General features: G+C 36.2%; 1 protein-coding gene across 1 annotated transcript; it reads right to left on the reverse strand.

The window, feature by feature from the left end:
* Positions 1-10,372: 10,372 nt before the first annotated feature.
* Positions 10,373-51,342, reverse strand: EMB (embigin). The gene is made up of 9 exons (XM_012740418.3): positions 50,982-51,342; positions 40,393-40,482; positions 25,516-25,702; positions 25,187-25,275; positions 17,755-17,882; positions 15,259-15,535; positions 14,396-14,429; positions 11,783-11,837; positions 10,373-11,213 (listed from the first exon to the last, which is right to left on the reverse strand). Exons 1-9 carry the CDS (start codon positions 51,091-51,093, stop codon positions 11,196-11,198), a joined length of 990 nt encoding a protein of 329 aa, XP_012595872.2. The 5' UTR covers positions 51,094-51,342; the 3' UTR covers positions 10,373-11,195.
* Positions 51,343-144,179: the final 92,837 nt, after the last annotated feature.

Below are 144,179 nucleotides of genomic sequence, written 5' to 3' on the forward strand. Positions count from 1 at the left end.
GGAAAGTATGGAAGTTCCTCAAAAGAATTAAAAATAGAACCACCATATGACCCATCAATCCTATTTTGGACTATATAGCTAAAAGAATTGAATCATGATCTCAAAGCAATTTCTGCACATCCATGTTCATTTTTCACAATATCCAAGATTTGGAAACAACCTGAATGCCCACCAATAGATGAATTGATAAAGAAAATGTGGTCTATACATACAATGAAATATTATTTAGCTTTACAAAAGAAAAAAATCATACCATATGTAAGAACATGGATGAGCATGAAGAATATTATGCTAAGTCAGATATCCAGACACGGGAAGATACATACTGTATGATTATGATTCTATTTATATGATGTATCTGACCTCACATAATAGTCAATCTCAGGAAGTAGAATGGTGGTTTCTAGGAGTTAGGGGGAGGGGGAAATGGGAGGTCACTATTCAAAAAGTATAAAGTTTCAGTTCTGTGAGATGAATTAGTCGTAGAGACCTGCTGTACAATATTTTGTCTGTACTTAGCAATCCTGTATTGTGCACTTTAAATTTTCTTAAGAAGGTAGATGTCAAGTTAAGTGTTCCTACTACAATAAAAAATAAATATTAAAACTAAATAAACCTTGGTTTTTCTTTAGATAAACATACTTATTTCTATGTTTTAAACTGCCATTTTAATATGTAGGCTGAAGGTTTTTGTTCACCCCAATTCGGGAAACTTTGGAGCACAACTAAAGTAGAATTAGAGTATACTTTAATCATTGTTTGAGGAATATCAGGAGGTTTTAAAATCATTAAAAAAAATTGTATTGCCTATAAGTTTAATGCTTTCTCTACTACCCTGTCTTAGAAGAACAATCAGGCTGGTTCATGGTGTCATCAGGCAGGTGTCTGTCTCACTCACAAACATGTGCTGCTGAATGCTATCTCCAGCCATAAACTGTCTCCTGTCACTGCAATTATTGTGAACCCTGAATAATCACTCTTATCTCCTGCTCCACATTGTAGCTAATATAATGGCTCCAGAACACCTATTCAAAGAAACAAATACATGAATAAATATAGTTATAATAGGGAGGTAACATGAATATAAATATTTACTCTGGTGTTTTGTATGTACAAATATATCTGTTTAAGTATGCAAGGTTTTAATTAAAATTTTATTATTTATTTCCAAAATAAAATAACTATATTTTCAGTATAAAATGGCTATTGTAGCTATGACTAGGTACAATGAGAGATTTAATATACTTAATATTCCTCTCCTAGGTAGCTGTAATAATACAGAATAAAAATTCTTACCCTCAGAGGATCTTAATCAACTTTATACATAAATATTTTCAATCATTCAATGATGAGGAATTTTAAAACATGTATATCACTTAAAAAGAAATAAGAAACATATATTTATTTTTTCTTTTTTGGGAAGGACTATCTATCTGGTAAAACATTATAATCTGAGCACATGGGCTTGTCACTGATCCTATACTTTGCTTTTTTACCAATGATTTTAGCTGATCTTTTAAGTTGATTTTCTCCTTGAACTAATAATAAAAAATCACCACCATATTCTTTTATAACACTAATCATTTAATGCTTAGACTACTCAACTGATTCAAACTTTCTTAAACATTTTGTTTTGAAAAAATTACAGATTAATAGAAAGTTACAAAGAGAGTACAGAAAAGTCTCATTTATCTGTAATTCAGCTTGTCCCAATGATTACATCTTAAATATTAATAATTATAGCATAATATCAAAAGAAGGAAATTGACATTGGTGTAATGTGTGTATGTAGTTCTTTTATCACACCTGTAGAGTCACATAACCTAAGATATGATCCCAACCCATCATCACAAAGGTTTCCTCTCTCCAGTCACATCCATTCCTGCTTCCCTCAGCATTCCTGACCCCGGACAACCATAAGTTTGTTCTCCATCTCCGTAATGTTATCATTTCAATAATGTCATATAAATGGAGTCATCTCCATCTTTGAGATGAGTCATATCTTTTACACTTTGCATAAGGTTCTTGAAATTCTTCCAAATTGTTGCAAATTTCAATAATTTGTTCCTTTTACTGCTGAGTAATATTCCATAGTATGGATATATCACAGTTTGCTTAAACATTCTAAGACATTTTGTTTGCTTCCAGGTTTGAACTTTTAAAATTAAAGCTGAGGCCGGGCGCGGTGGCTCACGCCTGTAATCCTAGCACTCTGGGAGGCCAAGGCGGGCGGATTGCTCAAGGTCAGGAGTTCAAAACCAGCCTGAGCGAGACCCCGTCTCTACCATAAAAATAGAAAGAAATCAATTGGCCAACTAATATATATAATATAAAAATCAGCCGGGCATGGTGGCTCGTGCCTGTAGTCCCAGCTACTCGGGAGGCTGAGGCAGGAGGATTGCTTGAGCCCAGGAGTTTGAGGTTGCTGTGAGCTAGGCTGACGCCACGGCACTCACTCTAGCCTAGGCAAGAAAGCGAGACTCTGTCTCAAAAAAAAAAAAAAAAAAAAAATTAAAGCTGAAAGGAACAATCACACATAGTTTTTGTGTAGACATAAGCTTTCCTTCCTCTGAAATAAATGCCAAGGAGTAAGATTGCTTGTATCATAAGTGTATGTTTATTATTTTAAGAAACTACTAAACTTGTCACAGTTCTACAGGCTAAAAAAAAAGAAAAATAACTGCTATCCTACCTTTCAGATGGTCTGTACATTTCCACAAGCAATGTGAGAAATATAAGTTCTGTGCATCCTTGCCAGTATTTAGTATTGTATTTTTTTTTAGCTATTCTCATTGTGATATCTCATTGAGATCTTAATTTGCATTTCTTAATGGCTAGTGATGATGTTAAACATCTTTGTGTGTTTTTATTTGCTATCCATATATGCTCTTTGGGAAAATGTCTCTTCATGTCTTTTGCTCATTTTCTAATTGGATTCTTTATTTTGCTGTTCCTGTTCACTTTCAGAGTTCTTTATATATTCTAAATGAGTGCTTTGTGAGATATGTGGATTGCAAATATTTTCTCCCAGTGCATGCTTTGTCTTTTCATCCTCTCAACAAGGTCCTTCACAAAGTAAAAGTTTTAAATATTGATGAAGTATAATTTATTAATTTTATTTTTATGGATTGTTCTTTTGATGTCATGTCTATGCACTTTTTATCAAGCTCTAAGTCTTAAACAGTTTTTCTTCTGAAAGATTTATAGGGTTTTTTAAATCACTTTTTGAATTGTGATTTAAAAAACATAAAACTACCATTTTAACTATTTCTAAGTGTACAGTTCAGTAGTGTTAAGTATATTCACATTGTTGTGAAATGGATATTCAGAACATTTTCATCTTGCAGAACTGAAATTCTATATTCATTAAACAATTCCCTTTGTCCCTCCCCCAGTCCCTGGTAACTATCATTCTACTTTATATTTCCATGAATTTGACTAGTTTAGATACCTCGTATAAGTGAAATCATGTAGTATTTTGGGGGATTTTTTTGTGACTAACATTTCACTTAGCACAGTGTCCTTCAGGTTCATCTACATTGTATCATGTGACAGGATTTCTTTCTTTTTAAAGGATAATGTTCCTTTATATGAATTACACCAGATTTTGTTTATCTATTTATCACTTTGAATACATTTTTAGCCCTACCCTTTGCCCTCTCCTTCTGGAACACCTATGATACAAATGTTGTATCATTTGCTATAGTCCCACAAGGCCCTGAGGGTCTATTTTTTTCAGTCTATATTATCTCTGCTGCTCAAACTAGATAATCTTTATTATTTTGTTTTAATTTCACTGATTTGTTCTTCCACCATCTCCATTCTGCTGTTGAGCTTATTTATTCAGTTTTTCTAAAATTTCAGTTGTTTTTTTCAGTTCTAAAATTTCTACTTGGTTCTTCCTTATGCCTTCTAATTATTTTCTGATATTTGTATTTATTTGCTGAGGTTTTCAATTTTTCATTTGTTGGTAATTGTTCATTGAAGCACTTTGATGTAACATTTGTTTCACCTTGGGGTTGGCATCTTTTTTTTTTTTTTCCTCAATCAAGTTGAGAATTTTATGATTCTTTGTATGATGTGATTTTTGTATTGAAACCTGATATTGTAGGCATTATGAGATTCTAGATCTTATATAAATCTTCCACTTAGCAGGCCTTCTCTGACTCTACTTTGGTGGAAAACAAAAGGTACTTCACCTCATTACTGTCAGGTACAATTAGAAATACAAGTTCCTTACTCTGCCTCCATTGACAGTCCAGGGAAGGAGAGATACTCAGTTCTTCCAGAGCAGGAGTGGGAGTTCAGGCTTCCCACTGGGAATGGCAGGGCTCCTTGTTAACACCAGTTCAGGTAAGGGTCTTGGCTCATGGCTCCCAGTTCCCCACTCAGTCTTTGATGGTGGGGGTGGAGGTGGAGCCACAGTAGCAATATTTGGCTAAAGTCAGACTCTTTTCCTGCTTGTTTTATAAGGCCTAATGTTGGTAGCTGTACTTACCAGGAAAAAGAAGAAAGTATATCCACTCCATCTATTCAGATTTTGACCCCCAACCATTGTTTTCTAATCCAGTCACGGAAAATACTTACTCACTTCGAAACTTTGAAATATTTTGTAACCATGTTTGTTGAATCAATCTAAAATGATGCTGCAAAATTTTTAAAAAATTTACTCAGAACAAACAAATATGTTCTATGCATCAATTTCATTTTAAATGTCCGTTTTTGTCAAGGTCATAGTGCCTTTTAATTTTCCAAATACATTTTGGTACATTTTGAAAATTCCTTTCTGAATGACTTCTGATTCGATGTGTCAAAATGGAGTCCCAGCTCTAGATACACTTTTTTGTTGGGCGTGAGAAGGATCAATTGTTTAACAAAATTTACACAAAGAAATTAATGATTTCTATTATCAAGTGTCTTTATATTCACTTTTAAAACAGTATTAAAAATTAAAAATTTGAAAATGTTTTCCAATACATAATATTTTAATTCACAAGTACATTTTATTGAATTTAATTGCATATTAGATATATCTTTTAAGTTGCATGCAACAGAAAAGATTTTTAAAACACTCCTATACAGACATTTTCTGTGCTGCATACATGTTATGGAAAGGCACTGGTGAGAATTTAGGCACATATGCTAAAAAAGGAAAACATTACAATTATTGGGAAATATGTCATAATAAATCCATGATCCTTGATTTAAATTTAAAAGGTTATGGTCACATTTCTATCTTAAAAAGTATAAAAGCAGTTAATATATTTTGTGCTATTCTTTTTGCAGTATTAAATAGCATTACAGTTAATTATATATATAATTACTCTAATATTTCATTTATCAAATAAACTTTAGAAAAATAAGAATTCATGCTAAATTATTTTCTGAAGTAAATTAAAAATTAAATAGCAAAATCAATTTTAGGAACAAAGTTTTTAAACATAACAGATAACATACCAAAATAAAATATAGATTTTAACCAATTCCCTGAACAGGATTACCTAGCATTTTCCTATTGGGGTAAGGATAGAGTAAGAAATTTTGATGTTCAGCCTAAATATAGATTGAAAGTAATTTTGACAATGTTATTCATGAATGATATTCACTGATTTCATAAGCAAATTTTATTGTATAATCAAGCATGCCTGATTGAGAATCACACACACATTATTATGACATATTAATCAGAAGATATAAAAGACCAAGGAATTGTCCAGTTTATTCCACAGGCCATCAAAAACATGACTTTCTTTGCCATCTTTTCTTATAATTTGTGAATCATACTTTTGAATACCAATAAATCTTAGTTATGTTAGATACTTTGGGTGATAGAGTAATAAAACTTTAGGCTTACTAAGTTGTCTCATTATAGATACTTCTCTATAATGAGAGTCACCTGACATTTACTATAAATTTGCTGTTTTCCTGCATTTACTAAAAATGGCTATTTCCCTGCAAGTTTATTTCTGTTTATCATTCCACCTGGCTGCAGATGTCACTGCAGTGTCTGGGGTAGACCACCTATAAAGTACTTAGTTCTTCCCTGCAGGCTAAAAGTATGAGCACAGGGCCTATTTTTTCTGCCTTATGTCCTGGGGAAATCCTAAAAAAGCACTCTCTTTCATTTTCGGTGTTTAGATGATATACTTTATCATCACCCTCACAATTGGTAAATAAAATTAGGAAAAAAAGAAAAAAACGAAAGAGCCCTAAAATAAATGTGTGTTGATTCCCCAGCACCATGGCAGGGACACAAGAATGCCAAAGCATGCATCCAATAAAGCTTGAGAATAAGATTATGGAACTATAACTGACCAGCTACAGGAATAAATTTATATAAAAATAGTTGATAATAGCCTTAATTTTTAAGAAGTGTGCAACTAGCAGGGCAAAGCTGTTCAACATGGTGGTCAGGCTTAGGCTCCGGAGGCAGACTCCTTAGATTTCAATCCCAACTCTGAAAACTTACAGGCAGGGTGATTTTAGACAGTTTACTTAATCTCTCTAAATTTGAGTTTCCTCATCTATAAAAAAGTAGATTATAACTCTTTTTAGCATAGGATGATGTCAGGGTTAAATAAGATAAAATATTTCAAAGCATTTTGCACAGTGGTGGTCAGATGTTTTACCCCCAATATGTCAGTCATTACTACTTAACAACATGACATATCCTTAATGAAGAACTCAATTGGTAAATAGGTCATGTAACTGACTTTCTAGATACAGTGCAAATATATTCCTAAATATCATATGAAAGAATAGCACTTAGTTCCAGTTTTTTTCTCAATACTAGAATAAGATAAATTTATGGTTAATTAATCAAAATCAAAGCAGATATCGTACACATATATATTACTTAAGATTCTAAAATAAGGAAGTCATTCCTTTACTTTTCATTCATTCATTATTTACTCAGAGCATGGAACAAGTAGGTTCCATTGTGCCTTTTAATTAATACTGGAATACATACTTGAACTTATTCCCACCTAAACATAAACAACGCCAATGGAAGTCTCCGATTCTTTATATAGATTTATTCATTTAGAGAAGATTCATTTTTCTATTAGCTGTTGATATTCAGTAAATCATGTTGCATGAACCTACTTAAATGCCTCTAGATGAAGATCCAGGGAGCAAGTAAACAGAAATGACAATTTTTTATTTTGATGAATTTGACAAAAGATATGCTTCCAGTGATCAAAACTAATCAATGAAACTTTTTTAAAAAATTGTTTCTTTTAAGATTAAATTTTGAATTAGATTCTGAGATACTCCAAAGTATCATAAGGTACTGCCAGGAGGAAGTGGAATGAGAAGGTTAGCAGAATGGGCACAAATATCAACTCTCCATGATACCATTCAAAGGAATACAACTACTAAAGTTCTTTATGTTTAAAGTCAGTGCATTATCTTGTTAAAATACAGGATAAAAATAGAATTTATACTTGTACATTGTCCATGGAACATGAAGAACAAAAAGAATTTAAATAAGTTGAAGGCAACATTCTCTATATAATAGTTTAGGAATAGAACTCCCCTTGTTCACAAGACATTAATACATTATTTAAGAAAATCTGATGGGAACTTTTATTCTATCATTATATGTGTTTCAAAGTAATAGAAGCACATACTGAAGTTATACAAAGCCTGTTTTCCTCTGTTAAAGTATTTTTCAATTCTGATTTGTCACAAGATAGTTTTTCTCAAAATAAGTCCACATTTATGAAATTTAATTTTTATTTGTGCATTCATCCCTTCAATGCACATTTCAAGACATCTCTAATGTACCCTCTCTGCAGTAGGTATAGAGCACAGAAATAAAAGGCAAAATCCAGAAGAGAGACCAACAAATGTACAATTTACAATACAGGGTAATAAACACAAAGAAACGTGGAGTTATTTGAGCACATAAGATGGTGTATGACCCACTGAGTATGAAGGCTCCTCCAAGAAAGAACATCAGATTAAAGTCTTGAAAGCTAACCTTGAGTTAGTCAAGCAGAGAGAAGCATATGTAGAGCATTCTGGGCCAAGTCTCTATGTGCCAAGGCTAGTTCAAGACACTGGAGACAGATGAGCAATTTGAAGGACTGCAATATTAAGAAATGGCAAAGGTCAGCCGGCAGATACTTGATGTGTCATATTAAGTTGCATAGTAAAATTTGTGTTTTAGAAAGAAGATTCGGAACACCACGCAAAAGATGGATTGATAGAACCGTAGATTAAGGTAGGAAAATCAAGGCATTAGCTGTTGCAGCTGGTAAGGGTAGGGAGGAGGTAACAATGAAGTGGATTCATGAACCATTAAAAAGGTCAAAAGAAGAAGAATCCATAACCAATAAGTATTAGTTAACAAAGGAGAAGGAAATATCACAATGAATTGTAGATTTGAGCCTGAGTAACTAGATGCTGGGGAAAAGCAAAAGATTGCAAAGGAAGAAGATTTACACATTAGGATAAACTGAATATGAAAGTATCTGGGAATTTTATGACATCATTAAATCTACTTATTATGCTAAAAAACTCTGTTAGCTGGAAAGATTAAGAGAACAATTTGCCAAGGTGCCTGATATATAAACTTGGAGTAATTTTCCTACTTCAGCTTTTCTGCTCCTTAGTATTTGTAGTCAATTTATAATTGGTCATTATTCATTAATCCATTTATCAGCTCCATGAGGTTAGTTAATGGAAGCAGTCCATTTTTAATCTAACAGTTGTAATTTTCCAGAAATCCTTCAGAGAATCTCTGAAAAGTCAAAAATCAACATTAATTTTTGAGTATTTTTTCTGCTTAAAGTTGCTGAAATAAATTGTCTTTGCTAGAAAACAATAAATGCAACAATTGCCACTTAAAAATTCAATTTACTACATAAATATTTCAGATTATTTTACCTTTGGGCAGCAATTTTTCCTACTTGAAAACTATTTTAGCCAAAATGTGGTGGCAAAATGGAAGGATGCATACTGGAATGAGCTGCATTTGGGGGGGGGGGGATTCCTATATACCCATTTACAAATATACAACTTTGAATTAGACTTTGTCAAATAGCAGATCTGACTATTGTTTCATCACATTCAACTTGTGTAGATTAACTAAGATAACTGATCGGTTATATAGCTAACACCCAAGATAATGTTATCAAAGTAATAATGAATTAAACCAAAATAAATGCATAGCTGTGAGACAGAATAAAATGAATTCTGGCATTATTTAAGGGATGTATTCCAGTTCAACAAACTTATATGTGTAGTTAACTAACAGGCTTTACAACAAAATACTGCATTTTGTCACAGCAACAAAATAATGAGCAGCTTCCAAATCACTATGTATATTATTCATACTAGCAATATTGGTAAACATTAGTTAGGATGTAATATAATTTTCACTATCAAAATATTATTAGAATTTTCTTAGCCAGTACATGGTATACATTTCTGTAAAGTATTTTTCTTGAAATTTTTGAACTCCTCTTCCCCAAGCTTTAATCCCCTAGTCACCAAGCATTGTGGGTTCCTTGTCACCATCTCAAGCTCTTTCTTCTTTGCTTCTATTTTAACTGCTGCCCCACAGCAGTGGGACATTGGACCCACCAGCACCAAGGACACCCAGCAGGTTTCACATCATGGTCTTTGACCTCATCCAGTATCCTGTGGCATGAATTTAATTTCATTCAAAGCCACCAATAATTTTCCATGTCTATTCAGATTTTATTTCATTTGATTATAGTGAATTTATAACATATTTCAGTTATGTATGCAATTATCTTGTTTTTGAAGATAAGTCTAAGGCATTCAGAACAACATAAAGTTCTTTAGTACTTCTGGATTTCAGTCAAAGCAGTTATTATTGTAAAGCATTAATATGTTTTTAGATAGTTAAACAGCCATGGATACCAGGAAATCAGGTATCAAATCAAAGATAGTGGAAAACCATAAACCACAAAAGCAACAACGTAGCAGTGATACATTATGACTATGTGGGCCTACGCCCTGAAACATCAATACCAGAGTCCCTTAAGAAGTCCAAAACCCATGGCTAAAAAAAACTGCTCTGTTTTAAGACTAAGAGGCACTTTGGTCTTGTGTGGGAAAGCAGTGGTTATAAGTGAAATAAACACTGGAAATTTTGCTTTTGTAGTGACAGAGCCTTGAGGCAAGCCTATGGTTTTGTTTTCTTGCCTTCTGCAAATATTAATATTTCTGAATAAACACTTTGTTTTGCTGTGGAGACTGTACAGTAACCATCATAAGCAAAGGCAGAAAGTATTCATTCCCTAGTGAAGACATTGTTTTTCAATATCACAGAAGAATACACTTTACATGATTATGAATACTTCTATACATAGTAAGCATGAGTGGAAAAAAAACAAACTTTTAAGACAAATGGTAAAAGCTTTCTCTTTAATGAATTCTTTGGTTATAAATGGTCTTGAGTGACTTTTGTTCCATGAACTATTAAGTGATTTTGCTGGTATCTGTTCCGTGTGTTCTTTGAAGACCAGAATAAAATTAATCATCCTATAATAATTAGCTCATAGAACCTGGTTCTATGAGGTTATAGCTCATAGAATATATTTACTACAATTTACCCTGCTTTAATATCAAACGATGGCAGAATAAAAATATATCTTTAGATATGAGATAGCATATATTATTTATGAAGCTACTGCTAAGCATGTTACACAAAGTTTTCACCCTTTTAAAAATAAAAACTCACGTATAGGGTATGTGCACCAGGAAGGATTATTAATGTCCATTTGCTCCAAGTCTATATCAGGCCTACTAACAATGCAGAAGCATTATACTTTGAATGTACCTACCTCCCTGCCATTTAAAAATAATAAAATCTGAAATAAGGATCTTGAATCAAACATCAGATTGTCACAAAAAGCAGAAGAATAGCCAGAAGTTGGTTAATGGATATAAAACTACAGCTAAATGGGAGGAATAAGTTCTAGTGTTCTATAGCACTATAGGGTGACTCTAATTAATAACGATTTATTGTATATTTTGAGTGGATTCTGATTTTGAGTGTTTCCAACACAAGGAAATAAATGTTTTATGTGATGGATATGCTAAAAATATAAAATGAAATCAAAATAAAAACTCAGATACTCTTAACGGGCAGGATAAACAAAGCTGAAATATAAATTCTTCGTACATCTTCCCATGATCTTTGACATGATGTTTTGCATTCACTGGCCCGCAGGTTCCTGAGTTAAATAAAGCATAATAAAACATAATTAGATTTCTGGATATTCTATAATTACTATTTGAGCAAAGCAAAAAGTATTGGGAAGTAAAGGATCTAACCTACTGCCAAAACTAAGAGCTCCTACTCTAATGTTGATGAACTAAGAAACTTTAAATCTAATCAGTAGAGGAAATTAGCTAATGCAGATTAGTTTATAATACCAAATAAAATAACAGAAAAATCCAGAAAATTTGAGAGGAAAACAAAACAAATCTACATGAAAAATTATAAAAGAAACTACTTCATGGTGATAAAAAATATATATACAGACAGTACAATAGACTTACTTTTAGATTGGTTGCCACATGTTCTCTGGTAGAAAAGGATACTATTTATCTTTGTATAACTACACTGAATATTCTCTTCTATAATAGTGTAAACAAGCATATTCAAGTACAGAGTAAATGACTAGGTCTTTTAAAAAAAAGACCTAGGTGACTAGGTCTTTTAAAGAAAAGGTAACTAGATTAACAACCTGTGCATATTGAACTTTACCTTTATTTAGAATATCATTCAGAAATAACTTACAGTTTTTCTGAGCCTTGGGGCATTATTTTCTATACCATTGCTATCATCTGATTTCCTGTATAGGAAACAAAAAGAAAAACCCTTAGATGTTTACATTGCATAAAATTAAGTCAGTATACCATTTATGTCATGGCTATTAGGTTACAATGTAAGATGTCAATACGGACAGAATTCATTCTTCCTAAAAATGTTTTACTCATAATATTGATTTTATTTTTATGCCACTGCTTGGAGAAGAGCCATTGCCACAGATTTGATTGTGAGAAAGATTTGTTTATTTTAAGCACAGTAAAAACTGCTTCTTCCCAAGTGGAGGCTTGGGCATTATGACCATAACTTACATGTTGTTTTGAAACATGCAAGGTAGTAGCCACTTAGGAGCTTAGCCAATATGTGTAATTCAGATGCAATAAGTTGATATGTTTATTACATTGAATTAGAGGTTAAACATAGTTCCTTGTCCACCTCATGTCCATTAGAACAAGGTTAAAAATGTGGACCTCAGATTCTTAAGAATGACTAAAACGACTGCCCGTAATGAATGCCCTTATGGGCAACTTAGGCTCATTAAGCCATTACCACCAGATAATAAATTCAACTACCCCATCAACTATGTCAAAATTGGGTTAGGAGGGTGTGGGTGCTGGGCTTTTAGGTGGGATTATGTGGTTTAAACAATTGAGTTGGTCAGATGATGAGGGAGCTCCTCATTGAACTACCTTGAAGCGACCAGCTTCTTTTGACATTATATGCTTAGTACTATTTTTTTAATTCATTTTCACCAAGAAACTCATATGAACAGTGATATCCAAATGCCACATATATAAACATTACATATATTTTATATTTAACATGCTAAAATATTTTCTGCCAAAAAAAATTATCTCCTAACTAAAAATTCTAAATGGAGCATTCATAAAGGGTTGCCCTGCATGAATTCAAGTACACTTGATATTTGCATTAAATCCAAAGATATTGAAACAACCTAAAGATGAAAAAAATGAAACACTTTCAGTGATCTCTGTGGTTCAATAAAGGATGGGGGAAATGATGTACAAAGAAAAGACAGAAAGTTCATTTTTATACTATAGATTGAATCAGTTTGATATTGTTCCTAAGACAGTCGAGAAAAAAATATTAAAGAATAGGGCTCATAAATGAAAATTAAATTTTTCAGAAGTGACAGCACACTCCACCCAGTTCTGGCATCATCCTTTCAGAGTGTGTCTTAAACAAACCAGGATGCAACCTCCAACTGTGACCTCACAGGAATGGTGAGAGACAGTGGGGAGGTTGAGCTGGGAGAACAGAAGAATCCGGGCAAGATTCTGTCTTCAAATATGTGAATGGCTGTCATGTTGTTTATATGATTCTAAGAGTAATAAAGTAATAGAGTAATAGAGTAATTCCCAATACATGGGAATCAGAAAGATTAAAAGTTCAAATCAATATAAGTAAGATGGCCATGTTCTCCAAGAAGAGAACTTGGGAGAGGTATAATTTCCTTCCAACTATAAGAGTCTATGATTCTAAACTAGGGTTATGGGACACCTGATGTAATTACTTTGTGCCCTTAATTTGGAAGCTCATGTCTTGTTGGTTTATTTTACTTGTTGTATGTGAACTCAGTAAACATGACTATTTGAATAATGTCCACAAATATGTGAATGACAACTCTCTGCCCCATTCCTGCCATCCATGGCTATAGTATTCACACCTCAGATCTCAGACTGGCTGATAAAGATAAACTCCAAGTGTGTTAGTAACAGTTGCTCAGACCTTCATTTCTTCAGTTTCTTTCAGCAACTTTAATCTGGTCTCATTTGCCTGGTCTCCAGCCCTTAGCTATGTTGCTCAGACTCTAATCCTAGTCTTAGGCACCTCCCTCACTAACTAACTTCTTCCTCTCCAAACTAACTTCTGTGGTTTGGAAGAACTGGGAACTCCCACCATCACCAAAACAAATGATATCTCTTGTGATTTTATTCCCAGCCCTCCTCAAGCTTAACTCTAAACAAATGGGTCTATAAGAGAACTTATGGCACAATCTGTGTTCTCTCAAAAATAACAACTAATAGAATTCTAGGCCAATGATTTTCAACATGACGGAGAATCAGAACCACTGGTAGATGTTTCTAAGAAATACAGATGCCCTGGCCCCAATCCCAGAGGTTCTGATCTAGGATATCCAGCAAGGTTTGAGCAACCATATTTTTAAAGGGCCTCTTAAGTTGAGGATCATTTCTTTAAACAAATAATACTTCCTTATAGTTATTGCACACCTTCTGAGCATCAAAGCCTGTGCTAAGCATTTACACACACAATATTCATTTACTCCAACAGCCTTATGTGGTAAGTGCAATTATTAAATCCATTTTGTAGAGGAGAAAACAAAAGCACAGAGACATGCAGGTAATAAGCGATGGAAATGGATTCCAAGGTGAGTAGGCAGACACAGGATACCACTCTTCACCATATGGACATGTACAAAAAATAACAAACACATAATATATTCCTGTGATTTTTCTTTCCTAATTATAAACATTTCATTCAGCATCATATTTATTTGTATTGTACTTAAGTGAAAATTTATCTGTAAAAAATAATACTTACAGCTGTTCAATTTGTTCAAATTCTTTCTCGGTGCCTGTGTAACAAAAGAAGAATATGACTATTAAGTTTGGTTTTATTTTTTATGGAACATACATGTTCAATTAAACCTCTGCCCTAAGTAAGATGGCATTGTACTGTCTTTTCTCCTTAGAATGAAGGTGAGATGTGCTATCCTAGATGGGGACACTTCCTCACACCTTCTTCTTGATCTGCACTCCAGACCTTACCTGCATTTGTGATCAAGCATATTTAGTGCTCTTGTACTTTCAAAAGTATGACTGATTATTTGTTTTGTCATTATTTAAGTTATTAAAAATTTAGTACACAATCAGGAAAAAAATAGAGGATGTATAATCAATTTTCTCAAGGAAACACTGCTTGCTCAACCCATAACCCATCAAGCACAGGCTACAAAAATAGAAAACTGACAGTTTCTCATAAAAATTTTTCTTTTATAAGAACTCCAGAATGTTTGATAAAATATTTTTAAAAATGAATTATCTAAGTGAAAGAATAATTGCCTTTGAGACCTTTGATATTAAGCTATCATAGATCTAATAGTTCAGTGCTAAAACACATATCACCTAATTGGTACTTAAGTACCAGTAAGCACCAAAACAAAAGGGGAAAAGTGGTATTTTTTAATACTAAATTTTTTTTTAAGGAATTGAAACAGGAAGACCATTGATTTAGGTTCCTAGCTCATTGTTACCATCATTATTAACATAAATACTCCTTCAAATAAGAACAATTAGATTTTTCTCAAAAACCCTAAAGTCATTGATGTACTGAGGAGTAGTTTTTAATACTTATCATAATTAAGTGACACTTATCATAATTAATATTATCTTAAAAAATCCTACCTGAGTCCAGCTGTTTCTTCTGGGTGTACTTTTCACAAAGCAGAATAATGGTCACTAAAAGAACCACCTCACCGACTATTGCAAGAAATGGTTTGAGGGGCACCAAAAAGCTCAGCACAACAAGTTCAATGTGGTCTTCACTCTCCCCTAATTGGAATAATGCACGGCACCAGTAAGATCCCCCGTCTCCTTCCAAAAGCTCTGTTATCTTGAGACTTGTTTCATTAGCATATGTTCCATTCTTCACATACATATTCTTTTGAATACCAACAGGAACCTAATATAAGGAGACATTAAAATCCATTTCTATCATAGTGCATAAAAGATACATGTTCTATATGATCTAGTTTTGAGTGAAAGCTAGAAGATAGTGCCAAGAAAATTGTCTACTAGAAAAATGCATATTAAAATTTGTGGGAAATCATATATATAACAGAGCTTAAGTCTTATCAGGGTTTAATCTCCCAGGTAGCAAAGGAGAAAGTTTACTTTGCTATAAGGATTTTGCATTGAATGTTTAAAACTACCAATGAGTAGGCCATCATGGGTAAATATTATGTGAGAATTAAACCCAGAAAAATTCCAGCCATCTGGGTTTCACATTCTAATCCCTGACTAGCTCTTCAGTCAAAGTACTTCCTCCTCCACATGCACAGGCATACACCAAAACAACTACCACCCCTGAAGCTACTATTTCTGATCATTCCTATAAAGGAAGATCTCTCACTCCAACCATGGAGTTCCCCAGGCTGGAATTGAAGATGAAATTTTCAGGCCTTTGGAAATGATATAGAAGGAAAAATAGGACCTCCTGTGGGCCTGGGATCTGAGGTAGACTGCCCTGCTTCTGTCCTTTCATATATGAATTTTTCTCTCTCAGGCAAGTGGGCATCTGTGATTTGCTGGATTTTCCCCAGGCCTCTAAGTGTCATTCTAAGCTATTCGGAAACTGTTTTATTTAATCTATTTAAATTAAATTTTAATCTGAGGCCGTCTGATGCCTTCTCTGCTTTATTACTCAACTGTGCTGTGCAATAAATGCTAATCTGCATACAAGTATTCTCAGGGGTTGTCTGAGGAAGAACGGTCTATGAGTTTATTATTTGTCAAAAAACTATAGCAACCTGGCTCCATGTGCACAGCACTGCCTGGGATGCTTATTACAAATGCACCCTCTCTAAATCACAGCTGATAAATCAAAGTGTTGCATTTTTAATAAGTACCCAGCTGATTCTGATGTATGTGGTTGGTCTACATTTTGAAAAAGAAACACTTGATCTAAAGTTTTGACCTGTCCCCTGAACTTTTCTTGTACTCTAATATGACTTGGGCTTAGGGCCAAATTAAGAGGGTAATGATTAGAATAGCAAATGGAAAGAAGCATAGGCACATGTAAAATAATATTCTCAAAGTTTAATATAATTACATTTAGGCTATTGTTTTTCACATATTGTTGTATCACATGCATAAATAAATTAAGCTGTATTTCGAATACCACAAAATATAGCTGATATTTATTTTTTAAAACTTATATGCTTTTAAAAAATATTTACATATACACGATTGCTTCTCCTAATCATCAATGAGAGTGGAAGTATTAATGGTTTAAGTATACAACCATGTGATTTGGTTAGAGCTATTTTGTTGAAAAATTAAACCTGTGTTACCACAGAATAAGTTACACTCGCTTCTAAGTTCCTCATCTGTTGTCTTTCAATAGTTTATGATAGCAACAATTTCATCTAAGAAGAAATTTAACATTTCATTGTAAGATTTACACTGGCTCATATGTTCTTTCTAGAATTATAGCTTGACTTTAATGAGGCTTTAATTTCAATGCTCATTAGCACCCAGGCAAGAGAAAGGTATCCCCTAAAGAACAACATCCTAAATTTCCCTGGCTATTTTGGAAGAAGAAAGGAAGCCAGAAATGTTTTTCTTAATATCAGCCCTTTAAATAGCCATTTCCCTTAGAAAAATAGGAACTAAAAGTATTTGACTTTCCTTAGGTACCTGGAGGACCAAAAAAAGGCCAATGGCACTTGCTGATAGAACTCAGGATTAACCAAATTTTCATTTTTTTCTCAAATAATATTCTTAATGTTTTAAGAGAGAGAAGTAAGAAAAGGTGGCTGGCTTTTTTTTTTTTAGTTACTTTCAAGGAATAAGAAAACAAAATATTTTTTGATGGGATTATTTCTAAACTGGTCAACTAAAAGTGAATTTTAACTTCCTTTCAAAGAATTTTAAGAAATTGTTAAATCTATAAAACAAAGTACCAGCTAAGGAAACATTAAGAGTATTTTCAGAAATATAATGTAATATGCCAAAATATCAAATGACAACTCCATTTATCACTGTTCTTTATGAATATATACTGACAAACAAGATAAAAAAAAGTATAAATCATCCTAGGAATTTTGAATGTCTTATAATCTTATTTATGAAATAAATTAGTTTTTTTGTTTCCTTCAAATCAAAGAAATACGCTCTTACCTGTACACTCCCATTACTACTGTACCAGGTCCAATTTAAAGGAAAACAACCTTCACATTTACATGTCAAGACAGTAGAATCCCCCACATAGGAGATCAATGGTTTGTTTCTTCCATGAACTTTGGGGACTAAGAAAAATTTAGAGAAATGTTACTGAAATAGTTAAACAAAGGCATAGTATGTATTAAATTTGAAGAAATTTTCTCTTTTAATTTTTTAAAAAAATACATTTTTTAAAAAATACATTTTTTTAAAAAATACATAAAATACATGATTTTATGTAGTTTTAGTTATATATACAATGAAACTAATTTATAGTAGTTAGGGTGTAGTTAGTAGTAGCATTAATAGTAGTGGTTAGATAGCTCCAATATAATTGTCTCTAATGTAGAAATGGAAGAAAAGCCTTCTATTATTAAGCCTAATAACAATTAAAAGTATTATAATAAATCATTACATGTTTTAGATAAGAAAGAAGCTTCATGTTTACCAGTCTATTCTTTCTTCTCACCTACTAAGTTACCTTACAGCAATTACTTCCTTCAAAGTTTTAGACATAGATAACCTTTGAGTGACAAGACAAAATTTCCAGAGTAAGAAATCTTCAGATGACACAGATTTATGAAAAGCCAGCAAAGAGTTAAGAGAAGGTAGGAACATGAGAAAGGAACAAAGGAAAATTAACAGAAAGAGAAATGTCAGAAAGAAAATCAAATTAAAAAACACTTTTATGTGATTTTATAAAAAAAACAAACTAATATTCATTATGATAAATTTCTTAGTCATGAAAGTTTGAAGCAAATGCCAACAGTAACAGAATACAAATGAGCACTGAATTTAGAGAAATGAAGTTTTAGGTATACAAATAACTTGGTAAAAAAAATTAAAACATAACATAAGCAATGTAAGAAAAGCTAATTAAAAGCCTACATGGTGAAATCAGTTCCTTCTGATTGATCTTGAAGGATATATTATAGAAAGTACATTTACATTGAAGATGTAAAAAGATAAACAGATTACTTTTGTTGATTTTTTTTTACTAATTTTAAAAAGCTTTTTTTTTTTTACTTTAGTTTGCTAGTTAGTAAAGGATGGATGAAATTATAATGTCTAAATTTTAAATACTGTTGTTGACAAATTTTATAGATTTATTTAATATTCACTTGTTATTCTATTTTTAGGTTTTATATTTGGGATGGTCAGTGTTAGGAATAAAAACATCAATTTTAATTGCTAAAGTTGGGCTTCTAGATTAAATAACATTTTCTAAGTGCTCCTGAGTTTCTACTACCCAAAGATAAGTGGGCATTTGCTGGATATATGAACTGTAAAGATGAGGAAGTGAAAAATAATTTGCTAATAACTGTAAATAAAGTCTAATTTGTATAGCCACCAGAGAAGGGGTAAAATCAGAGCTGGAGAACAGGATTTCTTTATGGATTCTGTCCTTAGTTGATTAATATTACTATGGTGAGTGAGATAAGTTTTCCTTTTTTCCTTATAGTTTAAAATGGGCCTAAATTATTGGATCCAATATAATTCATATATCTCTCTCCCCTTCGTCGGCAGTGCTAACCAGCACAGTGATGAATGAGGTACTACTAACAAGAAAGAAATGTAAATAAGAGGACGGTATGTCACCTGTGAAGGCATAAACGGTGCAAGAAAACATAAGAGGTGACAGAGCAATCTGTAAGTCACTGGTTTCCATGCTTTTCATAACCAAGAAAGCATGCTTTGATAAAATTGAATGATCTATAATTTTACATGCACCAAAGATGTGAACTACCAATCAGAATGTATAATCCCCCCACTACTAGTTTATGAACACCTAGAAAGGAACTACCAGGAGGCTTCTGAGGGAGGTGACAGGTGAGGTGAGTACATGTGACTGATTTACGTCATACTGCTTTTCTTAAACTTTCTTACAATTTGTAATGCCCATGGTCTTTCTGCACAGTGATCATTAGCCAGCTTAATAGGATGGATTATCTTCATGTGGAAGAATGATTTCTAGACCAGCTGGCCATGTGGCACAGAAAATAAATAAGACCTAGAAAAAAAGGGGAACTGGAAATTCATCTGAAAACTTCTCATAACCACGGGTCTGTGTGCAAACCCCTGAGAATGAGGAAAGGCTCTAAATTCAGTCCTTTATGGACTGCCCAGTCCATCTGAAAAAAGATATTAAAAGAGTAAAATGATGAAAAACCAGAGATGAATTTACAAGAGACAAGGCCCACGAGAAGAAGGAAGAAACAGTAGCTTTGAGATGCAGGTGATGGTACCAATCCACCCTTGAATACCACGTGGTAAACAACTTTTCAGTGAAGCTCTAAAACAAATTCTACAGTTTTAACCACATACTCAAATGCTTGGCTAAAGCTGTAAAATAAGAGTATGTTTGTATAAGCATGCTAATTTAAGTATAAATTCGAATAATTTAAATCAGGGTACCTAATTACTGCCTCTTACCAATAACAAGAAATGAAATTGGTTTAAAAAGCTAAAAAGAAAACCTCATTCCCACACCTATGTAGTATATGAAGCAGAAAGAATATATGAAATGACTTTACATATTATTATAAAACCCAAGGATAAAAAGGAAATATCTCATTCACAACATAGTGGTTTTATAGGCAGAATAAAGCAAATTATACTTTGATGCAACAACCATGAGCTAAATTTTTAAATTAAAAGGCAACTGCAATCCCTCTTATTTATACAAATTCCTCTTAGTAGAGGGGAAAAAAAATTCCTCTTAGTAATAAAAAAACAAAAGTTAAATAAAGAGAATGTTTCTCACAGAGGTGTTCTGCCCTATTAGGTCAAGCTACCTTTGCTAGTTTGGTTCAATTTGCTTAGTCTACCACGGCTCCCTCAGAGCTTATCTGTACACCCAGCTAGCACTGTGATTGAGAAAAATAACTAATGTAAGAAAATTGGCACCAACTCTTGGATCCATGATACTGGCCAACCATCTGTCCTAATATTAACAAGTATATTTTAAATTCTTGAGAAACAAGAAACTGTTTAAATGACAATATGTTGAAGGCTCAATTAAGTTGAACTACAAAACATTTCATTCTGTATTGTTTTTCTCACAGTAGAGCCAGTTTCTTCAATAGATAGTGGAGACTGTGGCAATAATGGATATTGGTCTGTGGACCGAGGTCCCTGTTAACCTGTGTATAAATTCCTTTCTCTCATTCAACCTTCTTGTTTTCTAGCCCCACAGAGGAAGATGTTCCTGGATTGTTCATATTCCATGGTATTGATTGGAACTTTTTTCCTAAAATTGGGAATTTGGAGGCATAAATAACCCAGCCCCATGCTCAGCATAATTTTTTTTTTCTAGTTGAAGAGGGTGTGTCTTTTCTCTAGAGTAGTAAGTACCAAACTGAGTTTGAGTTATGAAGGAATAGGCTGGTCTGCTTTGGTTTAAGGCAAGACCTAGCTGAGGAAAAGGATGCCAGCCATCCATGTGGTCAAGCCTTCCAAGGATATCTACAGCAAGGTTTGCTCCAAGACTGGCTAACAGCAAAGTGTTTCAGTTTCCCATTTGTGTGCTTATTTCCGTATCTGAGGTTTTGTTCTGAGAGGGAGTGACTAAACCAAGTGAGAATTAAATTATTCTTGGATATTCTGACAAAGCTCTATTGATCTACCAGCTCAATATACTTTCTAAACATACTTATTTCCAAAATACCCAACAACTGGTACAGTTTTATTAATTGGTGAAGTATGAGAACATAAAGACATATGAGGGATACAATCCTACTTGGAAAGATCAACCATGTTTTAGAAGTGTCAACTAAAGACCTGCCAATCAAGCAGGGATTGGACCTTGGCTAAACTAGTGATTCTTTACTAGAGCTCCACCCTTCCTTCCAAACCTCAGGTAGAGTCGAGCCATATTTCCTGAGTTCCTTGTGGACAGGCATAAGCCATACTAGTGCAGCTCTAGAACAGTACAATGAGCTAAAGCCAGGCTAGGCTCACCTTCAAACAAACAATGCTTTGTAGTGCAGACTTTGTGTTGGGCACTAGTGAAGGGCATAGTTTCTGCTTTCCCAGGTTGTTTATCCCCAGATATCCTATTTCTCAATCTCAGTATGCTTTTTACTGGTGATTATGTCATGCTTTAACAGGAAAATACGTGTTGAAATAGAATCAAAATATTGAAATTTACTCATAGGCTAAGAAAAAAAGGTGGAAGAAAGGTAATGCTTGGGAAATAAATGCACAAGATATGCTATTTTTCAAAAAGTCTCTATGAGATTCACATTTGGGAAGCATACTATGGCAGCTGAAAGGGGCTTTTCAACAAAATCTTACGTATTCTATGAGATTTGGGTGAGAAACACATGGTTACACTACTAAACCACCCAATTAAATATTAAGATCAGACTGTCAACTGCAGATAACTGACAATGACTAAGGGATGACCTGGAGAAGCTGAGACCAAAATTGTTTCCATCTCCTCTGATTTCTTGTCAGACCCCTAAACTCATGCCCAAAGTAACATAAAGCCTTCTTCTGTGCTGCTATATATGGCTGATAACCATATTGGCAAAGACTGCTAACTGGATTTCAAATATGAGATCCAGGACTGAAGTCCCAGCTGATTCTACTATGCTACTTTTACATACTTTTGACTTTCTGGAGTCTTCCAGGGAAGGACAGATAGCTAAGCCATGACAGGTTTCACAGCATTTGGTGCCATCAGATCTCACCATGACTTACAAAAACTTCTTGTTCTTTGCCAATTAAACGTCTGCATACTTTCTACTAAGACAGTTTAACATCGATGAATATATGCAAATATTCTGAGTAGTTTTTAGTAACTATTCAGAATGTTTGACCCATTACTGAAAAACATTCACTCATCATTCTCAGGTGAAAAGTTATCACAAACATGTTAGCAGTTACAAGCATCCAGTGCCATCTCCTCTGTCCTGGTGTCAACAGCTAAACACACAAAGTCAGAGAGATTTTTTTGCATCATAGTAATAAGTGATGTTGAGACCCTTTTACAATCTTGTAGTCATCCATCAATCAGCTCCCATAAAGACAGAAGCAGGGACTTTGCTGAGGAATCATTCTGAAGGTTCAGGCTCATGCACTATAGATGACACATGTAGAAAAAATTTGGGGCTCAGTGTAAAATAGAGAATAAAACAGGCTTTTCATCCACATTCAATTATAATACTGCTAAGAAAAGATAATTATTCTTCTTAGCAAAAACCATAAGCAAACCAGGTGGGAAAAGAGTATAATAGACATTTACAAAAATATTCACTATTCTATAAGCCTTACAGACCTAATTAAATAGCTATAACATGAATTTTTCTGTAGATGCCTTTAAATTCTATAGATATAAAATTATTTCTCCAAGCAATATTCAATTCAAATGAATTACAGACAATTGTTTTACCAAGGAAGATCCAGAAGGATCCACCTTATGAATTTTATAAATATCTTTAGGATATGGTATATACTTAAAAATCATATTAATGTTAAATGGGCATTTAAAATGAATTAACCTAACCTGCTTCAAGCAAACTAGAAAAAAAAGTAAATAGCCAATGACTCTTTGCCTTCTGTAAAGAACTGATTTAAAACGTAGGTCTTGTGTCATGTTCCTGGCCCCAGCTAGCATCATCTAAGTTATCTCAAAATTACTAAGGAATCAAGAAGCCTTCCCTAAGAATACTTGGCATTAAATGTATCGGTATGTTGAAAAGTAAAACGCTTCTGTTAATCTTCACATTAGAGGCAAGAATAATCACTTCCATGTAATAATTTAAGTAACTTATTACAACAGGGCTAATAGAAAAATATAATATACTTAATATTTAAACTTTAAGCAGGCATGACTAGTACATATTTACAGAGAATAATGCTATTTCAAAAAAAAACAAAAACAAATCAGCGTTTAAAACTAAATCACCTGGGAGCACTTGGCGAGCATTTCCTCAGGACTCATAGGTTTTCTTGACATATTTTTAAAAGACTCAATAAAATATGTTTATGGAGGTTTTGAGTGTGGGGGTTTTTAATATTCTTTTTTGCTCATTGGGAAGGAAGAGAGAAAGAAAGAAAAAAGAAAGAGAAAGAAAGGAGAGAAAGAGGAAAGGAAAGATGGATAGAGGGAGGGAAAGAAGGAAAAAGAGGAAAAAAGACAAGGAAAGGAGAGAGTAGGGGAATAGGAGGGGAAAGGAGGGCAGAGAAAAAAGAAAAGGGAATGAAATGGGGAAGGAAAAGGAAACAGAGATGAAATATATATGGTATATGTATTCCTTTACTGAGTTGAATTAGGCAAACAGAGGAAGGAAAGTTAAGAAAGAATATATATGATGAATATAATCAAAGAATGCTACTAGTTATCTGCCTTTGGGGAGACCAAAGTGTATAAATTCAAGGATTTATTATATTTACCAAGTTGGAGCAACTACAAAACCAAGCAAAGGAAATGTGTCTGTGAAGGCAGAGGAGCCTCAGTGAAGGATACAGGAGTGAGGCACCTTAGAGCATGGCAGTAATGAAGCAGGCCATCCTGCTATGGGTGGGGCCTTGGAGATCACATCCACACTTGGTCAGAGCAGCTAGTCAGACATCAGAACTTTTAGGAAAACAAAACTTTTAGAGAACAATTTTCATGTTCCCTGGGAAATTAATGCAAAGTAGAGCCCAAAGTAGATAATATGGTGACAAGTTGCATTTCCCAAATACCCACATGGATACTGTAGTTCACTAATCTACTATAAACTATTGGGTTTTTCATGAAGATAATTATCCAGCTCAAACGACTAGCCCTTATTATGAGACTCAGACCTTCTAAAATTTTGGTTTAATGATGAAAATAATAAAATACTTTGATATGTTTCTTCCCATGGGAGACAGCTGTGAATGATATGCTGAGGTTTGTATATATTTTTAAATGTCCTTACTTGGTGAGATAAAAAGTGGGTAACCCATTGTGCATCTCCATGTTATTTCTAAATTTTATGAATCCCTAAAATTCCACATCCTGGCACCACTGATATAAAACATCAAATCATATTCTCACAGGCAGGAAATACAATAACTTAGAAATCTGGAGGACTATTTTAAAAGCTATTTCAGATTTTAGAGACCAAATAAATAAATAAATTCAAGAGACTGATATGATTTACAAATAACCTGGTGGGTGGCTTTTTGAACTAATACCTATGCTTTAAATTGGGGAGTGGAAGGAAGCAGGAGTGAAGTGGATTGGGAGATTTAAGACCATTTTCAAAGTTTCTTCTTATGATTCAGTAGAAAGCATTTTTCTTTCAGCTATATTATGTTTATTATGGTAATGATCATTTAAAAATAGGGGGAGACTTAGAAATCTCAGAACATAAAGCCAAAGTTATTAATTAATCTTCAAGTTATTAATACTGACCTCTGAAATTGAATGTTCCCCTTTGTTCCTTTTCTTCTTGAAAGAAACAAGAATAACTTCCCATTTGTTTGCTATTAGTGATGGTGAACCTAAAGATAATTCAAGATATTAATATAGGCTTAGTTCTCAAAAACCTTCCTAATGAAAATGAAAAGACTTAGCCATTAATCAAAATTTTAAAATAGAGATAGTTCTGTAAATATGCAAATTAGAACATTAGCATAACATTCAAGTGACTGCAAAGGAAAGAATGTTCAGTCAACAAAAATACTTAGAATTGAGCTAATCTTGTCTAGCAATAGAGGTTAATTGAGATTTTATATACTCACATGTGTTGGGTATATAGGATGTTTCCTGTTGCATTGATAAGATAATTATTCTCAAGTATTTCATCACCTTTTTTCCAAGTCACATTTACTGAATTCAAATCCCTAGATGTTGTTAACTGGCATGTGAGTTGTATATTAGAAGGTCTGTCTAAAGTGATATTTTTTTCTACTGGCATACTGGACTGTTCTATTAGCACAAAAGAAGACAAAATGTGAAAGTTACATTTGGGGGAATATCCAACATACATTTTAAGTTATTAACAACTATGTTCTACCAACAGTTTCTTAATGTAGCATTCATTTGTTTGAAGCATTATTCCTCTGTCAACATAGACTTGGTTACTGTTCTTATTCTCTTTCATAGGCACACCTGAAGATAAGTTTTCATCTAACATTAACAGAATCACAAAAGCGCAAGGCTGTGATAGTTATCTCTGTAAAATCTCTATAGCTGAAGGGAATATAGGCGGGAGAGCACTGTAAAACCTGTGTGCCATATGCTCTGGACAGTGTAGAAACAGCACAACTGCAAAAACAAACACACTGGTGGGGGGAGAATGAAGTGGCTGCTTGAACTCTTCTCAGTAATCATGTTGTTGGTGGTAGTTACTACAAGAATGATTTGTGTGCAATGTGGATTGGAGTGATAGACTACATTTTATCATTTCCAGTCTTCTTAAGAAGCTGTAGGAGCTAGATATAGCTATAGATGTAAGACACAATTTAAATAAGCATCCTGTAGTTCTGAATTTTAATTGAATTTAAAATATCAGTATGAATTCATGAGGTTTTACCTTAAAAGAACACAAACACACACACACTCTCACACACACACATACATATCTTTGAAGGGGTCCAGAATATGCCACTGTAACATCAATATTTTGAGCAGAAGGCATTTGAGTTCCTGAAATCTCTTCTCTGACTAAACACAGAGCTCCCAAAAGAACTCAAAAAACCTCAATTGTCATAAATCCCCTCCTTAGGAGCAACAGGGAAGATTGCCTCTAATCACCAGATAGAAGTCTTCACACCACACCCAAATAGACACTGTCACAAAATTATCATATCTCTCATCTATTCTCCTAAGGCCTCATTTGTCTTTCCAAAAAGCCATTTGTTTTTCCATAAGTGGACTTTCCCCCTCCTATTACTCTATTAAGATGGTATAGAAGCCCCAGATTCTAACTGTTCCTATGAGTCACATTTGTTCAGTGAACTCTAGTGCACAGAGGATTAAATCTGTCTTTTGTTTTGCTAATCTGTCTTTTGTCAGTGTAATTCTCTGAACCTAAGATGGTTAAGGAAAAGTTTTCTTCTCTCTGACAGTTTGGCAAGGAAGATGGGACAGATGGAACTTCTCTCCAGATTTTGAGACTGCAACTGAGATCTAAGGACCAAGCTGGCAAGTGTAAGCTTCACTTACCAGTCTCCCAGATTTCTGCTGAGGGTGGAGTCAAGTGAGGGCGGTAACAGCCTCAAGTCTATTGTTCTTCAATTTAATCCTCAGACTCCCAACCACTAACACTCTGCCAGTACCCACACAGAAACACACCCCAGTTATAAAGGATATATAAAGCCAATTTTAATTTTGAACAGTGGGAAATAGGCCCGGAGCAGTGGCTCACACTTGTAATCCTTTAGGAGGCTGAGGCAAAAGGATTGCTTGAGGCCAGGAGTTGAAGACCAGCCTAAGCAAGAATGAGATCCCATCTCTATAAAAAATAGAAAAATTAGCTGGGCATCCTGGCACATGCCTGAAGTCCCAGCTACTTGGTAGGCTTTGGCAAGAGGATCACTGGAGCCCAGGAGTCTGAAGTTGACAGCACTGCACTCTAGTCCAGGTGACAGAAGGAAATCCTGTCTCAGGGGAAAAAAAAGAAAAAGAATGCTCATAGAAGCTTTATGCAGAACACTGAGAAATAAAAGAAAAATATCAAGCATGTACCTTGCTTGTCCTATACTAATTGTAGTACTGGCTAACAAAATAGTAAAGAAAGAAAACTTCTCTTTATAGAATTCCAGCAAGTAAATAAAAAGAAAGCATAGAAGTATACTATAATGACGTTGCAACCCTTAGTAAATCATCGTTCTTTGCATTTTACATCAACTGCTGCGATAATCTCAAAAACAGAATTATGTGCCTCTTGAGGACAAACACCCCACCACCTAGGAAATAATCTTATCAAAGGGGGGGGGTGTCTTAAAACTGATTATGTCTCTAGGTCCAATTCTCATTTTACAGCAAGTACAGAGGATGGAAGAGCACATTAAACTACATCTGATGAAAGTAATCAACAAAATCCAGATTGTGGGAAAACTCTATAAGATAAATGATCTGGTTTTTTCAACAGATAAGTTAAAAAAGAGAGAGAAAGAAATAGGTATGTTAAGGAAACCTGCAGATTATAAGATACTTCAAAAATGGCTTTACAAGAACAGCAAAACCAAGCTCTAATATTTAGGGATGCACACCTGGGCAATTAAACAATGTAGAAAAGCGAGGAAGTGAGAATAAAAATCAGAATAGTGGGAGTTACTCTTAAGGGAAAGGGAAGGAGCTGTATTGGGGAGAGGGAACTACATTACATAAGCAAATTTCCTGAGCTCTTCTAATACTCAATAGTGGTATGGTATGATTAAAAGTAGAATGTGCAGCCAATATGTGGAAAGAAAAAACAAACAGAACTTAAATAAAATATTATATCACTTTTAATTACATTTAAAACTTTACAAAATGCTTTCTTAAGCAATGACCAGGTGCAAAGTTTGCAAACAGTAAAGTGCTTTGTGAGCACATGCTTGAAATAACTGCTTCTATAATTGCAAAATTGCTGAATCGAATTTTATGCTCAAAACGAAAAATAACATTTGATGTCTCTAGAATATTGTCAGACACTACCTATTCCTTGAAATTCCCCTTACTTGGTTTCTATTTCATTATCCTACGAGACTCTAAATATTTTGCTAGCCACACAAAAATTCTTCCAATGGTCCCTTAAATGTTGGTGCCACTTGGGATTTTGCTCTCTGGTCTCTACACTTCTCCATTTGAGATTCCTGCACTGGACACAACTTTTCATACTCCTTATCTGCAAAACTCTAAGCTCTATTCAAGACGTCTTTCTTAATCTCCAGTCCTCATAGCTCCAGGTGTTTACTAAGCATCTAAACTTGGCTATCCCATGGGTAAGTACTTCAAACCAATATATCCAAGGGAGAACCATTAGCATTTCCTTCTCCTGACCTCTAACACTGAATCACATACTGCAGTATTCACTTGATTCTACCTCTAGAATATAAATCAAATTTGCCCAGTTTTCTTCAACCCTCCTTATATTTTTCACTAGGACTAACAAATGACCTCCTAACTTCTCTTGGCTACTTTCTCTTCCTCCCTCTGTTTTTTATAATGACACCAAAGCTGTCCTTCTAAAAGCAAAACTCAAACTATTTAACTGCCCAGATTAGATACTCTTCATTTGCAAAACAAAATATCTTTATATTGGATACTACAGTTTCCTTATCTGTAAAATGGAATAATACGTATTTCATGAGACTGTAAAAAGTACTATCATAAGAAAAGCACTAGTAACATAATTTAGCAATTGTTCAATAAATGGCTACTTATTTCTTACCATTATCTCACTGGGAAATATAAAAACTAACATGTATCGTGCTAAGAGTTATATGTTGATCATTTAATCTTCACAACATTTTTACGAGGCTTATGAAATAAGTATAATATCATTGTCATCATCCTTACTTTACAAAGAAAGCAAAGAGAGGTTGACTATCTTGTCTAAGAGCCCACATCAAGATGATGGCAGCACTGAATCTCAAATTTAAGTAAGGCTGAGTCCAGATTCTCATAAGCAACAATATATATACCAACACTCAAAGATATGAAATTCTCATGGCAATGAGATTATTATAACTTTATTATCTTCAAATTGTTGAACCAAGATTCTAAATGAAAGAAGATATTAATAGCAAATGTAACAAATTTATAGCATAGCAATATACATTTTGAATGTAATGATAGATGAATAGTGTGATCAACATATTTTAAAACATTCACATTTTCAGCTAACACTCTTTTACATAACTTAAAATGTAATGTAGCCTTTCTTAGTGGCAGGCCATCCTCTAAGGCTGCCCTAACTGGTATTAGCCAAGCTCTTATTGATACCCTAATTGTTTCCTATAATACTTTGCAGGTGCTTCTACAGCTTGCTTTTCTTTCTGTCAAGAAATGAAAACATCAAAAAAAAAATTCTACCTTTTTACATATTTTGTGGTTAGCTAACAAACTAATGTGAGCTCAATGGATGTTTCAACTTCCCTAATATTGCAAAACAGCAATGTATTTTTGCTGTTTTGGAGTCTTGCAAAACCTGCATGACATCTACATTTCTAAGACTATAGAAACTTGTGCAGTTTCTAAAATATATTTTCAAAAGACTGTTCTTAAAACCATATAGTAATTTATATCTGTCTAAATACATTCTTATGTTCATAATTAAAATTGTAAAAGTATATGGACCTTTCAGCAATTTGCAATCTTCAGAGAAATGATATTTAGATCTTCTTGGGTCCATTTAGAACCCGATCTCTTTAACCATTCACTAGAAATAAAAGTCTACTTTGTTCATTTATTTTTGAAAAAGAACAAAATGGAAAAAGTCAATTAAGACTTCTTGTATAGGATAGTATTTCCAAATGCGCTTTACTAAAAGAGTTCAATGAACTACAACATGTACAACTGTTCGATGGAACAACTACGATTGAAACTGAGAAAGGAACTACGCAGCCCCATCACCTGACTTTTCCTTCATTTCACCACAGAAGTCAAGGAGTTCCCTTGTTACCTCCTAAAAAATGAACGAGACATGCAGAACCCTTACAGAAACAATCAGAAGGTCACACTAACACGAGGCCAACACCCCACTATGAAAGTGAAGTGATCAAAAAAAAAAAAAAAAAACAAAGTGAAACACTCTCAATTTTAACATTATGTTATGCTTCTTACCATATGGACTTGAATTGAATTTATAAAATAACTCCTCTGGATGACAATAAGATATCTTAAACCTCATATCCAATATGTATAAAATAACATAAGAACAGTGAGTCTTTGAGTCCTATAATTTTGCCTCTCTCCCAAAATAAATCTCATATTGAAGAATCACGATCATTTTTTTCATTGAGTCTGTCAACAAGTTATTTATATGCCCTCTGATCAGTGCAATTCTGATATATCATAAAATGTAGGTGGTTCCTGAATTCTATAAGCTTAAAATGTAAAATCACCAATGGGCACAGAGAAACATGAAAGGATATAAACCCAACTTGAGTAAAAAGTATATACATGTTTTATATACTTTTATATGTATATAAAGTCTCCAAGTCATTCCTTGGGAATCTCTCAAGACCTGTGAACTATGTGGCTGACATTATATGAGCACAGTCTATTCTCAGACTTTTAGGAAATTTTTTATACAGGCATCCTGAAAAGAAAATACTAAAAAATGTGGATGGCTTCTACACAAATGGAGCCAGGTTTACCAAAATAATTCAAAGATTTAGCAATATTCTGAAACAATGTGCTAAAATTATTCAAGAGAAGATGCTGGTTGAATTTCATTAAATAAAGCTCCTGTTGGTCACTATCCTCCTCTGATTCAATTAGTACCAGCTATCTTAATTTAATGATTATTTCTCTACTTTCTAAACTGATTTAAGATCATTTCAAAGAAAACTGAAAAATACTACACAATTCTATGGGAATTTCATGATTGCATCTTACTTGTTTTCAACAATGTAATATTTAATTTAAGGAGATAATGTTGAGTAATAATACAACAATTAAATATATTTTTCTACAGCATAGAGAATGTAATAATATTGCAACTATTGCTTACATCAGTTACAGGAAAATTATACCAAATGGTTACATTATTTTAGTAATCAAATAGGCTTGCTGCCATTATTTCCAAATAATTAACACAAAGTTAATCCAACACTGTAGCAGTCCACATTTATCATATTTTTGGACAACCAGCATCTGAACACTCTTCCCCTCTTTGCAAGGTTTGATGACAGGCAAAACCCCTTCACTCACTATGGAAGCGAGATATCCCTTCCCTCTACCCCAGTGAGGGCTACAGCTTGGCCACTTGACTAATCATATTCTCTCCTTCAAGACTTTAAAATTAGAGAGAAGGATTTAAGGACCTAGGCAGAACTGAGAAATTAATCACAATAGCAATGGTGTCTTAGTTTTGTTGCGTTGCTACATACCTGAGGCTGAGTAATTTTTAAAGAAAAGAGGTTTATTTGGCTCATGGTTCTGCAAGCTATACAAGAAGCACGGCACCAAGCACCTGCTTCTGTTGAGGGACTCAGGAAACTTTTACTCATGGAGGAAGGGAAGGGGGGAGCAGGTGTGTCACATGGCAAGAGAATGAGCAAGAGAGAGAGGAGGAGATGCCAGGCTCTTTTAACAACCAGCTCTGACATGAACTAACAGAGCAAGAACTCACTCACCAAGCCATTCATAAACAATCCACCCCCATGAGCCAAACAGCCCCTACCAAGTCCCACCTCCAACAATGGAGATCAAATTTCATTGTTGGATTTGGAGGGGACAAAAATTCAAACCATATCAAATGACAAGTGTCTAGCAAGGATAATGCATCCTTTATTCATTTTGCCCATTCATTCAACATTTATTTACTGAACACCGACTACTTGTATAACTGGTCTTGCAAAATGACTCCTTCCCTAAGTTATTTTTTGTCTCCCTCCAATACCTCAGACTTTCAGAACAGTCAAGCCAAAAGAGCAGAACACTGTAATCTTCTTGCTTAACTATTAATAACTTTTCCACAGAACTTCCTGAGGACTCACCATACCTCACCAACAGCCGACTCCTGAATCAGACCACCTGAAGACTTTGTGACTTCACAGCCCACTATAAAAGCCCTTGCCTAGTTTTCTTGGGGAGATGGATTTGAGAAATATTTCCCATCAATTGCTTTCAATAAAGCCCTTTCTTCCCTGGCAATACTTGTCTCAGTAACTGGCTTTCTGTGCCTAGAGAAACTAGACATAGGCTGGACCCATTTTGTGACTGGTAACACATGCCTTTCATTTATCCATTCATTCAATAATTTTACTAGGAATCTACCATGTGCCTTTGTTCTAGGCACTGACATCAAGAATCCAGTGCCAGCAGAAACATCTTAAGCATACCTATGTCATTGTTCCTTGCTGTCCTCCTGACATCCTTGACATTCTAGAAACTTGGTTTCTAGCCTTTCCGTCAATTCTGCTAGCCAAAATATTTTATTCAATAAATTATTTCCTGCTTAGCAGGCTATAGACTGTTTCTGTGCTTGAGATTATAACCCTAGTCCATACATACCTATCAAGATTTATGTTCAATACTTCCCTTTTCCATTTAATGATTAAAACTCTATAGCACTTATATCATTTGGCAGCTAATAAAGATCTAGAACATATGTAATATTTGGTCCCCAAAATAAAGTCTGCATAATAGTCATAACACCTGTTCAAGGCACCTGAGAGGTAATAGCTGAAATTACTTGGGGTACAAGGTCCAGGCTTGGGCAGCACTCTAGGACTCAAACAGCCTAGCGCTGTATGGTCTGCTCCATATCCCTTCCTCCCCTTTTGTTCTTAGAGCTCTAAATTACACTTTTATATTTTTCCCTGTCTCTTTTGCATTTACAAATCAAAAGCATCTCATGCCATTATAACTTGCCTCCTCATGGAATGTTTCTATTAATCTTGAACCATTTTGCACACATTTACTTTAACTCAATGGAAGAAAGGAACAACAAATGAAAATGTCCTATCATAAGATTCCCTAGTACAAGGAACCATTTAAATTTTGAAACTGATTATTCTAATGGCATTCAAAATTATTTTAGTAAGAGAACTATTTCAGAAATAAATCAGAGGAAATCTCAATAGAAACCCCGCCCCCCAACACACACACTATACAAAACTGATAAATATGTTGCTACAATTAATGAAGACTGGAGAGGTGTAGAACACATTCAAGATTGGCTTCTTCATGCCCTCATCTTCTTTCTCCATCATTGTTACATCACATGGAACAAAGGATTTAAAAATAACTGGATTTCGTTAAAGAAGAATTAAGCACAGAGACCTCAGGACCCACCAAATCAAGATGAGGGCTCACAAATACCTAATGTAAATTGAAAGCATGACTTACTACTTTGATGATGAACTTCTCCAAACTACAGATGCTTATGCCTTATTGTCCGTCCTTGAGATTTTGTCTTATATCAGTGGTTTATGTCTCATGGTATCAACTTCTGGGGTGTTACAAATATAGAAACTCAGACCTCCTCCCAAAGATTTGGATTCTGTAGGCCTAAGTATAGTACACACCCAAGTGACTGTCTCAGGTCATGAGCCTCCTTCAGAGAGAGGGTTCCCCTAACTGGACACTGTTCCCAACAGTCTCTATCATACCACCTTTATTTATTGACTTTCCAGAACTTGACACTATGTCATATTATCTTTTTAATTAATTTATTTATTTGTTCATTGCTTCTTCCCACTGAAATGTAAACTATATGACACTCAGGGAGGGGAGGAGGGCAGAAAGATAAGTCCACAGTGTGCACCACCATAAAATAGGCTTTCAATAAATTTTTGTTGAACTAATTTTAATAATGCAAGTGGCCCCTAGAATATAGTACTTACAATACTGAGTCATTTCTCTAGATAGATAAGGTACCCTGCCTTAGAATGAAGGTTCAGGCTTATTAAAACTCTGCCTCATGAAGTATATAAGGAATTCTAGGCAGAAAATATGCAAGAAATGTTTAAGAAGTTCTTATCTCATATAGTTGATTCATATATTAGCCAAAACAAATTTGTTCAGTATTTTTATATGCTATATGTGATACACAGATGATTTAAAAATTCCTCATCTAACTGGGGAGATACAATTCAAACAAAAATAACTATAATTAAGTTTAACTACAATAGATACCCTAAATCAAATGAGATCTAAATCACGGATGACAATACAGTATCATAAAAACATTAATTCTCCCCAAAATTAACCTACCAAGTTGGTGAAGAATCAGTCAAAATCCAAAAGTACTTTTTATAGAACTTGCTTTTAAAAGTCTACATACATGAAAGAATAAAACCCCAAGAAAATAGAAACCCATTTTTCAAAAAGAACAAAGATAGAATGTTTGAAAAATTAATATTAATGATGCTATAAAATGGCAAGAAATTAATGGCATAAAAAGGGCTGAATTTTTCCAACTGCAAGCCAAAATCTTTTAGTGCATCAGGAAATCAACTTAGTTGATTATCATCAGATTTGTTTATCATCAGATTTGTTTTTTAATGGTTTAAAAGAGAAGAGAAAATTATCAGAGGTATAACATATCTCTTAGGTGTGGGTGTTGTTTAATAGACGTTTGTTTCACACGTGTGTGAATGTGTGAGTGGTGCATCAGGTAACAAGGTAAAATTTATTTCCTTGGGTAGCACTTTAATAAGTTTGAAAAACACTGAAAAAGTAGAAAACAGAATAGAATTTTAGAATTGGAGATATGATTAGGGTGATATTTCAAAGCTATTAGAAAAAGAACTATTCAGTTAAGAGTATTGAGATGTTAAGTATCTGTATAAAACAACAACTATATAGTTCTCTATCACATACAAAACATAAAACTATATTCTAGATGAGTTAAAAAGGGTAAAAATCTATAAGAATAGTAGGAAAAAATATAATGAAATTTCTTCACAATCAAAAATACCATGTGAAAGTTTAAAGACAAGTGGGAGAAAATATTTGCAACTTCTAGAAAAAGTACAGAATAAGTATCCAAAATTTATACCTAACTCATTTAAATAAATTTAAAAAAATAAGCCTAATAGTAAAATGAATACAGGCTATTAACAGATAAACGCATAAATACACACACACACACACAAATATGACTAACTCCAAAATTCGAATTAAAACAAAAATAATATGGCTTTTCACACTCACTGGCAAAAACAAAAGAATACATTAATATCAAGGACTGGTAAGGATGTAGGGAAAATTATAATCAAATATGTGGGTGGGAATAAGGGACAAACTTTCAAGATACTCTGAAGGGCAATTTGAAAGTAACTATTAAAATAACAATGTACATAATTTCTAACTGAGCAATTCTATTGTATTTTGTGGTATTTATCCTAGCGAAACATTCACAATTATGCCAAGAGATATGTGTTCATTGCTACGTGGTTTATAAGAGAAAAAAATGTATTAGCAAATGAGGGTCCATTATGAGAAAAAATGCCTAAGTAAAGTGGCATATTTATACTGTGAATACAAGCAAAGAAAGAAGCTAGACTCGTATGCAATATGGCTAGAGCTCCAAGAACTAATGTTGAATGACAGAAAACAATTTTCAGAACAATATATATGGACTTATACCACTAATATGAAAAAATACAAAGCAATGGTTTCTATGGATGCACACACAGAAACACACACAGAGCATGAAAAAGAAACACACTGAACACAGGTTATCATTGGAAATGAGGACAGTGAACAGAGATAGAAGTGGTGGATGGTTGGTTCAACGGGACTTAAAATCACAGTCATGTTTTTATTTTATCTCCAGAAGTTCTAGTTGGCTATTTTTCAAATCTTCTTTGTTTTCTTTTAAAAGCATAATGTTCATTTCTCATGTTTCTCATGTGTTTAATATTTCTTCTTTTATGTCCCTACCTAATATTTCTAGGATCTGTAGCTCTGGAATGTCTAATCCGATTGCTCCTTAGCTCTCAGTGTTAGGATTTGCTTTTTTGTTTTTTATATTTCTGTTGTGTGACATGTTGGGGCATGTGTCAGTAAGGATTGCATAGCCAGGGTGGACAATGGATCTTTCCACATTTTTCAATTGCTTTCCTGTAGAAATATGGGTCATTTTTGTGTTATTTCTCAACTTTGAGGCTGGACAGACATAATGCAAGTAATGTAAATTTGTGATCTAAACCTTGTTGAGAGCAGGCCCATGTCTTTGAACAATCAGGGGAATCTTTGGGGGTTTGGGGTGATAGTTTTTGGTTGTTTAAATTTTTAATATTATATTTAACTGAGAGATAACAATGGAGTTTTTTGTTTTCAATACAGAACAAAGCTTTTCAAAAGTCAACTTGTCATCTTATACTGCCTGCTGATTTTTTTTTCCCCCTAGGTCAAAGCTTTCACTGTCTTTGTAACCTAGGAAGCATCAGCTTTCTGGAGGTTTTCAATTCCAATTCCCCTCCCTGCATGAATTCAAGGCCTTGTTTTTATATTTCTGTGACTCTTAAAACTCAATTGCCTAAGCAACAAACACAGGAAACCTAACACAACATCAATTCAGAGGTTTGAGGCCCTAATCACCAGTTTTGGGCAGTGGAAACTGTCTTTACTTTTGTATACTTAGCTATGTATTTAGAAGAATGTTTTATACTATATTTTAGCTATTAGTAGTTGTGGAAGGAGGGTTTTCAGATTCTCTTATTATAATGCTGGAAATAATATTTGAATATTTTAAAAATTGAATTTATCTTTACTTATGTAGTTAAAAATTGATTTAAAGAAACAGTTAACTCCTATCAGAGAAACAAAAACAGTGCTTCTCTAAATGTGTTTTATTGATGATGTGGCTTTTGACTCCATCAATTCTCAAATGTAGGAAAGATGATGAGAACACCAGCAGGATGGAGGGAAGAGATGGGTCCCCCTTACAGGTCCTGTGCCTGTGACTCAACACCATCATCCAACCTTGTGGTAAGATTCTTTATTAAATGTTAACCATGAAGACATATTAAACCATATGTCTTCCCATGATGGGAGGATGGGAAACATTTGCAGGGCTCTCCCTTTTTAGGTATAGAACAGTGGGGATAATTTTCAACTGGGGATAATCTTGTCCCCTGGGGGACATGTGGCAATATCTAGTGATGTTTCTGGTTGTCAAAACTTAGCAGGCCAGGAATGCTAACCATCCTACAATACCCAAACAGCCCCCTGCAATAAAGAATTATCCTGCTCAAAATGTCAGTATTTCCATTAATGGGAAACCCTGATGTAGAGCAAAAGTCACTGGCAGCCACTGCCGCTTGTGTTGCACTTTCTCTTCCTCTCACTCTCTGTGAACGTTAGGACTCACAATTTTTTCTCTGTACATCAACAGTCTATACATCAGATTTGATGAATGCCTCTAAAAAATATATCATAAACAGTTACACCTCATTAGAATTATTCTAGAATCTCTGCAACAAAGTGTCTAAACAGCCACAAGCAAGAACTCTTGCTTCTTTTCCTCTTCTCAATCACCTGACCCTAGAATCTGAGCAGCCATAGGTGGCCTCTTGACAGCCTGGTTGCAGGCAACATTGCTGTCCTTCCTTACCTTGACTAACCTTTCCAAACCTTACATTGTGCCTTAATCTGTCAATCTGCATCTCCAATGTTTGCTTATGCTACCTCCCTGCCTCATGAGGACTTGGCCAGGACAGCTGCTCACATCTCAGCATGGTAAATAAAATGTGACACTGAGTCAACATGGGAGAGCTGATGCCAATACTACCTGGCTAGTCAAGAAAACCATCAGCTATTTTGACTTTATTCTCTGTGGCTAAACTACAACACACCCATTGAGACACTCAACAGTAATATGCAGAGGGGAGAAAAACTAAAATTAACAATACAGAAACATGATACATGTAAACCATTAACTTTAATTGTGATAACACAATGAATTCTGAAAACTATTGACATTGGGAAAGTTCATATAGTGATTTAAACATAGTCCGTTATCAAAAGATAAGTTTTTAAAACCCAGAAGTGGCAGGGTTTTAATACTTTTAGTTTTAGTCAAGTCAGTTATGCTTTCACAAATTCATTATTAAACAAATGCAATTTCTAAGACTAACCTTTTCAGAAATAAGGCAATTAAAATAGCATTATTTTCATAGTCATCCTTCTTAAAATAGATATAATTGTTTTTAATACTGCTGTTCAAAGAAATGAATAATTGGGTACTAAGAAAGGCTGCAAAGCTAACAATAGCATAGACTGCCTGGGTTCAAAACCACAAGCTCCAACTTAGGACCTATGGTTCTGCTCAGTTCACTTCATTTCTTTGTGTTTTCGTTGTCTGCAAATTACAAATAATAATAGTACTCACCTCATGGGATTGTTATAATGATTAAGTTATTTTTAGAAATATGTACATGGTACATAGTTGACATTATGAGTTTGTAAAACAAACAAGTCAATGCATGCAGACAGCATGATCAGGCTGTGCTGTGGTCAGCCAATTATGTCCTGAGTTTTAATGCTTGCTTAGATTTACAGCAAACTCAAGTTCAAGAGTCTGTGAGGAAGAGAAAAGCCTGACTAAAGTTTGATCAATCAAAGGTAAAGGTAACTAATGGACATTTGTGAACAATTGGTCTCTTTACAGCGGTAGGAATACTGGTTTTACTAGCATTATTAGAATAAAAAAAATAGGAGTTAAACCCTTGAAACAAGTTAACTAAATAAGCAGCCTGGCATCAATTAAAATGTCCATTTCTTGCTTTTGCCCTGAGGACTGACCCTTTATTTCCAGGCCCCAGCTGTACTGCATAAGTAAGAGGTGCCCTGCTGCCAACACTGCCAGGCTAGTTGAAGAATTTGCAAACTTAATGTCTCACAAAAGTCTCTCTCTCTCTCTCTCTCTCTCTCTCTCTTCTCTCTCTCTCTTTCTCTCTCTCTCTCTCTCTCTCTCTCTCTCTCTCTCTCTCTCTCTCTCTCTCTCTCTCTCTCTCTCACCTCCAGCTTTGCATGGACAATAATATGAGAAGTATTTCATCCTAACAAAGGCAACCAACAACTAGAACATGCCAAAAGTCAAAGAACAAGTAACAACATAGAAGTGTTGCAATTATTTTTTACAAAGTAAGAATGAACTACATATATTGGAAAGAGACATTTGGAAACAAACAAGGGTTGCACAAAGTTATAAAAATGTTCCACCAAGAAGCACAGTGCAAACATTCCATTGGCATCAGATTGGGAAATATACAGGCACACACACACACACACAAACACACACACCTATTCATACTAAACAGAAGTGAAGAAACAGTTCATAAGCCTAGAGGACAGTTAAAAAGTAGATATATATTTGCAGGAAAAGTGATCATTTTTTAACAAACAGGTTTATAATATTTTAAATTCTAATTATACAATTTTACTACTGTTACTATAACAGATTAATGACTCTTATGAATTGAAAAAGCTAAGATTACTTTTGAAATACTGAAATCCAAAACTGTGAAAGAAAAAGCAGAGCTCAGTTTAATTTTGGAATTCTTTGCCTGTTTTTCCATAGCACCATCATTGACTCATTTGATATCATCTTTAATTTCCCTGGCTAAAGGTTTTCCAGTAGGAGAGATGAATTATCCTCTTGATGTAGAGTGATGTTAATGGATGTACTAGCAGGAATTGACAAAAACGTAAGACTATCTGCAAACCAAAATTAATCCTCTCTTTTCTCAGGTATCCCTCTTCTAGGGACCCCTTCTTAGCCCTAACATGTCTGGAATGACTTCCTCCTCTCTCTGCACCCAGAGCACAATGTCCTGACCACATGAGATTTTCATCATACTATAATTATATACAGTAAGGGTGTTTCGCCCACCAGACCATGAACAGGGATTATTAGCACTTCACACAAAGCAAACAGTAATGGCTCAGTTAAAAAATTTTTTAAATCTTATTTTGACATTGTCATATTTGAAACATGATATACTTACCAGTCAATGATATGTTATAACTCTCCATGGAAAGGTTATTGTATTTTTCCATCATCTCTTCTTGGACAGGTAGACTTGTAAAAGGTGAATCTGTAAGACAAAGAACATGGGATTACACATTCTTACAAAGGCTAAATGACTACCTAAAAGCCCCTTTGCAACAACTAAAATGTTATTGTTTACTATGAATGAAAAACAGTGTTTTCAGGAAGCTCTAAATCTTATATGCCACCAAGATATTCAGAAATATATTGTGCTATTAAATGTTACAAAATTTCTGATTTTCTACATCCTTCTTTTACCTAAAAATCTCTACTGATATATATCAGATGGCTTTTTAAAATAAAAACTTCCATTTTCTTATTCTACAACTATAATTGCTTTACAAAACATAAATGAACTATAGACACAGAGGAATTAGACAAGAGTGCCAGAAAAGTGAAAGACATGAACAGGCAGAAAAGATAAGAGAACAAAGAGGAACAAGCACACTGCAACACAGGGCATGAAAAATTCAAAATAGAAAGCACTGGACACTAGGGCATACAGAAAAAATAATTGCATGGTGAGTTTAGGCTATTTGTTTTCCAGCTATGGTTACAGTGAGGCAAATCCTCTAAGCATCTGAGTTTCTTCTTTCACTTCTCTTTCCTTTGGAAAACTTTCATTAAAGAAACAAAGTTTTCCCTTTCCACCTCTGTCTCTCTTCTTAAAGCTTCTTTTCATACACTGTCTACTGTTCCTTTGACTTTGGGGCCCCAGACTTTACCTCCCAAGCTTATTATCATAAACTTGGCTGCATTCTTTAAATGTCCCATTCAATGTAAATTAAACCTGAGCCTTTTTTACTGCACTTTTTGTTTAAATACTCTGCTCAAAAAATTATTCCTAGTGTAAGATTACATTACCAGTTCTTTCTTTTCTTATACATATGAAAAATGTTATCAAAGTTGGTGATTGCTTTTGTTGCTTTAGCTCTATACACGCCTTTTATAATATTGCCTAATAAAAAATGTACCTAGCAGTACGTAACTCTCCAATAGGCTGTGTTCCAAAGGTCTAATCACCTCTCACACAGCTTTGAAAGTTGGAATGCACTTTCTCATAAAATAATCCTTTAATACTATACTTAAATCACGCTACCCTCTAACAGTGATTATATAGGGAAATACATTGTAAGTTTCTCCCCAGGCTATCTGGAATGTGAAATCTTTCCTCCACCCATATCCAATATTCATTCATTCATATTCATATTCTCCTTCCCCTCCCACCTCTATCCCTCTTTTTCTTACTTTTACTCTGAAACACACATATACACACACATACATACTGCTAAAAAGGCTCCCATCAACATTATTTTCCTAATGAAAATTCCATTTTTAGGGATAGCTCACTCCGAGGTTGTATTAAAGAGAACATTTTTACAGAAAGATCAGGGTAGATGCTATTCACTTATAGATAGAAAGCCAGAAGGGGATGGATGGGAAAGAAAGGGTTGCTCTATATCATCTGTTCTGTGAAGCTTGCAAAAATGTAAGCTTTGATACCTTTGCTTCCTTGCTAGGTAGTACTCCTTCCTTGGCCTAGCCCACTATAGAGCAAAATACAATCTTGAGGGTTATTACCATACACTTTATTCCTGAAACAAGCCCATAATTCTTTTGAGATTATCCATCATCATTTTTTCATTATTATTCACACAATCAGTAACAATAAGAGTGACATAAACTAAAAAAAAAAATGCTTTCTGTCATTCTTATTTCTATTTCACTTAAATGAGGGAATATATAGAACACCTGATACATACTTGATGCTGATGAGAGCATGAAACTGAGTAAACTTGGACCCTAAAGGGCTTTGTGGATTATAACGATAGGGGTTTAGGCTCACAAACTTGTGATCAAGACTCATTACAATTTCAGAGCAACACCCATTCATATACTGCATTGATGATAAATAGCCTGTATATTTTATACAAATTGGCACATAAGCTACAGTGTGAAGCCTGACCCTGGAGGTGAAATGAAGGTAAAGATAATGCCACAGAGATGAGCTCTGAGGCTGGGGCTATGTTCCCATTGCTGGTCACTAGGACCTGGTATGGACTGGCCCACCTGGGACTAGTATAAGAACAAGAAGAGAAAGGGGTTCTAAGCTTGCCTTGGGCAAAATCTCAGCTTACTGCAGTTGGAGGAATAGGAAAGGAAAGAGAAACCAAGCTTCAAGAGGTAGGAAAGTCTGAGTAGTTCCAGAATATACTAGCTGTTTCCAATTGCCATTTCCAATTGCCAGTTCACATATTAAAAATACAATCATTCCTAAACCAGACACCACCTGTACCCTACCTTCATATTCCCTTTGAAGTATCTTGATCAGGTTCCAGTTTCCACTGAACAATCCCGAAATGGAAAAGAACATGTATAATGTGGTGATTTTTTGCCTTTGGAAAAGTCCCTTGAAGAGGCAATATACACAAATGCCTTGGTGGGGGGAAAGCTGGGCAGTCTACAGAAGGTGTTAGGATAGTAAGAGTGAGAAGTTATTTGTTTAGGCCAGATATTTTTAACTAAAAAGTGAGAATGTAAACCTTATTCCTTTCAATTAGAGGATGGTTGGCAGGTGGCTGATTCGGCTAACGTTGGAGTTTAAAAGAAATTGGCAGGAGATTCAGGCAGATGTGGTCTGAATACTTCCCTGAAGGGATTACACTGAGTCACAAAAAGAAGTATAAAATGGAGAGGCAGGAATTCTGGGACCTAATCCAAGTTCTGTCACTGACTTGTTACTTGGGGTTTCAAAATATGATACACTCAGCTTGGGCTTTGACAACATATTTCCACTGAAAACCTCAGTTCATAGGGAAAAGAAAGGAGGATCAGAAAAGTTGCATAAATATGAGTGCCAAGATTATAACATGCATTCATCAAGTTATCATACTCACCCCTGTCTTAATCATTGCTGAAAAATTTCCACCTGGCATTCATTTACAGGTAGTCGCAAAAATGCTAACATAAAAGAGTAATGTCAAATAGTTGTTCTAGAGATTAATAGAATTTTTTTCTCCTTCTGCAGAGTAGATAAAGCATGAGACTTCTGCATCAAAGAATTGAGTAAATTCCTGATTTTCACCTATTATTGTTTCATGTGAAATAGCAAAATGGTCTCTGTTTAGATGTTTGTCACAAGTTACATTTTAAAATAGGCACTGCTAGAAGAGCTTATAATTTATGCTGTTAACATGTTCAAATAAAATAAACATGCTATAATTCCACTCAAAATATTGAGATAATATTCTTACATATTTCATTTGGAGTCTTCATTTAACTGAAGTAAATTGGAAAGAAAAAAGAAGATAAATAACACTAAAAACTGCACTGGGTTTTAGGATTTGCTTTTATTTAAATCAGGAAATAAATTCGACTATACCTCCAATTAAGGATAAACATTCTATCTAAATCCACCCACCCCACCACCACCTATCCCCACAAAATCTCTTCATTGTATTTTAAAATCTTGGAAGGGTCTGGACTTCATTAAGAAAAAGGTGTAAGAAGCAGATATTATTAAAATAAATATTCTCTTTATTCCTTTCATCTGTATATTGATTGTTATCAATAAGCATAATTTAAATTTAAATTTTTAAAAAATCTTAATTTTAACATTCGGATATATAGAATTATAAATGTGCAACAGAATTACAGAAACACTACAACTTAGGAATGAATAATATACACTATCTGTAAAATGGAGGTCTGGAAATCAGAATATACTTCTTCTTAAAAGCTGTATTATATACACCATGAGATGCCATGCCAAATTGTAAAAGCCATTTAAACCAGGATATGGCTAAGTTATAGCTTTAAATTATTTAATAATCAAGTAAAATATTGCCTATAAACAATACATTTAGAATTCTATTTCTGGATTCTAGGAATATAGCATTCCTATTCCCTGTTCTTAACTGCACTAAGAGAAAGAAAATAAGGGGAATAAGGCTACTTTTAGTTCTGGAAATTATTCTTCAAAGAGAGTGCATCACGAAAAGAAGAAAGAAAGATTGTCAAGAAAATTCGAGTCATCCTGATGGGGCCAGATTTTCTAAGGGGCAGATAACAGGAGATAGGGAACTCTAGATATTATACAAAATGGGAACTATTGGATAAGAAGGTCATTTATAGACAATTTTTTTAAAAAATGGTCTAATGATAAGCATGATATTCACTTTTTATTATTATTAATACTAGCTTTGTAAAACTATTTTTTAAAACCTGACCACAGAGGAACAGAAATGGATTGATTTTTTCATTAAAATACATTTTGCAATAAAGTACATTTCGAAAGTTCAGTGTGGAAATTCTCATGTTTCAGATCACCTCTATATAGGTCATATGATACTTTAACAGTAAATCTTATACCAAATAAAACTCTAAAAAAATTAAAAACTCAAAAGTTTAACTAAGATGTCTATTCTTTCTAAAGACAATAGATTTTTTAAATGTTCCACTTGCTAGGTTAGTCTTTGATAAGACTTGGAATTTGTTCAGTGGCTCTCAACTAGGGGTGACTCTGCCCCACAAGGGACATTTGGCAATGTTTGAAGGCATTTTGGTTGTCACAACTGGGGGAAGGTCACCTGCTTTTATTTAGTAGGTTGTATTAATTTCCATAACAAATTATCACAAATTAAAAAATCACTACGAATTTGGTGGTGAAAATAACAGAAGTTTATTTGTACACATTTCTGGAGGCTAGAAGTCTAAAATCAAAGTCTTAGCAAGGCCATATTCCCTGTGAAGCCACTAGGGAACAATCCATCTCTGCCTCTGCCTAGCACCTAGTAGTTGCTAGCAATTATAGCTGCATCACTCCAACTCCTGTCTCTGTCATTGTCCTTCTGTGTGTGTCTGTATCTCTATATCCACATCTCCCTTTCTTTTCTTTAAAACCACTGTCATTGGGATTAAGGTTTACTTTAATCTAGTATGACCTCATTCTAAGTTATTACATCTGCAAACACCCTACTCCTAAATAAGGTCACTTTCACAAGTACTAAAGGTCAGGATTTAAACATATTTTAGGGGAACAAACAATACACTCACTACATACGTACAGGCCAGGGTTACTGCTAAACATTTTATAGTAGCAGCCCCCATAACAAAGAATTACCCGGCCCAAAATGTCAATAATGCCAAGGTTGAAAACCCCTGATTTTGGATAGATATACATTCTCATCCATGATTCTTCAAAATGATAATGTTTAATAATCTTCAAAGAGCCCTGTAGCCCTGTGGTCATGTTATACATAATTTAGGTGCAGATATTTTAAAGCATGAGCACTTCTTGCTACCCTTCACCACCAACCACATCCTCCTCCCAAGGACCTAGTTTTGAGGACTGGACAGAGTGCTGAAATGCAAACCAGGAAACCAGTTGTAGCTATTAGCCAGATCACTGCTCTTGGCTATGTTATGAAAGCACTTTGCATTTCAAGATCAATCAAATGAGATCTTTAAATTCCCTTTCAGATTCTTAGAACTGTATAACCATAAAGCTATAAAAAAGATTCTGGTTTTAAATTAGGAACACATTAGTTACGATAATCTTAATAACTTTAAAAATGCCAAAAAATGCTATCTTCAATGAAAAGAATAACACCTTTTATTTTTTATTATTTTTTTGAGACCGAGTCTCAGTCTTGTTGCCCCCGCTAGAGTGCCATGGCGTCAGCCTAGCTCACACCAACCTCAAACTCCTGGGCTCCTGTGATCCTTCTGCCTCAGCCTTCCGAGTAGCTGGGACTACAGGCATGCGCCACCATGCCTGGCTAATTTTTTCTATTTTTTTGGTAGAAAGGGGTGTCTCCCTTTTGCTCAGGCTGGTGTTAAACTCCTGAGCTCAAACTATCCGCCCACCTTGGCCTCCCAGAGTGCTAGGATTACAGGCATGAGCCACCACACCCAGCCCAGAATAACACCTTTTAAAAGATAACATCTATTGTTTCTATACCAACATCTGAGATATTTTGTTTTGCCTGAATAGTGACAATATTTTATTAGGAGTAAAGAGTTTATTTTTAACAAACTGTAGTAAGGTTTGTTCTTTTACATCAGTATGTTTGTCATAAGTTGTTTATTTCTAAGATTCACCTTATCCTGTGAAATATTTAAGGTCAGCTATATAAAATTAACTTCAAAAGATTACAATTTAGGACAAACATCCTCAACACATATAACTTGTTTCTGTTCAAGGGTATACATTCCTTTGGAAAATGGTACTTAAGAACATAAACAGATGACCATTTCTCAGTTATCCTTTTAGTTTAATGCCTACCTTAACTCAAGCTTTCTCAGACAGAATTCTTTGTTTCTTTTCAAACAATCTCAAACTAACAAAAACGTTTCAAGATCAGGACATTTTTTCTCCTGAACCACATGACAGTAAGTTGCTATCTTGATCACCCTCACCTCTCTAGAACATTACTGTACATCTCCTACAAAGGACATTGCCCTGCATCATCCCAATACTGCCATTAAAATCAGGAAATGCACATTTATGCAGCACCACTTCATCCTCAAACCCCATCTAAAGTTCAACAAAAGTCCCTATATTTTGTAGCAAAAGGTTCCAGCTCAGAATGGCTTGTTGCCATTAGCTGCATGTTTCTCCATGCAGCTTTCATGACCTGGACACTTCTGAAAATCCTAGGAGAGTTCTGTTGTAACATGGTTAGATTCTAGGTAGGCACATTTGGCAGGAATATCACAGAGGTGATGCTCTGTTCCTCTAATTGTATTCTATAAGATGACACACCATTTTTTTTTGGTCTCTTTACTGATGATTTTTTAGTTTGATCATTTGATTAAAGTGCTGTCTGTCAAGTTTTCCCACTGTAAAGTTATTCTTTTCCCATTGTATTACTAAGAATTTTGTGAGTAATTACTGTTACTATGAAACTGTAATATTTTGTGCTTCATCAAATTTTCCATTGATTCATTTAATTAACTTATGTCAGGATGTACTCTCATGAATCCATTTCTCCAAGAAGTCCTGATTTACTATTAGTAAAGAATGGTATGAGAATCCAAGATCTGGGTGCTAAGTATACTCACAGCTACTGGGAAATCACTGCTCCATCTCAGTGGACAGAACTAAGAACACATGCATGCATATTCATACATACACACACTCAATATACATATAATGTATATAATATGCATGTGTTTATGATATGCAAGACATATATTTTCTATACATACACATGCTTATATCTATATATTATATCTATATAATATAGATACATAGATATAAACATAGGTAAAGAGACGAAGTCATGAATGCATGAATGCACACTGATACTGTCACTTGCAATCCAATACCCCAGGCAGGGTTCATTCTGCTTACTCTACTGTCTTTATTTCCTTCTTGTTTAGTGAAAAACCTGAATTCTAGTATCCTTTTCACCGCTGCCACACTTGTCCCCCACAGACATGTCCTCCCTCACTGCTCAGGCTCCAACCTCCTGTGCTGGTCTGACCGTCCTGCATGCTTTACCTTGATTGGGATCAGACTACATGTCTGGCTGCCCCTGCACAGATGCCCTTGCTCAGCTCTAAGACCCTGTGCAAAGCTGCCCCTCTGCAGGAGAACCCACTTCACTGTGCTCAGGCTCCAACACTCCACCATCCTTGGTGGGCTTGGCCTCTGATACCTTCATCTGGGGCTTTTCGCGTAAGGATGCCTCCCTGCTCTTCCCTGCTCTATAGCTATAGGATCCATTCAAGGGAAAGATGGTTGGGAGAAGGGAGAAAGGAAAAAAGGGAGTGAGAGTGACAGAAGACCAGGAAAAAGTCAGCTGAACTAATTCTTAACAAATGTTTGAATAATGTAATTTTATTGTGATGATAAATTTAGGATAAAAATTTTGACACATCAGAAACATCCTTATTAAAGGCAGGCTTATAGTTAACTTGTTTCTTTAGGTAGTTTAAGTGCTTTGAAAGATAAAACCTGCTAGCACTTTCTTCTGAGATATGGACTAACAATGCCAGATACAGGTGGGCGCTCAAATAACATTTGTTTCAAAAATATTACTAGGCAGCTGCTGTGTTGGGAAGAGGCATATACTAGGGAAGGGGGTTGATCAAGGAAGCACAAAAGCCAGGTCCTCTGTAATTAAAATAATCATTTTCAGTGACTCCATGGTAGATATTTTTCTAAAGACAAATATGACCCATTACCCCAATTTGTTACATGTAACATTTTTAATAATGATGATTAAATATTCCAATGTATGTAATATTTCTCCTTTACAAAGATATTTTACATTTCTGAAAAACCCTAAAAGCATCAAGGTGAGTCCCTGTGCCTAACTTTATCCCAGGATTTAAACTGTGTCAGCATATCCTTCAGCTCAAATCAAACATTTAGATTCAAACACTGTGCTTGCTCTCTGTCAGTGGTTCCAAATTTTCACAGACATACCCAATTAGCTCAGAGAGACAACTGAGCATCGTGTGTAAGCATTGCATTAAGTAAACATGCATTACATTGACCAATGCCAAATTTCCTGCTCCACTGCTTAAATATGTAGACTTCAACAGTTACTTAACTTAAGCCACAATTTCCTCATCTGAAAGCCAGGGATAATAAAAGCTAACTCAGAGGGCTATAAACTGCATAGCGTAGTGCCTGGCACACAGTTGTCATATAATAAATATGACAATTGATAGCCACTTTTGACATGAAAATTTGCCTCAAAGTCTTAGATTAACAGAACACCTATCTTCAAGTCTACAGTTTAAAGCATCTGGATAAAATAAATCCAATAAACCTTACAATATCCTTTAGCAAAGAGGAAACTGCTTTTCACAGAGTTCAATACAGTATCTAGAAAACAAGCTGAGGTTGCCTGACAATTTTTAATTCTGGCTTCAAATTAGATGCTAACTTCATGGCTTTTATCTGACACACTATTCCATAATTTTAGCTTAAGTAGAGATAAAAGGACAGTTTTTACACCACATACAAACACAGACATTCCCTGCTCCTTTCATCCCATTTATTTACACCTTCATTTATTCCACTTCATTTGTTTTCCACTTTTTTTTCTCTTTGGAAATCTGCTCTGGATAACAATTTAAACCAACAGAATAAGTATCTACCCAACATTACACGCTTTAGCCATATTTCAAAGCAATGGTTTTCAACCTGATTAGAATCACATGGGAAGTTGTGTAAACTCCTAATGTCTAGGCTGAATGCCAGGCCAAATGAGCCACAGACTTTGAGGACAGCATCCAGGTATCACTATTTTTTAAGCTCTTGGGTAATTCTGACATCTAGCCAAGTGGAGAACCAAAGTTCTAGGACTAACCCACAATACACTGGTTCTCAGGACTGCAATCCACTGAGGGGAATGATAGGTGAATCAGGGATAAAAGAAGTGGAGATACCCAGAGGGAGGAAAAGGTACTGGACAATTCCCTACAGGCGGTATGATGGAAAAGAAATGTGCGGCATGGCAATTTAGAAATTGACGTTATCCAAAATGTTTTGTCCAAGTTGTTAACAACTAGGGTTTTTAAAAGGCATTTATAAAAAATGAATAGTCTTACCTTTTGATTATCTTTCATTCTTTACGGTATGTTTCAAAACATCTACATGCTATAAGCTCATGAAAATAAATCCTAAGGAAAGGTTGGAAACTTTGTGTAGAATAATGTCCCATTCCAGTTACTGACGGCCACTGTGTATCAGCTTGAGAGGCTGGTGTGTTCTATTGCCCTCCCTGGGTGCTAACACTTAAGAGATTTACAACACAGAAACCCGCATTAGAAAGTAGGTTAGATGGAATACTCTCAACATAAAAAATAATTACAAACAGGTGAAGCTAAAATGGCAAACTTGGTGTTGGCTCTGGTAATGTTTTGTAAATTCCTCAATGTGTCTTAAATAAACAAACAACAACAAAAGAAAAACAAGAAACAACCACAAAAAAAAAAAAAGAAACCAACAACAACTTTGTTTTCAAAGACCATGGTGTACACACACGTTATCCTGTAAGATGTGAGGGCTTTGGTTAGTGGATGGGTTACGATTTTTTTGTCCCCTAACCCCACCCCGAAAGCCAACCCACCTGCTAGGAAGAAAAAAAGAGGTCATACTTGGGCCTTACTATCCATTCCACTCAAATGAAGGGAGTAGGCCTCAGGGGATGTGGCTTCCAGAAATCGTGCCACATTACGGCAGGCCAAAGTCGCGGGCTGGTCCCCGCACTCACCCACGAGCCCCTCGCCCTGTTCCCAGGAGAAACCAGACCCTGCCCTGTACCAATGCCCTGACTCGCGGGGCGCTGTTCGTTCCAGATTCACCCCGAAGAGCCGAGGAGCGCGAGCCGCCCCAGCGCCCAGGTTCAGCTTAGGTAACCCAAGCGCAGCCAATGGGAGGCCGCCGCCCGCCCTCGCCAGCATCCCCGCCCCTCGCCCCTCCACCCCGGCCCCGCGATGCCCTCCGCCCGCGGGGCCCGAGCCTCGCGCTCTCCTCCCCGCGCGCCCTCCGCGCTCCCCGCCCGGCCCTTGCACCCGTCCCACCTGGATCGCCGCCGTCCGCCAGGCTCGGGCGCGCCGCGGCCAGGAGGCACAGGAAGGAGAGCAGCCCGGGCGTCGGCCCCCGGGGCCCCCGCAGGCCAGGGACGGCACGCATGGCTCTCGAGGGTCCGCCGCGGTTCTCCTGCAGGCTGCGCCCTCGGCTCGCTGCCGTCGGGGCCCGGAGTCCCGGTGAACGCTCGCCGGTGGCCCAGCGCCCGCTGCCAGTCCCGGGGGCAGGACGCGCGAGAAAAGGCGGAGTGGGAGGGGCCGGGCTGCCTGCCCTGTTCCCCCGAGAGGCTCTTGCCGCGCCCGGCCCTCCATCAATTATGCAGCCCGCCGCCGGCTCCGGCGCGCCCGGATGTGCGGTGCAACCTCCGGCCGCATCCTCTCGGGCCTCCGCCCTCTGGGCTCCGGCAGGTCGGACCTGGAGCTCGCTGAAGTGGCTGTGCAGGTGACGCCTGGCCCACCTCCTCAGCGAGAGGTTGTAGCCTTTGCAGTTCATCTGAGGCGGGATTCACTTACTTACTTTGCTGGGACGGAGGAGAACGTGAAGGACACTTCTGCTCCCCTTCTCCCGAACGTCTTTGGGCTTTCTTATTAAAAACGCTTGTTTTTGCGCTGGAGTATAAGATTCTATCCAGCTGCCCCGACACCCTGGACTAATCTTTCTTTGCTCTGCCTACCAAACACGCACACCCTCTCTTCCAGTCTCTGAAGACTTAACTCATTCTCTCCAGATTAAGGTTTCAGACTCCCAAGTCCCCACAGTGTGTCTGATTTTATTTTACTTTTGTATGCTTAGCCTAACAGCTTTTGGGGAGCCACCCAGAGCTCAAGAAACAAAACCTAACGAAAGTAGATACTGTGTAAACTGCACAAAGATGTGGACCTTTGTTAAACTGGAACATCGTCTAAGATAATGCCGTCCTCTTAAGCAGCAAGGCTGTGGCTTGGGGTTTCCAATGCCCCGAACTAGAAAAAAAAACAACTAAAATCTAGTGCTTTATCTGCGAAGGGAGGAGGAATCTACATTGTAACATAAAAACACATTGAGATTTGATGACTCTCCAGAATGTTATCTATATATTTTTTAGATAAAAAATATCTAAAAGATATTTTTTAAAAATATCTTTTTAAAAAGATATTTTTAAAGTCTTTCTCATGAGCTTTGTTCCCTCCTTTATTTTTTGAAAGTCAGCTTTGACATTCATAGATTCAAAAGGTATCAGTGTCAAAGAACAAGATTGAAAAAAAATGTTAGATACAAATTTTGAAAATTGAACTGTTTAACAATAACTATGCTTACTCCAGACAGCAAAGGTTAAGTTTTAATTGGTATACATTACTAAAACATTCCTCTGGTTCTGCTTTAGTATTATATGCACAAACTTTGCAAAAAGAATGTAGGTTATTCGAATTGGTCACGAGAGAACACAAGTGCTACAATTCATTCAACAATATTATCTCCCAAGTCCAGACACTATGTTCAAAATAGGCTGGATGTACTGCAAAGAACATATGTACACACCCCCCACACACACACTAATTAATACAGAGAATTATTTATATGTGAACTACAAATCTAAAGAAAGCTTCTTCTCAGTCTGAAAATTATGGTTACGATGATTAAACCTTTTGAACAAAGCCTTATAAGAGGCCTTGAAGGACTAAAACTTACATACTATGAACCGCTCAGGGCCTGCTAAACCCAAATTGCCTAACTGATGGCTGTTTAAATCACACCCCTGTCTTGCTGCACTGCATCCTGTCTCAGTACTAACTGCAAACATTTCCCTATACAAGGTAGAGTTTTAACAGTAAGCACTTCTCAGACCAAACGGAACTCTGATTGACCTTTCCCAATTAGTCCTATAAAATCCTTAGCCACAAATGCACCCTTCTTCAAATCAGCTGATCTTATTTAAAGAAAAATTTTCTTGTCAGTTGAATCAGCCTGTTTGTGAACAGGAAAAAGTGACTTGCCCAAATTAATGCTAATTCCCACTGTTGCTTTTGTTGTTAGAGCAAAACAAGTTGAGAAAGAAATATAATTCTTGTTTTGCCAAGCATTTTAAAAGTCTTTTCACCATTGTTACTGTTCTATATTGAGGTATATGATTTTTTTTTTCTTGGCCTTATTCACATTCCACTTTTTCAAATGCTCCATATCCTTTAAAAACCAGCTTATCTACTAACTTTCCTGTATAGGTTTATCTGATCTTTCTGGTCCTAATTGGCCTTTCCCTCCATGATTAAATAAATAAGGCCACAAACACTTTGATATTCTCCTTATCATAAGGTATATTGAGGGGGAAGGAGGGTCTTCTATTTTCTCCCCTTCAGCTGAGTGGGCTCTGTGACTCCTCTAACCTACTAAATATTGCTGAAGTAACACTGCCTGGGCTTCCAGCTCCAGACCACAAGAGTTTCCACTTCCTTTCTCTTGAAACCCTTGCTCTTAGAAGACAGCTGCTAGGTAAGAAGTACTACTGTTCTACCCTGAAACCAGCATGCTGTGAGAAGCCCAACTACATGGAGGATCCTGTCAAAATAAAATCAGATCGAGTATTAATAAAAAGGAATATGAGAGTTTATTGTATATATGTACAAAAGAACAGTTCAAAAACCAGGAGTCTTCAAATCAAAAGTGGTGAAGAAGATTGACTCACAAGAATTATAGCTTATAAAGCATCAATGAGGAAGTGTATTGATCTCTATAGTGCTTGAATATTAAAAATTTACACTCCTTTTAGGGCAAATAGGGCTGTATAAGCATATTTGACTGTAGCTTATTGGTTCAATTTTATCATACTGACAAGGAAGAAAAGTTTAAGTTTTATTTATGGTTAGAGCTCTCATTTCCAGAAAAATCAAGATAGCTTAAGTTTCAGTTATATGGCTATGGTGGTGGACGTAGGGTTATACCTAAACTGTGGCCTCGATTTTGACTATAATAATTCCCACCTTTTGGTCATTCTCTCAGTTGAACTGAGAATGAGACAAGTATTAGGTGTCACTTTCTATCACCACATGTTGTTTCTCTCTTCGTGGTCATCTGAAGATGACAAACCAGGATTCCAGTAGGTTCTTCCAGTGATTCATATTCATGTCGTTTTTGTTGTTCCATCCTTTATGGAGATCATGTGACAAGTCAGTGGCTACCAACAAGCATTTAAGACTCTTGAGAGAACATAAGGTACAAGGGAGATTATTAATATGATAATAGAAAGATAATACCAAGAACTTGAAAAATACTCTGAATCTAAGTCCCTAAAAGCCGATATTTAACCAACTAACTAGATCAATTGATTGTGCCTCCCTGATCTGGTGGAATACTTGGACCTTATCTTTCAGATCTCTACAATTTGGGGCTACAATTCCTGACTTATTGACATAAAAACAGCATTTTTCTCTAATAGGAATGCAGGCTCCTTGCCAAGCTTAAAGTATCAAGAACTCTCCCATTTGGAGTAGAACTGTGTTCAATTCACTGAAAATTGTATCTCTTGAAAAGAATTTACATTTTCATTAAAATTCTTTTCAAGAACTATAGAAATACAGATGCATGATCTTTATAATCCAGACACATCTAGTCAAGGGAACAGTGCTCTAAAGAAAGAATGAAATCCAAAACTACTCTGTATAACTGAGTTTGGAAACTCACAAGAAATTCATTTTGAGGGGGAGGGGGTTTCTTTGTGTATGAAAAATTCCAAATTAAGAATTTGACTTAGAAAGTTAAGCATTTAGAAAGCTAATTTGTATCCTAGGAGTTTTTTCACTTTTTTGTGGCCCCAGGAACTGTCTCATTTGCATATTTGAGTTCTAGGATATTTCTGGTGATAACCTCAGTACTGTATATTTAGTTTTAGTTTCCTGGGAGGAGTGGAGAAAGAAGGAGGGAAGCCAGTTTACTTCTATGCTGCTAGTTTGGAACCAGAAGTTCAAGGTGGATATTGAACAAAGTTCATCTTCAAGTGCTCAAATGGTTGTGATAGTGAGTGAGTTATTCTTAGGGACACTTTAATGGTCGTTCTAGGATTATGGGCTTGATAAATCAGGCACTGATTATAGTCAAGCCTAGCTACTTTTGAAGCATCTCCCCACCAATATTTTATAACAGTTTGAATCATTTAATCAACTCTATGATGAGTAAAATTATGGAAAGCTCAGAGGAGTTGCAACTTTAGGGGTTCAGGAAGTACCTCACAGCTGTCTGGGCACTCCCAGAATTCCTTAACTATTTTACATTCCTTACTCATGCAATCTTTTTTTTTTTTTTTTTTTTTCAGTTTCTAAGGCATATTTTTACCATTCTGGTAAGTGTTGAATTTATTTTATGTCCTTTGGATGGATTTTACTCAAGGGTATAGTTGAGATAGTTTTTTGGTGGAGCTTTAGCATGGAAATCAGCCATGTCATCTCCCTGATACTCAGGGTATCTTCTGTGAATATGAGTTTCAATTTTTATGATGGCTACTCCCAAAGGCCACAGTAATACAGAGAGAAAATCAGCAATCTGAGACCCATTCTTTATAGGCATTATTTGACATTAAGAATCCCCTGTGTTTCTATAGCACACCAAAATCATGGGCTATTCCAAAAGCACAGCTGGCATCAGAATAGATATTTACAGTCTTTTTTTGTTATTTTACAGGCTCAGATAAGGGAAAATAGTTCTACAGTTTGGGCTGAATTGAATTTTGAAAGAACTCCTCTTTATAATAATTCATTTTGGATCGTAACTGCATACCCAGCTTGTTATTTTCCTTCAGAATTTTTGGCGTAGGAGCCATCAACATAGAGCTCCAGTTCTGGATTGGCTAATGGGGTTTCTTTTAAATCCAATCTGGGAGTCAAGTTTTTGAGAAATCCATTTGACACAGCTATGAGTCTCTCCTTCATCAGGTAAAGGTAAGAGGGTAGCAGAATTTAAAGAGCTGTAGCAAAGAATATGCAGATTTGAAGGTGACAGGAGCAGAATCTCGTAGGACATTCGCCAGCTGGGTGAGAAATGCTGGGTACATTTAATATTTCACAAGCTTTCTATAGCATGAGAAATCTGTACACATAAGCTGTTGCCTTGAACAAGTTCTGAAGAGAATTCTGCAATTCTGCAATGTTGGCACTTGCCGCTACAGTCTTTAAGCAATTTGAATATGTTGTGGCTACCAGACCTACCTGTAGGCTATACTGGACTGTGGGTCTATTTGTCCACCATGTTTTGAGTAAGGGCTTCCAGAGCCTGATAGTTTCATTCATGAACAAACAAGTGAAGGGCTTAATATAAGCCTAAGACAGGAGGATTTTACAAAGCCTGTTTTAGTTCAGTAAGGGCCTCTTTATATTTGGTCTTCCAAAGAAAAGGTTACTATGCGCTATTTTCAGTTAGTTTATAGAGTGGAGAGGCCAGGAAGAGGACCTATAATATCCTATAAGTCCCAGGAATCCTTTTAATTGCCTGTTAGTCACAGGTTGAGAATAATTTTGGATAGTATTTATTTTTTCTGGAGATATAAAGATTCCTTTTGCAGAGAAGTCACAACCTAGATAATGTACTTCTTGTGAAAGTCAAAGCTTATTTCAAGAGGCCTTATGGCCCTTATAAGCCAGTTGTTGTAACAGGTATATTAAGTCAATTTCTGAGTCCTCTTCAGTTGAAGAACAAAGAAGCACATCATCCGCATATTGAATCAAGGTAGAACTTCTAGGAAATTGCAGTGTTCAAATACTGATGTAAACTTGTAGGAAGTATGAGTTAGCCTTGGTTAAAGCTCGATTATTAATTATTAATTACTGGCCAGGCGCGGTGGCTCACGCCTGTAATCCTAGCACTCTGGGAGGCCGATGCGGGCGCATAGCTCAAGGTCTGGAGTTTGAAACCAGCCTGAGCAAGAGCGAGACCCCGTCTCTACTATAAATAGAAAGAAATTAATTGGCCAACTAATATATATAGAAAAAATTAGCCAGGCATGGTGGTGCATGCCTGTAGTCCCAGCTACTTGGGAGGCTGAGGCAGTACGATCGCTTGAGCCTAGGAGTTTGAGGTTGCTGTGAGCTAGGCTGACGCCATGGCACTCACTCTAGCCTGGGCAACAAAGCGAGACTCTGTCTCAAACAAAAAAAATTATTAATTACTGTCCAAGTACATTGTTGATTTTTCCAAGTAAAAACAAACAAATATTGGCAGTTTTGTCTATAGAAATTGTTATATATATGTGTATATATACACACACACACACACACACACTCACACATATATACATACAGAATATAAGTCTACTACTGTGAATCACTTAGATTTGGTTGTTTCCTTTGCTAACAAAGTGTTTGGATTTGGTACCACTATGTATCTTGGTATTACAATTTTCTTTATAGCTCTAAGGTCTAAGGTCCTGTACAAATCTGCATCCCTGACCATAGGATTTCTTGACAGGTAAGATAAGAGTATTATTTAATACAAGGACTAGTGCATGGAATAATTATTCCTGGATATTAGGTCCTCTACTATCTTACTGAGTCCTTGTATTGCTTCAGACTCCAGAGTGTATTGTTGAGATAACTTAGGAAGCAGTTGAATAAAAGGGTCAATCAGAATTTTAGTGGATTCAATGTTTTTGATTTTTCCCATGGCCAGAAGAAGAAACCCATAGAGCATCAGAAATTTCAGAAAGGTGCATATTTATACATTTATGTAATTTAAGTTTCCTTAGAACAGTCAATTTGGGCCTGGAGAATCCACAATGTTTTAGTGTCATAAATCTCAGCTTTCTAAGGTTATTTTTCCAGAGGAGAATTTTATGGGCCCTCCCAATTAGGAAAACAGATCTCTATCCAGAAGATTCACAAGAGCAGTATCACATAGTAGGAAGGCATCATTCTAAAAAAAAGGGCCAAGAGTGACAGTTAGGAGTTCTGATAAAGGAACTCTTTGAACTTAATTTGAAAGCCTTACCACTGAGATATTTTTATTACACTGAGGTCGTTCTTGCTATATCATAGTGGAGTTTAATGTTTAATGTAGAAAGAATTGCTCTGGTGTCTACCAACACAGTACAAATTGCTCCATTTAATTTAAGTTTGGTTTCTCCTCATTGACTTAAAGAAATTGTTGGAAGTAGCTTACTAGGTAGTTCCTTGGAGCCCCATCAACACTGAGAGCTGTTGAAAGGATGCGAGGGTTGCTCCAGTTTCCTCATCTTTAGCACAGGGCAGTGTTTTTGTCAACGCTCCTTCTGCCTCTGGTAACCACAGGTGTCTCTATCAATAAGGGCAAAATTGGGATTAAGTATTTAAAAGATATGTCAAGTTCTCTGCAACTGTTTAATTGTAGAGTCATTGGTTTGTCTGCCTGATGATTTCTTTTTTGATCTAATGTTCTTTCTAATGTCTAATGTCCTTTCTAATCTAATATCTGTTCTACCAGATGTTGCAGTTCTGTTAGAGGAGTTACCTCCCATTCTAGTTTAGGTTTTTTTTAATAAGTCGCTGTGTGCAGTCCACTAACATAATGGGCTGATGAAGCCACTTCATCATCATGGCCTTTAAAACCAGAGTACTGTTTGAAATTTTCCTCTATGTGGATTTGGTAGTCTACAGCAGATTCATTCTTTTTTGTTTGCAAGATTGGATTATGACCAGGTCTATTTGCATTGGAAATACTTGATGGATAGCTTCTAATAGTTGTTGGCCCATTTTTTCTGGCACTTTGTATTCTCTATTTAAAGAAATCCTTAGTAAGATCCTCAAGATATCTAGTAGGATTATTCCAACAGGCTTTTTCTAGACATTTTCAATTATCTCCTGTGCCTACTGTCATGTGGATGAATTGATACAAATTGAAAGCATTGGATCATAGGTTCCTAGGAGAATTTTTAATTCTTGTATAAATTTGGTTTGATGCCTTTTGGATCACAAAAATCTTTTATAATGGCTCAGAGTTGTGCAAGACCAAGGTTTAAATTCAGCTATTACAGGTACTCCTGGCTCATTTGTGGGGCTAACTTTTAAAGGAAGCTAGTGTTGCAGAGGTTAAAGTGGAAAAGGCAAGAGATCAAGAGGTTTAGTAGGTTCAGAATAATCAGGCAGTGGAGGATAAAAAAAAGGAGCAGAGGGATCCACAGGAGGATCTGTAGAGTCAGCCTGAGTTTTAGCTTTTAAATTATTCGTGCATTGAGGAGATTCTTTTATAAAGGCTATTGTAAGTCATTCTGTCTTTTAGAAGCCTCTACATAGCAATCAATGAGTGCATTCCATTGTCTCTGAGAAGTTTCAGTTCCTTTTTCAATGGCATCCCAAAAATGAACTATTTTATCTAAGTTGAAGGTTACCCTAAGTTGCCACTGCAATCCCAAATTATCCTTTGTAAAATTCACCCATTTTTCCAAAAAGGCCCAAGATCTTGATCCATAGTGGTATACATATATGAAGCAGGAATTTCAGACAGAGGAAGGGAAGGGGTCATGGACCAGATGGAACCTTCTTTGCCTCAGATTTCCTAAAATGAATGTATGTATAGGGAGCCTGGTAATTCTACTACTGTCCAGAAACACAGATAATAACAGTTTTTCTCCCCTTACAGACAGAAGGATGACTTACCAAGAAACTTCAACAAGGTACAAGTATGCTCAACAAAGCACAGGTATGCATAATAAAGTTGAAGAGCTTGAAATGCAGAGAGCAGATCTTGGATCTGAGAGCAACTTACCCTTGAACTTCCTGGTGAGCAGGAAAGCAGTGAGTGCAAGGGCTCTGTGGGTACTGACACCTGATTACTCACCTGCCTTGGGAGGCTTATCAAGGGTTTTCTTTGGATCTCACTTCTGACACCAGAAACTATTAAAAACAAAATCAGATGAAGTAAAAAAGGAATGTAACAGCTTATTGTGCATACAAAAGAACAATTCACAAACCAGGAGACCTCAGACTGAAAGTGATAAGAAGCTCTCACTAACAAGAGTTAAAGCACAGCCTATAGAACATTGATGAGGAAGTACAATGATCTCTATTGTGATTAGTTACTATAAACTCACATTCCTTTTAGGGCAAGTAGAGCTGTATAAGCTTATTTGTCTGTAGCTGATTGGTTTGTTTTTATCCTGTTGACAAGGAAGAAAAGCTTAGGTTTTGTTATGGTTAGAGCTTGCATTTCTGGGAAATCAGAATAGTTTAAGTTTCCGTTATATGGCTATATATGGTTGACTTAGGGGTAGATCCAAACTGTGGCCTCCATTTTGATTCTTTTAACAGCTCTGAATAATAAGATGCCATACAGAAAAAGAGAAAGAGACCAAGGAGCAGTGAGGTGCCAGACTTTTGGAACTATCTTGGAACCTGCAGACAAGGCAAGCCCCTACCTGGATACCACACAATGATCCAGTTGATTTCCCTTGGACAGAACAGTTGCCCAGATAAGCTTTGCCCAAACTCCTGGTATGCATAATTGTGAGGTATAATAAAATTGCTGTTATTTTAGGCCATTAAGTTTTGGGTAGCTTGTGTCACTACAATAAATATACAAACACTGTCCTCTAAATTCATATTGTCTTTAGGATTAATTTGACAATTAATAGTTTACAACCTTATGGTTTGACCTTCATTGCGGGTTTAAATTTCGATTTAAATATTTTATTGCTATTTAATTTGTTGTGTGAATTTTATCTTCTTTCCAAGTGAGATTACAATTCTTTTTAGTAACTGCAAATAGTTCTATAAATAATATTTTTGGTGTATTCTGCTTTTATTTATTAAAAAGTTTGCATAGGAAAAACTTTTCTTTCACTAAAATTTGTGTTGCATTTGTGAAAAAACACTATAAAAATATTTTCGTTTTCTTTCCATTTAGTAGATAAACTGTTATTGAATGAAAAGTGTGTTACAGGGTGTTGGGAAGATGTGGAAATGACAGTGTAAATGTGGATATGGGATTTTGTTATTGAAAATAATATTTGAATATAAAGATTACTGGAGAAGAACACATGTCAGATAGCTGTATATAGAGTACTGAAACAAAGGTGAGAATTTATAAGTGACCCTTAGTGGAAAATAAACAAACCAAAAAATACAAATACAAATCCTGGGATATGGTAAGCAAAATTCTTTGATGGCCCCCAAGAAACTGCCCACTGGTACCATGCCATGTATAATTTCCTACTCTTGAGGGTAGGCAGGCCTGTGAATTTGATGGAGTAGTCACTATATTGATTAAGTTACATTTGATAAGACTCCATTTTAAACAACTAGACAGAGAAATTCCTGCTAGGAGAGATAACCTCCTGCTTGCCTTAAAGAAGGAAACAGCCACATTATGAACTGCCTTTGGAAAGGCATAACCTCCAGGAGCTAAGTGTCTCAGTCCTACAAACCCAAGAAATTGAATTCTGCCAACAACCAGTGAACTTGGAAGAAGCCCCAAAGTCTCAAATGAGATTGCAGCCCCAACTAACACCTTCATTACAGCCTTTTGGACCCTGAGCAAAGGAAACAGTAACTGGATTTTTGACCCATGGAATCTGTCTGAGCATAAATTCTATGTTTTTTTAAGCCACTAAATTTGTGGTAATCTGTTATGCAGCAATAGAAAACTAATACAGAGTTTCCCTCAGGTGTGACTCTAGTTACACTGCAAGAAAATGGTTCTATACTTTAACAAGGTCAGGAATGAGTATGAAAGGAAAATGAAGACAGTACTCCAGTCAGCTCTGATGATATTAAGCAGAATTAATGAAAAGTTCCAGAGCTACTCAGCGGGTTGTATCATTTCTAAATTGGAACCTATGACTAACTGGCAGTCATTTGTCCTCCTTCTCGGGTAACATACCCTAAATTTATTATATTATCATAAGTTGTGTAGACAATCTATGCAGAATCCTTGATCTCAAGGATGAAAGTTTTCTTCTACACCCCAGGGGATCAATCATAAACTGGCCTAAACTAATGAGTCTAATTTCATCCCCCATAGCAATGGTGTGTCTAGCAGGGGAGCACAGACAATGAGATATAAGAGCAAATCTTCTGTAGAGGATTTTCCTCATTATAGAGGAAAAAAGCTGCAAATTGAGAAAACTTTTTGCCTCACCTCCCTGCCTCCTTCTTGCCATGATGCCTGGATTGGCAATAGCAAATCTGCAATTATGTGACAAGCCAACATTTCTAATAGTAGAGAAAAAAGGAAAAAAGGAACCTGGTTCCTCGTTGACATCATCAAGCTGCTGTACCAACCCTGAGATGTCTATCTCCAACCTTATGCAAAACAATAATAATATTAACTACTAGTTATGGCATTGTTATTTTGAACAATTGCAGCTGAATGCATATCTGTCTATTCCAGGGCTTTCTGTGGTTTACCTTATTTTAAATATAAAGCCTTATATTGTGCCTTGGAATTCCCATTCTATCTCCATGCAGAATTCTCCTTCAACCTCCTGGCTTTAATGACTTACCTTTGCTGTGAACATAATGACCAATATCTGAGGGCTTTCAAGGCATGAGCCTTAAGTAACTCTTTCTCTTACTTTTCAACATCTTCTGCCATCGAAACTCTACTTATCCACAAATACGTGAGGTTCTCCCAAAGTTGACTCTTATGTGACTCACTAGCTTTACCTCTGATTATTTTCTTTCTCTTCGTCTTTTTGTAATGTTTGGAATCGCTTTGCCTATAGCTCTGCTGCCCAGTCCTCTATTTCATTTCTGTGTGTACTTTTCTCCAGAAAGCTTCTCTGATTGTCTGGCTTCAAAAGCTTCTTCTCTGGCTTCCACAGCACCTTGTATACATCCTTATCCCAGCTGTTAACACATTATGCTGTAATCATTACTTTTATCTCTATCAATTAACCCCCCAAATGCTGAGACAGTATCTGCTTTACTTTTATGTCCCATGTGCCATAGTATTCAACACACAGCTGTCATTGCATAGTGATTTCTTGTACAGATGAATGAAAACATGAAACGCAAAAGCTACAAACAGATATACTTTGAAAAGTATCCATCTCCTGGAGTATCTACCAACCTTCCCCCAGAGATGATGTTTATCATTGCTGCCTTCTTCAAGGGATATTCCAAATCTTTACAAACATTTCTGCTTACTCATTTCTTTTCTACAGATGGTGATATTCTGTGCTCACTGCCCCACACCTAGCTTTATACTTTATACTTTAAACTTTAACAATGTGTCTGTGGATTTCCATAAAGACCTTTTCCATTTAAAACAGCTAAATATTATTCTATTCTGTGGATGTTTAACCATGTGTTTACCGCTTCCCAATTGATTGTATTTACATTAATTTTGATGCTCTCCATTTACATACAACTAATTCAAAAATTATTATCATTGTACATTTCTTAGTGGTTCATATGAATGCATAAGTAGAATATAATTGTAGAAATGATATTTCTCTGTCAAAAGATATTTTTGTTTTAAATTTTGACAGATATTGTCACATAATATTCCTTCAAAATTGTATTAGTTTGCATTCTCACCAAAAAGAGGGCCCATTTCCTGATACCAATGCTTACAGATTAAATTTTTAATATTTGTCAATCAGATGTAAAAGGGCATGAATTTGCAGTTTACTTTGTATTTGTTTTATTATTAGTTATGGTAAGTACTTTTTTATGCTAAAGTATGATGTACAAATTTTGTTTCAGACAACAAAATCCAGTCTGACTAGTTCAGCCAGAAATATAATCTCTTAAAGGTGTTTAGATACTACTTGAGATTGTTGAAGAAACAAACTCAAGTATAAAACTCCAGGAACACCAAAAAACCTGCAGTAAACTTGCCTGACATGGATACCACTGGTGCCTTCTTCATCGTGAGATGCCAGGGACTCAATGCTCCACATCCACTACTGCCTCCCTCACTGATGTCACCTGTAATCTGGGACTTGCACCTGTAATTCCTGCTGCCACCTACACCAGCAAAATGGGAGCACTGCTTTGCTCATCACTAGATCAGTCTCACTGAGGTGTGTCTGTTGGTTGAAGTTTAGGTTACCTGCCTGAGTGTTAGCAGAAGAGAGGCTGGGCATTTGAGTTCTAATCTCAATGGGGGAAGGTAGGATTCATAATATGCAAATTTCCCTCCAAACAGGAAGATTTTCAAAATATGACAAGAAGCCTTAAACCTGTGAAATACTAACACCTGTACTCCCCACTATCAACAGGCAACCTTTCTTCATACTTAGTCTTTGAAACAAAATCAGTTACTTCCCCAACATAGTAAACCTTCCACTCATTTCCAGTGCACACACCTCTGACTTATACAGGTGTATTCTAAGATCCTGAGAGAGGAGCTAGTAATATGTTCATTTGCCATATGCTTCTGTAACGTTTACTGAAATAAACTATTTTAACTGAAATTGTTCAATACTACCATATATTTCTGCTCCAACTTCCCTTTAATCATACTTCATCACATGTCAAATGGCATGATAAGAGTAAGTTAAAGGCACATTTATTAGGAATTTATTATAACAATTTTTGTTTTTCAGTCACCTTTGTATAGAGACAAGTTATTTCTAGCCACACAAGTGTAGAAAAGGCTTCGAGATATACAGAACTTCTGCTCACCCAGCACTGGGACTGAGCATTCCAACATGAGGTACAGTAGTACAGTGCTGAAGACCAGGTCCTGATACTCTGGTGTCACTTAGCACCAGAAGTAAGTATAGAGTGAGGAAGATATCGGGTTGCAAATGTATGGAGCCAGGAGCTGGTCTGTGGAAAATTCTTCCAATTCTTGACTAGTTGAGTTTAAGGGGAGGTTTCAATTCTAATCAACATTTAGTTAGATCTAAAGTTTGTCCTATCTGGGACATAGTTTATAGCACAATGTCTACAATTACAAATGCAAGATGACTCTTTTTCTCTGATGATGGGAACTGTGTGAATTAGAATGTATCAGAAAAGGCAAGTGAGTAGGAAGAGCTGGAGTACCTGCCACACAGCACCTTGTCTTGGCAGCACATTCAACACACATGATCTTCCTTTTCTACTGTTGGGGCTCAGAAACTCATGCCCCAAATTATGACATTTTGATGTTCTGAGCTGAAGGAAGTCTCTCAAATTCTCTCTGTTCTTCCCGCCCACCTGCCCACCCTCATCTCTCAAGGCTCTCTCTCCCAAAGCACACACAGGATAACGTTATTCTCTGAAGATACCTTATCTGTCTAAAGTCCACACCTGACCAAAACAAACAAACAAAAAACAATTAATTCTGGTCCCTTCCAGGAGTTTTCATTAACTAAACTCTATCACAGAAAGGCTGAAGTCTGTCAACACAACTGGACAGACTTCGTCACAAACCATTGTCTGTTCTGCAGGCCCAACGGACTTTGTCCCAGGCCATTGTGTGTTCTTCAAACCCATTAAATTCCCCTTAAAATCATTTACTACTCCTTTAAAATCATTCACACTTCCCCATGTCCCTTTTCTCTAAAAAAATAAGATATATAAACACCTATATCCCATTGAAATATTGGGCAATCACTCTATAGTTCTCCCCTGATCACAATAATAGATTGATATGCCACTTCCTCATTTGCCTTTTATTTATTAATTTTTCAACAACTTTCAGAGGGCATAGGTAAAGTTTTCTGTAACATAATCATAAAATTTGTGTAACGTAATTCCAGGGGGGTTCTGAGCTCCTGGTCACCATGCCCTTCTCAGTCCATCTACCATGAATGTGAACTTGAGCACCAAATCTGTGAAGATGATGACTTTCCTTCTTGCCTTTCAGTTCTTTGTGATAATGAGGGCAAACTGTCTGCAGTTCTATCTTATAGTTAATGAGACTCGTTCTGTATTCTCTGGTGGAATTGTGTCCTTTTTGGGAGCCAGAAACTTTAAATCCACAGAACCCAGAGTTGGGATAGGAAACACAAATTTCCTAATTTCCACTGCTTAGATACTGAGCTCATATAAATGTTGATTTAAAGAATACAGTGTCCTGAAGGATGGCCCTCTATCCTCCCAAAGTGTCACTTCTGAACTGTCACTTCAACTATGTCTTCAACAGGCCATTCTGTCCCTCCTTCAAACTGACAACTTCTGCGTGATGTGGATGTGATAGGACCAGTGGATCCCATGGTCAGCCGCCCACTGCTGCACCTCCTTTGTTACAAAATGAATCTCTTGGCCTGTTATAATGTTGTGTGGAATTCTGGGTCAGTGGATCAAACAATTAGCCACGAGGGAGAGGTGCAGACTCAGACTCTGCAAGAAGGAAAGACAAACTCAAACACAGAAGACATATATATTTCTGTTAAAAGAAATCACTGTCCTTTCCAACAATTGAAGGGGGCAATGTAATCAAGCTAGTTGGTTCCTTCGGGTGGCGGTGCCATATCAGAAATGCAGCATTAGTTTCTGCTATTAACAGCTTGAGTGAGAATTCAGCATTATCTGAAACTAGATCATCTGTGATGTTGTGGGTTGAATTGTGTCCCCTCAAAATTCATATATTGAATTTTGAGTCCTGACCCAGTAACTCAAAATATGAAAATATGGCCTTATTTAAAAACAGGGTTCTCGACCTGTGTATTGTGTTGAGTTTTTATCATGTAAGTGTGTTTTGATTTTGCAAATGCTTTCAATTAAACTTTTAAAATGATTTTAAAAAATAGGGTTACTGCAGATGTAATTAAAGTTAGGATAAGGTCATCTTGGACTAATGTGGGCCCCTAATCCAATGTGACTGGTGTCCTTATAAAAAAGATTGCCATATGAATAGGCAGAGAAATATGCAGAGGAAAAATGATATGAAGACACAGGAAGAATACCACCTACCAACCAAGGAACACCTGAGACGACTACAAGCTAAGAGAGAGGAATGGAACAGATTCTCCTTCACAGGCTTCAGAAGGAACCAACCTTGCCAACACCTTGATTTTGGATTTCTACTCTCCAGAACCGGGAGGCAATACATTTATATTGTTGAAGCCACTCAGTTTGTGGCACTTTGTTGTGGCAGACTCAGGAAACAAACATACTTGGCAAGTAGAAAATCATGCCGTTAACATCATTCTTAGCTTCTTCCATCTTTGCTGCTGTGTTTACTCACTTCAAGTGACCACTGTCTCAGTGCTGAGCCTATCTGATGTCAACTGGCTCAGTGGGTGTAACCATGAAATACCAAGACTTCACACTCTGTGCCCTTCCCAAGTGTCCATCCACAGGCATTTTCCCCAGACCTCCTTTACCTCACATTTTCAGTGTTTTCCAGCCCAAGTTCCTGACCAGTTGACTAAGCCATTTTCCACTGTCCATTAATCTGTCCGTATTCGAACCTTGGGTCCCTCCCTTTACTTCAAAGTTGGACATGATTGATCTTGTTGAAAACTGTACTTAGAGGCTACTGGATATTGGGGGTGGAGGGTAGGGCAGTAGCAATAGATACAAAATCACAAGAGAAAAACCAAAGGGAGGGCAAAACAAAAATATTCATAATACACTGAAATCATCAGCTATAAAAAATACTTGCATAGGCTTAAAACTGTAAGCACTAATATTGACAACAGTAAAATCACAAAGTCAAATAGGACATATTTTGAAATACAAGGAAATAATTCAACATTAGGTAATATAATCATGTAATTTGCTATTTTATATTAATGGATAAAATATATAATTATTTCTATATATGCAGAAAATGTATTTGATAAGAATTCAACAATCATTTTTTATTAAAGCAACAACAAAAAGCTCTCAGTAAGCTAGAAATAAAAGAAATTTTCTTTCATATAATTGTGGGTATCAATAAACAATGAAAATATTTAAGAGTAGAATACAGTAGGAATTCAAATTAAAGTAAGAAACAAAATAAATCATATTGTCACTATTACTATTCAATGTTTGATGAGTATGAAACATTTTTTATATATTTTTTTGTTTTCTGTTCAATATACATAAAAACCAATAGTATGATTTGGAAATTTGCCATGAATTGAGGAGGTCTGAACTGTCAAGAAACACACGTTTTCCAATTTTGCTTACCACTTTGACATGTGCATATATGACATGGTCTTAATCAATCAAATACACTCAAACAAAACCTTAAATCAGGAAATGCCTATCTTATACACCATATTAAGCAATAAATTCTAAACTGATTAGACTTCTGAAGAAAAAAGCTACAAAATTGTTCAACAGTTGTAGAATAATTTCTAAATTATGTGGGGAATCGGAAAAGCCTTCATATGCATAAATTTAAGTGCACATAAAAAGACTAAAATTTTTCACTATACAAAATTTTAAATAGAATTTATACATGATGAAGACACCACAAAGTAACAAAAGGCAGACTGGAGAAAAACATGTAACATATCACCTATATAGGGTTAATGCTTTTAAATAATATTAAAGAGCACCAAAAAATTAACACAAAATATAAAGACATATAAATGGATTAAATATAGTCTTAAAAAATTGTGTAATAAAGTAGTCCACTGCAGTTTCACAGCTTTCTTTGCCAGGCTTCAAACACAACAAATCTGAGTTTATGGCCACTATAACAAGTGCCTGTGTGGACCAGAAATAAAAAGGACAGATAGAACCATCAGCAAAATCACTGGCACAGAGACAGCCTGAAAAGTGACGAGCAAGTTCATGTGATGGGGTGATGGGGACCATGGAGGAGCCAGGTGCAGAACAAATGCTGCAGGATCTCAGTATCTTCCAGATCATTGAGGGGATGAATTATAGTCTCCATCTGTTTGTGGCTCCGCAGGGCTCCTTGGCCAAGGGAAAAGAGTTCTATTATCCTGGCAATGCTTTGCAAAAACATTTTGGAAATACTGGACCCTTCTTTGGAGAAGCAAGTAAACGTTTGATGTAGATCAAGGCAACAGTGTGAAACTGATTTGAGTTGGCACCAACAACCCAGAGAGTCTGGAGAGATTTGCCACCACAACGAGGGAGTCAGGAAGCATATAGTCAAAGAAAAGTACCTGTGGCAGCACCTAGAAGACCGTGTTGCTGACCTCCTTGCCACTGTAGAATCCTCTCCAGAGCCTCAATCAACTGGGCAGAGACAGCTCCACACTCTTCAGGATTTGGTGAAAATGGAAATGTAGGCCCCTTTAATCAAAGAGCATGAGAAAATTCCACTAAAAGTACTAAACTATTATGCTGTTACCTTTCTTCCATGGTCTCTCTCTCTTGATTTGTAATGTCTCTTTTATTTGCTATTTAATGTTGTTCTAAGTAAAGAAAAAAAAATGTAATTATTAGAAAGAATTTTCCATTGATCTTTATATTGTGAAATATCAGATTTAGATGCCAATATAAGCATTTTATTTACAGGCAGAATCACTGGAATTATATAATTCATATTTCCTGGATTATATATGCATATGAGGTTTGTTTTTACCAAATAAGCTGACATGCTGTACCAAATAACTCATATGGTATTACTTCACTTCTTGATACATGTGCTTTCTACCAACACTCCACATTTAGCTACAAATGAGTAAGGAAAGATGGAAAGGAAATGGAACTATGAGTTATCCTGTTTTTCCTTCTGTGTCTCATTTTTGGTGTTCGTGCTTGGTAAATGCAAGGAAGTAACATGAGTAAGAAAGAGCACAATAGGGTTCCTTGGTTATTTATGTTTTATGAAAAGCCACTACTTTATTTCTGCATTTGAAACAAATATGTTCAAAGGAAAGCATGGCCTCTAAGGAGCAGTTAGCGCCTCATTCCATACCTCTCCTCTTACTCAGTCGTAGATATAAAATACTTAACTTATATTCACTTGGAGTCTCACTGAATTCCCAAGCATGGTGGGTCCACTGAAATTCTGTGCATATGAGGTATTGCAAGGGCTATCTGCAAATGAGGTGTCAAGGAATGGCACATGCATTCTAAGTGTATCTTCTCTGCTGATGTGCATGTTCCATTATGCCATTAAACTTCACTCAGAAAACACCCTTCAAAGATAAAATTATGAAGAACATCAAGACAGTCATAACAGTAGAACCATGTGTGGGAACTTTCTGAGCACAGGACTCCATATACCTGCACTGGTCAAATGTCCAGCAGGCTCCTCCTGATTCTAACTGAAGTCTCTCCACACCTCGTATGGCAAAGTGCTCCATTAACATTTGGCATATCAAGGCTGCAGCCTAGGTCCAAGAGAGCATGGCTTCTCTGCAGCAATGGCCATTCTATATCTCAGAAGGCCTGGAAGAACAGGGTGGTGACAACCTTCTTGACTTCTGAATATGTCTTAGCTCCACTCATCAGCAATCTAGTTCCTCAAGCCACAGACGAGGATAACATTCATTCTAGCCTTGGTTCTGCCTTGAAAGGGGCTTCTTGTGCCTACCTTTTTCTATCACGGAGGTAAGACCTTCCTTCTGTCCCTAAGACTTCAACAAATAATATAAATTTTTTAATAAGAGAAAACAAGGAAGGTAAAAGGATGGGAAGAATAAAACAGTAAATCTCCTGTAAGAAAAATTATATATGGTTAATAAATGGGTAAAAAATAAATAAAGGAATGGATAGACAAATGATAGGTAGATAAGTAATGTGTATCACTAGTGATAAGGGAAATGTCAATTACACATTATCATTTATTACTGATTTTTAAATACTAAAAAGAGTGATAATAAGCCAGATTTTAAATTAATACATAATTAATTTATGATATTTGGATTCATACACTGAAGATATAAATGCTTATTCCTTTAATATAATGACATTCATTTCAGAATAACAAGATTTAAACCAAAAACTTAAGCTTTTTGATTAAAGTCTGGAAATATACTTTAGAGAACATTCATATTATCAAATTTAAAAATACCTCATTACAGACAAAATGATGCAAACTTAACCCCCCAGTGTCCTCTGTTGTTTATGCAGAGATCATACTTTGCAAAATTATATATTTCATGAGGCAAACTCTTTTGTTGTAGTTGTTGCTTTTAATTTTGTTTTCTTTTGCCCTTAAGCATAAGCATGACCAGAAAATATCAATTACCATTTCAAGGAGTTTCATAGGTACAAAAGTAACAAAAGGAGATCAATCATTGAAGTCAAGATGATATTTATTGGCTAGAATTGTAAAACAAATATATCATATCACACCAAAGGCATGCTTTGCTATAACAAAAGCAATGTCTGAAAAATAAGTGACAAATTAGTCAGAAGTAAAGATACTCTGGAAATTTTCTGAGCACAATCAAGAAATCATATGAAAGAATTTATATAATGGGCATCTTGGGGAAAGAAGATCTTGAGGGCAGAAAATACCGATAGACTAAATTTATCTGCACAGTTGGACATTAGTAGTAATTTTTTGATGAATAAAATTTCATATATTTACATTTTTTACAGATACTTTACTATTTATATTTATGTAACATGGAAAAAAAGAGCACTTTTCCCCAACTTACTGGAACACATTTTTTCTGTATTTTTTAAAAGGAAACCATTTTGATATAACCTTTTATTTTACTATCTGCCACTTTCAGGGACATGATTTTAGGAACAGATGTATCTGGCATTGGCAATGGTTTAGAGAAAGGAGTATTTTTGTATTCTATTTGATTAAGTTCACATTGTTTCTTCTTCTTTTAGAAGGAAAGATGGCAAAAACTATCAAAACGTAATATATGGAAAATGTATCTATGCCTATTGTTTTAAGGGCTAATAACCAACATCTACAAAGCATACAAGCAAATAAGCAAGAAAAAAATCAAACAATCCCATTAAAAAGTGGGCAAAAGACATGAACAGAGGCTTTTCAAAAGATTATAGACTAATGGCCAATAAACATACAAAAAAATGTTCAACATCACTAATATTGGGATAAAAAAAATCAACATATAAAAATCAGTAGCATTACTATATGCCAACAGTAAATGATCTGAAAAAGAAACCAAGAATGTAACCCCATTGACAATAGGTAAAAATAAAATAAAATAAAACAAAATAAAATACCTAGGGATAAACCTATTGAAATAAGTGAAAGAACTCTATAATGAAAACTATAAAATACTGATGAAAGAAGTTGAAGAAGATACAAAAAAAAAAAGGGAAAGATATTCCATACTCATGGATTGGATGAATCAATATTGTTAAAATGTCCATACTATCCAAAGCAATCTATAGATTCAATGCAATCCCATCAAAACCCATGACATTCTTCACAGATATAGAGAAAAATAATCCTAAAATTTAGACTCAGAATAGATAAAGCCATCATGAGCAAAAAGAACAAAACTGAAGGAATCAACATTACCTGACTTTAAGTTATACTACAGAGCCTTAGTAACAAAACCAGCATTTTACTTTTATAAAAACAGAAACATAGACCCATGGGACAAAATAGAAAACTCAGAAATAAATCCATACATCTATAGTGAACTTATATTTTAAAAAAAGTTTCCAAGAACATATAGTGGGAAAAGAAGAGTCTCTTTAATAAATGGTGCTGAGAAAGATGGCTATCCATACGCAGAAGAATGAAACTAGCCCCTTATCTCTCACCATATACAAAAATCAAATCAAAATGGATTAAAGACTTAAATCTAAGACCTGAAATTATAAAAGTACTAAGAGAAAACATTGAGGAAATGTCCCAGGACGTTGTACTCGGCAAGGACTTCTTGAGTAATTCCTCCAAACCACAGGCAGCCAATGCAAAATTGGACAAATGGGATCACATTAAGCTAAAAAGTATCCTCGCAGCAAAGGAAACAATCAACAAAGTGAAGAGACAACCTATAGAATGGGAGAAAATAATTGCAAACTACCCATCTGACAAGGGATTAATAATTAGAATATTTAAGAAGCTCTAATAATAGGAAAAAATTAAATGATCTGATTAAAAAATGGTAAAGGATCACAATAGACATTTCTCAAAAGAAGACATACAAATGGTATATGAAACAGGTATATGAAAAAATGCACAACATTATTAGACATCAGAGAAATGCAAGTCAAAACTGCAATGAGATCCATCTCTCTCCCCAGTTGAAATAGCTTTATCAAAAAGACAGACAACAACAAATGCTCACAAGGATGTGGAGGAAGGGAAACCTTCATACACTGTTGGTGGAAATGAAAACTAGTACAATCACTATGAAGGACACTATGGAGGTTCCTCAAAAATCTAAAAATAGAATTACCGTATGACCTAGCAATCCCACTCCTGGGTACATATCCAAAAGAAGGGAATTTAGTATATCAAAAAGATATTCCTGTGTTTATTGCAGCCTATTCACAATAGCCAATATTTGAAATCTACCTAAATGTCCAGCAGTAGATGAATGGATAAAGAAATTGTGCATATGTATCACTCATGTATTGATGGGCACTTGGGGAATATCTTTTTTCCATCCCTTTAAGTCTATGAGAGTCTTTACAGGTAAGGTGAGTTTCTTAAAAGTGGCATATATTTGTATTTGGATCGTGTTTTTTTTAATCCATTCTCCCAATCTTTATCTTTTGACTAGAACTTTTAATCCATTTATATTCAGAATAGGTTAATATTGATATGTGAGGTTTTATTCCTGTCATAGTGTTAATTGTTTCTAGTTGTTTTATAAATTCTTTGTTTCATTGTTTTTCTGTCTTTTTGTCTTTGCAGTTTGATAAAATTCTGTGATGTTGCCATTTGATTCCTTTATCTTCTTCCTGTGTGTTATTGTTTTATGAGACTCATGACTTATATTTTCATGTGTTTTTGTGATGGAGAATAGCAACCTTTCATTTCCATGTTTCAGACCCCTTGAGCATTTTCTAGAGGGCTGATCCAATGGTGATGAATGTCCTCAGCATTTGCTTGTTTGAGAAAGATTTTATTCCTCCTTCATTTATGAAGCTTATTCTAGGAGGATATAAAATTCTTGACAGACAGGATGTTTTTTGTTTGTTTGTTTCAGCACTTTGAAAATGCCATCCTATTCTCTTCTGTCCTGTAAGGTTTCTGCTGAGAAATCGTCTGTTAATCTAATGAGATTTCCTTTATAGGTGACTAGACATTTTTCTCTTCCTAATTTAAAAGTTCTTTCTCTTGCTTTGACTTTTAGATGTTCTGCATATAACATGCCATGGTAAATTTCTTTTTGCTATGTGTTTTCTTGGGGATCACTGGGCTTCCTGTATCTGGATGTCTACCTCTCTTTCTAGACTTAGAAAGTTTTCATCAATTGTTTCCTCATATAGGTTTCCTAAACTCCTTGATCACTCTTCCCCCTTTGGAATACCAATAATTCATAAGTTTGGTCACTTTTTGTAGTCCAAGATGACTTGAAGTCTTTGTTCATTCTTTTTTATTTTTATTTTTTTCTTATTTTTGTCTAACTGGATTATTTCAAAGTATCTGTCTTCAAGTTCTGAGATTTATTCTTCTTCTTGGTCTATTCTATTATTGAAGCTTTCAAATGTTATACTTTCTTTAATGAACTTTTCAGTTCCAGAATTTCTGTTGCTTTTTTTTAAAGATATCTATCTAGTAGGAAATTTTCTCACTCATATCCTGAATTGATTTTCTGATATCTTCGTATTAATTTTCAGATATTTCTTGCATTGCATTGAGCTTGTTTAAAATCAGTATATTGAATTCTTTGGCATTTCAAGGAGTTCTTTTTGATTGAGATCTGTTACTGGATACTTGTTGTGGTCTATTGGTGGTGTCAATTCTTTTTTTTCTTTTTCATGTTTCCTGTGTCCTTCTGATGACATCTGCACCTCTGGTGAAGCAGTCACTTTCTCCAGTTTTTTGAAATTGCTTTCACAGCAGAGAATTTTTTCCTTGAGATATGTATTTATGTTGTTGGGTGAGTAGGACACTTCAGCTTTGGATGCCTGTAGTAGTGTGATCTTTATATGATTTCTTCATCAGTATACAGGTCAGTGATATCTGTAATTTCCTCAGTGGTTTGGGGTATAGGCATTAGTTGAGGCCATGGTGAAGTTTTGATGGGGACTTGGACACCAGCTGAGCCAGTCTTTGGGCCCTAGTGGTGGCAGCAATGGGCTGAGTGTGCCCCAGAGAGCTTAAGTGGGCACTGGTTTTTGCGGTTTCTGGAGGGCCAATTCTTGGGCCTCAAGGTGTCTTGCTCAGAAACTGATAGTGGAAGGATTTGGGCCAGGTGTGTGGGTGAGTTCTCAGGCTCCTGGGAAGCTGGCATGATGTGATTGATGGCAATAGCACTAGTAGAGTAACTAAAATGGTCTGTGTTCATGTTTCTGATTCCTATGGTAATTTGGGTGAGTCCACAGCCACCCATAGCAGGGCAGTGGGTGGGTATGGTCCTATGTGTCCTTAGGAGAGCTTGGTCTTCCCTGTTCTTCACTAACTGGGTAGTGGCTGTAGCTGCAACACCTCAAATTCAGCATGAGGGTGGAGAATATCCCAGCATTAAACTCTCAGAATGGAGCCTTGGGCCTGTGGCCAGAGAAAGTGGGGCCTTTTCAAGGCTGGCGTCATGGGAAAGAGGCTGTGGAGAGTGTGATCCACTCACATCTCATTCTCATCAGCAGTCTGCAGCAGGGTGATGAGGACTTTCCCAGGGTTGTGTGAAAGCCCCCGGCTCCTCTCTCCTCAGAGTAGCACAGTGGCAGCAGCTGCCTCTATAGATCCCTGGTATTTAGGCTTTCAGAATGGGTCCTTGCTAGAGGTGCCATAGGTTTGGGTGCCTGTGGGAGTCCATGGGATTCCCTTTCTGGAACAACATATCTGTGCAACCTCTAGGCAGCTCCCTATGTTAGGTCCAAGGCCTCCATGAGTGGGGGGGGGGAGGTTCTCCCACAGCCAAGATTATAAAAACCTGTATCAGAGTGTGAAGGCCTGGGGATTCCTCTGTTTCCCAGTGTCCGGGAGCTTGTCCTGGCTCACACCCAGTCCCCAGCTGGGCAAAAAGCCTCAAACTCTCTCATTATTTGCTTTTGGTGCCTCCCGTCACCTCTCTGGTGAATCCTAGCCTGCATGTCTTAAAGGAAGTTTAACAGTACTGAGTTTGCCTCTAATCCTGCCCAATTTAATCTTCCCCTTCATTGCTAAAGGGGCACTACCTAAAGCACCTTTCTTATCTCATTTATCTTTTGAATTCCAATTGATCTTTCTACATGAAGCTTGTATGTTCAGTAAATATTGAATGCCTATTTAGTGCTAAGAATTGTGATTGCACAGAAAATGCAAAATGAAATTAGGTTTTTTCTCTTCACCAAGGATATTAGCTGTTGAGAATGAATAAATAAACAATTACAGTAAAATGTGATAAGGATAGTATGGGAACATTTTGTTAACATAGGAAAGCAACATAGAAATTAAACTAGAAGGCCATTTTAAGGCAAAGTTAATAGTAGCCTGTGTCTGTATCCTGCCCTTGAACCCCTCTTGTTAATATTTTTATCATTGGGATGAAAATATAGAAAATATTCTGTGTAAAACTTGAGGGAAAGCAAAGTTGCTGGTGGCCGACCTAATATATGAATATTAGAGGATGAAAAAATTATGCTATTTACTTAAAGTTCAAAAATGTACAAAACTAAATATATATTGAAACTTAAGAAAAGCAAAAGGAATAATAAGCATAAAATTCTGAACAGTAGTCACCTAAGAGAGACAGGGCATGTGGAGAAATACAAGTGCAATAGTGAATGGTAGCAAAAGGGCACATCCAGTGGATGAGTCATGTTTTGTTTCTAAATGATGTGTATCAGTGTGTGTGTTTGTGTATGTGTGTTTTATTATTTAAAAATTAAATTTGAAAATAATAAAAGCTTGAATATATATATATATATATATATATATATATATATATAAAATTGTATCAGTCAGGGTTCAGCCAGAGAAGCAGAACTGCTAGGAGATAAATACATATGGTTTGTTACAGGGAACTGGGCAACTGAGAGAGCTGGTTAAGCAGCCTCTGTGAAGCAGTTGTCTCTGTGTCTGATGCTGAAGTCCACGAGGCAGGCAGGCAGGCAGGAAGAGGGTGTGGACATAAAGTTGGGGAGATCAAGAGAGGGCTGGAACTCACAAGCACAAGCTGGAACTCCAAGAGGTTAAACTGAAATCTGTGTCAGTTTTTATTGCTTCTGACCTTGGTGACAATAGTATCCCGCAGAATCTGGGAGCCTTTGTCACAAAGCTAACCTTACACATTTGACCAAGGAGTAAAAGAATGTTGGTGCAGGGCAAGCTACTTCTCCCCAGGAAGGTGAGTCAGCAGACCAGCAGCAACCCGTGTGAATAACAAAAGAGCCGTTGCTTCCTCTCTGCCCTCCAGATCTCCCAAGTGTCTCCCTGTGGTCCACTCTGACATACAATAAAGGGAATAGTGGAAAATGTAGTTCAGCACAGCCAAGTTGACACATTATAAAACCCAGACTGTAATGATATATAGTTTTCCTTCAGTATCCATGGGGATTGGTTGGTTCCTGAGCTTACCCCCTGTGGATACCAAACCCACAGCTGCTCAAGTCTCTTATATAGAATGGCGTAGTATTTGCATGTAACCAACACACAACCTCCCATATACTTTAAATCATCTCTAGATTATCTAATGCAATGTAAATGCTATGTAAACAGTTAGTTATACTGTTGTATTGTTTAGGGAATAGTAACAAGAGAAACTGTCTGTACATGTTCAGTACAGATGCAACCACTTATCATATATTTATTTATTTTAGAGATGGGATCTCACTCTATCACCCAGGCTGTAGTGCAGTGGCACAATCATAGCTCATTGTAACCTTGAATTCCCAGTCTCAAAGGACTATCCTGTCTCAGTCTCCCAAGTAGCTGGGACTACAGGCTCAGGCCACCCCACCTCGCTAATTTTTTTAAAAAATTTTGTAGTGCACAGGGTTCACTCATCCCTTAATGCACTCATCGTGACTAAATGTTTACTTCTTGGGCTTTGTGTCCTAAAATATTTCTTTTTCTCAAATTTATTTGTTTGTTTGTAGACATGGGTCTCACTGTGTTGCCCAGGCTAGTCTCAAAACCCCAGCTTCAAGCAGTCCTCCTACCTCAGCCTCTCAAAGTACTGGGATTACAGGCATGAGCCACCACACCCAGCTAACCACTCAGTTTTTAAAAATATTTTTGATCAGCGATTGGGTGAACCCACAAATGCAGAACCCATGAATACAAAGGGCTGACTGTATTGTTGACATACCAGGCTACTTGCTATCTGTTTTCTCATACTTAATAATTTTGCTATACTTGGTAGACAATATCTACATTCCATTCTGGGTATTGTATTTTATTAATAAGAAGATCTTAGAGTAAATTAAATCTGATTTTAAGGTGCATTTGTGATAATCATATGAGAAAGATTCTGGAGACTCTTGGGATTTTTGAAGAGCTCTCATGTTGAAGATGTAATAGATTTGTTTGATTTACTGCCGAGGATCAACAGTTAAAATGTCACAGCAAAGTATGTTTTTGGTTTCATTTAAAGTCTAAAAAAACCCCTCTAGACTGCAAGCTCTACAATAACAGGGGATCTTGTGTGTGTGTGTGTGTGTGTTTGTGTCTGTGTATTTTTAATTTCTAATGCTCAGTACATATTTATATATGTTAAAATGGTGAGAAATGTTTGTTCAATTAATCAATTAACTAATGGACAACTGAGACAAGTTTATAAAAAATAAAATTGAACTAGCTAACTGTGAAATGAACTATACACGTATTTCATAATTCCATTAGATTCCACAGCATAATAACTGCACCATCTCTTCATAAACATGTGTTGTTTCAAGGTTGTAAAAACCAGATGACAGGAAAGTTTAAAAACATAAGCAACCTCCATTAAAGATCCAGAATGTCTCAGATCCTTGAAAAGTTATAGTTTAATAAAATCATAAAAATAGCACAATGCCCAAAAATGTTTTATTCTTCCTTGGGCAATTAGAATGTGTCTATCGACATGTAAAACTAGATGAAGGGTAAAAAAAGATGTCCATATTCTTTGGTAGTAATATTTATTATTTCTGTATGATACAATAGAACAAAATGTGATTTCGTTTCTCATTTACTTTCATTGGCTTAGTAATAACGAATTCTACTTTACAGACAAAAACACTGAGGATGCCAAATAGTAGCCACTTAGGAAGGTTTATGGTTTTACAACTAGGTACCTGGCACTTTGTGAGCAGCAAATATATATGCATCTATGAAACCAATGTCTGCATCACAGGTTGCCTGCATCCCTAGCAGCAACCTGCAAATTCTCTTAAAACTCAAAGAATCTGAAATGTTTTCCATTTTTTATGAATTAGTTCCTTCCTTTTTTTCTACCCTTGATTTCTTCTTATTAAAATTGTTAAGTTTGGTGTATTGTGGCTTAAAAATTACATTGTCTGCCATATTCTCTGGTTTCTTACAGTCACACAAACCATCTTGACTTTCACTCATAATTTAAGGTCTCTTCTGTCCAATGCCTTAAATGTAAAATATTTTTATTAAAGTACATGAGATAATTTCCCATTCAAAATACTTCCTCAACAGTAATAAATTTTCAAAATAAGTTAGTAGTATTCTGTATATTTCTAAGCATGGCAATGTGAATTTAAGGGTTGTATATATAATCAAAATTCTCCTTCTAGAACTTTCCATATCCTTCATTTCAAACTATGCAAGACCCTCTCCTGATTGATATTTACTTTTCTTTGTTATATCACTGATCCCTGCCCACCCCCATCTTTCCCACCTCACTGCCTAAGCACTCTATTGGATACCTGTTCTTAGATATCCACAGCAGGTCCTTGAATAATGTAATTTCATTCAACGTTGTTTTGTTCTAATGTTAATGAGACAAAAAAAAGAAAGAAAGAAAAAAATCAGTGCCCATCCAGGGCCATTGTTTGTATGGAGTTTGCACATTCTCCCCACGTCTGCATGTGTTTCCTGTAGATACTATAATTTCCTCCCACGTCCCAAAGATGTACATGTTTGGTTAATTGGCATGTCGCAATTGTTCCACAATGGGTGTAGGGGTGTGTGTGTGTGTGTGTGTGTGTGTGTGTGTGTGTGAGTGCACCTTACGATGGGATGGTGCCCTGTCCAGAGCTGGTTCCCGACTTGTGCCCTAACTTGCAGGACAGGCCCCAGCCACCTGTGACCTTGGCCTGGAATACACGGGTTAGAAAATGAATGAATGAATATAAAGTATGGTAAAATAAAAATTTGTATACGGTAATCATACAAATACACAACAATAAACAATGAGGTACAAAAACGCTACTCTAGCCAACCATATTTGTGATTGGTTTTGAACTGTGTGGTGTTAGGAGGTACTCCTTACAATTTTGCTCTGCAAACCTTTATTCTTGGTTTTAACACACCACCACTATGAGTACTGTCACTCACTGATTCACCAAAAATTGAGTAAATATGTTGTTTTTATTAATCTTTCTTAAATGTATGTATAGCTCACATTTATTTCAATGTTTAAGATTAGAAGTGTTGGGGTCTTTATTTAGAAGTTTGGTGATGTTTTTGTAACTAGTAATATACCATAGGAACTTAACTCTTGTTTCTATAAATTAGCCTATGGCAAAATTGGTTTCATTATATATTGTATGTTATTTTTTTAAAGACACAGTTTCCACGAACCTATCATTGGCATTAAGTAAGGACTTACTGTATATGCCTGCAAATTTCTTTGTAATTTGGGAATGTAGGTATTTTGAATTTAACTAACTGATTTTATTCCATTGATCTGGCTACTTCTTACTTTTTCACTCAACATTATTTTTAATATCGATTCATGCTCTTCAAATCATCTCGCCCCATGGTTCTATCAGTCACACCAGTATTCATAGTATGCTTTTATCATCTTTTTTATTCATTTCCTGGTAAGAACAGGAAGGTTGTAGCTTATTTCTTACTTTCAAAACAATGTCTTCATATGTGTCCCCATATGACAGATCTTTGTAGGAGTTTCTGTCTCTGGGAGAAGCCCAGGAGTGGGATTGCTAGGGCATAAGTTGTATACAGTTTTTATTTTATTCCATATGATCACTTTACCATCCACATGGCTACCTAAATTTTTATTCCCTTTTCCCACTGCTTTACCAGGACTGGGTAATATCCAGCTTCCAACATTTTGCTACATGAATGAGTGTAAAGGCGTACCTCGTCATTAATTTAATTTGCCTATCTTTGTTTCCAAGGGAAGTTAAGCAACTCTTCAGAATTATTAGCCATTCAGTTTTCCCTTTATGCGACTAGTGTCTATTATTTTCCTTTGCCCTTTTTTCCTCACTTGATTTCCTGTCTTCTTCATGTGGATTTTCAGGACTCTTTGTGTGTTCTCTAGATGCCAATTTCTTGAGTTTTTTTTTACATACATTGCAAATATCTTCTCCCAGCCTGTCAAACATTTATTAACTTTGTCTCTGATTTTTCCTCATCAAATTAAATCTTTGATTTTAATATAATCAAATCTATATTTTAAAATTTTCTTTCTCTTTCTTTTTTCTTTCCTTTTTTTTCTTCCTTCATTACTTCTTTTCTTCCTTCCTTTATGATTTTTCCTCCAAGAATCTTAATCAATATGATTTTCCACTCCCCCAAATAACACATATATTCTCCTGAATTTTTTTATAATTCTACTTTTCATTAATTTATGGTGTGAGATATGGCTTCAACTTTATTTGTTAAATATCAGTTTCCCAATGCTACCTACCAATCTGTTTCTCCAACTCATTTATAGTTCAATTTAACATATCTAAAATTTATACATGTGTTTATAACTTTGTATGTGTGTATTTCTGAGCTCTCCATTATGTTATATCATCTTTCTATCTGTGATGAATACCACACTGGTTTTGTTATTATTAATATTATTATTATGGCTTTGTACTATGTCTACATCTAGCAAGATTTGTCCCCAATCCCTTGCTTTCTTTAAATAAATATGACTAAAATATTCACAGACCTTTATTCTTCCATATATATTTTTTTAATGCAGTGGCTAATTTCATGTTTTTTAAATGCCTGTTTATATTTTGATTGAAAATAAGATGGCATCTCCTTCAAAATAATGACCATGCATATTTTAGATCTTTATCTGTCTGGTGCATCAATTGTGCTGACTGTAGGTTTTAGTTTGTTGCCTTTCTTTATAGTGCTGGCATAACTCACAGTCTCCTCATTAATAAGAAATATGTGCCAGGAGCAGAGGTTAAAATCCAGGCCCTAGCTGTGCCCAACTAGTTAGCTTAGAAATGAAGCGGGATACAGAGAGCCTCTGATTTAAGACAAGAGGCTCAACCATTGTACTTTAACTTGTTCCTTCCTCTCAGCACTACTAACCAGGCTGGCTAACAAGCTGGGGCCTCTACTCTTCCTATACCTGATGTCATCCACTGTTTACAGGAAATACTCCAGCACTTCCTGATGTTACCCCTCTCCCATTCTGGGCTCAGTTTCCTCCTAACAGTTATTAATAATGATACCATCACAGGTCCTGTTTGTGAGTTCAGATTGTCCAGAAAACTTAATAGTGTTGGTGGTTTGCTGCATCAATAAAATATATTTTTAGACTTTTGTTTCCCAAGGTATGTATAAGAGGCCACCTACAAAAATCCTGGCTTGTCAGGCAATGCAGTAGTAGAAGCAAGTTGGGAAATTTACTGTGTTAGAAGAAACTTCTTGCTTTCCCTCACAGTCCAGAGGATGATTGCACACACTTTTCTTCGCAATAAAATACAACACAAATCAAAGAGGTTGTTGTGCATGGGGGGAGATAGTAGTTATTAAATGTATTAAGTTTGAAGACTAGGAATTTACTTACTTTAAAAACTTGCACCAATCCTTGAACTTCAGTTTCCCCATCTGTAAAATGGAGAAACCCCTTAACCTACCTTAAAGGGCTGTTGTGAAATAAATGTGTGGATAAATATATTAATTAATTTAATTAATATTGCATATATTATATTATATATCCCATAGAAATGTGCCTAGTGCATAGTAGGCACATTATAAATGTTAACTATTATTATTATTACAATTGCCTCCAGAAATTCCAGGGGCTTGAAAATTCTACGATTCTACAAACCCACTATTCTTTTTATTTTCCCACTATCTTCTGCCCTCTAGTGGTAATTCCAAATATGACTTCTCTGGGTGATTCTATGTGAAATTCTTGTCGCATTAATAACACTCTTTGTTTCCCTGGTTCTATTAAGCCCAAATTATTTTAAGTGCAAGCTTATATATGTATAATTACAAAAAATATAACAGCTTCTCATGATTTGGTGAGGAATAATTTGAAGATTTTTTTGTAGGAACTTTGTCTTCAATGCCTGTTTGGAGTCATTTCTCTAAGAGACCTCTATCCTAAGTCAGTCCCTTTCTCTAGAAACAAAAGTTCTTGTTTTACCTGACTTTACCTATAAGATGTCATCCCATTTTAAAAGTGAGTGAAAGGAAGCAAGCATTTTTACGTTAAAGGTATTATTTCTCTGCTTCCTGAAAATTAAGCATTTTCCTCCAAAAATAACAATATTCCAAAGACAGAATGGTTGCATCCATAAGCTTTTGAAAGTTTTAATTGAGGAATGATAACAATACTTAGGCTATTCATTGCCTTGTGAAATCTGTCACCTGTCACCTTTTTTTTCTTTTAGCACAACCTCCTTCCCAATATACTTACACTCACTGTGAATTTAGAGATAAAGAAGAATATTCTTAACAGCTTTATGGAAAAGAGAGATATTGTCAATTAGCATAAACAGCAACTGGTCCATCCACCTCTCATTTTTCCCCCAATCTCAGAATATAAATAATAGCAAAGACTTCATTGTTATTCGTTTGACGTTTTGGGTGGATCATTTTGGTACTTTTACAACATTGCTTTTTACACAGAATTTTAAAATATCATCCTGGACCATGCAGTTGTATCAGATAGATATATAATAAAGAGAGCTACACTAAACTGTAAGAAGTTAATTGAGTTATTAGAAAAGGCTTTCATTTTATATTTATAAACCAGGAAATGAGTCAGAAAGGAGAATTGAAGAACTGTACTGAGTAATAAACTACAAGATTTAGTGAGTGGATCCAGTATTCAAAATATGATTTTTGAACTCCTTAATGTATCCATACATTATTTTGTCCTTGATCAGGATAAGACCATAAATATGAGAGAAGGAAAGAACCTCCTGGCTATATAAATCTGTTTGGTTTGACTGATAACATTTATTTCATGCTTCCTCTAAGTAGAGCTTCTTTGAGCTTGGAGTAGAAAAGATGCTTACCATAAATGCATTTTTATTACCTTCCCCTTCTAAGGTAGTGAAATAATGAAGACATGTTCTTCCCATAAGATGTAAAATTGTAATCATTACCTTAGCATAAGAGAGGTAAGAGTAGAATAAAGGGAAAGCCTGCCTGTTCACTTCAGAAAAGAGATACTACAGCCATCCTAGGCATGGACAACAATATTTTTCAGGAATATACCCAAACTTGATAAATGAGCACTTATTATTGAGCAATAGCACTAGTATTGGATATTAATATCTTATTACCAATTCATATAATTTTCATCAAATCCCACATGCTTTATGAATAATCAGTGTACACTAAAATAACATGTTAAATTTCTATTACTAATCAAGGTTTATTTGGCACACTTACTTTAATTCCATTGAATAGAAGAGATAACAAAGGCAAAAAAAAAGAGATTTTAGAAGTATTCAAAGAAGGAAGTGGAAGAAACAAACAAACAAAAACAAGAGGGGAGAAAGCAAGTGGCCCAATCTAGTCAAAATAATAAAGCTAAAAGAAAATATATGAACTTATCCATTAAAACACATTTTATTAGTGCTTATTATAGGAAAGATATTGTGTTAGGTCCTGGAGACAAAATAAGGAAAAAAAGATCCTACTTGTAAGAAACAACAGTATGGCGGACCACCAACTTAAAAATTAAATACTGTATGAGTTCTGTGAGGGAGTCATGCACAACGTTCTTCAGACAACTTGCCATGAAGGGTCGGTCAGAATTTATCAGCAGAAATAACATCTAAGATGGGTCCTGGAGGACAAGTGACAGACAGACAAGGAGCAGTGAAAACAGTGTTTCAGGTAGAGGGAAGAGCATGTGCAAATGCCAGGAAGAAAAAGAACCCACAAGCACAAGTGAATAAGCAAGTTCAAACAGCTAGAAGTAATTCAATGTGGCTGAAGTGTAGAGTTGTACCAGCAGGGAAGAAAGTGATGGGGAGATTCAAGGTAAAGGACGAAAGCTGCAGCCAGATCTTAAAAAGGTCCTCTAGGGCAGCAGTCCCCAACCATTTTGGTACCAAGGACAGTTTCACGGAAGACAAATTTTTCACAGACCTTGGGAGGCTGAGGGAAGGGGGGAGATGATTCAAGCACATTACACTTATTGTGCAGTCAAGCCTCTCTGCTAATGATAATCTGTGTTTGCAGCTGCTCCCCAGCGCTAGCATCACCGCCTCAGCTCCACCTCAGACCATCAGGCATTAGATTGTCATGAGGAGCAGGCAACCTAGACCCCTCACATGCCCAGTTTACAGTAGGGTTTGTGTTCCCTTGAGAATCTAAGGCAGCTGCTGGTCTGATAAGAGGAGGAGCTCAGGCAGCGATGCCAGGGATGGGGAGCAGCTGTAAATGCAGATGAAGCTTGGCTTGCTTTCCGCAGCTCACCTCTGGCTGTGTAACCTGGTTCCTAACAGGCCACAGACCAGTTGGGGGGCATAGGGGGGATGGCAGCTGTAGGGTATGTTGAAGAGGCTATACCCTACTAAGTGGGGATGGGGGAACATGCAGGGGTTTTAAATATAGGTTAACATGACTGTGTGTGTGTGTGTGTGTGTGTGTGTGTGTGTGTGTGTGTGTGTGTGTGAAAAATGGATTTCAATAAACAGGAGATAGAAAAATGGATTTACTCAAAAGTTATTTAGGAGACAGAATATAAAGGAGCTGGGGATTACTTAGCATGGATATAAGGGAGAGAAGGAGAGAAGCTGAAGATAGAATTCCCATGTGGAGCATCGGCAGTTCAATGAGTGGTGCAGCCCTACCCCTAAAATAAGACACACAGGGAGGAGAGCTGGTTTGTTGGAAGAATGGGGCAGACGTATTCTGATTAAAGATCCACTCCACCTTAACTAAAAGTTCAGGAAACTGAGATCTTTGTCTTAATTGATAAAAAAAGCACCACACCAAGACCCTACCATATATCAATACAAGGCTTTTTTCAATTAATTTACCAGAGGTCAGGAGATAAAGTATAAATCAGAAAACAGAACAGTATTATTACAATTACACTATACAAGACAATGAAAAGAAGGAACAGTAGAAAAGAGAAATAAAAGTGAACCACACAAAAACAAGAAAACTCTATTTTATAGGATAAGACAGCATATAAAGATGTCCAAGAAGTTGAATAATCAAGATGTTAAAACATGTAAATAGGTAAGAAATGGATATTTAGAATTTTCCTGTTATTTTTCAGGACCTATGTTAAAAAAAAAAAAAAAGGTTTAGCAAGACAACCAATAAGAAATAATAGATCTCAAAATCTAATCTGATGAGTTTTTTATTTCAATTTTTTAAAATTACCACACTTATTTCTTTGTACTTTAATTGCATTTTTCCATTGTTTATATCCTTAACATGTTATATTTTACTTGTTTGATAATTCTGAAGTGGAAAAAAAATCTTTGCTTTTTTCCACTTAGGTAAAAATGCATGCTATGAAACCTGCAAATTTATACAAAAGATGAGCAATGAGGGACTTCTGAAGTTTGTTGCTTTCTTCCTCTTTGTCCTGGAAACACACAATTTGAAAATCTTTTTTGTTGTTGTTTATATCACAAAAGTATGTAAGTTCTCTAATAAACAATATGCATTGTAATTATTGCAAATCCGCTTAAATTACTGGTGTTAAGTAGGAAATGTTTGATATTTAAAAACTAACTGAAGTTGTTCTGTTCTTAATGAGATTCTACATTAGAGTTTCATTTAAGTAACTTGATTCCATTCTATTATATCCTTCAAAGGCTTTATCTATATTACCTATAACGTTGAATAGAGTAGCAAAATTTCACAAATTAATATTTTACACAAACCTTGTTTTGTAATGCAAAACTGCCTTGTAACCTGGCTAAATCCTTCTTTTCATACATTGTTTTACCAGTTATTCCTCCATAAATGTGTGTTGATCCTTTACTATAACCTGGACACCATTTTAAATGCTGAAGTTCTAAGGAAAGCAAAACTGAAAGCAGCCTTGCTCTACTGAGCTTGTGTTCAGTCCAATGACCTAAGGCAAAGCTGCAGAGTGCAAGTACAAAGAACATAGGAAGCTATTTAAATCAAAAAAAGTCAGTGCCAGATAGAGATGAAATAAAATAATAACAATAATAATCCTGTGATCTATTTTTCCCTCAAAAAGTGAGCCTTTGCTTCACATTTTATTACAACCAAAATACAAAAATAATGCCACTTGAAAGACAACACTTGAGATCAAAACTGGATGTCTATTAAACTGTGCAATGCAGTGGGATAAAACTGAATATGTTTTGAGATTTCTAGCAATTGATACTGCTTTTTTAAAAACACTTAAATTAAGTGTAGACATTATGCACATATCCCCAAATATCTTCTGGGAGAGTTGGAAGATATATAGTATACACTCATACTTTAAGACACTCACTATGACTAAATGTTTACTTTTGGGGCTTTGTGTCCTAAAATGTTTCTTTCTCTCAAATTTATTTATTTGTAGAGATGGGTCTCGCTATGTTGTCCATGCTTGTCTCAAACTCCCAACCACAAGCAATCCTCCTGCCTCGGCCTCCCAGAATGCAGGGATTATAGGCATGAGCCACCACACCCTACCTTTCTCTCAAATTCAAATGACATATAATATTGTGATTCATGCTTACATTCAATTCTCTGGTAGGTTTTATTCTTTTTAAGCTCTCATATGTGTCCTCCTAAGAGTATAGCTTAGTTGTAGGGCTCACAATCATTAGATTTGTCTTTCATTCATTTTTGTTTGTTTTGTTTTTGTCTTTTTTGCATAGAGACTTAAGAGTAGGTTATATTTTTAAAAGACCCTGACAAGAAGCATCCTAAGGGGCCCCACTGTAGCAAGTGTTAGTCAGGGTTCCCCAAAGAAACAGAATCAATAGTGTGTATGTTTGCGTATATATATATGTGTGTGTGTGTGTGATATATGTAGTATTATATATTATACTATTTTACTTATTCTTATTGTACATATATAAAGAGAGATTTATTATAAGGAGTCGACTCACACAATTATGGAGGCTGACAAGTCCCAAGATCTGTATGCAGAGTGAGTCGGCAAACTGGAGACTCAGCAGAGTGGATGGCCTGGCTCCAGTCTGGCTCCAAAGGCCTGAGAACAGAGTGTCAATGGTGTAGTTCAGTCTAAAGGCTGGTAAGGCTGAGATACAAAAAGGGCCAATGTTTCAGTTTAAGTTGAAGTCAGGAAAAAGCCAGTGTCCTAGTTCAAAGAGTGAGGCAAAAGGAATCCTCTCTTACTCAAAGGAGGGTGAGCCTTTTTGTTCTATTCAAGCCTTCAGCTGATTGGAGGAGGCCAGCCCACATTAGGGACAGCAATCTGCTTTACTCAGTCTACCAAATTTAAATGTTAATCTCATCCCCAAAATCACCCTCACAGGAACACCCAGAATAATATTTCACCCAATATCTCAGTACCCCATGGCACAGACAAGTTGACACATAAAATGAATCATCACAGTGACATTGTTTCCTTTGACTTCTCAAGCTAACAAAAATGCCATAAGCATTAAAAAGGGGTGGGGGAAGGAAATTGGCACAAAAACCAATCCAATGATAAATATTTACTTCTGTGTGCTCAGTGGGACTGCTTCCAGGGTCTGGTGATCCGCCTATAAATGTAATCCATGCAGTATAACATGATAATACATGCATCAGGAGGACAGGGTGAGATAAGTTTCACTAGGCAGTTGGGTAGAATGTAAAGGGAAGAGAATTGAGCAGATAGGGATAAACATGACACAGTAGGGCAGAAAGTTTAATTTTCCTGGACAGGGAATGCCTGTAGAACAGTGATGGGAAATTAAGTTGGATGAGTGTGCAGTAGTCAATTTATGAAAAGGCTTGAGATAGGTAATTGTGCAATTCTATTTATACAGTGCTTCTTTTAAATCTGCTTTGATAGACAAAATCTTTTTTCTTTTAACAACTCTGCGAACTCTATATATCATTATTAATTTTTATAGTGGAGAAAACTTAATATTTGTGCCAGTGTTGGAACTATCACCTGATTTCTATTTCAGGGCTGTCTTCTGATTGAATTGGTAATAGGGAAGCACTATGGTTCTATGGTTCTTGAGCAAGGAGGGTTAATGTAAAAACAGTATTCTAGAAGGTTTGAATATAGTTTATAAGATGCATTGAAGAGTGAAAACTAGGAAGCCAGAAAGGCAGCGGTAAAGCTTTGCTCTTATCCAGGCATTAAGCATTATCATGGAATAAACAAAAGAAAATTGGCATAGGTAGAGTCATGTTTAAAGGAAGAAATAACAAACGTTTAAATGTGGGCGCTCTTAAAGTACATATAGTAAAGTACACAATACAGGTATGGAAATATAAGGAGATAGATACCTGCTTCAAAAACTTTGAGGGTACATTTTATCTATTTTTAAGTTTAAATTCAGCTTAGTTTTAAAGCTACTCAAATGTTCAATCTCATTTTACTCTTACATAATCTTATGACTATCTCCTACATTTCAGGGGAAATAACTCTCAGAAGAAGTTTGTCTCATAGATTTATATCATCTCATGGAGCAAGCAATAGATTCAAATGATTTCAAAAAAGAAAGGTTATTTATTTCTTAGTTCGTTTGTGCTGCTACAACAAAAGACCTGAGACTAGGCAATTTATAAACAATAGAAATGGATTCCTCACAGTCCTAGAGATTCGGAAGTCCAACAGCAAGGCATTGTTAGGTTCAGTGTCTGGTGAGGGCTGTTCTCTGCTTCCAAGATGGCACCTTCAAAGTGGCGTCCTCTGGAGGGGATGAATGTTGTGTCCCCCCATGGCAGAAGGGACGGAGAGGGGGAGGCAGCTCTCTGAAGCCTTTTAGAAGGGCATTAATCCCACCCATGAGGGCAGACCCCTCATGGCCTTATCACCTCCCAAGAGCCCCATCTCTTAATCACTTTTGGGGTTAAGTTCCAACATATAAATTTTGAAAGGACACATATATTCAAGCCATAGCAATTACCATGTCCAAATCACTTCTTTTTCTTCCATGTCTGTCTTTACTCAACAGTAATGACCTTCCTTATTGTACTGGTAAGTGCATTTCACAAAAACCTTTGAACAGTGTTTAGATATAGACTGGGGTTTTGTTTATTTGTTTGTTTGTTTTTACTGGAGGCAGAGGAAATTGGAAAATAGACGCTTAACTAGAAAAGACTGAGAAAGAAGACTATTCTGAGAACTTGAAAATCAAGTTCTCAGAATACATTAAACAAAACAAAACAAATCATTAAACTTCTGCCTATTTATAAGTTACATTTGAAAACAAAATTTAAATTAAACTCAGTTGACCTCTTCTGTTTCCTTTCTGGTTTGATACACAAGTACATATTCTCTTAGGAAAAGAAATTGCCTAAATATATGAAATAAACTTTGTTTTTGTAGTTTCTTATGAAAAATCTAGTCATTTAAGGGGCTCTGTTATCATCTTTAGAGTTAAGGGTCAAAGAAAGACTGGCCTTTACAGGTAGCGCTTATATTGACCAATTCCTTGTTTTGTTTTGTTTTGACACTTACTTTAGATCTATTAAAATTTAGAGAAGAAATAGAATACTATTTTATTTCTTATGTAAAGATTCCAGGAATGGAAAAAACCATAAATATAGTTTCTACTCTGTAAGAGTTTAAGATACATTTATAAAGTAAGTGCAAGAAGAGTTTAACTATTATTTTAGCCAAATATACTATTAGGTTATTAAGTATAAAATATCTGATTTCCTTAAGTACTAAGTTTGACAGTTTATATCTCTGACATTTCAGTTTGACACTTCTCATTTTATTTTTATTGTGAAGGTACATTCTCAGTCTTGCAATGGCACATTTTGGTTTGTGATTATCTTTCAAAAATTTTTAGAGCAATTTTTGTGAAATCATGGATAAAAAATTCATGTTATTTTCGAATATGAGTTCCATCGTGGAACCAAGGCAGCACAGACAGCTCACAATATCAACGAAGTGTTGAAGAAGGATGTGGCTAATAAATGCACAGTACATCGATGGCTCGAGAAGTCCTGTTTTGGTGATTTTAATCTTGAAAATGAGCCACGTGGGCGACCTGAGACCAAGGGGGATAATTATTATAGCTGTAGTGGAAGCAAATCCATCTCAACCTATGCATACATTAGCAGCAAGGTTTGACATTAATATTCCAACAATATTGAACCACTTGAAACAAATCAGCAAGGTAAGGAAACTGGATAGATGGGTACTGCATGAATTAAATGAGCACCAGAAGAGAAATTGTCTTGAAGCTTGACTTTCTTTGCTGTCAACACAAAAAGATGAACCATTTCTACACCATATTGTTATCTGTGATGAAAAATGGATTCTTTTTGACAATTGCAAGTGTTCTGCACAATGGCTGAATGAAGATGAAGTGACAAAACACAGTCCAAAATGGAATATTCATCAAGAAAAGCTAATGGTGTTTATTTGGTGGTTCAGTGCTGGTATTATCCACTACAGCTTCATGAAACCTGGTGAATCCATTGCAGCAGATGTCTACTGCAACCAGCTGGATGAAGTGATGAGGCTGCTTGCAATTAAACAGCCAAGGTTGGTCAATAGAGACAGGCCAATCCTCTTGTAAGACAACACCCTACCATATCACACAAACAACGCCGCTCAAACTACAAAAGCTGGAATTGGAAACTCTCTGTTATCCACCGTATTCACCATTCACTGTATGCACCAACTGACTGCTATTTTTTCCAGGCTTTGGATCACTTCTTGCAAGGAAAAATATTCAATTCTCAACAACCTGTGGAAAACACCTTTCGCAATTTCATCGCCACTTGCTCCAGAGGCTTCTAAGCTACTGGCATAAACAATCTACTGTTAAAATGGTAAAACTGTGTGGATCCTTTGTTTAATTGTACTGCTTCTTGTTTGAGATATAATAAACTACGTGTTTGATTCAAAATCGGACATTTCATATTTAACGACCTAATACATATGAGGAGCAAGTAAGTACAAATTAAGTTTATTTAAATTAATGGTTCAAGTACTGGGGTGACTTGGAGTAGTCATAACAAATATCAGGTGGGGTTAAGGAGGAGATGTGTTTAATGTAGAGCTGTCCGGAGGCGGTAACAGACCTGAAAAGGCAATGGGGAAGGAAAAAGCAATTGAGTTGAGGGTGTGAAGCAGCTAGAATATTGGGAGGAGTGGGTGGGTCCAGAACTCTTGAATGATTAATAAAGATTCTCCAACCCAGTAAAGGCAAAAAAATAAATTAATAAAAGCATTTTGAGAATGGTATCACAAGACTTCTATGAAATCAATACCCTACAAAATGAAACTGGCCAAACTACTAAACCTTACGTATTTTCCACCAGAATAGAGAAATGGAGATTCTTTCTAAAAGTATGATGCTTCAATTTTTTTAAAGGAAAAAAGAAAGAAAAATCTTATCTCCTATTCACAGACAAATAAGCAATGCAACCACAAACAAACCTTAATATAGATTTTATTTTCTCCTCATTGCATTATGCCTAATTTAGTCACCTATGGACCATATATTTCACCTAAAAAGCTGTATAAAAGATTATTTTTATCTTTTCCCAATATATTTAAGAAATAATATACTATTTGGACTTCATATTTGATTGGCTGTATATACATTTATTTTTCTTTTAAAAACTACCTATCAAAATGTGAAAAGTATTCCCTCCTCCCATTGTAAGCTAAATTTAAATTTGCCCAGGTGGTGCTATCATCAGCATTTTACCTATCATTATGCATCTGTGATAATCATTACTTTGTGTTTCTTACAAGCCTTGAAATTTTTCCTAAAATACTGATTTCCTGCTGAGATTCCTCAAATGTGGATACACCATATTTTTGTTTTCCTTCACCTATCTGCTAATTATAAAGAGCAAACTATAACTTATATCCAAATAATTAGAAGCAATGTCTGTACATAGTTGGAACTCAGTATCTGAAGAACCAAAAAATCGAGTAAGTGAACGAATGATGAATGAATGTTAAATGCAGTGGTAAGACAGGATGGAAGCACCTAGCATACTTGTAATCGGTCTGAAAAAAAGATCACAAGATAAATGTCTTTGGTCAGATAAAACTTGTATCTCAATCGGCATTAAACTAGAACTACAAATAGAGAGTAGCAATGATTTTAAATTCATATTATGTAAGCAACACCAACATATATTCTCCTTGTAAAAGTTTCAAAATATCACAGATACAATTAAGGTCTTTTTGAACACAATCCCATAGGCAGCACATAATACCGTTTTGTGTATATGTGGATTTTTTCTTTCCAAATGAACTCTGGACAGGTGTTTTGTAACAGGAATGAGAGAAACAAACCAAAGCAGGTTATTCATGTAGCAATAATAAAAATAGTTAATATCTACTAAATTCCACTCATTTTTCAAAATATTTTACACATATTAACACACTTAATTCTTACACAGACCAGAAAGATGTAGATGCTATCATGATTCGCATTGTGCAGATAAGTAAACTGAAGAATTTTGAGGTTAGGTGATTTCTCCAAGGTTACAGAACGTATAAGTGATGGAACTGGGATTTAAGCCTAACAAGTATGATTCCAGAGCCTATTCTTGAAATCATCACACCATGTACAAAACGTCCAGACAAAGGAGCCTAGGGTTGAGTACTGTTCATACAACCATCTGAGAACATGCAACATTTATCTGCATTGGTACAAAAGAAGTGTTTATTCCAGTTAACTCACATTTTTCATTAACTTTCTGTTGGATATTCACAAATCCTAGTATTTATATTTTGCTTTCTAATTTGCTGCTCTTCTTAAATGGGAAATCTGCTTCAGTTTTTTTAATTTGTTTCTTTTTAATGAATAAGTAAATCAAACTAGCCAGTCAGGATTCATATTTTAAGTCCTTTGGCTGCAACTCTGAGAATCAATATTAACCTACTCTTCTTCAATATAGATCATCTCAACCAAGCATCATTTCCTTTAAGCCAAGCATTGTGTTAGGTACTTTCACTGTGTCTGAATGTCCTTCCCTTGTTAGTTCACATGTCAAAACCTTTTTTATCAGTAAAACTTGTGCTAGGATGCAATCTCTTCTGTGAAGTTTTCCTTCCATATATTACTTGTACAAGCTGTTAGTACTGCATTATCACTCTGGGTTTTCATTTTTTTTACATACTGTTCTCACACTGGGATCTCAAGTAAGTAATACTGTTGAGCAGAATTATGGTATTTTGGTATCTCCAGGTCTGAGAAAATTGCCTGATATGTGTTAGTTATATCATAAATGTTTATGAAACTAAATTGAAATGTGACTATTATATCAGCATTGTTGCAGTCTGGCAATACTTTAAGCAACTACTGGTACAACTTAGTTTTTAGCTGGAGTATGTGTTTTTCTTAACACATATATTTAAAGAAAAGGATCCTTTTATATTTTCCCCAAATTGTCCACAAAGGTATATTCTTTTAGTACATCTCATTTCCCTATTATCTTGTGATGACATTCTTAGTATTATTTTACATGAAAGTCAGTTTTTATTGATTTCTTTATTAAATTTAGAAAGAAGTCTACGAAGTAAAAGCCATCACATATATTTAGTGACAAATTTTATGTAGTACCCACTTTTAAAAAGTTATATTTTAAGAGTATAAAAAACAGCATCTAATTTTGCCAAATAAGCTTGCTAGCCATTGTCATTCCCATTAAAAAAATTAATTATCTTTTCAAATAATTCTTTCTCAATATACAGTTATATAAAAATGCAACATCTATATCTAGCAGGATAGCTATGTAGAAACCCCACCCCTGTAAATACCTAAATAGGGTGGGTGAAATATAACAAAACATATTAAATGCATAGTTAAGTTTTCAACAAAGAGAGAAGGGGAAACTTGCAGGTACCAGAAATAAAATGGAAACTGAAAACCGAAGGGTAAGCATGTAAGTGGAACATGAGACTGTCTTGTGATGTATTTTTCCTCCCAGTATTTTAGGGACTCAAGTTGTATTTTCCATATGAGACAGGAGATGTTCCCTGAGGCAAAGAATTTGAGCTGAGAGACCTGACCAGAGCTGGGACCCTGAAATGTCTACACGTTTGGCAGATGATTTAATTTTAAAATTGCCCAGTATCACAGGGAGATAAGAAAGAATCTTGTCTGTCTCTGTGTATGCTATATAGAAAAAAGAATGTATCCCCAAACAAAGTGAAATTCTAGTTCTATGGCTATTGTGGGTTTGAGGTTAAAATGAACATATTGTTCATTTGAGCAATGTGCATCATATTATTCCTGAGACAGTGATTACCATCGGGCCACCTGGCAAAGCTACTTCAAAGCTGTTTCTTAAAGACATGCCACAAGTATTATCTCAGAAAAAAAGGCAGGAAAAACCCTCATTAAAATAAACTGACAATTTAAAAAGAAAACATATGGAATCATAGGAATAAATTACCATAAATGGGACTGAGCAGATACCATAGGATGATTAGAGACTCAAGAACTTGAGATATAAAAAAACGATCTAAAACAGAGTGTAAAAAAGAATGCATATCAGTGTAAAATATTTTAAATGCACAGAGGTATACACATGGCTGCACTGACAGGTAATTAGCCGAAAGGTGTACGGGGAGGAAGAGGTCAGACGATCTAGATGAGAAAAGGAGGCTCAAAGGGAATGAGGCAAAGTATGTCAGGATCCATGTAAAGGAAGCAGGTAGAAGAATAAGAAATTAGTGAAAATAGCCTACTTTGGGTGCACATTATAGAATCATAAGAAATAAGGTTGGGTAGATAGAATGAGTCCATTTCAGTAAGGTGAGACAGGCTGAAGTAAACATTGCCCTTGCTTTCCACCATCCATCCCACCACCTCCCTAATAAGCAGCCGTGTGATTTGATAGTGGAACTCTGTTGAAGAGTGGGCCACCAGTACCTTCCCCAATCATGTCTGAGCTACAGTTCTTTCATAGTGCAGAGTAAACCTGGCCTCATGTCATGGGTGCCCCATGCCACTGTAAGTTTCCTCCTTTATTTTCCCCCTTTTGTTTTTCTGGAATTTACAGTACCCAATTACACACACACAAAAGGCAAGCACAAGTGAATGGCTCAAAACATCAATGCCACCTTGAAGGCAGTACCTGTGTCTCAGCAAAACAGACATTTAGAATTTTGATTGGTGTAATGTAGAAGGCAGTAAAGGTGAGTGATGTGTTCATAAATGTTTTTAACAACCATGTAGGGGAAGGGTGCTGATTTGTAGCCTTTAATGATTTCCATGACAAATCAACCTGCAGAATGGGAGTAAACACTCTCGCCAGGGCTAATTTCAAGCTTTAAGCAAAATTCTGAATAATTTAGCACTTGCTTGTCTCAAACCACTACAAGCTGGCTCTAGCACACCACAGGTCTCAACCTACCTTCAGAAGACAGGATCGCACTACGTCAGATGTTCTGTCAGTGATGGGCCATTGGTCACATTTTTCTAGCTGGTTGATCAGCCTATGGATGACAAATATTCTTCTTAATATCTAACAATACAGTTACTGCCATATTTTAATAGGAAGTTGGGAAATGAAAACGAAAACCCAGAAACTATTTTAAGTTAGATTTTATAAAACATTAATAGAATATTAATATTAAACTATTATTAAACTATAAAATATTAATAATATTTCTAAATTTGTTATTCATTAATTCAACAAAAATGTATTAAGCACTTTTTAGACACAGTTTTAGGTGGCAAGGATAGAGCATGGGGAAAAGTAAAATAATTAAAACCAGACAGACAAACAATTCCTTTTCCTCTACCCCCAAAGATTCTTCCCTAATTTGGTTTATAAAAATATTTCATTTCTTTCTTTTATATAAATGAAATACATGGCAGTATATATACATAAAAATCTGATTTTGAATGTATAAATGATGGAAGGAAAAGTAAAAGTAAAACAAAAATGTAAAAGTAAACAAAAGTAAAAGTAAACAAAAATGACAGATCATAGTAAAACATTTGCAAGTACAATTTTTTTTTAAAGTAAGCTGCAAGTCACAGGATCAATGAGCCACTTAATAAATAAAATGACTATTAATAATTGGAGCATTTTCTTGTAACAGAAAAAAATCTGAAACATCCATCAATTGGAAAATAAATTGTTATAGATCTATACAATAAAAAGTTACATAGCAGAGGAGATGAATCAATCCAAGCTATACATATCAATATGGATGAACCTTACAAATTTAATGTTGAAAAAACAACCACCAAAAATATATGTAGCACAATCCTTTGAAAAACTTTTTAAACTTTTATATATGTATATGTATGTATGTGTGTGCATGTATAATCTGACATTCATGGCAATAATAAACAGCAATTTCATAAAAGTGATAGCCTCAGAAGTTGAAGGAAGTATGATGTATTAAAAAGAGATCCCAAAGAGGAAAAAGTCATTTTATCAAAAAGACACTTGCACTAGAATGTTTATTACAGCACAATTCACAGTTGCAAAGATGTGGAATCAACGCAAGTGCCCATCAATACATGAGTGGATTAATAAAATGTAGTATATGCATACCATGGAATACTACTCAGCCATAAAAAATGGTGAATTAATACCTTTTGTGACAACCTGGAGGAAGTGGAGACCATTTTTCTAAGTGAAGTATCCCAAGAATAAAAAAACAAATGTCACAGACTCATGGGCACATACAGAAGTAAAACTCAATGGAAACCATGCAGATGGGAGGGGGAAGGAGGAGGCGGGTAAACTCACAACTAATAGGTATGATGCATGCTAACTGGGTGATGGGAACACTTATAACTTTAATTCAAACTGTTCAAAAGCAATTCATGTAACCAAAATGTACCCCTGTAATATTCGAAAATACTAATTTAAAAAATAATAAATAAATAAATAATAAAAAAGAGATTCATAATCAGCTTTAACTACATTTAGCATGTTTTATTTCTAAGCTTGAAGATTAGTATACTGACTTTTATTATCTCATTTGTCCTTTTGGAATGCATGGAATATTCTATAATATATTTTAATAAATTTTAAATCTATTGACTATACATCTGTAGCTTCACAAATATTCGTGTGGTTTGAACATTAGTCAAAAGAATATTATCATATGCATAAAACCCTCATTAGTTTTTCCTACTTTCAAGTTTTGAGAATTAATTTCCTCTGTATTTAATGATTAATTTGTCAGTAATGTGATTAAGAGTTTTCTATCAAATTTCAAATTGTAACCTTCATAGTAGTTCATGTAAAAAAATCAGAATTAATAATTGGGAATAGGAGACAGTTATAATCCCACCTAGAATAAATAGAATGACAGCACAAATTCAACCTCTCTTTGATATCCATTATCAACATTTCATCCCATGAAGATCTACCAGGTGTTTCATAATCAAAAAGATTTGTGATATCATGTGAGTGTGTATGTTTATATGCATAAGTGTGTGTGGGCATACATGTGTATATTCAATGAAAAGTGTCTGATATAATTTTTAATTATAGAAATGTATCCAAAGCACAGAACACAAATTATAATTAGACAGGAATATTTAGTTTCTCTGGAGCTAACTTGAATATTGATTAAAGAAACTCAAAGAAATTGAGCTTTTGACATAGAAATCCTTGCTTTACCAACCTCAGGATGAAATTATAAATTGGATGTAAACATTGTTGTGATAATTCTAAATGAGCCTAAAGAGAATATTTGCTCTTCTTTCGTTGAATCTTAAGGTCAAATGTAGGCAAAAATTGCTTCATAATAAAATGGGCTTTGGGGAGAACAAAAATGTAGTTAGCAAAAGATTTTCAAAATTCTAGACCTCCTTTGGTCACTGATCAATTTTATGGCCTTACTCTTCTGGTCTTACTTTTCTGTGTTATCTTTTTCCTACTTGTATGAAATTTCTGGCATTTTATGTACAATTGTGCAATCCATTCTGATTATACTTATTTGATATAAATAGGCCCAAAATATTTAACAGAATTTATGTTTTCCCAATGTAAACCATGACTTAGATGTGCCCCGGAATTTCCCCTGAGATAACAAAAGTTTCCTAGCATTGCAAAAAATGAAACAAGGTGTTTTCCTCTGATATATTATTGGTAGGGGGAAAAAATAAATTACTTGGGACCCAAAAGAACAAGGAAAGTACATGCAGATGAACTTTCTCCAAAATGAAAACAAATTTTAAGATGAAATGGTCTTGAATATCTGGCCTCAATTGGCCCTCCTGCCTTGGCCTTACAAAGTGCTAGGATTACAGATGTAAGCCACCACGCTCAACTTGAGGAGAAATGCAATAAAAGAGAAGCAACATTCAAAGTTTTACTATGCCTGAACTTTTCTTCTTAGCTAAGACCATGCAATTTTTTTCTTTGAACCGTATAACTAAAGTGACTTTATCAAACTCTAGCACAACTGTATTTTAAGGAAATAAAACATTTATAAAACTTTATGTGGAAAAATTTTGATATGTCAAAAATTATGAATTAAGTAGGACCAGTTTACTTTCAAATGCCTACCTGACATTTAAAATATTATTTAGTTTATAAAAATTATACCTCCATTTAAACTTTCAGGCAAACACTTATTGCTCAAGGCAGTGTACAGCTTTATTTGATTTAAAAATTTATGTTAATTCAATATCTTGCATACATAAAAATGATGTTGTGGTGGTTCTTTTGGTGGTTCTTTCTGTTTTTGTTTTTCATTGTAAATTTAGGGTTGTATTGCAAATGTGACCAAACCAGAAACTCAATATTAGTTTGTATAGATTGGTACTCTGAAATGTATAATTTTTGTAATTTAATGAAGTGGTACAGATGGACTCAGGGTGGATATAAATTAAAGTAATACTATTAAAAGTAATTTAATTTGTGCTTTCTTGAGAAATGCCTGTAGATTATTTTTTTTTTAGGATAAATGCACACTTAGTTACCAAATATCCTTATTAGTTCAAAGCAATAAACTAACTCCCTTCTCAAAATAGTCTGGAAGGAAAATTTTTCCTTTCTGTTCTTAACACTATCACTAAATTTCTGCAAAACTTGAAAGGAGAAGTTACTCTACAATTACAAATGCTCAATTGAGCATTCTAGAATGTTCCAATCCAGAGCACAGAACCCACTTTATGTACCTGAACAGATTCCCTCATCCACATCTTCCCCTCTAGGTTTCAGCAGCTTGCTCATTGGAATGCTCCCATTGTCACTGTCACTGTCAGTCTGCGGCCTCCTCAGCTAACACTGCTGCTGTCTCAGCCCTCCCAGGTGTGAGCGGGGCTCCAGCACAGCCTTCACTCACTAGCCACAGGGAAGCTACAGCAGCCCAGGTGCCCAGGCCCAAACTGAAAGGACCCATAGTACCTGTGGTTCTTCCAGTCATGTTCATCCTCAGGTAAAGTACTGTGGAATGCCTGGGACAGGACTTCCCAAGCAGCTGAGAACATAAATCAGAGGTGTGGGGGTTTGATGCCCCATGGGCAAACTTAGACTAAGGAGAGTCAGACAAATGGAAAGAGCCAGTAGACAAATTATTTTCCTTTCTTTCCACCTCAGACTGTTCTGAGTAGCAAGGGGACCTTATGACCTGCTTGAAATAACTTCTTAGTGATTGTGAGCAAAATGTTGTGCTTTCTACAGTTGTGAAGAGCTGGGTAAAAAAAAAAAATAAATAAAAAAAATAAAAAAAATAAAAAAATAAAAAAAAAAAAATGTTGTGCTTTCTTCTAATGTGCCACCTTTCCCCTTCCCAGACGCACTTCTTTTTTTCTTACTCTTGCTACCCTGGCATTGACTTCCCGAGAAAGACTTAGGACTTAGGATACGACTCAGACTCTATATTGTTAGGGAGTTCTAAAACATCCACTTTGGGGCATATCTAATCTTAAATGTGTGAGATCTAAAATACAAGAATAATTAAACGTTTTTCAGTAAAAATTTCCCTGAATATCCATAGTTATCACTTTTTAACAGAAACAATGCCCAAAATTTTAAAAAATAAATTATGAGTCAAAGGTCTCCTTAATGCCAGTAAATTTATCTAGTTCAGAAGACCTTATTTTTCTCATAGCTCTGTACCATGCAACATAAAACACTAATAATTTTTTTAAAAAACCTCCATCAGGACTGGTTAAGGGTAATAGAATAGTAAAAGTTCAATATTTTTAAAGACATATATACAAGAAATTTATTAGTTTACTATGTAAAAAGGTATTATACATAATAATAATAAACTAACAAAAACAAGTTCACTCACTGCTTTTTTCTTTCAAATGAATTCATGCAATAAAATATACCCATTTTTTAAAATGTCCCCATTTTAAATGTACAGTTTAGTGAGTCTTAACAAATATTCTTACCCATCTAACCACCATCACAATCAAGATTTAGAATATTTGCATCACCCCAAATAGTTCCCTCATGACTTTTTGAGCAATACTTTCCCATCCTTAGCCCTAGGCAACCCACTGGTCTCATCAGCTTTCAGTTTCTGTTACTATATAGCAGATTTGTGCCCTCTATAATTTCATATCCCTCCCACACACACATGTGTGAGTGTGTATATGTCTAACTTCTTTCTCTCAGCATAGTGATTTTGAGATTCACCCATAAAATTGAATGTTTAAGTGGTTCGTTTCTTACTATTGCTAAGGATGCTATTGTATTAATATGCCACATGTTGACAGACATTTGCAGTACTTCTAATTTGGGGCTATTACCAATAAAGCTTCTATGAACATTGTATACAAGCTTTTCTGTAAATATATATATACACTGTATATATAAATATATATATACTGTATATATAAATATATACAGTCTAACTTATTTGGGGTAAATATGTAGTAGTGGAATTGCTATATCATAAGGTAAGTGAATGCTTAACTTTATAAGAAAATGCTAAATTATTTTCTAAAGTAGTTGTACCCACAAGCAATGTGCAAGAATCCCAGTTGTTCCGTATTTTTCCCAAAACTTGACATTGCTAGTCTTAATAATTATAGCTATTTGGGTGGGTAGTGTTATCTCTTGGTGATTTTAATTTCCATTTCCTTGCTGAATAATGATGTTGAGAAATTTTTCACATGCTATTGACTATTTTGTCAAGCCTCTGTTCAAATCTTTTGTCCATTTTTACTGGTGTATTTGTCCTTTTATTCACTTTTAGACAATGGAAAGCCTGCAGAAGCCACTAAGGGGTCTTCTGGTCTGCAAATATGCCAGAAAATTTTCATTAAATTCATGAAATAAATGTTTAACAATAATTAATTACCTCATATTCCTTCTCTATCCTCCTTCCTCAGGAAGCTTCAGCTATTCTAGCCTGCCACCGATTCTTACAACACACCTGGTTTTCTCCGCACCTTACATTGCTTTTGCAGTTAGCTCTCCCTGGAATTCTGCTTCCCTATCCCCAGCTGGATCCTTCTCATCTTTCACATTTTAGCTCAAATGTCATATCCTTAGAGATGCCTTCCCTGACCATACAAACTATTAATAAAATAAAGCCATTTATGCTATTTCTTATCATGGCACTCTGTTCCATCACTTCCCATAACCTGCAGCAAATATATTTTATATGATTACTTACTGGTTGTTTTCTTTCCCACTGACCTGTGCTCCATGAGAGCACAGACCACTTCCGACCTGGTTTCCAAGGAATTTCTCACACATTGAACAGTTCAAGGCTCACACTGAGTGTTGCATAAATATTTATTGCTGAATGAATTAATAGCTCAGTTCTCTATGGGTTATTAAATTGGAAGGCCAACATATTTAGAGAAATCATTTCCTATAGTTCTGAGTTTTACACAGCTATGAGTGATTCACAAATGGAGATAACCTTGGAATCTCTTCCCACTTCTCTGTTCATCAGGAGATTCTGGAGTAGAAGAGGCTTCACAAGCTTTCATAGATGACTGTGTGCAAATATGGGAATTCTAAGGAGCCACAGATTCATCTTTGGTGTTTTGGGAACTTTTTAGAATTTTTTAGAAGTTTACAACCTTGGGAACTATCCTAGAGGGTTTTTAGAAATAAACAGAGTTAGCCAATGGCTATTACTGGACTCTATGAGGGACTAGGCAAATGACACAATAAGCAAAGCATGTCCAGTAGAAGACAATGAGAAGTGGTGGGTACTTTGGTAAACACCAAGTCAAGAGTTGCCATGCTGAAATGCAGGATCTATTTTTCCCAATCTCCTAATTTATGAATGAATGAGTGAATGAAGACCTGGGTTAATATGTGAGCTCTGTCACTTAGTATTGATAATTATATAAATACTGCCAAGTCACTTATTCTCTTTGTATCTAAGTTTCCTTATCTTTAAAGTGTGGATAATACTTAATTTATAAGCTGTTTTATGGATTAAGTAAAATGCTAGTAGAATGCCTATTGTATGTTTGAAGATTTATTTTGTTGTTTGTTTTACATTTTAAATCACTCCAGTGTCCCGGCCCGTGGGACCTTTTGTTACTCGCGGGGGCGAGGGGGACCGTGCCTGAAAGAGATGAGCGAGAGAAAGAAACGAGACCAAGCAAATGGTTGTCAAGGTCTGCTTTACTTAGATTTTAGTAGGTTTTATAAGCATACAGAAACAAGGAAGTAGAAACAAAAAAATAGAGTGGGGCGACGATGAGGCTTGGGTCTGGGTTAATTAGCCCCAATCAGCGTCTTATCGGTATCCTGTTTTTGACTGGTTACTCATCTCCAACCTGGCAGGTGGTCGGGAACAATTGCAGGTAGCATGCCCTGGAGCAAGCACATCAGGGAATGCATTCTTCTCAGAGCTATAGCTGGAATTTTCCAGGGCGAAGTCCGTGCGTAGGACGAGTCATAGGGGAGTTGAGGGTCTTTGAGGGTCCTTGCCTCTAACATCTCCCCCTCTCTTTATTAATATGAGGGAGGTTTATATAAGTTGGTGGAGAGCCTGTCTTAGGCTACGCGATGTGCTTTTGCGATCAGCACCCCAAATATAAGATCTGGCGATTAATGTGAAGGTGAGGCCTCTGTCTTAGGCTATGTAGGTAGCATTTAGCTCTGGCACTTCTGATTATGAAGTGTGCCCCCGGGCATGGACTTACAATATTCCCGTCATGGAGTTACCTCACTGCTGGCGGGGTGTGCACCTGGTATGCGGCATCGCAATAATCTCGTCATGGACGTCTCTACAGCCTTTGGAACCAACTGTGTTCTATGTCTGAGGCAAGGTCTGAGAAATTTAGACCTTTAGTGGGTGTATTGGGAGACTCTCCACGGAGGTCTTCTCTGGAGCATCTTTGTTCTAGCCATTGGTAAAACACGGAGACCGATTTTTGTGTGGCTGCGTCTATCTGTGACTTGACAAAATTAGTTAGTTTTTTGAAAGCCCAAGGCCCAAAGGTGAGGAGCAACAGAAAGCCTACAAGCAGCCCTAAGACACTGGGAAGCAATGTGGATAGCCAGGGGGATGTAGAAAACCAATCTTGATATCACACTTTACTCTGTTCTCTCCATTTTTTTCTATTTTTTAGGCTTTGTCTAACTCTTTTAATGCTATCTTTTACCAGGCCTGTTTTGTCTGCATGGAAGCAACATTCTTCTTTAAGTGCTGCACACCCTCTTGGAGGAACACTAAGTCTAGGCCCCTTTTATTTTGCAACACTACCTCAGAAAGCGAAGCAAGGGACTCTTTAAGATACTTTAGGCCCTGCTGTAGCTCTCGGAGGTCATTATTGATGGCTACAGAGAGCTGTAGGTATTGTTGATTGGAGGTGACTAGAGAGGCTATTCTTGTTCTAGCCCCTGTGGCACCAAGGCCTAGAACAATTGCGAGTGTTATGGCCGTGATGGGTTTTCTCTTTACCCGGGGCATTGTGGTGCCACGCTCCCAAAACTGAAGTAACTCATTAGCAGGATGTACAGTGAGTCTGGGGAAGAGCATGACCAATACACAATACTCTCTATGCTCAAGAAACGTTGCAGAGACTATGTACGGGGTAAGGCCAGAGGAACAAGCAAAATAAGAGGTGTTAGATGCCTGAATATACAATTGACTGATTACATATTTTTTTTAAGGGTGCGGGAAGGAGCATTCTTGGGCTAAGAAGGCAAAGACCTAGGCCTGTGACTTGGCTGAGCGTCAGGCCATCATGGGTCTCTAGACCCCATCTGAGTCTGCTGGTGTCATTAGTAAATAATGGCTCACCAAAAGTAGCGACGCCTTCATAGAAGGGAGGCCAGGGGGAGTAGCATATCTAACACTCCTGATATTCTGAATTATTGGCCTCTCAGATGGTCCTGACAGAGGCGTTGACTAAGGAGAGAATTAGTTTTGCCGAGGAAGGGGGCCCCTCGGGCAGGGTAGGTTGGTATAGGGAGGTGCTGAGCAGAGGAGGGGACACAGTTGGGGAGGAGGGTAGGCCCCTGGAGGGACCACGAGGCCGTGGTGGGTGTAGGTTGTTATTAGGGCCTAATGCGACCGTAGGACTTTTGGGGAGGCTTTTAATTAACTTGATTTTAAATGTGAGACCAATATCTCTCTCAGATATGTAAAGTCTGAGCCCCCATTTAAATCCTCTGGACTGGTCCCAAGAAGCCTTTTTTCTAGCTTTTGTGAATGAAATTAACAGGGGGTTGCACCATTGGTTGCTACACTCTTTTTTAAAGGGGACCGGACCGCTGTTGAGGTGGTATGGGGAAGGGGATTTTCTTTTGACTGTTATATAGTCCCAGGAGGAGGAGGGGCTCTAGTAGGTATCGCCTGTAGTCTCACAGCCCCAGGAGGCACAAAAGAAGTCAGGGGCATAGCCACATGCTTTAGCAAGAGAGCGGTCTCGATGAGCCCCAGGGCAAACATATATAGGGGCCATGGTTAGATAAGTCTTTCGAACCCCAGAGCTACAGCCTGGCCGAGAACTGGTGTCTCGTTCTCCTGTGTTAATGGGTTTTACCTGTGGTGCAAAATGTGAGGGCGTGCCCCAATAGTCATGGGCTCCAAGGGCCAACACGCATAGGTCGACTTCTACTGGATCTCATGGTGTAGTGGCGGAGAGGTGCGAGGAGGAATTGGCAACGTCTCCTGCCTCATTAATTATTTGCCATGTATAGTTGTAGACCTGGTGGATGTTGGCTGCGGCAGTGTTCTTGACCGTGGCCAGAACTAGGCACAGGAGGGTCAGCGTCTTCTCTCGGGGAGTCATTGTATTTCTGGAAGAGAACAGAATTAAGAATTCTTCTCAGGGGATTCCCTGGGTGGGTTATATAACTTAATTGCTCTCTCTGGTAGCCATCTGGCGTTTCTTGTCTGGGTATCGTAGATGCAGGCATGTCCTTTTCCCCATATGAGGACAGGGTCAGGCCCCAGCCATTTGTCTGTAAGCGGCTCCTTCTATAAGGCCTGTGCATAAGTATCGGTGGTGGATGGGTGCCAAAGGCGGTCGGCGGCCGTTTTACTGGCAGTGTCAAAGCTGAGAAAATTTAAAATGAACAGGGCATGATTAAGCAGGGTTTTGGAATTACCTGTCAAGGGATATAAAATTTTTGAGGGTCCTTGCCTCTAACACTCCAGCTTACATGTATTTGAAAGCAAGCATTTTCTAAACACATACAATATTCCTTTCTCTACTCAAAGTGCATACATAATAAATATTCACTATAGCAATAAAAGCTTAATGTACCTGGGAACAAATAAGTAGCAATTATATAACCTAGACGCTATAGCAACAAACAAAAGAAAAATTTAATTATTAAAAAGAAAGAAAAGGAAGGAAAAAGGAAGAAAATGAGATGTATAATGACTAAAAAAAAGTTACTTTCATAATAAACTCAATAGAATAGATATTCAGACAAACTTGAAAAGTAATTATTTTAAGATATTAAACATTCTCCAAAGAATAAGAAGATTGAATAATTTGTGCTTGATAAAAAATGAAGATAATATATAATTTATTTGCAATATCATGAATTAGATATTATATATACATATATTTTCCAAACACTCAAATATTACCCTGTGAAATCGCCTTTAAAAATAACTACCTAAAAAATTATAAATATGATGCAGCTGTTATTATGTAGCTACTGGGTCTCAGAAATTAATCAAATTGTTCCAAGTTAAATAGCTAGGCAGTTCCTGTTCAATCCTGTCTTTCAGGATAGGGAAGAAGAGAAATTTGACTCAATATAATAATTTTAAAAATCGCATCCAAATCAATGGATACATGACCAAAATCAGAATTTCTAAGCAGATTAATCTCTAATCCTCCTGGCTACATGCTTCATCTTTATGCTAACCATATTTATGTATCCTGTTGTCTCCTCAAATTCAGAGACAATGTCTTTATCCTTGCAAAAGCAGTTTAATTTTCTCAATCAAAATCAATTTAATTTTCTCAATCACTAAGACTGAAAGTATACATTTATCTTTCAGTTCTTATTTGATTCCCAATCTCCTGTCTAACCAGTTGCCAAGTTCTAGAAATTTTTCTGATGAGATGAGAATGAAGATAGGCAGTTATTTCTTATTTCCTTTCTTAAGCCTCAAACCAGAAAGGGGAAGAGGAATCCTAAATGTAACAACTATGGTTCAATCATTTGCTTATCATTGGAAAAAGGAGCCTCTGAATTTAAAAATAGCCCTTGCCTAGAGTCAAGTTATCAAAATCTATTCTCATCACAGCTACTGACTAGCCCTGTGACATCAGATAAGACACTTCCTCTTTCTGCTTCAGTTACCTGATCTTCATAATGGAAGGGGAAGTGGGTGGTGTACTGAAACACCTTTCAGTTCTAAAGTTCCGTGAGATTCTCTTCTGATGTTTGTTCCTTTCTTTCCATTCCTCACAGTAGTCAACCCAAATGGAGGCATTTATCACTTAGTTTTTACATGTTCACATTGCTTCACAAATCCCCTCAGCTCTTTGCCCTAAAATCTACCTCTGAACTTACTGGAAGATTTAATTTACTAAAACACCATTTTCTGTATCATTTCTTTACCTAAGATGGCTAGCAAAGTTAATCAGGCAAAGTCATATTCTAGATGGTTCCTCATCATCTTCCACTGAAATTTTTTGCCATGCAAACAACCTATGCAATCAAACTTTCTTCTCCAGTCAATCTGGATCACCCATAAAAACATATATTGAGTTTTCTCATCTCTACTCTTGCACATTTTTATCTGTACCTTTCTTCTCTTCTTGTCTGTCTTCTTCATTTCTTGCTACCCACTGAAATTTTGTCCTGCTCATATTTCTCATCCTCTAAAAACTCTATGCTCATTATTACTCCAAACCAAAGTGATTTGTCCTACATTTTAACTCTTATATCAAATGAGAAGACTTGAGTGCTAGTCGGTTGTGGGGCGACGGGGCTCTCAGGCTCTCAAGGACAGAGACACTTCCTATGTGGCAGCCTTGTGATGGGGGATCTCCATTGCTGTTTTCCCTCAGCCATCCTGCTGATGTTTTCTAAAAGCAATGAATGGGTACTCCAGCATAGACTGCTGGTGCTCTGCCGGTAACTCATCTGCACTGTGCATGCCAACAGCTACTTACTGCAAGCACCTGGATTTCTCTGGCTGAGGACTCTCTCTGGCTCCTGTGCAAAGCAGACCAAAAAGTTCCAGGGAACTAATACCCCCAGAGATATTCTCAACAAATGATAGATAAGAATTTGTGGGTAAATACTTCAGTTTCCTTGCTCCTGAGGTAGGATAATTCTGTTAAATGCAGTCTTTTAGAGGCCTTCATTGGGGTTGAGTCCCAAATACCCCCCATAGAACCTATAGACTGTTCTACCTGTGCTTTACTCACAGTTTGGCTTCTCCACTACCCTAACAGTATTTTGGGAGATCAACTCTTACATAAATCACTTGCACTCAAATACTTGACTTGCGGTCTCCTTCTGAGGGATATATATATATATATATATTTTTTTTTCTATACAGTTAGTTTGATGTTTAAAGATGGGGTCTTGCTGTGGTGCCCAGGCTGGACTCAAACTCCTAGGCTCAAGTAATCCTCCCATCTCAGCCTCCTGAGTAGCTGAGACTACAGGTACATATTTGTTTTGTACCTTTTTTCTTTTCTCTTGGTTTAGTTTATATAATTTAAACTTTTGTAAAATCATAATTTTATTTATGCTTTCAAAATGTCTAATGTAGGTTCAGATTATATCTTTATTTTCAACTCTAATACTGTTTTTTGTTCTCTTTCTCTTGTTTTATTTAACATGCTTAAAAATGTTTGTTTTAATTGTCTTTTCAATAAATTATCTCTTAGTTCAGTTGATCCTCATTTCTTATTTTTAGCTGTGGTTGCTCCTATTACTCTTCTTATTTTTTATTTTATGAACTACTGTGAATTGATATTTCTTCCTCTATTTTCAGTCAGTTTACTACATTTCTAGCTTTTTGAGATTAATGTAATTTATTTACTCTCAAATTGTCTAATCTTATAATTAGTGGATGTGTAATTATACACTTCCATCTAAATATTGGCTTAGGACCACCAGTTAGGACATAAGTACTTTTATTGCTTATTATATTTAAATATTTTTAAAATCTCCATTGTGATTTAATTAGCAATGTGTGTTATTCAGCAATCTAATATTTTATTTTCAAAATTATTGTTTTGTTAAATATCTTTGGTTGCTAATTCCTAATTTTATTTATTTATTTATTTATTTATTAAGTAATCATGGACTATTTAATGTTATTCTTTTAAATTTCTTAAAGCTTTTGGTCAAGGTAATGATTAATTTTTATAAAGATCCAAAATATGTACTGAAAAATATTCATACATTCTGTATTTGTTGGAAAAATAATTATCTAAAATAGCTATTAGCTAAAAAATATTAAGTGTATGTATTTGATTACCTATTTTTCTCAGCTTAATCTATCAATTTCTTAATTAATTAAAATATCCCACTAGAATTGTAAATTTTGAATTTTCTCCCCTGTATTTCTGTCAGTCTATGCTTTACTCATTGCAAAGTTCTGGTTTACTGCATACAAATTTAATTGTTATATTTTGGTTATTTGTTCATTTCATATGATGAAATATTTCCCTTTGTCACTTTTAATGTATTCCATCTCTGGCTTCACTTATGGTTCTGAGTTCTGTATGTAGGGGTTGGAGTCTTGGCTCCTCTTCCTATGCAGGTGCTAAGGCCTTAGCAACCGTAAATTTGCTAGGTAATAATCACTGCATGGACCTAGTGGCTTCAATCTGGGTCACTGTTTTATGTTCCTTGTCTGTTTCTGGCAACAGACATTTAGAACTCTTGACTTTCTTGTTTTGGCTTTAGAAGTATCTATCTATTGATCTATGTATATATCTTTACCTATGTATACATAGCAGGAAGACATGCATATGTATATGTGTATATATCAAAGAGAAGAGAATGCACAGGAGAAGGGGTAATTTAATATGTGTTCCTTCTGCCATCTTGACCTTGAAGTCTACCTAATCTTTTCTTACACAGAAAATGTGATTAATTGGCAATTTAATTTAATTTCTTGAGCTGCAAATACGTTTTTTTCATTTGGAATTAATTTTCCTGAGCAATTTAGTGAAGATTTTCATTGCTCTCCTATAAAAGTGGCCCAAAAGATCTCTGTAAAAGATACTAATGACTACTTAATCCTTTCACTGGAATGCATAGTTCCCTTGGAGCAATACTACTGATGGATTTCTATAGAACGTCATGTTAAGTGCTTACTGCTTTTAGAAACAGTACCTGAACTGATGCCCAAGCTTACATTAAGAGGGAAATGGTATTAATGTGCCCTTAAAACATTTTTTATAGCTTAGCAGGAAGAAAAATTACTTAACTCTGAAAATTTGCTTTATGTATTGCTATTATCATTGCTAATTACAGTATCCCAATAAAGCATTTATTTATGAACTCTCTTCAGTTTAGTTTTCCTCTCTTGGCAAAATTTATTTTCCTCTCGCAGTAAAATTTATTTCTTCTTATTAAAATTGTATATAATTTGATTAGATAAAGGATATGGATGGATGATCAAAATAACTAATGGCAGAGAGACAGGTTAAGTTAATGCCTTGTTTTCTTTTATTTCATTTAGACTTAAAATTCAAGCTCTTTTTCTTTTCTAAAATTAAGAAAAGCTTAAGAGGTCTAAATCTAGTTTATCCAGACACATCCACTTATATCTTCAACAATTTTGAAAGAGTCTTGACAGATTTTCTTTCTTCACTGTTTAGATTATAATTTACAGTTTCCTTTCAGTAACAGTTAGATATTATAATCATTTTCAGGGAGTGAAGAAAATTATCATAATTTAGCTACCTTTACGCTGTCATACATGAATCACTTAGAAAATTTCAGGAATCTATACAACAGCATTTCTCATAAAACATTCACATGTTCATATACTATATAATTCCAAGACTCACATCTGTAGAGTTTGAAAATTGATTTAACTAAGTAAAACAAAAGAAAGAAAATTTAATAGAGCATGTTATAAAATACCATTGTGACAAGGCAACTTGAAGAAAACCTACTAAAGCGAATTGTGTTCAAATGCATCTTATAACATGACATTTTCCAGCACTCTACATAATATAATCTAAATTAAAGACAAAATACACCATTCACTTAGAAGGAAAAAAAACTATCTTCTCTTAACAATTAATTATTAATGACTGCATAAAGAAAATATGTTTCATTTTTCTCATTAAGATTTAGAATTGTTATCGCTATCGCAAATATGACTGAAGTTAGGATCTTTAAAGAGATAAAATGAAACAATTACTTTAAGGTTACATTACAGAGTTATTGAAATAGCATAGCTTGCTTTTATTGTATTTTCAAACCAGATTCACACACATTTAAAAAGGGAGTTTTGTGATTCAATGTACTAGATAATTTGAGTTATCAATTAGAAAAATCTTTCCTTTATCATGTGTCCCTTCTGACACTTGACTTTTTCTTCAGCAGAACAATATGATTAATTGTTATTAGCATTAAATTAGGTGATAAAGTGGTTATCGGTCTATGTAGGTTTTCTCATTTTTGGTTTGTTTTTTAATCTCTTGAGGAAACGGCTATTTCATGTATGTTTTCAAACTTACTGAAATCTATTTATTCATTGTGTTTATTTATAATTTTAAAAATTTCTAATCTAGCTTTCATTTATGTCCCTGTTTACATATGCAATCAAAATGCTTATCATTTGCAATGCATAACAAAAAAAAATCACGTAGGTTATATATTAGGACACATTGATCTCCTCCACTGTATCATGGACTCTCTATGATCTTAAAATTTTAACAGTTCCCACCATTTATTTTTTTCAATATAAAATGTAGTTGTTGAAACTACAAGTGCTTTGAGGGCTTCAGGTGAAAAGATTTGGTAGTAAAGCAGTTTAACTTTTGGTGCATTAAAGGTGTGGATTTCCATCCACATTAGTAAAGTTTCTGAATGCATTACTTGTTCTTATGAGTAATCATTTTTCTTTATAACAATGTATCCATAATTGCTTGAAAATGTTATGGTGTTATTTTCTTTACTGGATTTCCCAACTTTCAGATAGTTGTCTCTTGACATTCTGTAAGAGCAAAGACTTATGAAGCATCCTCTATGAGAGCACACAATTCTCCAGTGGATAACAGGACTCAAAGTGAGACAGTGGATAAAGGCTGAAGAGGAGAAAATGAGCATGAAGGTATCTTCAAACATAGACTCCATAGAACAGTTCTGAAAGTCTAGCTAAATCCACATTTTTTGGCCTAAGGGGAAAATTATAAAAGGAAAATACCCACAGAATGAAGAAGGAAGAGGAGAACAAAAAGGAGATAGAAAAGGAAGAGGGTGAGGTGAAGGGGAGAAGGAAGAGAGGAAGAAGCAGAAAATAGAAAGGTAATTGGTGATTTCATACAAATTTTTAAATTGTATTATAGAATTTATTTTAGTTGCTTAGCCTTCTTACAATGAATGTAATCATAACTTGAACAAGGTGATAGCTTGGTAATTCATACGCAAAGTTGGGGACGTCATATTTCATCTATTACAAATTGTTTTAAAAGAACAGGTCTTGCAGTGACTGGTAGATACGGAAGCTGCTATGCACTCAATACAGCTTTGCTATTGGGCTTTCACTTTGCTATACTCTTCTTTAATAAAGAAGATTCGGGTTAGCACTCCAAAAACATTCCGTATGTATTAATATACACACTGAATGCAAATGAGAATGCCTTTGAATTTTGAACAAAGAAATAATCCTGACATTGTGTATTGTGACTGACTATTCAATTTAGGGTTTTATAACTAGTCTCAAGTAAGCATTTGAGACACTTTGCAATCTCAACATATTAATAAATAGGTTGAAGCAACATATTTTAAAATAGTTTGACATTTCTAATGCTTTGGACTTTAGCTTCAGGCATTAGCACAAATTACTTGGACATTGAAGTGATCTATGTTTGTCTTCAAATACAGTGTTTCAGTGCGATTGTTTCAAACTATAAATCTTACCATTTTACTTCCCAACTTAAATTCTCTAATAATTTCTCAAGGCTAAATTTCTTAACATAACCTTAACATAGGCTACATGAAAGGTCCTGGCACATCATTTTCCCTTGTTCCCTATGTGCCAGTCACAGAGATCTTCTTCTAATTCTTCCAAAGTTCCATGATACTTCAGGCCTCAGCACTCTCACATTCTGTGTTCTTTGCTGATGCCTCTCCCCACCCCTTTTCTAGCTAACCCCTGTTTTGTGGGTGAGCCCAAACTTCACTCCCTTATGGACACCCAGACTAGATCAATTTCCTCTGTCACATGCTCAACGAGGTCCCAATATTTTCTTTCATACCATTTGCCATGGCTTGACATTTTGTGAGGATAGATTAATAACCATACATTTATTTAACTGTAAAATCCACAAGTATAGGCACAATATAAGTATTTCTCATCATTTTATACTCACAACTTTTACTGTACATAAGATGTAGTAAGCCTCCTAAGTACAAGTGCTCAAGAAACATTTTTGACTGAATGAATAAGATATATGGCATAGTAATTTTAGATTTTTCTTTTTATATATTGGTGAAAATATTTTACAATGACAAATAGAATTTCCATTGTTTTGTAATTTATATAGATAAGTGATTTCAGATATATCTAACAGTTCTGTCATGCTCACAATCGATATAATATTAATTTTTCTAAAACTACTGGCATCACCTGCCCTTTCTATATTCTCTTCTTTCCACCATACTTAGAATTATAAAGTTATATTAGAAATTACATGTGATAAAATGTGATGAGTGGTTTAGTTTGAGTTTCCCCACATGAAACCCATGAAAAAGGGATTCAAGTGTAAGTAGTTTCTATGGCAGATGACCCCAGGACAGTCATCTAGGGAACTGGGAAAGATAGCCAAGTATGAAAGTGAAATAGGAAATGGAGACAAATTTAATGATACATTAGTATAATAACACAATAACAAAAATGTGTTAAGCAAGTTACCACGTTGGGCTTTAGAAGCCAATGTAGAATACACACTTCAACCTTGTCTCAACTGAGGGGCAAGGGAGCTGAGGTAAACATCATCTCTCAGCAGTAGTGGTTGAGTGCTGCTCGCGAGGGGTGGAAATTTCCTTGTACTTCCAACATGCTACTGGCACCAGCAGAGTGGCCTTGGACTGCCAAAGGAAACTCTCAAATACATACATCCTGTCCTTAGAAACCTACTGGTATGCACCACAACACTCAGAACCTAGAGAATCAGGCCAGGCACAGAGTCTGCTACAATAGGGTTCATAAATATTTCTCAGTACACTGCACTAAATATTGATCATCCCAACGACTAAAGTGCCCTTCAAACTTGTTTTAATTATGATATTTCTCAATGAAGTGTTATCTTTTCATATTTTTCTTAACATTGCACTGGCTCACTAGAGGTGAGCAAACCCCCTTGTTCTCCAGTCACCTCGTGCAGACCACTGCCCTCCCACTCTGTCTCCAAAAGCCCCTCCCCTTCCAAAGGGCATCTGTCAGATTCTTATGCCGCATGTGACCAGCACAAGGGCATATGGGTAGGACTCCCTCTGAATTCTGAGACCGAAGTGCAGAAGAACCTACATGCACCCAGTAACAGTTCCCACCTGAGACCTTCCAGCAACAAACGGCCTGTCCTGGGCATGTGTGACTGTGGAGGTTCAGTGAAAACACATCGATTGTATAGAACTCTGTAAAAAGAAAGAACAAGCTAGCAGGACAAAGGGCTCAGCCTGAAGTCCACAGAAGGAGGAGTGAGGGCCCAGCTCTGTGCAGGCGAAGCTGCTGTGATCAGCTGGGGGCAGTGTGAGGTCTTAGCAGATAGAGCCACACAGCGAAGCCAACTAGCTGGGCTTCCAGAATGCAAACCACAGGCCATTTGCATGGCAAACCCGTGCCTCACCCTGAGCGTTAGTTTCCTGTGGCTGTCCTAGGAGATGACCACAAACTGGGTGGCTTAAAATAACCAAAGTGCATTATCTCACAGTGCTGAGACAATAAGTCCAAATCAAGGTTCTGGCAGGGCCATGCTCCTTTTGAAGGCCCTTGGGTAGAATCTTCCTCACTTCTTCCAGCTTCTGGTGGTTTTAGATGCTCCTTGGTAGTAGCCACATCATTTCAGTCTCTGCCTCCATCTTTTTTGTTTTGTTTAGAGACAGAGTCTCACTCTGTCACACAGGGTGGAATGCAGTGGTGTTATAATAGCTCACTGTAACCTCGACTTCCCAGGCTCAAGGGATCCTCCCACCTCAGCCTTCCGAGTAGGTAGGACTACAGATGTGTGCCACCATGCCAGGCTAATTTTAATTTTTTTTGTAGAGACAGAGTCTCACTATGTTGCCCAGGCTAATCTGGAACTCCTGAGCTCAAACGATGCTCCCACTTCAGCCTCACAAAGTCCTGGGATTATAGGTGTGATGGCCTCTGCCTCCATCTCCCATGGCCCTCTCTTGCGTCTGTTTCTCCTCTGTCTCTGTATGACCTCTCCTTTCCTTACAAGAACACAAATATTGGATATAGGACTCACCTTAATCAACATGACTTCATCTTAACTTAACTAGTTACTCTACAAAGACCCTATTTGCAAATAAGTACATGTTCTGAGGTTCTGGATAGACATGAATTTGGGGAGACATTATTCAACCCACTACAATTGATTCCATGTTCACAATTCCATATTCACGAAGCAAAACTCATCTTGTTTTGTAGAGCTGACTACATTGATCTATCACCTACCAAGTTATATTTCTTGACACAAAGTGTCGTTCTGGCTTTACAAGGTCTGTGTGCTTTTACTAAACCTCCACAATCATACCTTTCTGCAACAGGCTCTTCCTGCAGTTTCTAGATGAGAAGTCTCACCCATTTTTCTTTTGGTAGTAGAACAAGTATACCACGTTCATTTTATTTTCTGATGTACATACTCACACCTAGCAGAGCGCCTGGTATATAGTAGTTCAATAATTTTGTTGAATAAATTAATCATAAGAGTTAACATTTTATTGACCACTGTGCTCAATAGAGTACAGGAATTACTAGGTTTGATTATAACAGTGGCCCTTTGAGGTAAGTACTACTTTTCACATCATTTTGAAAATAGAGAAACTGAGGTATAGAAAGGTCAAGTGGCTTACCAAGCTCTGGAAAAGGGGCTCCATCTCGATTCCATGGCCTGGTCTCCCAGTGTGACACCCCTGCAGTATAAGTGGGCATTAGGTGGGATGGTAGCCCCTGGTCAGCTTGGTTTGACTCTCAGAACCTCTACAAGCAAACTGGGATAGGAGTGATGGGAATACAGTGTTCTCAACCACTACAGCTGGAGTAGAGCTTCTACCCTATAGGTGATGTGAACTAAAATAAAATCCTAACCCCTTTGCTGACTGAACAGACCCCCTCATGGCCAAGGGGACCCCAGAAAAATCTTAAAACTGAGTTTCCAGCCCTGACAAGATTGGAAGTCAGACATGACTCATTATGTCCTCTTCCATGCTAATGGCCACTGAGCTTTTTCATAAGGGCTAACCAGAAACCAATCTCATGGTCCAGACTAGCATTCTTTCCTGATAAGAGACCACAACCATGCAGTGGTTTTACCAGTCTGCAGAACATGCACAGAGAGGGGTTTTGTGTCCTTGCTTCACCTTTTTGATATAAAAGGGTCGCCATTTTGGAACATGGACCCCATAAAAGGGCATAAAACTTGATTGTGTAGGCACATGTTTCTCTTTCATAAATATTCATGACTCTTCCTATAGCTTGTTGTATATGTATATCTGGCCATCACACTCAGCATAAATTTCTGTTCCCTTTGTCCCTGCCTCAAACATGTGCTCCTGGCACCTGGCTGGGACCCAGTTTTCCAGTATGTTGGAATGGCCACCCGAAGGCTGGAGCCATTTATTAAAAAGAAAGCTCTCCTTTCCAAATTGTGAACCTCAATGTTTCTTCACTCAGCAGTGGGGTGCTAGTGATAGGAAGGAAGCCCAGGTTTTCTCAGCCACTCCTGCCTATAATAATGTTTCTGCAACACAGAGCTGGGGGTGGCAAAAGAGGCTGCTGTCCTGCCCCTCACAGGCTGAAAGCATAGCCCTAGACCACCAGCTGTGGGAAAAGTGAGACCTGTCTTCTCCACCCAAGTCTTGCACAGCAGAGATCTTCTCTTGCGCCAAGCTGGGTGAGGAGGATGAAAACAGATTACGGCTCAAATGCCACAAACTCACTGCTTTTTTAAAAAGGCACTTAAATAAATATTTCTTCATTCCATGTGTGCCCTTAGGAAAATTTCTAGAGGCTATAACCGGTTTGTTGTTGTTTTTTAAAATTTCCCCAATTAAATTAGTGTTCCATTAGGAGAAGAGTGCAGAAAGGCCTTGAAGGAGAGAGAGTTTTAATTAAATCAGATGAAGGAAAGGGAGCATTTCAGCCAGGGGAAAATAAACCAACCACAGGAGTGAAGAAATAGGGACCTCGGAGATGATACCTGGACTTATTGAGCAGTATACTGCACTGAGAAGTGGAGGTGCTATTGCATGGACAGCTCAGAGGTAGGTTTTGGAGGACTTTCAATGTCATCCTAACAAATCTGGTCTTTGGATAATAGGGAACCACTAAAAGCTTTGAGTGAGGGAATAACATGATGGAAACTGCATTTTAAGAACAAAAGCCTCCACCTTATGCTGTGTTTGCTTTGATGTATCAATTTTTCATTTTTGATAATTTATAAGTATTTTTCTAGAATATTTTGAAGAATGAAACTGAATTAAATTGCAGTAAGTTCATTCACTTCAGACATCCCAAGTTTTTTTTTTGCTGTCTTTAATGTTTTTAATTGACACATTATACATATTGATGGGGTGCAATGCGATATTTTGACACACGTATACAATGTCTAATGAGCAAATCGGTGTCATTATCATATCCATCACCTCTAATATTTATTTCTTTGTGTTATGACCATTTCGAAATCCAGCCTTCTAACTTTTTCAAAATATACAGGAAATTTTATTAATTTTGCTCATCCAACAGAGCTACAGAACACCTCGCTCCCAGGCAGACCCCGCCATTGTTGTGAGCCCCGCCCCCGCCGGCGTTGCCTAGGAACCCGCTTTGTGTCGTCACATCCGGCGCGGCTCAGCCTAGCAGAGGCTGCGGTTACAGGACACCTGGCCTGATCATCCGATGGGCTTTTTTCTCCCCGCGCTCTCCAAACCCTAAGGGGTGTCGTCCTGGCTTGGAGGCCTCAGCTGGGCCGGTCTCTGGGTCCAGTGAGGGGCAGCCTGGCTTCCCTCCCCGACCAAATCTCAAGCTTTATAGAAGAATGTGCTGAGGGAGGGCAGGGAGGAAGTGGAAGTGGAGTTACCTCCCTCCAGGAGAAAGGAAACCGAAGCCATTCATGCCGTCTTGAGTTCGGAGAATGAAAGACCGGAGAGACTTTGCCTTGATTCAGAAGAGAAGCCGGAAGCAGCCATCTGCAAGTTACCGAAATCAACCAGAACAGAAAGGGATAGAAATCAGCCACCTCAGAGCAAGACAGAGTGCCCTGCGGGGATTAGCCGGCCTGGTCGGTTGGGAGCTGGTGCTGCAGCAGCAACCGCTGCGCCAGCTTCCCTGGGTTACGGGCTCAGTCATCGTACTTGAGCTCTCTATGACGATGGCACAGACCTTGGTGGCGTTTCATCACAGCAAGAAATTGAAGAACTTAAAAAACAAAATGAACTCCAACAAGAAGAGCTCGATGATCTACAATGGAAGTTGATGAAGTTAGTAAACAGCACAGACGGCAAAGCGGACAAAGGTCTAATGAGAAACCTATTCGTTAGACATTTCCACACGCCAAAAAATCCGCATCATGAAAAAATCCGCATCATGAAGTGCTACGACTGATGGGAGCATCCCGAGTGTCAGAGAGGAGAAAATGGAGCATCGTTTGATGACGATGGAGGCGGTGTTACCAGGTGGATAACCCAGTGGCTTGGAGAAGGATCAAAAAGTGTCGCCAACACACCTTTGAGGCCAAATCAGCAATCTGTGCTTAATGCTTCTTTTTCAGAACTTTTTGCTAAATTTCTGTAAACAGAATCTCATCCATCTGTTCCACTGCCAAAGCTTTCTGTCCATGGTATGAGACCTCCAGATTCACCAGGAAGGAGAAAACTAGATACAAACAAGCCAGGAAGTTTTAAAGATACACTGCATCCAGGTGTGGGAGGCGAGCAGCTGTAAATCCATTCTTAGTTCCTGGCTCTGCAGCTGGGCCTTTTACTAACCTGGCTGGACTGGGACGTGGTGGCCCCCGTGTCGTCCTTTGAAACCCATCTAAGATGTTTGGCCCGTGTTTTCCAGATCCCTATCTCTCACCAGATTCAAAAATCTAGTCAAAATAGGTTAACGACTTAAATTTAAGACTGAAAACTCAGAAACTACTAGAAAAAAAACATTGGAAAATGCTCCAGGACATTGGTTTGGGCAAGGACTTTTTTCGAATAAGACCTTGAAAGCATAGGCAGCCAAAGCAAAAATAGGCAAATGAGATTACATGAAACTAAAAAGCTTCTGCATAGCAAAGCAAACAAACAACAATAAGAATAGGCAGCCCACAGAATGGGAAAAAATATTTGCAAACTATACATCTGACAAGAGACTGATAACCAGAATATATAAGGAGCCCCAACAACTCAATAGCAAAATAATAATAATTCAATTAAAAATTGGCAAAAGATCTGAATAGACATTTCTCAAAAGAAGACATATAAATGGCCAACATGATATGAGAAAAAATGCTCAACATTACTAATCATCAGAGAGATGCAAATCAAAACCACAATGGGATAACTTCTGAGCAGCAGTGAGAATCTGGTGGGTCTGTTGAACTTTTGAGAAGTGCCCAGGAAGGTGGGAACATGGAAGGGGTTGGTGCTCTGGGGGGCAGGCACCAGGGCCTTCTCCAGGGTCTCCAGACTACCTGCCCTGATGGTGCCACTTGCAGGTCTCATCCAGGCTCAGGGCTGACTCACATTCACACTAGTGGGGCAGTGAAGGGACGGTTACAACAATATGAATGCTAGCTAAATGCAAGGCTGTAACATGAAGTGAAAACAAAATATAGAATTTCTTCACATACTTCTATAAATATGTGAAAACCTATTTGTGACTGGTCAATTTCAGACTTGACAGTGGGGGTAGGGGAAGGGAGGAGCCCCAGATTCCTAGGATTAAGACTGAGAAACTCAAAAGAGAAATGCCTGGGAGGGAGCTCTGGGTAACCTATGTAGGGTTTAGGCAGGAGGTTTTCCTGGACAACTCTGGGCCCCAGTAGTGGAGACCCCTCCATGCCTGTACTCTCCCTGATCCAGAGCTACGCTTTTGGGTGGCACGGCCCACCTGCCATCACCCAAAGACTCCCAGCAACCCCCTACCTCCTGGTCTACAAGTTCTTATGTAATTGTCACCTCTTGGTGGATTGGGCTTAGTGAATGGCTCTACCCAAGAGAATATGGCAAAAGTAATGAGATGCCACTTCCAAGATTGAGTTATGAAAAGTCTAATTTCTGTCTTGCTCTTTCTACTCTTTGTTCTCTCTGTGTGTGTGTCTCCGTCTCTGTCTCTGTCTTTCTCTCTTTCTCTTCCTCCAACCCTCACTGCAGGGAAGCAAGCTGAGGTATTATTAGTTGCCCTACAGAGACCCCAGCAGCAAAGAACCAATGGAGGACCTGGCCTACAGATAGAAAAAAACTGAGACCTTTAGTTCAACCGAAACCTGCTGCTTACTGGTGAGTGAACTGGGAGGAAGATCCTACCCAGTCGACCCTCAGTTGAGACCACAGCCCCAGCCTCCCAAGAGGCCTTGAGGCAGAGACACCCAGCGGAGCCATGCCAGGATCCTAAAACACGTAAACTTTCAGATAATTATAATGCTTGTTACAAGCTATAAGTTTGAGCATTGTTGTCACCAGCAATAAATATTATTATATAGTAGAGTCTTCCAGGCCCTGGGGTGTGGCCCTGCCCTCCTGTTTCCCTCCCCTCCTCTCCTCCCAGGCTCCCTCCAGCCACACTGGATGCCTTTCTCACCTCCTCTGTGACCAAATTCATTTATGCCATCAAACTCTGAGGAATACAACTTCCCTCTTAGTACACTGTTCCCAGACTCGTGAAGGGCTGCCTCCTCTTGTCTTTCTGGTCACAGCACAAATATCACCTCACTGATGCTTTCCACATTGCATAGCTAATGGCCACTGCTCTCTGTCCCAGCACCTGCTTTGTTTCACTAAAGCACTTGCTATTCTGTCCCACATGCATCTGATTTCATGAAGTTGTCCATCTCCCCGTCCAGACCATGAGCTCTTTCAGGAAATGGACCATGTTGGTTATTTTCATCATTGTGCCCAGGCCTAATGTGGCCCCTGCATAGGGTGACAACTTGGGGGACAGTTGCTGTGTGAGTAAATGAGGTGATCTTGGGCTCATTCTTACCTCTGAGACGCTCACACTGTGGAGAGGAATGATGGTAATGAAAGCTGCATGTTGAGTCCCAGGTAAGGGGACACAGAAAATGAGCCCCCATGTTCCCAGCTCCAGTTGCTCCAGCAGAGCACAAATGGCACTGTCTGTCTCTGGTGTCCCCTCATGGTCACTGCAGCACCAGGATGAGTTTGGAGTAAACAAAACACACTTTTGTTTTGGTGTCCTCAAGGTAGTGTCTCTGTATGAACAACTTCAGGACAAGTAAGTGAGAACTACAGGCTCCAGGATGTTGGGAGGGACCTCAGAAGCCTCCCCATCTCCCTGTTTGCCTCCACTGCTCTGGAGTATCCAGTTCACTCCCCAGACCTCCTCGCCCCAGCCAGAGCAGTAACTCAAGCCTCACTCACAAATGGGGACCCCGATCTCTGACATGGATAGTCTTGTCCTTGGACCTCAGAGATGTAGTCTAATGCTTTCCCACATTCTGTACTACCCCAAGCACTTAGTTCTACAAACCCACAGGCTACTCTCTGCTCTGAAGGATCTTCAGGGAGTAGAAACCATTTTCCAAGGGCCTGGGAACACAGTGGGTAACTGATGAAGAACAAAGTCCAACAGACACTTCTCTAAGCCTCTGGTACCTTTGAGGTCACCCTGGCCAAGTGTCCAAATTTACAGGGGAGGTATTTGAAGCTTTTTCTCATGCAGCCTCCTGCACATTAATTTGTGGTCATCCCAGTTCCAGGTACCAAAAGCTGTAAACTCAAACCCCCAGAACCTGTCATCTTGAGGCTACCCTGGAGACGACCTAGCCCAGGAAGACTCTGAGGGAATCTTGGAGACTCTGCCCCCAGCATCTCTTATATATATTTGCTAAAGGGATATTTTTCTTTTGTCACCAAGAACAGAGAGATGGCAGTAAAAGAGAACATGGAAGAACACTGCAGATGTGGGGAAGGTCCCATTTCGGGGACACCTTAGAACTATAGGGTGTGTATATTCCAATTCATATAACCACAAAGAATCTCCTCTTAATTATGCATTGTGTAGCTCTTCCCTCCAAATTTACTCCCTTTGCTCTGGATGAAATCAGCTTAAATAAGAAGGATCTGAAAGAAAGAAAGAGCTGCCTGGAATAATGTTGATCTTATAAGTTCAACCTACCTGGGGGCTGACTGGGGACAGGACAGGAGTGAATGCTGGCCCTGCTGCTGTTCTGTTGTTTTTAATTTTTTTAAGAATTACAACATACTAAGGAGGTATAAATGTTTTTATTGCATGGATAGTGTATATAGTGCTGAAGTCAGGGCTTGTAATGTGCCTATCATCAGAATAGTGTTTATTGTACCCAAAGGGCAACTTTTTATCCCACATCCCCTACCAGATTACCCGCTTTTTGGTTTCCAATATCCTATATATCTTTCTGTGACTGTGTACATGTAATTTAGCTCCCACTTGTTAGTGAGAACATATGGTGTTTGGTTTTCCATTTTCGAGATACTTCACATAGAATAATTGTCTCCATTTCCATCCAAGTTGCTGCAAAAGACATTATCATTTCTTTTTATGGCTGAGTAGTACTTCATAGTGTGTATATTCACCACATTTCTTTCATCTGCTCATGAACTCATAGGTGCTTAGGTTGGCTTCACATCTTTGCAATTGTGAATTGTACTATGATAAACATATTAGTACAAGTATCTTTTTTTTCTTTTTTTTCTTTTTTAATAAAATGACTTCTTTTCGTTTGAGTAGATCCTCTGCAGTGGGATTGCTGGGTCAAATGGTAGGCCTATATTTAGTTCTTTGAGGAATCTCCACACTGTTTTTCATACGGTTGGGCTAGTTTACAATCTCATAGAGACTGTATAGCATTTCTTTCTCTCTGCTTCCATGCTAGCATCTATTGTTGTCTGACTTTTTAATAATGGCCATTCTGATAGGGGTCATATGGTATCTCATTGTAGTTTTAAATTGCATTTTCCTGATGATTAGTGATGTTGAGCATTTTTTCATATTTATAGGCCATTTCTCTATCTTCTTTGGGAAAACTTCTGTTCCTGTCTTTTGCCCACTTTTTTGTGTGTATTCAGGATATTATGGGAGTACAAACATTTTGGTTATATGTCATGTGTTTGCACTGCCCAACCCAGGGCTACAAGTGTGTTCCCTGCCCCATACAGTGCATTTCACTTCCATTAGTTTTGGGTTTGTTCCCCCACCCCCACCCACCAGCACCCAATGAGTATTAGTACCATGTGAACACCTTAGTGTTGGTCAGTTAGTACCAGTTTGACGGTGAGTACATGTGGTGTATGTTTTCCCATCCTTGTGATACTTCACTTCGAAGGATGGACTCAATCTCTATCCCGGATAATATAAGAGGTGCTAGATCAACATTTTTTTTTTGTAGTTGAGTAGTATTTCATGGTACACATATACCACATTTTATTAATCCACTTATGTATTGATGGGCACTTACGTTGCCTCCACATCCTTGCTATTGTGAATTGTGCTGCCATAAACATTCAAATGCCGATGTCTTTATGATAGAATGTCTTTTTTTCCTTTGGGTAGGTGCCTAGTATTAGGATTGCTGGATCAAATGGTATTTCTATTTTCAGCTCTTTGAGGTATCTCCAAATTACTTTCCACTATTTTGCACTCCCACCAGCAGTGTAAGAGTGTTCCAATCTCTCCACATCAATGCCAGCATTTGTTGTTTGGGATCTTTCTATAAGGATTTGCTCACTTTTAAATGGGATTGAATAATATGACCTGATTCTGCATTTATGAGTGAATTATTTGTGGTCATCTTTTATACCTATATATTAATTTTATATTCAAATTCATAATTAATATTGGCTGTTTTCAAGTTTCAGTAAAATGTATGTAATACCCACAGAAAAGCTTTCCATGGTTTTTTTTTTCCTGTTTAATAAAATAGATTTCAAAGAGAAATACCTGAACCTTAAAAAATATGAGGAAAGGGTCATTTAAAACAATGAAAATTTTGGTTAATGATTCCAGACACTTAAAATTTATCTTTTTTTAGTTTCTAATTATCTTTTTACTTCATACTTGGTAGCCATACTTTATAAATATGATTTATTCTCTCAGTTTTCTAATTTATTACTATACAATTGTTTATAGTCTTAAGAAGTTTAAAAACTTCATCACCAGTTTTCATAGTGTTCATTATTAGTAATATTTAAGTGTGTCTTTTCATATTTTTTCTTAACATTGCACTGGCTCTGTATATTTTATTATTAATTTTATTCATATTTATTATATTCCATGTAATAATTATTCTTAATTTCATTGCCTATATTACACTTTCTTCCTGCACATTCTTTGCTTTTAGCCTATGCTTACTTTTATGAATTTCAGAGATTGGCATCTAGCACACATACCGTCAGGCATTTTCTAGTTTGGTAATTTGAATTTTCAGCTATGCTATTTCACCTACATACTCTTGAATCATCACAGTAAGCAACTTGGATATGGAGAAATTCCAGTGTCTTTTAGTATAAATAATATCAATATTCATTAGTAATATGGCCTAGCTTTAGTTTTAATTTTTAAAAAATTTTAATATACTATTTAGAAAATGTTATAACCTAATGGGTAGAAAAGATAACCTCTTTGAGTAAAATATTTTATATTTGTTAAAATATTTTTTTGGATTAAATTATTTAAATTGATCCAAATGTGCTGAAAAATGTGGTATAAAGCCAAGGTTCAGTATTTGGCAATTCAGTCAAGCTTGTTTGTTGTATGGTTGGAATTTTTGAATAATTAATAAGTGCCATATGTATTATCTAATGATAAGCAAAAAGTTTGTTTAATTTTTCACTTTGGTAAAAGAATTGCCCAGTTTATTTTATAATTCTCTCAAAAATTCTCCCTTGACTATTTCAAACCAGCAGTTGTCACTCCATAAAAATGGGACCGTGACCTTCATGCCTAGAGGCCTTGTCCTCAGCTCGTCCATGATCAGGTTTCACCATAGATTTACTTTCCAAAGCTCAGGACAAGGATCCATCCAGTCTGTCTCTTCAGAACAGGCTAATTTAGATCATTGCTTGACCCAAAATAGTTTCCCATCAAAGGGTTCCAAAGACCAGTTTCTTTCCTTTATGAGTCTCATATTTATTAGCTGTCAATTAAATTTTCACTAAGACCTCTTAACAAGATTCTTGTGCTCACTTTGACCCACCCAGGTTTTCCGTACATTTTTAGCTGAAAATATTTGAAAAAATATGCTGCTTTCCTCCCACAAAAAAATTACACATTTCAAATGACTAACTTTCTTTTTGGGATTTAAAGTAAAATGACAAAACCTGGTCTTTGATATCCTGCAGTGTCTAATATATTATTTCCCTCAAGCTCTATCCTGGACCACTGTGGAGTTACTGCTTTTTCTTCCCACTTTTATGAGAGGATACTATTCCCTCTTTTCCTTTTCATTAACCCTTATGATGCTTCTGTGCCCAGTTAATTTCAGGGCATTTTAAATTAATTGGTTTAAAGTCACGCACTCTTACAAGCTTCCTTATTCTCCAAATCAGTAGAGGTCCAGTATTAAATTAATTCTTACCTTTAAGCTTTTCCATTGAAGTAATTAGTAAAATAGAAATTATGAAATCATTTTCAATATATTTACCCTGTACCTACTATTCATACCATGTGATAAATCCTATGAGGGCAAAGTTTGGTTCTGAGGTTCACACATTCTCTCTTATGTGACTGATCATAGTGGTGGTTAAACCTCTGCAAGGGAAGAATAAATAACTGTACAATGTATAATGAATCATGACAAACAATATAGAGACATCTTGTTAGCTTGGAGAACATTGTATTTCTTCCACAATAGGCAGAGTGGATTTGGGGTATCCTGAGGTCATGACCCATGAGAACAAAGGGGCTAGCTGTAGGAAAACAAGCAGCAATTAGTACAGAGGTGTTCACCAGCCACAAACCTGGATGAGGAAAAATAGTCAACAATAATGTAAAGATAGACGAAAGGGTGTAAAATGATTCAAAGGTACTTGCAAGGACAAGGATGCTTTGGGTAACTCTGGACTGAGGGAAAGCTCTGGGGGAGAGGTTGGTCCTATGAATGTGTTGCACCTGCTGCTGTGCATGTGCAGGGTGCAAACCATGGAGCCACTGGCCCAGGTCATGAGTCACAAACACAAAACATCATAGGATGTTAAAAACATATCAGGTAGGAATCCAATAATGCTGTTTTGAATGCCTACTATACCCCAGTATCCCAAAATGTTTCCTTTGTGTTGTTTATCCTGTTCTGCTGGCCAGTCACAATCCGAAGAATAATAGTAGCTGCCAGCATGTTCAGGATCCAGCACAGGATACTGAGGGGCCCAGTGCATTGAGGAGCTTGTAGTTTCAGCTCTGCCCAACTGGGGCCTGTGGTGATGGTGATGGCCTGGAAGACACTCAAGAGACAGGTGGTACCAATGCACACACCCCTGCCCACTTTTTGAACATAGAAAACAAGTTTGCACTCAAAATCATTCAGGAACTGTTCCAACCCAAAAATGGTAACTATCTGTGGAAGTCCTTTGGAGAGTATGACCAAGGAGTTGGCTACACTCAGGTGCTTGAGAACCAAATCTGTGAATCTTAAAGTGTATCTGGTGTAATAAAGGAAACTGTAATAGTATAGAAGAAAGAAATTCCCCAGGAGTCCAACTGTGGTCTGAGACAAAAAGATCATTCCTATCCCCACGTCCCGGGAGGCCATTTGTCATTTTCTGGTGACCACTAATCCCATTCAGAGTGAGAGAATCCTGCGTGGAAACATGAGGTCTGTTTTATTTGGTGACAACTAAAATTCACTATTGTACACTTACCATTATTTACAACTAATAACATTCTTAATAAATTATATTTTCCTTTCAGTAAGAGTTTTGCTATTGCATGAAATTATAATTATTATATATTTTTTTCTATCTATCTATCTATATATCTAGAAAATCTCCCCTCTACAAGAGTACTATATTAATGTGTGGCATACATCTTTTCCAACTTTGCAGTGCTTTATTATTCCCTTTTTACAAGTGAGAAGATCTTAGGCACGGTAAGCCTAAATGGCATTTCTCAAGTAAACTCCTTGTTAAGAGGAGTGTCAGAAGTTAACAGTATATTTAATCACTGTTCTGCCCCAAATCAGACATATAAATATATTTTTTTCAATCATCCACATATTTTCTTAATATTTTTGCTTATCCTGTTAGTTTTAAAAAGAATTATCATATGCCTCTTTCCCCTAATTTTGATTGTGGTAAATTTTTATTAAAGTACATTTATTTATTTCATAGGCATATATCATCTACAGTATTTCAGAGATCCAAGTGGAATATAAATGCACTGATTTTCTTATATAATCTTACAATGATAATCATACAAGATCCAGTGGAATTTATTGAATACACAAATGATATTACATGTTGATTTTAAAAGGGGAGAATCTTCTTCACCTTAATCAAGAAGGAGTACAGATGGGAATGACTGTGTGCTGTGCAAGGAGACATGACACATAAGTAGGAGATAAAAAATTGCAGAGGATAAGCTATTAATAAATTACCTGTAATATATACAGAAAATTAGTATTTGTGAATGCAAAGGTATGAAATAAAATCACTTTAGTGTCAGAATGGTTAAATATATTAAAACATAAGTCCATTTATGTAAAAGGAAAAATGGAGGTAGAGAAAATTATTCTCTTAATCAATTTAAATAGTAGTAGCCAGAATATTAAGCCTGGGAATGGCACTGGAATTTTTTTTGCACAACAGAAAATATTATATGCAATTCAATTCTATAAAAAACTTAAATCATAATTTTTTAAAATACAAAAAGCTAAAGTTAAGGTACCTTTCGTGTTGACTTCATGAAGGAAAACAGTCATATACCACAATGATTGGGCAATAGATGTTCTCTGTCAGCACAAAGTTATGGTCTCCATTAGGTATATTAATATCTCTAGAATTGGCACACAAAAAAACCCCCTATATTTACTATTTCTGAACAGAATAAAGTAATTCAATCAGCCATACCTTACACATTGTCACAGCCATGAAGGTATTGTGGAAACACCTCTACCCATCCTAGAAATGGTGTCCCTCACTCTTGCAGGTAAAGTGGACCATCTGGGAAATTCATTCTCAAATTATACTAGAGAACCTAAAAAAATACAAGAATCTATGTCTTTATCAAAATCAACAATGTTGGGCACTGAGGATAATATTAAATTAAATTAAATCAGAAACATTTAGGGACTGGTTTATGGTCTTGACCTCCATCCTTTTCCACAAGTTCAACCCATAACTCAGTCATCATTTCCTCCTCCTTGCATGAATGTTGTACTGGCTCAATTTCCAAGCTTAAAGAATCCCTTTTTCAGACAAAAACACTTACCCCATCTCCTAATACACTTACTGCCCTTGCAAACTATGCCTCACAGTCCAAAATATAAAATGCTCACCAAAATTTCTTCCACTGTTGATGGGCTTAGGGATCACAATCATGTCTGCACAGCCAGTGAGTGTGTGGGAGGGAGGCAGCCAGGTCTGAGAGATATGATTTGTGATCCTGTGACCTCACCTCCCCATAGAGCTGCAATTATCATTTCACCTGTAGTAACAATGATAGTGCACAATTGGAGAGTTAATGATATTTTGAATATCTTTGTCCCACTTACCAATTCTGAACAACAATGATTACTTTCTAGTGAGAATCTCCAGAGAGAAGAAAGTGTTTGGGAGAGGCTCTTGTTTTCCACCATCCCTGGAGGCAGACAGGGGCTCCCATGGAGAAATCAGAATATTATGAAGTCTGACAAATGAGGGGCTGACAGCAAAGCACATGTGTCTTATTGGATTCTGTGCTTCCCTGAGATGCTCCCCTCTTGAAAATCTAATTTTCTCTTAATCCTCAAATTCCTAATTCTAAATATTATTTAATATGGCTAGGGAAATGGAATCATATGGAGAATTCGTTAACAGGTTACAGTCTAAACAATCCATTGCACTGTAACAACTTATTTGCACTCTAAGAACTTGAAGTCATATATTGGTATAAAAATATATGGGATAAGTTGGTGCAAATCAATGCCAATTAATGTGAAAATAAAGATGATATATATTCTGGAAATATATACTTTTTCAACATTTAATCCTATACAGATAGAGATTCTAAACTCTTTAATATTATAGAAGAGAGACTTTTATCAAAGAGCCTGTCACACACAAAACCACAATTCACAAAGAAATTCTAATTCACAAATAAATTCTACTAATGAAATGTTAATAATTAATAAACAGATGCTACCTAACTATTGAAGACTTTTAATGTAGTCAATCTTCCTGATAGTTTTTAGTAAGTATGCATAAGGATGATATGAGAAGTTTGCCTGAATTGAGCCATGCAGTATATTACAGACATATGAATGTAAATGTGAAAAAATTTAAATACTAGAAGCAATCATATTAGCATGTTAAAACATTATATCATGATCTAGTCCACTTTATGCCAGAAATGCAAGTGACATTCACCATTTGTAAGTCCATTACTACAACTAATAAAATTAATAGAATCAATTCAAGTGTCATGTATTTATTTCACAGATGAGAAAAAAATAATTCCAGGAATCTATAGAAAATCATCTTTAAAAATATATTTTTTTCTTTTTGGACTTTTATGGTTTTTTATGTATTTTTTATTTCAGCATATTATGGGGGTACAAATATTTAGTTACATATATTCCTTTTTAGCCACCCAAGTCAGAACTTCCAGTGTCCATCCCCCAGACAGTGTGTGACACACCCATTATGTGTGAATATACCCATTCCCACATCCCCCTTCCACCTGCCTGACACTTGATGAATGTTACTATTAAATGTGCACATAAGTGTTGATCAGTTAATACAAATTTGATGCTGGATACATTTGCGATGCTTGTTTTTCCATTCTTGTGCTACTTCAATTAGTAGAATTAGCTCCAGCTCTATCCAGAATAATACAAGTGATGCAAGATCACCATTGTTTTCTGTGGCTGAGTAGAACTCCGTGGTATATATATATATATACTACATTTTATTAATCCACTCATGTATTGATGGGCACTTGGGTTGTTTCCACATCTTTGCAATTGTGAATTGTGCTGCCATAAACATTTGAGTGCAGATGTCTTTTTTACAGAATGAATTTTTTCCTTTGGGTAGATGCCTAGAAGTGGGATTGCTGGATCAAATGGTAGTTCTATTTTTAGTTCTTTGAAGTATCTCCATATTACTTTCCATAGAGGTTGTACCAGTTTGCAATCCCACCAGCAGTGTAGGAGTGTTCCTACTTCTATGCATCCATGCTAGATTTGCTGTTCTGGGACTTTTTGATAAAAGCCATTCTCGCTGGAGTTAAGTGATATATCATTGTGGTTTTCATCTGCATTCCCATGATGATTAGAGATGTTGAGCAATTTTTTATATGTTTGCTGATCATTATTCTGTCTTCTTTTGAAAAGTTTCTGTTCATGTCCTTTGCCCACTTTTTAAAGGTGTTGTTTGATTTTTTTTGGTTAATTTTTCTAAGTTCTATATAGATTCTTGTTGTTAACCCTTTATCAGATGTGTAGAAAGCAAATATTTTCTCCCGTTCTGTAGTTTGTCTATTTACTCTAATGATAGTTTCCTTGGCTTTGCAGAAGCTTTTTAATTTGATCAGGTCCCATTCATTTATTTGTGTTGCTGCCGTGATTGCTTTGGGAGTCTTCTTCATGAATTCTTTGCCTACACTAATGTCTACAAGAGTTTTCCCAACCTTTTCTTCTAGAATTCTTATGGTGTCATGTCTTAGGTTTAAGTCTGTTATCCACTGTGAGTTGATTTTTATGAGAGGTGAGAGTTGCAGATCCAATTTCAATCTTCTGCATGTGGCTATCCGATTTTTCCAGCACCATTTATTGAATAGGGATTCTTCTCCCAAATGTATATTATTGTCTGCTTTGTCAAATACTAGATGACAATATCAGGATGGTTTTATGTCTGTGTTCTCAGTCCTGTTCCCAAGGTCTATATATCTGTTTTTGTGCCAGTCATATGCTATTTTGGTTACTATAGTCTTGCGGTACAGCATGCAATCTAGTAGATTGATGTCACCAAAGTTGTTCTTTTGCTTAAGATTGCTTTGTCAATATGGGGTCTTCTCTTGTTCATATGAAGCTTGGAATTATTTTTCTAGATCTGCAAAAAAATATTGTTATTTTAATAGGGATTGCTTTGAATCTGTAGATCAGTTTGGATAGTGTAGACACTTTAACAATATTGATTCTGCCTATCCATAATCATATTACGGTTTTCCATCCGTTTATGTCCTCTGCTATTTTCTTTCTCGGTTTTTCATAGTTCTCCATGTAGAGGTCTTCAACCTCCTTAGTTAAATATATTCTTAGGTATTTTAGTTTCTTTGTTGCTATTGTGAAAGATATTGAGTCTTTGATTTGGTGCTCAGTTTGACTGTTGTTGGCATATAGGAATGCTACTGATTTCTGTACGTTGATTTTGTAACCTGAGACTTTGCTGCATTTGTTTATCAATTCTAGTAGTCTCATGGCAGAATCTTTGGGGTTTCTAAATATAAGGTCATATGGTCAGCAAAGAGTGATAGTTTGACCTCTTCTGCCCCCATATGAATGCCCTTGATTTCGTTCTCTTGTCTTACTGTTCTAGCTAGGACTTCCAGCACTATGTTGAGGGAAGTGGTGATAGAGGGCAACCTTGCCTGGTTCCAGTTCTAAGTGGGAATACTTTCATTTTTTTCCCCATTCCATATGATGTTTGCTGTGAGTTTGTCATATATGGCTTTTATCATGAGCATGAGTATTTTTATTTACTTAAGTTTGATTTAAAAAGCTCTCTTTTTATAGGCAAGATACAATTGAAAACAAAGTATATTATGAAAGTTTTTACTAAAATGTCATATTTAATGATCTACATGAAACACCTGGTTTCAAGCATTCCTATCCTTATACGGAGTGAATAAAAATTGTCATATCGTGGCAGGCCCAAGAAACTTAATATTGTAAGCAAAATACAAATTCTATTTTGGTTAAGCTTCCTAGCATGAAGAGGTTTTTGGGTTTTTTTTAATTCTGTATAATCAATTTAGAGATAAAAAGTTATGCTTCTGAAGAAAAACTACAAAACACCCATTATTATATAAGACAAATAACCAAAAAGGCAATGATAATTTCAGTGATGTATAAGGATACAATTCATGGAATCGGGAAAAATTGTCTTCTGCCTGGTAAAGCAACACGAAGGACTACACCTAGCCAACAACCACATGTAAAACAAATGCCTGGACACGTTCAGCATCAGGATGTGTATGTTTCTTTAATGATGTCTGCATGGTCTATTGAATTATTATTTAATATCACTTGTCAATAAGATTTTATGCAAGGGTTTGTTGTGCCTTATTTTAATGCTTGTTAGTAGTTGTGTCTTCCTGGGTTGTTCCTGTTTAATATTAGAATTAGTCTTTACATTTGCAGCAATGTTTTTCTGCCTACTTTCAATTTTACATTCTTTGGTAGGGTGGGGGAGATAAGGGCATAGGCAAGAGAATTAAAAAGACCATCAGTGTTTCTTCTATCCCCAGAAGCATAAGATATTAGGGGAAAAACAAAGATTTTTATTTGTTGTTTTTACTAGTAGCATAGGACTTACCTATCATATAGCATGCACCTAAAAATGTTTATTGCTTCATTGCTTCAATTATCACGGCTGTCAACATTAGCCAAAGAATTAGGCTTGTAATAGTCAGCAGATGGTCAAGTTACATATATCACGAAGATGTTATTTTGGTTTGACTTTCTATTTCAAGTCATTTGTCCTAATTCTAAATGGAATATTATACTGTGATGTCAAAGAAAGCACAATTAGCAAATTATACAGTCTAAGTTCCATTTTGACAGTTGGGAATACATTGAGATTTTTGTTTTTTCTGGAATATCATGAAGTGGAAATTACTCTTGACTAGAAGTCAACAATTCTGGGTCTATAATAGGCAAACTGGAGCAAATCACTGTAACTTTCTGGAGTTTAAGCAAGAGGTCATATGGACAAATATGAGAAGTTAGCAGAGGAGATGGGCAGAAGTAGAGAAGGCTGAGGTATGATAGATAGGACCTATCTATGATTGTCTAGATAAGGGGAGAATGAGAGAGAAGGATCAGGAACAACTTACAAGTTTCAGATGAATAAATAGGTGGATGGTTGGGCTATTCAGTGACAATGCCATGGCCAGAAACCTCATCAGACAATATACTTTGGGGCAGGAATTGCAAATATAAGAAAATATATATCTATTTCCAGTCCCCCCAATAAAAATCCTTTGGGAGCAGAGACAATGTCCCTACATCTTTGTATGTCCAGCATATAATACAGTGTATGGTACATTGCAGTTATCCTTTTGTATTTTACAGAAGATTGCACAATTTTAGTATTTATTTGTGTTGCACATATATAGGTTGACTAGTCTAGTCCAAATTGAAGTTCAACTGGCAAACTGAAATTTGAATGTTTGAGCCTTAGTTTTCCGGTGAATTAATTTATTTGTGCTTTTTTTCCCCAAGAGATTAAGTCATGTCTAAAACTCTTCCTGACCAATCCTTGAAATTGTGTATTCTTCCAAGTATGTATGGCTTTTAAACTCAAAAGTAAACATAAAAAGTTCAGAAAAGCAGAAATATATGTACCTAAAGATCCTTCAGTTTTATCTCAAAGATGAAGATCAGGTCTATTTGAAACAAGTGACATAAGATCAGTAGAGACCTTTGTGGATCCTCAGTGACCCTTCATTTCCCTTAATTCTGATGCCATGACCTCTCCCAACTCGCTGTACCCCTTCACATTCTCCAAGATGTCACCCATAGATTGCCAGGCAATGCTAATGCTTACCCTGCAGTTAGCCATCAGCTGCTGTCATCACATTTTATGTTATTATTACTATTGAACAAACAATAGCCAAGGCTTGTGTAGTTCTCAGTGGGAACTCTCAGAGTTACCCTCTCTGGAGATAATTCTCATGTAGATTTCCTGGGAAACTAATATATTTTCTTTTCTGAAAACAGATCACAGTTAAGTCTGTAAAAGATAAAAAAGTTGTAGGATGGTGTAGAAGAAATGTGGTGCTGGACTGATGAAAAGACACAACACAGGCCATCTTGAGCAGAAAAATAATCAGTATGCGCAAATTATACATATGAACAGAGCAGAAGACACATTTATTTTCTGACAGTTGCTAAGACTACCAGTGTTTTGGTAAATTCCTGAGTATGAGCCTCAAGTGGAATTATAGAAGCTATTTGTGGTCCCTAACCCCTGGGCCATAGACCAGTACCGGTCTGTGGCCTGTTAGGAACTGGGGCACACAGCAGGAGGTGAGTGGTGGGTGAGTAAGGGTATTTACAGCTGCTCCCCATCACTGCCTGAGCTCCCACCCCAACTGCCCCCCCTCCCCCATCCGTGGAAAAATTGTCTTCCATGAAACCAGTCCCTGGTGCCAAAAAGGTTGGGGACCACTGGAAACTATGAACACATAAGCCAAGCTTCCAGTGTTGAGGATGGGCTCCATTTTTTCATTTCTTAGAGTTTTAGAGATTTTTGTTGTTTTAATTCTTTACCAATATCTAGCTAACACAACCACTAGCACAATTTCTTGATCTTAGTCCTTACTTGATAAATATTTGTGGATTGGGGCTCTTCATGTAACAAACTTTTTCCATTGTGCTTAGAGCTTGAATTTATCAATCCATCAAACAGTTGATCTATTAAGCTCCTACTATTTGTCCTTCAGTGTGCCCAGAGACTCTGAGATATATGAAGAAGTATAAGACCTGACTGGTGAATTTAAGTGCACAGCTTATTTGAAACCATTATGAAAATAATAGTTAACATTTATAAAGCACATACTATGGGCCATGCACAGTGATAAACACTATCTAGCTTCTGTTGTTAGTCTTTACAACAACCTCCATGGTAAATGTTGTTACCTGTGTCATCCTGTTGCTGGTCACAGAACTCGTTACTGGGGAAGCTCAAGTTCTGTATCAGGTTAGCCTGGGTCAAAATCCCTCATATTTCTTTCTATGTCTGTGGCATTAGCACACATGAATACATACATTCATTGTGGATATTCAGTCATTTGTCTGGTATCAATAAGGGATTACCATATACCTGGCAGTGTACTAAGCATGACAGAGAGACAGAGAGGGAGGGAGGGAGAGAGATTTGGAGCATCTATTAGACAACACAAAATTATTGCCCTGATGAAGCTCACATTCCAGTGGGAAAGAAAGTCAAGTGAGTAACCAAGCAAATAAACACATAAATGAGCAAGCAAGCATCTGTAGTTTCTGATAGTAAAATATGGTTACTGCCAAAACTAAAGTGGGCTAAGTGGACGGAGAGTTAAAATGACTTACTCCAGTTGTTGGAATTTTTATTGAAATTGCATTGAATCTACAGATTAACTTGGGAAGAACTGACATCTTGACAATATTGAATCTTATCCATGAACATAATATATCTCTTCATTTGTTCACTTTTTCTATGATTTCGTGTATCAAAAAATATTATTTCTCAGACTTGAGGACTCTTTACTATTTTAAGCAATGGAAAATGATGGTAGCCACATTCTGACAAGTCATCTCTGAGTCCTGAATGTCTGATCACAGATAGGATAGTAAGAGAAAGATACAACCACCCCCCAAAATCATGAAATTGAAAACAAATGAAAGCAGTGTCTGAAGCAACCCCCTTCCTTACCCCAGGGTACCAGTTACTTTCCTCAAGATTTCCCACTTTATGCCAAGGATGATGATGCTTCTGGCCTTCCTGGGCCCTGCCTCTCATTGGCATTTGTGTGTGTATCTCTTGAGGTTAACCAGAATGTCCATCTATACCTTGGAGAAAAAAATTTCCCAAATAAAATGTTTCAGGCCAGGCATAAAACATCTGCTTGATTTTATTATAGCACATCCTCTGAAGAAAATTGTTTTTGTTTTTCATAACAAATTATGTTTATTTTTGCTCAATTTTATTCCTAAAGGAGTATGGTGTCTTCTGATTGTTTCAGACTGCGGTATAGATTACATGTCACCACCTTGTGGTAGCCCCTCCCAGAGCCCCTACACTGTTGGTTTCTCCTGGACTGTATGAACACTCTTACAACCCGTGGGCCCAGGGCAGAGAGAAAGAAAAGACACTCAACTACAAAAAATTACTGAAACTTTATGTGATTGTTCCCAATTTTCCCAGACAGGGAGGTCAATTGCAGGTGATAAACCTCTGCTGAGAGTAGTAACATATCAACTCACCAGGAAAGACGATGTGAACACAGAGAATAGGTTACAATATGTATTGAGTCAGTAGAAATCTTATGCAACAGATAATAGAAAGAGATGCTCTTGCTCAAATATTGACAGTCCTCTCTACACATGGGAATGCATCAGACCTACAGGAAGCAAACACATCACAAGATAAAATCTCTGCATATGTTTGAGTTTCTGTCTCCAGTGATACACACTAAGCTCACCTTCCCTCTTTTATCACTGCTGCATTTATTGTACAGTACATTTCCATATATTCTCCATTTCATTTTTGAATTTTGTACTACACTGATCAATCTATTCATGAATCAACACCATATTATTTTACTTTCTAACTGCTTATGATATATGGTAAAGGGAGTCATTGTTTTTCTTTTCAGACTTCTTATGGATATTTTTGTTTATTCTTCTTCACAATAAAATTTCTATCTCCAGAACACAATAAGATGGTAGCTACATTGGAATCAAACTCAATCTATAAACTAATTAAAAGATCATTGACATCTTGATACTGTTGAATCCTCTTTGCCAAATATGTAGTATCATTTTTCAGTGTTTGTAGGACTCTATTTTGCATGTTTTTCAGAAATATTTAAAACTAACTTCTTATTAATTTATTTATAAGTGTGATTTGCTATATATTCCTGGAGATATCTTTTATTAATCTGTGAATTAAATATGTGACACTTTTATTTATTTTATTAATGTGAGTAATTGTAATAATGGATTTATAGATGGTGAGTATCACTTGCATTCCTTTCAGAAAGGGCACTAGATCATGATATAATGTTTAAAATGATAACATAATGGCTTCTAATATTTAAAATTCTTCACATCTACATTTATATGTCCGTAATATTCTATATGTCTCACTTCAGGCAAAGTTCTCATGTTACCCTTATGCACATCCCCTATCCCCATGGGGGAATAAAAAAACTGTACTATACATTACCAGAATATATAATCTCCATGTCTGTGTTAATTTGCATTGATTTGCACGAATTTATCCCTATTTATTTTTCATATCAATGTTTGACCTCAAGTTCTTAACAGTGCAAATGAGCTGCTACAGTGTAACATGTGATTTGCACTGTAACCTGTTGACAAATCTTTCTCAAATACTTTATATGATTAGATTTCTCTAGCCATAATTAAATAATAATACCTAGCTTAGAGCTTTCTGAGGATTAACAGAAAATTAGATTTCCCCAGGGGAGCATCTCAGGGAAGCACAGAATCCAGTGAGACACATATGCTTTACTGTCTGCCCCTCACTTCTCAGACCTCATCATTTTGTGATTCTCCATGGGAGCCTTTGTCTGCCTCCAGGGATCATGGAAAAGAAAGGCCTTTCCCAAACACACTCATCTCCCTGGAGAGGTTGACCAGAAAGGCATCATTGCATTTGGTAATTGGTAACTGGGGCAAAGTTTTCCAAAATATCATTAGCTCTCCAAGTGTGCACTGTCACTGTTACTACAGGTGAAACGATAATTGCAGCTCTGTGGGCAGGTGAGGTCACAGGATCCAAAACCCATATCTCAGAGCTGACTGGCCTCCTCCCACACACTCACTGGCTGTCCTGATCTAATTTTGATCCCTGACCTATCAACAGCAGAAGAAATTCAGGTCAGTATTTTACATTTTGGTCTGTGAAGCATAGTCTACAAAGGCAGTAAGTGTATTAGGAGATGGGGTAAGTGTTCTTGTCTGAAAAGGGGATTCTTTAAGGCTGGAAACTGAGCCAGTATAACATTCATGTAAGAAGGAGGAAATAATGACTGAGTTATGGGTTGAACTTGTAGAAAAGGATGGAGGTCAACCCATGAACCAGTCCCTAACTGTTTCTAATTTAATTTAATGTAATCCTCACTGTTCATCATTGTTGATTTTGATAAAGTCATAGATTCTTGGAGTTGTTTTTAAGTTCTGTAGTATAACTTGGCAATTAATTACCCAGATGCTCTACTTTCTCTACAGGAGTGAGGGACACCATTTCTAGGATGGGTAGAGGTGTTTCTACAATACCTTCATGGCTGTGATAATGTATAAGGTATAGCTGATTGAATTACCTTGTTCTGTTTAGAAATAGTAAATACAGGATTTTTGCCAATTCTATGCATATTCATATGTTTAATGGAGACCATAACTTTGTGGTGACAGAGAACATCTCTTGAATAATCATTGTGGCATATGACTGTTTTCCTTCATGAAGTCAATAGGAAAGGTACCTTAACCTTAGTTTTTGTATTTTTAAAAAGTTATGATTCCAGTTGCTTACAGAATTGAATTGTATATAATATTTGCTGTTGTACAAAAATTTTCCAGTGCCATTCCCAGGCTTACTACTAAGGCTACTACTATTTAAATTGATTAAGAGAATAATTTTCCCTACCTCCAGTTTTCCTTTTAAATAATGGACTTATGCTTTGATATATTTAACCATTCTGACACTGAAGTGATTTTATTTCATACCTTTGCATTCACAAGTACTAATTTTCTGTATGCAGTACATGTAATTTGTTAATAGCTTGTCCTCTGCAATATTTTATCTCCTACTTATGTCTCATGACCCCTTGCTCAGCACACAGTCATTCAAATCTGTGCTCCTTCTTGATTAAGATGAAGAAGAGTCTCCTCTTTTAAAACCAACATGGAATCCTTTGTGTATTAAATAAATTCCTTTGGATCTTATATGATTATCATTGTAATATTATATAGGAAATCAGTGTACTTATATTTTACTTGTATCTCTGAAATACCATAGATGATATATGCCTATGAAATAAATAAATGTACTTCAATAAAAAAATACCACAATCATAATTGGGGGAAAAAAAGCATATGATCATTCTTTTCAAAATGTGATAAGCAAAAATATTAAGAAAATATGTGGCTGATTTAAATATATGTGTGTGTGTGTGTGTGGGTGGGTGTGAGTGTCTGAATTGAGACAGCATAATGATTAAGTATACTGTCAACTTCTGATACTTCCTCTTAACAAGGAGTTTACTTAAGAAGGGTCATTTAGCCTTACTGTGCCTAAGATATGCTCACTTGTAAAATGGGAATAATAAAGCACTGCATAGAGTTGTAAAAGACTTAATCAACACATTATTAATATAGTACTCTTGTAGTGAGGAGATTTTATATATATATATATATAGAAAATACATATATAATAATTATGTGTGCATGTATACATAATTTCAAACAATACCAAAACTGTTACTGAAAGGAAAATAGAATTATTAAGAACGTTATGGGTTGAATATAGTTGAATATAATAGTAGGTGTCCAGTAGAAAATTTTAGTTTTCACCAAATGAAACAGTCCTCATGTTTCTACACAGGATTCTCTCACTCTGAATGGGATTGTCAGTCTCCAGAAAATGACAAATGCCCTCCAGGGATGTGGCAATAGGAATGATCTTTTTATCTCATACCACAGACTTTTAGGGAATTTCTTTCTTCTTTACTATTACAATTTCCTTTATTACACCAGATGCACTTTAATATCCACAGATTTAATTCTCAAGCACCTGAGTGTAGCCAACTCCTTGGTCATACTCTCCAAAAGAGTTCCATAGACAGTTACCACTTTTAGATTGGAACAGTTCCTGAATGATTTGGGGTACAAATTTGTTATGTTCACAGAGTGGGCAGAGGTGTGTGTATTGCCACCACCTGTCTCTTGAGTGTCTTCCAGGCCATCACCATCACCACAGGCCCCAGTTGGGCAGAGCTGAACCTACAAGCTCCTTAATGCATTGGGCCCCTCAGTATCCTGTGCTGGATCCTGAACATGCTGGCAGCTACTATTATTCTTCAGATTGTGACTGGCCAGCAGAACAGGATAAACAACACAAAGAAAACATTTTGGGATACTGGGCTATAGTAGACATTCACAACAGCATTTTAGGATTCCTACCTGTTATGTAGTTACCATCCTATGATGTTTTGTATTTGTGACTCATGACCTGGGCCAGTGGCTCCATGGTTTGCACCCTGCACATGCACAAGCAGCAGGAGCAACACATTCATAGGACCAAGCTCTTTTCCAGATCCTCCCCTGAGTCTAGAGTCACCCAAAGCATCCTTGTCCTAGTGAGCATCTTTTTAACATTTGACACCCTCTCCTCTCTCTTTATATTACTGGTGGCTAATTTTCCTAATCCAGGTTTGTGGCTGGTGAACACCTCTGCACTAATTGCTGCTTGTTTTCCTACAGTCAGCCCCTTTATTCTCATGGCCATGACCCCAGGATACCTAAAATCCACTCTTCCTGCTGTGGAAAAAATACAATAATTTCTAAGCTAACAAGGCCTCTGAATTTTATGTGGTTTGTTATGATTCATTATGCACTGTGCAGTCATTTATTCTTCCCTTGCAGAGGTTTAACCACTACTATGATCAGTCACATAAGAGAGAATGTGTGAACCCCAGACCCAGACTCTGCCCTCATAGGATTTATCACATGACATGAATGGCAGGTACAGAGTAAATATATTGAAAATGCTTTCATTATTTTTATTTTATTAATTACTTCAATGGAAAAGCTTAATGGTAAGGATTTTTTTTAATACTGGACTTCTACCAATTTGGAGAATAAGGAAGCTTATATGAATGTATAACTTTAAACCAGTTAATTTAAAATGCTATGAAATTCTCTGGGCACAGAAGCATAATAATGGTTTAATGAAATGGAAAAGGATGAGTATGACTCTATCACAAAAGTGGGAAGGAAAAGCAGTAACTCCACAGCAAGTGGTCTAGGATAGAGCTTGAGGGAAATAATGTATCAAACACTGCAGGATATCAAAGACCAGATTTTGTCATTTTGCCTTAAATCCCAAAAAGAAAGTATTAGTCATTTGAAATATGTAATTGTTTTGTGGGAGGAGAGAGTAGCATATTTTTTCAAATATTTCAGGTAAAAATGTACAGAAAAGCCTGAGTGGGTCAAAGTGAGCACAAGAATCTTGTTAAGAGGTCTTAGTGAAAATTTAATTGACAGCTAATAAATATGAGACTCATAAAGAAAAGAAACTAGTCTTTGGAACCCTTTGATGGTAAACTATTTTGTGTTAACCAATGATCTAAATTAGCCTGTTCTGAAGAGAGAGACTGCATGGATCCATGTCCTGAACTTTAGGAATGAATGTATGGTGAAACTTGGCCATGGTGGAGCTAAAGCCCGTGGGCATGAAGGTCATGGTCCCATTTTTGTAGAGAAGTATATTCTTGGTTTGAAATAGTGAAGGGAGAATTTCTGAGGGAATTATAAAATAAACTGGGTAATTCTTCCACCAAAGTGAAAAATTAACCATAATATTTGTGGTTATTGTTAGATAACAGAGATGAAATTTATTAATTATTCAATAATTCTAACCATACAACAAACAAAATTGGCTTAATTGACAAATATTGAACCTTTGCTCTACAGGACAGTTTTCAGCACATTTGCATCAATTTAAGTAATTTGATCTAAAAAAATGTTTTCACAAATATGAAATATTTTACTCAAAGAAGTTATCTTTTGTACCCATAGGTTATAACATTTTTGAAATAGTATATTAACAATTTTTTAAATATTAAAATCAAAAACTAGGGCATATTGCTAATGATTATTGATATTGTTTTGACTAAAAGACAATGGAAATTCTCTGTATACAAGTTGCTTGCTGTGTTTGATTCAAGAGTATTTAGGTGAAATAACATAACTGAAAATTCAATTGCCAGAAGATGCCTGACTGTATGTGTGCTAAATGTCAGTCTCTGGAATTCATAAAAGTAAGCGAAGGCTAAATGCAAAGAATATGCAGTAAGAAAGTATAATATAGGCAATGAAATTTAGAATAATTATTACATGGAATATAATAAATATGAATAAAAGTAATAATAAAATATACAGACTATACTAGTGCAATGTTAATAAAAATGTGAAAAGACACACTTAAATATTATTAAAAATGAACAGTATGAAAACTGGTGATGGAGTTTCTAAACCCCTAGAGATTAATATAAACAACTATACAGTAATAAATTAGAAAACTGAGAGAAAAAATGATATTTATAAAGTATTGGCTGCCAAACATGAAGTACAAAGATAATTAGAAACTGAAAAAAAAAATTTAAGTATCTGGAAAAATTAAACAAAATTCTAATTGTTTTAAATGACCTTTCCTCATATTTTTAAGGTTCATGTATTTCCCTTTGAAATCTATTTTATTAAAGAGGAAAAAAAGCCATGGAAAGCTTTTCTGTGGATGTTACATACATTATACCAAAACTTGATAAGAGCCAATATTAATTATGAATTTGAATATAAAATTAATATATAAGTATGAAAAATGACCACAAATAATTGGCTTCAGAAATGCAGAATCAAACAATAATAGAATCAAGTCATATTATTCAATCCCATCAAAAAGTGGGTAAATCCTTATTAAAAATTCCCAAAACAACAAATGTTGGCATGTATGTGGAAAGATTGGAACACTCTTACACTGCTGGTGGA

Source organism: Microcebus murinus, chromosome 11, assembly GCF_040939455.1.
Source record: "Microcebus murinus isolate Inina chromosome 11, M.murinus_Inina_mat1.0, whole genome shotgun sequence".
Lineage (NCBI taxonomy): Eukaryota > Metazoa > Chordata > Mammalia > Primates > Cheirogaleidae > Microcebus > Microcebus murinus.

Excerpts from the sequence above, each read along its gene's own strand:
- EMB (XM_012740418.3), bottom strand. The coding sequence starts at position 51,093 with ATGCGTGCCGTCCCTGGCCTGCGGGGGCCCCGGGGGCCGACGCCCGGG. Across the intron at positions 40,483-50,981 it reads GGCGGACGGCGGCGATCCAG|ATTCACCTTTTACAAGTCTA; the intron begins GTGGGACGGGTG and ends TTTGTCTTACAG. Across the intron at positions 25,276-25,515 it reads ATCCTATATACCCAACACAT|GTTCACCATCACTAATAGCA; the intron begins GTGAGTATATAA and ends AATTATCTTTAG.